Source organism: Saccopteryx leptura, chromosome 1, assembly GCF_036850995.1.
Source record: "Saccopteryx leptura isolate mSacLep1 chromosome 1, mSacLep1_pri_phased_curated, whole genome shotgun sequence".
Classification (NCBI taxonomy): domain Eukaryota; kingdom Metazoa; phylum Chordata; class Mammalia; order Chiroptera; family Emballonuridae; genus Saccopteryx; species Saccopteryx leptura.
In genome coordinates, this window is record NC_089503.1 from 176653591 (window position 1) to 176775486 (window position 121896).

General features: G+C 46.6%; 1 protein-coding gene across 1 annotated transcript; it reads left to right on the forward strand.

The window, feature by feature from the left end:
* The first annotated feature begins 66023 nt into the window (after positions 1-66023).
* STUM (stum, mechanosensory transduction mediator homolog) lies at positions 66024-121398 on the forward strand. The gene is made up of 3 exons (XM_066381417.1): positions 66024-66407; positions 109373-109552; positions 114385-121398. The coding sequence occupies exons 1-3, from the start codon at positions 66215-66217 to the stop codon at positions 114417-114419; spliced, it is 408 nt and encodes a 135-aa protein (XP_066237514.1). The 5' UTR covers positions 66024-66214; the 3' UTR covers positions 114420-121398.
* Positions 121399-121896: the final 498 nt, after the last annotated feature.

The following is a 121896-nucleotide window of genomic DNA, read 5'->3' on the forward strand; positions in this document are numbered from 1 at the left end:
GGCATCTGGACTCCACCACACTCTGCACACAAGCCTCGAAGTCCTCCTCACTCCTTTTATTTTTTTGTAATTGAATGATTTTAGAGAGAGGAAGGGGTAGAAGGGGAGAGAAGAAGAAGAAGAAGAAGAAGAAGAAGAAGGAGAAGGAGAAGGAGAAGGAGAAGGAGAAGGAGAAGGAGAAGGAGAAGGAGAAGGAGAAGGAGAAGAAGGAGAAGAAGAGAGAGAAACATCAATCTGTTCCTATACGTGCCCTGAGTAGGGATTGAACCAGCAAACTCTGAGTATCAGGATGACGCTTTAACCAACAGAGCTATCTGACCAGGAACTCCCTCCTCTTATTGGCTTTCTTCAGATCTTCACAGCTACCCTGGCTTCAGAAACCTTCCCTGAAGCCCCCTCCTCTGCCTCACCTCAGCTACCATGTGTCTTCTCTCCACCAGTGCTTGGAGTGAATACAAGTTGAGGGAGGTGCGAGGCCTGGGCCCATGGAGGCCTAAGTATGTGGCCACATGAAAGGCCCTGGTTTTGCTGCTCCCTCCCCAACAAAAGTGAGACCCGTAATTGTATTTAGTTCAACTACCATTCACTGGGCACCTACTGTGCACCAGGTGCTGTGCTCGGGGTTACTCAGGTGAACGAGACACCCTCCTAGAACCCAAGTGCTTCACCTCTGTTCACAGATGCAGCCATGTAAACATTGTTCCACAACACCAAATAGAGAAAAGGTGCAGCATGCAGAGGGGTTAATTGAGGCCATGAGAGTCTGAGAAAGAAAGTCTAGTGCCCCTTAAAACTTGGCTCATGTGTCATGTCTTACCAGAAAAACTCAAGCCCCTTGGGGAAGACCTGGGTTGATTTCAGAGCCCTGCCTCTGGGCTCCAGAACCCCCATGGCCCCTCCCACACTGTCTGAGATTCTCAAGGTCCCCCTGCTCACAAGCAGCTTCAGGCAGGAACCATGTCTCCCCTTCCGACACTGGGAACCTGGGCTCGTTATAGCAGGTGCTGTGTATTTGCTTGTTGAATAAATAGGAGGTGCTATTGAGCTGGGAGAGAGGGTGAGGATGGTGGTGCAGGCCCAGGGAAGGGGGAATACAATCTGGAAGACTGGAGACAAAGTCAAGAGGCCCCGGCTACCCCGGTGCCCCTCTCTCCAGCTATTCTCTGGGATATCTGAGCAGGAGGAGCCCCCACTCTGCTTCCAGAACCCCAAGCTTTGCAGGGCCACCTTTAGAGCCAGGTGCCCTTACTGTCTCCTTGTCCTCTGGCATCAGATATTTGCATGACCTTAAAGGGAATGTGTGTGGTGGGCCCAATACCCCTTGGTTCAGAGTACTCCCACCCTACCCCACCCTCCCCAGCAGCCACTGCTGACTCTGCTGATCTCATTTCTGAGTGAACTTTAGACCAGGGGTCTCAAACTCAACTCAGCATGTGGGCCACAGAGCAAGATCACAGCTGTTTGGCTGGCCGCACTAGGTCTACAAAAGGCAACTGTTACGCAACACTTTTCTCACTGCAGTTGAAAACAAAAAAAAAATCAGTACAACAAGCACAATCGTACATGCAGTTTACTCAGTGTCACAAAACGACCAGAAACTGTAGTTCGCATCACAACTGCTGTTAACTAAGCTAATATCTAGCTAGGATGCTAGAGAAATGAAAAATACAAGTAGGCCCGTAGGCTTACTTAATTTTATCCAAAATATTTTGAACTTCGTGGATTAGTCTGCGGGCTGCACAAAATTGTTCGGCGGGCCGCATGCGGCCCATGGGCCGCGAGTATGAGACCCCTGCTTTAGACTCACCAGGGAGCACTCATTTTGAAAGCTCCTTTGGTGATTCTAAGGCACAGCGAGCATGGGAAAGGGCCCTGCCTCCCACATGGCCTGTCCTGGCCTGCTTTGATCTGCTCTAAGCCTCCTTCACAGTGGTTTTATCTCAAACAGCACATCCCCGAGCCCTCTCAGTGCTGAATTATACACATCCCAGTAGACCGCTACTGTGTGAGTTACCGAGGCCGGCGCTGTAAGACATCTCCTGGCGAATAAATTAGAGCATTCAATCATTCCACCAAGAGCCAAGGCAGAGAGACTCTCGGCCCGTGGAGGGAAAGTTGGGGGTTGGGGGTGTGAATGAGTGAGCACAGGGTGGGGGAGAGTTGGAGAGATCAAGAGACAGGGAAGGGAGCACAGGCTTGCAAGGGCTGTTCCTCCAAGAGGAGCCTCTGGGGCAGAGGGAGAGGGGGGAGGAAGTGTATAGAGGCACATGGCACAGCAAGTGAAGACAGCCTCCTTCTCTTGAGCCCCTCCTGGGAAGGCTGGGACAGAAGATACCTGTCTGAGGTGTGGAGCCTGGAGGTGCGTAGGGAGGCCACAGGTAGGCAGCCCCCAGAGGTTACCATTTAGGTGTTGGGCTGATAAGTGCTGTGGCCTTGCAGTGTGAGCAGTGAACCCTTAGATAAAAGTGGGGTGCTTGAAAGCCCCTTCCTGTGTCAGTGCTTCAGGTCCCAAGCCAGACATTTCCATCCTGAGGATCAAAGATTGGGTACCCCAGCCCTGAGGATACAGACAACAGGGCCTGCTACAGGCAGGGGCTCCTGGGAGCTCTCAGTCATTGTTTCTATATGCAGGCTGAGAGTGCCCCAACAGCAGCCTTGACTTTGTGCAGAGGACAAGACATTATGGGGTTGGGTTTGACTCAAAGCTTGGAGCCCAAGCTGCAGTCCCTGGTTGGGAGCTCAATGCTTCTGTCTTGATCTTGTGGAGTCATAGTTTATGACAGAGGAGCGGGGGTCTGTCAGGCAGATAAGTTATTTTATGCCCACTCCGTTAAAGATGGCCACTGCTCTCACATGGTGATGCTATCATGTGATACAGCTAATTGTCTTTCATGCTTGGGAAGGGGCTTGGTTATGCCAATGTGTGTTGGGGGAGGGCTTTTGCCCCGAAAAATTTTAAAAGGAGAAGCTAGGGCTCTGGCTGGTTGGTTCAGTGGTAGAGCATCAGCCTGGCGTGCAGGAGTCCCGGGTTCGATTCCCGGCCAGGGCACACAGGAGAAGCGCCCATCTGCTTCTCCACCCCTCCCCCTCTCCTTCCTCTCTGTCTCTCTCTTCCCCTCCCGCAGCCAAGGCTCCATTGGAGCAAAGTTGGCCCAGGCGCTAAGGATGGCTCTGTGGCCTCTGCCTCAGGTGCTAGAATGGCTTTGGTTGCAGCAGAGCGATGCCCCAGATGGGCAGAGCGTCACCCCTGGTGGGCATGCTGGGTGGATCCCGGTCAGGTGCATGCGGGAGTCTGTCTGACTGCCTCCCCATTTCCAACTTCAGAAAAAAAAAGGAGAAGCTAGGAGGCCATTTTGGAAGGAGAGGAGCCCATGTTGTAGCAGGGCAGAGAGGCCATGTGGAGGAGAGGAGGCAGCCAAAATGGTGCAATGCTGAAGGAGAAGCCAGTTTGAGCGGGAGAAGGAGATGGGGAGAAGAGCTGAATAAGGCTGGTGGGGCCTTTGATTCTAGGAAAACCGGAACAATTCTCCTGGTTGTGGAACTGGAGGAACATGTGAATGGGTTTTGGCGCCCCATGTGTTTGTTTTTAACTCATTGGCCAGTATGAGTCTAGAATAAAGGAAAATGGTCCACCAGTTTTTGGCTCCACAGTTTCTTTACGATCTGTTTGAATTAAATGCGAACTTACATGGGCCAGGCAGCTGTGATGGTGGCAGCGTCTACCGGCTTTACAGGGTCCCTGTGGGGCAATGGGGGAGCAGCGAGGGTAACAGTGGCATATTTACTCTTATTGGGACACATCTTGAGAGGTGACTCTCTTTCTTCATCAGCAGGGATCTGGGCCTTTATCCAGGAACTGCCAGTAGGGATATCAGCTAGGACCAGAGATTCCTCCCAGGTGGCCGTCCTGTCCGTGGGATCTATGTCTTGGTCCGTGGCCTCAGGCAGCCTTTCCCACTTACTGGAAAGTCAGATGCCCAAACACGGAGTCACAAGCCAGGAGCATCATCCTAACACCCAGGGCAGTGGTCCCCAAACCCCGGGCCATGGACCGGTACTGGGCCGTGGGCCATTTGGTACTGGTCCTCAGAGAAAGAATAAATAACTTACATTATTTCCGTTTTATTTATATTTAAGTCTGAATGATGTTTGATTTTTAAAAAATGTTAAAAAATGACCAGATTCCCTCTGTTACATCTGTCTAAGACTCACTCTTGATGCTTGTCTTGGTCACGTGATACATTTATCCGTCCCACCCTAAAGGCCGGTCCGTGAAAATATTTTCTGACATTAAACCGGTCCGTGGCCCAAAAAAGGTTGGGGACCACTGCCCCAGGGGCAGCCCCTCTGGGGTCCCCAGTGCTGATTCTGGATAGCTTTGAGAAGGCAGAGGTTATCCCAACACGAACCACAGAGCCACTTGTAGGGGGACTTTCGTGATGCCCCCAATAGAACAACTGCTTGGTTTGATAGCTCATGTTTAGCACTCTTAAAAATTTTACAGCTCACATGCTGAAGTTTGGATTGCCTCATTGTTAAATTGAGTCACTACTGTGATTGGACCACAGTTAAAAGTTGCTTTTGTTGTTGCTGTTTAAATAAGTGAGTGAAATAAATAAATAAATAAATAAATAAATAAATAAATAAATAAATCCACCTATAACGAAGAAGAGAGCTGTCCAGGTACACTTGTGAAGAATTTAGTGCTGCCTTGTGCATCCTGGAATTGTACAAGAGACAGTGGGGTCTGGAGGGTGGAGTTTGTTCCCCATTGGGATACCTAGACTCCCTGAGGGAGGAGGATCGATGTGTCCATCAGAAGGGGGCTGGGATGGTGAACAGTAGGGTAGGTAGGGAGCAGGGCCAGGAGAACACAACCTGGGGTGAGGACCTGAGTTTGTTGGGCTGCTGGAGATGCTTATTTATCCCTCACTCAGAGGCCACCATCAATTTCCAATTAGCTGGAGCCTTGGCAGGCAGTGGCAGGCTCCAGACTCCACCATATTAATGAAGGAATCATCCCTGCTGGAGACAGCACTGAACCAGAAAGGAAGTCAAATTAGGTTATCCCACAGAGGGACATCCAGGCTTCAGTTTGGGGCTGTTGGAATACCACTGGCAGGGCCAGGCATTCCTCACGGCCAGGGTGCTGGGGCGGGTAGTTTTTCAAATCCTGGAGCTGAGCCTCATGGTTCTGAGTCTTCCTTCCAGAGGGGCAAACAGGAGGTGAGACCAGGGCTATCATCTGGGGCCTGTAACAGAGAGGGACACTGGGTCCCAGAGCCTGGGAGGGCACTAGGCAGGGGGCTGCATCATCCATCCTCATGTAGATAAGTTGGGGAGGGTGGAAGGAGAACTAGGAATGGCTGGCCCTTCAGAGTGAGGGAGGTGGCCCAGACTCCATGATGGAAATCTGACCAAGCCTTAGACCCTGGCTCATTGAGAAGGGTAGGGACTCCCATCTCTTCAGTCAGAATACCAAATGACACCCACGTGGTCCAGGGCAGTACTAGGGAGTCCTGGGGAGCAGCCCACACTCCCTTCTTAAGAGGCTAAGCCCCGGGGTAGTATCAGCCTTCCTTATTGACTTGCCCTATTCTATCAGATGCAAACAGGTTTGCATAAAACTCAAGAGCAACTGAGAAAAAAAAACAATTTAATGGCAATGAAGTGTCCCCTGGGGAGCCCCCATGTTTGTTCTTTCCTTCTCTTCCCCTTTGGCTGCTCAGAGGGTCCTGAGATATGAATGGAGGCCAGTCGGAGATCCCTCATGGTCAGAACCAGCCCTTGCCTTTTTGCCTAGATTCTCAGGAAGATGCAGATAATTGGGTCCTTGGCAGGCTGGGAACCTCTCAGAGGGAGATGGGCATGCAACTTGTCCTGACCTCACCCTCAGCATCCTGGCCACTACCTCCGTGACCATCGTGAGCCCTATTTGCTGAGCATGTCCAGCACTAGAGAAAGAGACCTGGGAGGAAGGGGGAGAATGGACAACAGAATGGAAATAACTCCTCTTTAGTGAAGAGCCAAGAACCTGGGCTGTATTTGAAGGACGGGTGGCCTGAGGGGCCAGGTCCCACTGGCTCGGCATGAAAGGTCTTGACAGGAGTGGGGTCTGTCCACAGACATAATCTCATATGGTCCGTGGTCAGCCACCATATCCATCTATAGATGGGAAAGGGTGCCAGCCAAGTGAAGTCCACAGCAGAACAAGGACATAGAAGGAGGGCTGCAGCATCACAACCCATGCTCTCCGCACTCATTGCCTGCTGGCAGTGTTTCTCAATATTCAGATTCTAGAATAACCTTGAGGATGAGGTGTAAAAATAAAGATTCCCAAACCTCACTTCTATACTTTTGATTAAGGAGGTAATTTTATGAATGTCTGCCTTTGTAAGGAAGTCTAATGGGACAATGGAGCAGGTACGAGGTCTTGCCACCCGCCTCACCTCAGGAGGATAGGTCTCAGCCTGGAAGGTGTTGCCCTCCCGCAGGACCTCTGCTGCCAGCCTTTCTAGCACAGGTTGGGCAGAGATGGGGTCAGTCAGGTTCGGGCTTGGTGCCCCTCCTGGGGTAGGTAGGGCATGGTGGTGGCCATCCCCTCTGCAGGTTGGCAAAGCCCCCTGGTGTCAGGAAGCCACAGGATAGTGGCACCTAGCCTCCTGCCCACTCTCACCCCCTGGGTACTGATTTGTCCTGTTGTTCTGGGGGTCACCCCTCTGCTTTGGGTTAAGGCAGTGAGTCTGTGGGAACAGCAGAGAACTGTCTTGTCTTTCCCATTCCTGGCTTCTTGACCTCCAGGAGGTTACAACTCCCTGACCTCAATGAAAAAGAAGTAAAGCCAGCATTCATTAAACACACCTTTTTCCTCCAATTCCTATTTAATTTTCACGGAATAAAGCAGCTGTGAACATTTATGTACAACTAAATTTCTTTGTGCTCATATGTTTTCATTTCTTTTCAGTATGTACTAGGAAGTGGGATTTCTGAGTTATATAAAACATGTATGTTTAACTTGATAAGAAACTAGCCAATTGCTTTCCAAAGTAGTTGTAGCATTTCACACTACCATCAACAAAGTGTGAGAGGCTAATAGCTTTAGATTTTCATCAACACTTTGAACTGTCTTAAATTTTAACCATTCTAGTGGGTATATGGTGGTATCTAATCATAGATTTAATTTGCATTTCCTGTTGATTAATGATTTTGTGCCTCTTTTTATGTGCTTGGCCATTTGTAAACTTTTGTGAAGTGTCTTTTCAAATCTTTCTCATTTTTTTAAATTGAGTTATTTGTTATTTATTTATTTATTTATTTATTTATTTATTTATTTATTTATTTATTTTCTGAAGCTGTAAATGGGGAGGCAGTCAGACAGACTCCCGCATGATCCCAACCGGGATCCATCCGGCACGCCCACCAGGGGGCGATGCTCTGCCCATCTGGGGCGTTGCTCTGTTGCATCCAGAGCCACTCTAGTGCCAAGGGCAGAGGCCAAGGAGCCATCCCCAGCGCCCGGGCCATCTTTTGCTCCAATGGAGCCTCGGCTGTGGGAGGGGAAGAGAGAGACAGAGAGGAAGGAGAGGGGGAGGGGTGGAGAAGCAGATGGGCGCCTCTCCTGTGTGCCCTGGCCGGGAATCGAACCCGGGACTTCTGTACGCCAGGCCGACGCTCTACCACTGAGCCAACCGGCCAGGGCCTATTTGTCTTCTTGATATTGAGTTATGAGAATTCTTTACATATTGCTCTGTGAGGATTTAATTTTCATTCCTTTGTTATGTGTGAGGTTGGGCATCTTTCACATGCTTAAGAGCCATTTGTATTGCCTTTTCCATGAACTGTCTATTAATATTCTTTGCCCACTTTTCTTTTGAGTTGTGTCTTTGTTTTATCGATTTCTAGGAGGTCTCCATACACTGGGGAGATTAACCCTCTGTCTGAGATAGGAATTGCAATTCCTTCTCCTTGCTTGCTGTTTGCTTTGGACTTAGCTTATGCTATTCTTTGTTATGTAGAAGTTTTTATTTTTGTCGGTCTGAATTTGCCAATATTTCCTTCTATGACTCCTGGATTTTGTTAGAAGAGACTTAGTCCAAGATTATAAAGGAAGTCTACCACACTTCCTTCTCTCATGTCTTAGCCCTGATGAGCATGCTTTCTCTTTCTTTAAGACCTTCCTCTTTGCTTGGCTTAGCTAAACTCCTCTCCCTTGATGGTGGGAAGACACATGCAACGGCTCACACTACACTTTGCTCTGGAATCCCTTTTTGCTATTTATGCATCACCATGTGAACCAGTAACTTCTTGTTGAGTATCAATCACAGAGATGCTGGTTTTCCAGCCAGGGTGGTGATCTGGAGGGAAAAAGTTGCGCAGTTAATGTTTTGAAGAAATAAAAGTTTCTTTGCAAACTTGGTTTAGCTATGCTGTTGAGCCAGCTTTGTTTTCCCCTGTCTGTTCCCCAGTTTTCTTTTGCATTGCAGCATTCTAAAGATATTTTGGGGAATATTAACATCTCATGATTTTGTGCTTCAAAGAAAGGAAGGTTGACTCAGTTCTAACTGGGAAGGGTGAGGCCAGAATCCAGGAGACAGAGAGCTGAGGCTCTGGGTGCATTGGGGGCTGGCTTTGGCCAATTTTTAAGAATAACATAACTCTTGCTCCCTCTCTTTCCCTCATCTTACTCTGCACAGAGCAGCAGAAGCCTAACTCAGGCCTGGAAATGCCCACCCCACACAACATGCTCTGAATCTGTCATTTGGAGAGCTGCTGGTAGGCTGGTGTGACAGTCTGACCCTCATGGCCAAGATCTTTTAAATAAAACTCTCCCAGCCCTAGTCTCATTATCTCACCTTTTCCTCCTTGCCTCTTTCTCTTGGGTTAGGAGAGCCTTGACGAATGGGAGGAAATAAAGTTTATGAGTTAACTAATTAGAATTTGGTTGCAAAGGTCCTGGTTCCACCTACATGGGTTTGGAGTCTAATCAAATAACTGCTAAGGTAAATGAGCTTATTATGCTCTGCCCTAAGATACCATATAAACACGCCTGTCTCTCTAAATAGTCCTCAAATGAAGGAATGCTTCAGCCATGTTGCCTGTGGCTACAAGTAATACAAAACACAGCTTGACTCACTTAAACCATAAAGACAGCTATCATTTTGCATGCTCAGGTCCTAGGGTGGATGCATGTCTGGGTGGATGTCACCCAGAGCCTCTGGCTGTGTCTCTCACTCAGCCCTCCTCTGGATGCTGGCTCCCTCTTCAGGCTGGTACATGCTGGCAGCCCAAACTCAGCTTCATGGTCAAGTAGGATAATGTTTCCAGGAAGAATGTGAGGCAAATTTCCAGAAGCTGTGCGCCTCATTGGCTTAAATTAGGTCACATGCCCTTTTGGAACCAATCCTTTCAAAGGAGATGAGAGTAACCTGAGATCAATCAGACCTACTCCTAAATGCTGGTAGAAACTTGACTTCCTCTGAAGCAGGTGGGCTGGAGGGGGTGAACACGACACCTGAACTCAGCTGGAGTTCTGGCAGGAGGGAGAGGAAATGGGTGTTGGGTAGATAGTTAGTGATGTCCACCAGAGATGGGTCCCAGCTCCTTTTTATTCTTGGTTACCTTATTTTTCTTATTCTTTGTTGAAATTGGCCTTAAATGATGAGAACAACTTGAATACACAGAGAAGGAGGTGGAGAAGGGAACTGTTATATAAATATGTATGGATTTCTTAAGAAGTCTGTGGTACTGTCTGTTGGAGAGGGTGCTCTGACCTGCAGAAATGACCATCTGACCAGTGGACAAGCATGAGTCATCTGGTGATTTCAGCTTGATGAAAATAAACAGTGTGACTATCCAAGACCGTTCATCTTGTTTCATATTTACTCAATGGCCTTCTTAATTCAATTTCTCAAGTAGATATTCTTACCAAGAAGGCAATGTTCAGAGTGGACAATGCAAATTCTTTGATCTTCTTGTCAATTAACTATTAAATGCCATATGTCTCATTCAAAGTTAATACATAGTCATTGTTGTTTCTCTACAGTGTGTCCATAAAGTCATGGTGCACTTTTGACCGGTCACAGGAAAGCAACAAAAGATGATAGAAATGTGAAATCTGCACCAAATAAAAGGAAAACCCTCCTAGTTTCTGTAGGATGATGTGGCATCATGTGTGCATGTGCAGATGATGACGTAACACCGTGTATTCAGCGGAGCAGCCCACGGCCATGCCAGTTGAGATGTGGACGGTACAGAGGAAAGTTTGGTGTATTCTGTGGCTTGCTAAATTAGAATCTGTGACCAAAGTGCAACGTGAATATTGGCGCATTTATAACGAAGCGCCACCACATAGGAATAACATTACTCGGTGGATAAGCAGTTGAAGGAAACTGGCAGTTTGGTGGAGAAACCCCATTCTGGTAGGCCATCAGTCAGTGACAAGTCTGTAGAGGCTATATGGGATAACTACCTAAGGAGCCCTAAAAAATCTGTGCATGAGCCCACATCATATTGCACTGAATAGGTATGAAACTGGGAGAGTTTTCCTTTTATTTGGTGCAGATTTCACATTTCTATTGTCTTTTGTTGCTTTACTGTGACTAGTCAAAAGTGCACCATGACTTTACGGACACACTGTATTAGTTTCTTTGGAACTTGAGTTAAATCAATTTGCCAAGGCCTGATCACCCCTGGTGAATTAAGGACATTTGGATCTCCTGCTAAATAACCTGCCCATATGTTAAAATATCTAGATAAGTATAAATGTGTAATATTAATATGCTCATGATTGTGACTGTTGGTGTTAGGTTCCAGGTAACAGTAACAGAGCAATAACAAGCTAGGTGGACCCATTCTGAAACCTATTTCCTTTTTTTCTTTTCTTTTTTTTTAAATTTTTTTAAATTTTTTTATTTTTACAGAGACAGAGAGTGAGTCAAAGAGAGGGATAGACAGGGACAGACAGACAGGAACGGAGAGAGATGAGAAGCATCAATCGTTAGTTTTTCATTGCGCGTTGCAACACCTTAGTTGTTCATTGATTGCTTTCTCATATGTGCCTTGACCATGGGCCTTCAGCAGACCGAGTAACCCCTTCTGGAGCCAGCGACCTTGGATTCAAGCTGGTGGGCTTTCACTCAAACCAGATGAGCCCGTGCTCAAGTTGGTGACCTCAGGGTCTTGAACCTGGGTCCTCTGCATCCCAGTCCGATGCTCTATCCACTGCGCCATCGCCTGGTCAGGCTATTTCCTTTTTTTCAATCTGACCGCACAATTGTGGTTGGCCAAGGTAGCAATTGAGAAGTGAACGGGTAATAAGACTGTCCAGGAGACATTTGGACATTTTCTAGGCACATGTTTCTGAAGAGTGGGGTGGGAGATGTGGTGACCTATTGCATGAAACTCGGTCCTGTGGACTAGCCCCACAGCAATGAGATTAGCTGTCTTGTGAGGGCAACATAGGTGTAGAAGAACTTTAGCTACTACGGATCCTCCTGAATTAGCAAGTCAATGAACACTTATTTATCACTGCCTTTGTGAAGACCATAAGTAGATACAAAAATAATAACATGTATACACAATCTTCATATTATCAGAACCTCTGGGTTTGACAGAAAATCCAAACTCCTGCCAGGTCCAGCCCCGGGGGGAATCCAGGGGTCCCACAGGAAGAGACGGCGTCGGCGCGAATCGAGTGAGAGAGCCGAATTCTTTTCTTTCTCTTTATTCTCTCGTTAGCATTTACTGCCAGGCATCTCTGCCAAACGCTGGTCTAGCTTTCTTTTTATGCACACACACTAAGTTACAATCACATGGTATTTTGTTTCACTATGGTTACATATTTCCAGATAACAGTTAATTCATATCTATAAGCTATAAATCAGGTGGTAAGTCATTCAAAGTACAGTTATACAATAGCAATAACACTATTGGTACAAACTTCTAAAAGATTAGTACTAATTAATAACTCTACTGTTGTTGTGAGTCAAGGGCGCAGAGAGAGAGATTAACAGACGAAATCATCAAGGACTAGCAAAGGACCACTGCTTGCTCAGGCAAATGGCCTTGAGTTCATGCAGTGTCCTAATTTTTTTCACAAGACTACAAAAAGCTTGTTTTACTGAGAAATTGGCATAACATCAGGAGTAACTTTTGCTTAAAGATACATAGAGTGCACCTGCAAGATAGCTTAGTAGCAACATAATATCAGAAGGCATTAATTGCTATTGCTGCTATGGATCCCACCACATTCCTCTCCTTATTCTTGGAAAATACAAAAATCTCATGAGAATGTTTTACTGAGAAAAGCCCAGCAACTGCCTTCAGTCACAAAACAAGTCTCTTAACAAAAAAACATTCTTTACTTGCCGGCTGTGCTCCCATCCAAGGCCACACAACAGGCCACTTCGCTACACCTTACCTAATTTTATTTATTTACTATATTCATACACTAGTTAAGTTCTAGTCAAATTTTATTTATTTACTATATTCATACACTAGTTAAGTTCTAACTTTATTCTTCTCAGAGTGTTCCACCACCTGTAGGTCAGGTATGCAAGAAGAAAGGAAAGTTTCTCTACTCTACCACATGAAAAGGCTAGGGAGGAAAAGTGATGAATTAAGTGAAGGCTGAAAGGTGCTCTGTGTATAGTTACTGTTTCCTACCTATTCATAAGTCACAATCTATTCTTTCTAACATGATTAATAAGAAGAAATTCTCCTACAAACTTAACCCTTTACGAGGGATATCATAGCCAGCCTCTTATGTTTATGAGCCCAGTTCAAGGGGCTTACAGGCTTTTCTGTGGAACTCACACCCTCTGTCTCATTTCCAAAGAAATTACTACGAATCTACAGGGAAAGCACGATACTATTATCCCTGTGCCATAAATAATAGCACACACCCAGAAAAAGGGGGGATATAAGGCCAGATTAATTCAAAAAGTCAAAGGGGGAAGTATTGTTGTGCCTTTCCTTTGCGGTGACTTTGTCAACCTGCAGCCATTGGTCTTCACTGTGGTGACTTTGTCACCCCTCAGCCATTGGTCTTCTCTGCTGTGACTTTGTCAATCAGCAGTTTTTGATCTTCTTCTGCTGTGACCTTGTCAGCCAGCAGTTGTGGATCTTCTCTGCTGTGACCTTGTCAGCCAGCAGTCGTTGATCGGCTCCTGACAAACTCCATTTGCTTATATAACAGGGTTGCTGTCACTTTAGTGACAAGTAGAACCAATTGCTCAAACAAGATTCTAGGGGTCTCTCTTTCCCTCTGGCCTAACTCACCGTGCTTATTTATTTTGTATGTAGGCACTAGGGCTGCTGGTGCCCTGGGCTCACATCCTCTTTACTTGGCCATTCCAGATGAAGGACAGTCTCTCCCAATTAATCTAAGGGAAGCTTATGTTTGGCCCTAACTAGATCACATGTTCCTTTTTAAACCAATCACAATGACAGGAGGTTGGGTACCATGATTGGCCCATTCTGAGCCAGATCTACCCAGACCATATGGGATTGTGGTAGAAGACATGTGCTTCCATTATCATCCAAAACTGTTTTGCACCCCTGTGCAGTTGTGTGCAGGGGGTGTCATGATAAGGATGTAGGAGCCAGCTAGACATGGTGCTTGCACACCAAATATTTACAAGCTCTGTCTTTGGCTGGGGGAAAACTGATTAGAGTGTGGCTGCATTCTTTATTCACTAAAGGGCTTGTTGGGAAAGGGCAGTTTGAGAAGAACCAGGAGGAATAGAATTGCCCTTGGAATTTTGATTCTGTTCTAAGGGAGACTAAAGTAAATTTGTGTAGAATGTATGAATTACGACTCAAAATCAACACACGAGGGCTGCTTGCATCCTAACGAAGGCCACTTCCTCCCACATGCATTAACATATTTGGCTGGCTAATTTGTATGTCCACAAAATGACAACCTGATGGGTGGGAGTGACAGAGAGAGCATGTCTAGTTATTAAATTTAAGATCACTGTGACTGAGATAGCTATTTTGCATATAATTCATAGTTTCTGATGGAAGTCTCCACACTGGATCCAATCCACAGGTTGGCCTGGGTAGCTGCTAGGGGGAGAGAATATTCATTTTGCAAGGTGACTAAGGGACTGTATCAGACACCCACTTTGAGGTTAAGGTACAAGTGGCCTTTTAGACCGACTCCAAAGGAAAGTGTGCATTTGAAATAAAAAGAGTTAGTACTTTAGATAATTTAGTACTAGATAATTTTTTGTGTGTGGAACAATCTTGTAGCAATTGTAGGTAATTTGAAAAGGCAGCCTCTGGTTGGTTTCCACTAATTATATCAAGGTGGGTGACTAAGGAGGGTTCCTAGAGGTTGACTCCCACCAAGCCCACCCCGCTTGCTTTGATTCAGTTGGGAGCCCACATCACATCCACTCTGTGAGGGAGTGAGGAGGAGGATCTTTGCACTCAATCAGCATGCCCTGGAGAGAAGAAATGCCCACTCTCCACGGGTGCCCATGCTCCCCTCCCAGGAGGCAGAGTATCACAAAGACCAAGGTCACCTCCTCCAGTTTTCCTGGGGGCTGAAGGCAGAGCTCTGACTCCCCCACCTGCTTCCACACAACTGGCTGAGGACAGTCTATAAACCCAACATCTTTAAATTTATTTATTTATTTATTTGAGAGAGGGAGAGAGAGAAAGAAACATCAGTTTGTTGTTCCACTTATTTATGCATTCATTAGTTGATTCTTGTATGTGCCCTAACTGGGGATTGAACCCAACCTTAGCATATAGGGATATTGCTCTAACCAACTGAGCTGTCCAACCAGGGCTCCAACAGCTTTTACATGACTCTTTACAGATGTTGCTCTGAAGAGCTGGAGGCACTTAGAACAGTGGTTCCCAACCCCTGGGCTGCGGACCGGTACCGGTCCGTGGGCCATTTGGTACCAGTCCGCAGAGAAAGAATAAATAACTTACATTATTTCTGTTTTATTTATATTTAAGTCTGAACAATGTTTTATTTTTAAAAAATGTTAAAAAAAATGACCAGATTACTTCTGTTACATCCATCTAAGACTCACTCTTGACGCTTGTCTTGGTCATGTGATACATTTATCCGTCCCACCCTAAAGGCCGGTCCGTGAAAATATTTTCTGACATTAAACCGGTCCGCAGCCTGGGGGGTGGGGACCACTGCATTAGAGCACTTCCCTGCACTGGACTCCATTAGCACACACATCCTTACAGAGGCTGAATTGCAGAGGGAACGAGGGGTATGGATTCCAGCTCTGTAGAATTACTGTTTCTGTTTCTGATGCTGTTAGGAGTTTGGGAAGAGGACAGCACACTTTAGGCTTGTTGGGTCGGCTATTTTTACTTCTCCCTTGTTAGCTTTTAGGCCTGCAGAGCATTTCACCTTAATATTGGCAATAATAATCCCAATGCCAGCGGCTGGCCTGTGCCAAGTGCTTTTCTTTTTAGCAGCCTTATCCATCATCTCATTTTAACAACCCTGGTAATCCTCTCTGAGACAGACCTCCCCAGGACCGGAGCTAGCACTTCTGCGGGGCTTTGAGGCCCAGGAATGTGTGTGTGTGTTAAAATGTGTAAGTGGTCAAGGGCAAGATCTTCCCTGAAACTCTCACCTCCATCCTAGTGAAGGCCCTTCTGGCTGACTGATAGCATCTAACAAGCCAGAAGGTACCTTCTTTCTCATGCCCTAAAACTCTTTCAAGAGAAGGGTTGGCTGGTTTCTGCTTCACATATCATTAGATGTATCCATTCTGGGGGGCCAGGTGCCTCTTAGCATGTGGGGATGGCTGTGCAGTGCCCACGGGGACAGTGTCTCAGAGAGGACTCTCTGGCTGGTGGGAAAGAGAGGGTGAGGGGTTAGGGCAGGGCTGCCCACTGCCCACCTGCTCACCTGCCTGCCTACTGCCACTCTCCACTGCATATGTGGACAACACATGAACACTGGTGGGTAGAAAAGCACCAAGTGGAATATTGATGATCAAGACCCAGGTCAGGCCCTGACTCCTGGCACATCAGGCTCTTAAGGAAAAGTCAAAGAAATAAGTTCAGTTAAAAGGAATAGAGTAAATAGATGGAGAAAATGAGGAATTTTTTAAGTGCATTTTTAAGAGCCGGTGAATGTAGGTGGTTAGGGAAGCGACTGAGCAGGAAACAGTGACAGGTTCAGCTAAGGCTACACTGGCCCTAGGTGACAGTTGGAATTCGTGCTCAGCAATCACAAAAGGGGCTGTCAGGCACATGGGACAAAAGCGTGCTCTTCCTGAGATGGAGGAAGGGCAAGATTATAGGGTAGGTGGGAAGAAATAGAAGTGACTCTCAAAGGCTGTGCAGAAATATGCCAGTCATATGCAAATCAGGTACAGATGAACTTGAGACCTCATTTCACATGTGTCTTTGACCCAGGAGAAATAGGGCCATTAAGGAGTGGTGTACTTCTGTGTCTTTCCAGGGGGCTCTAGAGGTTTCTGCTACTGGTTATATGAGCTGCAACGGGACTGTTGTCGGGAGCCGATCAACGACTGCTGGCTGACAAGGTCACAGCAGGAGAAGACCCACAACTGCTGGCTGACAAGGTCACAGCAGAAGAAGATCAAAAACTGCTGATTGACAAAGTCACAGCAGAGAAGACCAATGGCTGCGGGGTGACAAAGTCACTGCAGTGAAGACCAATGGCTGTGGGGTGACAAAGTCACCGCAAAAGGATAGGCACAATGATACTTCCCCCTTTGATTTTTTTAATTAATCTGGCCTTATATCCCCCCTTTTCTGGGTGTGTGCTATTATTTGTGGCACAGGGATAATAGTACCGTACTTTCCCTGTAGATTTGTAGTAATTTCTTTGGAAATGAGACAGAAGGTGTAAGTTCCACAGAAAAGCCTGTAAGCCCCTTGAACTGGGCTCATAAACATAAGAGGCTGGCTATGATATCCCTCGTAAAGGGTTAAGTTTGTAGGAGAATTTCTTATTAATCATGTTAAAAAGAATATAGCTAGAACTTAGCTAGTGTATGAATATAGTAAATAAATAGACAATAGAATCTTAGGTAAGGTGTTATGGAATGGCCTGTTGCGTGGCCTGGGATGGGAATGCAGTCAGCAAGAAAAGAATGTTTTGCTAAGAGAATTGTTTTATGACTGAAGGCAGTTACTGGACTTTCTCAGTGAGACACTCATGAGATTTATAAACTTTCCCAAAAATTCTTTCTTCTGATAATGAGAGGTATGGGGGGGGGCATCCATAGAAGCAATAGCAATTAATGTCTTCTGAAATTATGTTGCTACTAAGCTATCTTGCGAGTGCACTCTATATATCTTTAAGTAAAAGTTACTCTTAATGTTATGTCAATTTCTTAATGGGCAAGCCTTTTGTTATCTTGTGAGGAAAGTTAGGACACTGCATAAACTCAAGGCCATTTGCCTGAGCAAGCGGTGGTCATTTGCTAGTCCTTAATGATTTTGTCTGTTAATCTCTCTCTGCCCCTTGACTCACAACAACAGTAAAGTTGAGTTATTAGTTAGTACTAATCCTTTAAAAGCTTTTACCGATGTTGTCGCTATTCAAGTTATTTTTTAATTGTACTTTGAATGATTTGCCACCTGATTTGTAGTTTATAGATATAAATTAACTGTTATCTGGAAACATGTAAACATAGTGAAACAGAAGCAATGATTAATACCATGTAATTGTAACTTGGTGTGTGTGTATAAAATAGGAGCTGTACTAGCATTTGGTAGAGATGCCTGGCAGTAAATGCTAACTAGAGAATAAAGAGAAAGAAAAGAATTCGGCTCTCTCACTCGATTTTCGCCGACGCCGTCTCTTCCTGTGGGACCCCTGGATCCCCCCCGGGGCTGGACCCCGGCATTTGGCGCCCGAACAGGGACCTACAGGTAATCCCCCCTCGTTGTCTCGGGACGGCTAGGACTCCACTCAGGGTGCTGCAGACCCCCCTGTAAGAAAGACAGGGTGAGGATAGGTGGAGAATTTCAGAACTTAAGATTTTGAGAAGTCATGGGCCATACTGAGTCTAAAGAAAGAAGACTCTTTATAAAAGTCATTAAGTATACACTTTCCCAAAAAGGAGTTAATGTTTCCACTAAACAAGTAGCTCGTTTTATGAAATTCGTACAAAAATGTTCTCCATGGTTTCCAGATGAGGGAACGCTTGATTTCGAGGAATGGGTTCAAGTTGGAGAAGATTTAAAACTTTATTATGAGCTACATGGACCAGAAAAGGTCCCAGTTGATACATTTGCTTTATGGAGCTTGATTAAAGATGCCTTAAATCCAGAACATGAGATGCATAAACTTTCTAAGGCAACTGCTCCTCCAAAAGAAGAGACTCCGTTAATTAGAAGTAAAAGGCAGTCTCAAGATACTACAAATCATGCTATGGCCTCTTTAAAATTAAGTAAACATCAGGATGATAGTGAAGATCATTTATCTCCAAAAGATGAGGCTGAATTAGAAGATGAGGCAGCTAAAAATAATAGGAATAATGAGGATTGGAAGTCAAAAACAGTCTTGCCCATATTATATTCCTCCAAGACTGACAAAAAGGATGAAAATAAGGCTATTAAAATGTCTTTGCCTCTACCAGTACAATCACCAGATGATAATGAAAAGAAAAAATCATCTGGGTTAACAGGGTTGCAGAAGGCAATTCAAGCTTCTTGCGACCAAGGGGAAACTGATTTGGCATTATGTTTCCCTGTGGCTGTGGCTGGTGAATTTGATAAGGAGGATCCTACATGGGAGTCGCTTTCTTATAAATTATTGAAAGAGTTGAAAATGGCTTGCAGTCAATATGGACCCACCTCTCCTTATACTATGTCTTTGATAGAAACAGTTTCTCATAATTGGATGACTCCTTATGATTGGGAACAAGTGGCTAAAGCTTGTTTATCTGGAGGAAATTATCTCCTTTGGAGAGCTGAATATGAGGAGCAAGCTAAACAACAGGCAGTTAGGAATCGGAGGACTCATGATCCTGTGATTGGAGGAATGATTGCGGGAGAGGGAGAGTTGGCTGATGTTAGTGAACAGTTAAAACTTTCTAAACCGGCTTTGATACAAATGAATGGTTGTGCTATATCAGCTTGGAGAAAGTTGCCTGCTTCGTCTGGTGGAGATGTTACTGTGGTAGGAGTAAAACAGAGAGGTGATGAACCTTGTGGGGAGTTTGTTGCTCGGTTGATTCAAGCAGTGAGAGGAGTTGTTTCGGATGAGGCGGCAGGAGATATTATAATTAAACAGTTGGCTTATGAAGATGCTGATTTTACTTGCCAGGCCATGTTGTGGTCAGTGAGGAGAGAAGGAACGATAGGAGATTTCATCAAAGCCTGTCAGGATGTAAATCCTGCTTTTGTTCAGGGAGTAACTATTGCTGCAGCTTTAAAAGGAGAAACGTATCCTCAATTTATTAAGACCATGTATCAAGGAAAAATGCCTTCTGTCAATGAAGCTTCCTCTAAGGGAAGTCTTACTTGCTTTACTTGTAATCAAACGGGCCACTTTAGTCGACAATGCCCTAACAAGAGTGAGCAAGCAGGCCCAGGAGTGCAAGGGACAGCTCCTGTAATTAATAATACTAATAATAATGTCCCATTACCTAAGACTTTGTGTCCACGCTGTCAAAAAGGATATCATTGGGCAAAGCAGTGCCGTTCTAAATTTCACAAAAACGGACAGCCATTAGGACCAAAGTTAGGAATAGAATGGCAGCCCCCACAAAATCAAAATCTAGCAAGCAATCCAAGTAGTAATCAGGGAAACTGGCAAGGGGGCCAGCCTCAGGCCCCGATAACAATTGGGGCCAGCCTAAATCCATTTGTCAACTCCGGTCTGTCTCAGACCTCACCCCAGCCTCCCGCGTGGCAGGCGGGAGTTCTACCACTGAACCACCCATGCCTCCATGCAAAATATGAGAAGCAAGCCTCTTGTGGGGGTTGAAATGGAGGGATTCCGGCTGCCGGTTGCAGCAGCTATTAGAAGTAAAGAATGATTAGAAAACTGAGATGAGTTTTAAAGTTGTGTTATTATCTGATTTTCTTTAGTAAAATAGAAGGACTTAAGAGTTTGGAAAAATTACAGTTTTTTTTTTTTGTTCTCCTCTTTCTCTCAACTCATTTTATTTCTTTCCTGTTCTATGCCTGAAAAGAGGGAAAAGGGAACACCTGTTTGGATATGGCTAAACAGAATCTCATAAACGGCCGTTCTTGAAACTTTTCAAGAGAGAGTTCTGTTTAGTTTCTAACCAATATGTTCCAATCAAAATTGCCCTGTGTAAAAATCAAGCAGGCCATATTCTAATCTCTAAAATCCCAGGTTTCTCTCTAATTTGTCTAATTTGTCTACTTTGTCTGATTTTTGTTTGTGTTCGGTCTTTGTTTAATGTTGTCTAAATGTGATTTTTTAAGTTCTTGCATGCAAAAATTGAATATGCCGGCTCTAATATTATAAAATATCATCCCTACCAATTTATAATTTTAATTGAAATAAGTAAAGCGCGCTCATTTAAATTTAAATAGTATAAAATATAAATCCTAAAGACTTGTTAATTTTGACTAAACTGCTTCAAGCTTCAGGCTGCTTGCTGCTGCTGCAGAGCATGAAGCAGAGTAGATTTGCCTAACAAAGGTATAGATTTTTTTACTATAGAAAAATAATAAAAGTCACTAGAGTTTTCCAGCTTTAATGTGTTCTTTAAATTGCCTGTTAATTAATGAAGTAGAAATGTTTTTATGAATATAGAAAACTCGTATACTGAAACTCCTGCAAATCTTCTTTATCGTGCTTCTTACTTTAAAAAATTTCTTTTAAATGCTGATATACAGAATTATTCAACAGCTGAGAGATGCTGGAATCCTACAGGAGATGCTGAACCTGTTTCTTCTGCAAACTTTTACCCTCTTTTGTTTGATCCAGCTAATAACGCTGTTTTGTCTTTTTCTAAATAGTTCCAGATATACGGAAATGATTTATATAGGTAAATAAGAACCCTTAAACCCCTCACCAGTTGCGGTGCCTCATAGCTACAGTGTAATTGTTATAAATTTACAGGACTGCTTTTTTACTATACCATTAGCTACACAGAATTGTCGAAGGTTTGCATTTAGTCTGCCATCAGAAAATTTTAAACAACCTTATGAGAGATATCAATGGAAGGTATTGCCCCAGGGAATGAAAAACAGTCCCACGCTTTGTCAAAAATTTGTGAATCTAAATTCAGATTGCTTTTAGTAATTTTACAGGGCAGGTTTTATTTCATCTTCCTGCTTGCCCACTGCTGCAATTTCTAAAAAGACAATCAGTAATTTATCCCACTAAGACTTCTAGAAATCTGCTGCCCCCTCCCAGCCAGAAGGAGACTCCTGTGCCACCCGCATCACCAGTGACTTTCCAGCAAACGCCATCAAGGAACTCTTTGTATAATCCTGTTACTCGAGTGATGCAGCGATTGTCACTACAGGAAGCTAGACGACCTCCCTATCATAGTCAACGGATGATTCACTCTACTCGAACTGTCAACCCACCAACCTGGGACCAGTTGAAGACATTGACTGTGAGGGCTGATTTAATTTGTCATCGACAAAACATACATCGTAACCCTGTTAATATGTTTATTGCTATGCTAGCTGTACTTTCAATTCAGGTACTTAATGTTGAGGCTACTGGACAAAACAAATCTTATTGGGCTTATATTCCAAATCCACCATTAGTTAAGCCTGTTACTTGGGGAGGAGATGATATACCTGTGTTTAATAATCATACTAAGTTTTTGGGAGGATCATGTAGTTCTTTTATTATGCATAAAACTGATTCAAATTTCTCATTTCATGGAAAAACGGATAAGGTACCTATATGTTTTATGTTTAATAATACTCACAAGATTTCTGGGTGTTTTCCTACTACACTTAAGACTATTTTGACTGACTCTCCTAAAAGTAATAAACCTGGACACCCAACAAGAGACTTATGGTCTCTCACAATTTTAATGCCTGGAGGCCCTGACACCCATGAGTATAATCCTGTTACATTGCCTCCTAAGGGATTTCACCCATGTAAACTTTATCCTCCAAAAAAGGCAACTCAAGAGCCTTATTGGTGGTCTGTAGAGAATAGATTTGGTTTTCCCCCATGGCAAGAATGTGCATATTACAATTATATGAATTATACTGCATATGCTGTTAATTTCACTGTACAAGATTGGTCTAGTCCTTATTTTGAATATGATTATAGAAAATTAGTGCAGAAAATGAGAGACGATTACAGTTGGTCAGATAAATATAATCCTTTAAATAAAATCGTCACACGTTGGCAGTCTGCTGGATGGATACCTGCACAGCTGACTTATCAGGATGAATTAACCACCAGGTATCAAACAAAGCTTTGGCAGCTAATTGCAGCTGCTGCACCAGCATATTTGGTTAGGCCTTGCCCTTATCCTGTTCAGAATATTTTTGTTCAGGCTTGTGTACAGGCTCCTTATGTACTCTTGATTGCTACAATGGACAGTAATCTTTCTGTTAGTACTTATAATTCTATATTTAGCATTTCCTGCTCTCGCTGTGTTTTAACAAACTGTCTATCTTATGACACCAAAGCTCAAGTTATGTTTATTTTGCGACAGCCACCTTATGTGATGTTACCTGTTAGTCTGTCTCAGCCTTGGTATGATGACCCAGGGTTGCATGCACTACAGGCTGCTTCTGAAGCGCTTGCTCACCATCGAGGAAAGCAATTTGTTGCTGAATTGATTTTGGGAATTACTGCTCTTATTGCTATTATAGAATCTGTAGCTGCTTCCACCACTGCTTTAGCTCAATCAGTTCACACTGCAAATCATGTGGATAGTTTATCTCGTAATATATCTCTTGCATTAGCAGTACAGGAGACTATAGATAGGAAGTTAGAATTGAAAGTGAATGCTTTAGAGGAGGCTTTTATTCACATATGTAATGAGCTGTTAGCTATGAAAGCTAGAATGACTCTTAGATGCCATGCAGGATTCAGGTGGATATGTGTGACTCCTTTAGAATACAATCAGTCTATCATAGCATGGAATAATGTACAGAATCATTTGTTAGGTGTATGGAATAATAGTAATATTAGTTTAGATTTGAGGGAATTACATCAGCAGATACAAAACTTAGGACATTCAGGCTCTTTAGTCTCTGCCTCAGAAGTAGCTAATCAATTTGTTGAAAACATTAAAAGTATGTTTTCTATGCATGGCCTGACCTCTCTGGCTACTGATATAGGCATAATAATAGCTGTGGCAATTATCACTCTTCTTGTCCTTCCAGTCATGTTCCGACTTTTAAACAACAATCACAGGGAAATAGCGGTGAAAATACAAAAGCTTTATTTAAATAATAAAAAAGGGGGAGATGTCGGAAGCCGATCAACGACTGCTGGCTGACAAGGTCACAGCAGGAGAAGACCCACAACTGCTGGCTGACAAGGTCACAGCAGAAGAAGATCAAAAACTGCTGATTGACAAAGTCACAGCAGAGAAGACCAATGGCTGCGGGGTGACAAAGTCACTGCAGTGAAGACCAATGGCTGTGGGGTGACAAAGTCACCGCAAAAGGATAGGCACAATGATACTTCCCCCTTTGATTTTTTTAATTAATCTGGCCTTATATCCCCCCTTTTCTGGGTGTGTGCTATTATTTGTGGCACAGGGATAATAGTACCGTACTTTCCCTGTAGATTTGTAGTAATTTCTTTGGAAATGAGACAGAAGGTGTAAGTTCCACAGAAAAGCCTGTAAGCCCCTTGAACTGGGCTCATAAACATAAGAGGCTGGCTATGATATCCCTCGTAAAGGGTTAAGTTTGTAGGAGAATTTCTTATTAATCATGTTAAAAAGAATATAGCTAGAACTTAGCTAGTGTATGAATATAGTAAATAAATAGACAATAGAATCTTAGGTAAGGTGTTATGGAATGGCCTGTTGCGTGGCCTGGGATGGGAATGCAGTCAGCAAGAAAAGAATGTTTTGCTAAGAGAATTGTTTTATGACTGAAGGCAGTTACTGGACTTTCTCAGTGAGACACTCATGAGATTTATAAACTTTCCCAAAAATTCTTTCTTCTGATAATGAGAGGTATGGGGGGGGGGGCATCCATAGAAGCAATAGCAATTAATGTCTTCTGAAATTATGTTGCTACTAAGCTATCTTGCGAGTGCACTCTATATATCTTTAAGTAAAAGTTACTCTTAATGTTATGTCAATTTCTTAATGGGCAAGCCTTTTGTTATCTTGTGAGGAAAGTTAGGACACTGCATAAACTCAAGGCCATTTGCCTGAGCAAGCGGTGGTCATTTGCTAGTCCTTAATGATTTTGTCTGTTAATCTCTCTCTGCCCCTTGACTCACAACAACAGTAAAGTTGAGTTATTAGTTAGTACTAATCCTTTAAAAGCTTTTACCGATGTTGTCGCTATTCAAGTTATTTTTTAATTGTACTTTGAATGATTTGCCACCTGATTTGTAGTTTATAGATATAAATTAACTGTTATCTGGAAACATGTAAACATAGTGAAACAGAAGCAATGATTAATACCATGTAATTGTAACTTGGTGTGTGTGTATAAAATAGGAGCTGTACTAGCATTTGGTAGAGATGCCTGGCAGTAAATGCTAACTAGAGAATAAAGAGAAAGAAAAGAATTCGGCTCTCTCACTCGATTTTCGCCGACGCCGTCTCTTCCTGTGGGACCCCTGGATCCCCCCCGGGGCTGGACCCCGGCAGACTGTCACTGGGCTGAGAAGTTTTCCCAGAAAAGTTCATCTCTGGGTCAGCGAGGGCCCCATCCTGGTTCTGTTCTAGTTCCCCTGCAGATGGACAGGCAGGACCATTGGTTCGTTTTGTTATCAACAGTATACCCTGGTATATACAGCTCAGGTGTCCTGCTTGTCAGACTATGCTGAGTGGTGCAAAGAGTGCTCGCTTAGGAGTCCAACTACGTGGGTGGATGGCCCAACTCATCACTTCTGAGCGGGGGAACCCAGCTGGTCCCTTCCCTCTGAGCCTGGGCAGCTCAGGTGGAGGTAGAGAACATTGAGTAATTCTTCCCTCTCCCTGCCAACATCTTTAAGGGACAGGGATTAAAAATGCCTCCCTGCCCACCTATCTTTTACCCCCCCCCCCCCCAGCCATTAGAGCTTCAGGAAAGGTGTAAACTTTCTTTACTTCTCCCTTGTTAGCTTTCTTGAACAAATTAGTATTACAAGTTATTTCCTTTGTCAACTTCATGTGTGCAAACCACATTAAAGTAACAACAGAGACAGTAATAACCACTTGCACTTACAGAGGGTTTCCGCTTTTAGAGCACTTCTACTCTTATTATCTCATTTTAAACAGTCTGATTCCATTAAACTACCACAAGTATTGATGAGGGAAGGGAGCCCACAGCGCTGGGGCTTTGCTTGGCCCCAGGAGCCGTGCTGCTACCCCACTCGGGCTCCCATTCCATTTCCACTGCCTCACACCTGGACACCTGGACTCATGGCATCAGGAGCCCAGTTTGTCAGATGAACAAAATGAGACTCTGCGAGATTAGGATTTGCTTCATTTTAGGTCTTTTTTTTTTCCCAAAGAGGCAGACATTAATTAATCAATACTAAATAAAAGCCACTTGCCTTAGGCAACCCTGTAGAAGCCTCAACCCCCATAGTTCTGACCTGGAGCTGGGTCACATCTGAAGAAGCACTTATAAAAACAAGGAGTAAATAATTGAAGAGTAATTGCACCCTGTACTCAATCTCTTGAAGGGCAAATTCAATTTATAATTCCCAGCTGAAACTTCAGTCCCTCCTTGCCTGCCTCCCCAATTGGAATGTTACAATGCCTGGCCTTGTGCATGATACCAATTCATCACCCCCTCCCAGACCTCAACCCACTCGGTCCCGGCTTGGTGCCCCTCTCTGCCCTCTCTTTCGTATTCTTCTTGCCATGTAGACTTTCAAAATTTTATACTTGTTGAAAGAGGTCTTTCGGACTTAGATTGATATCATAGGTCATTCTGTGCATGCATCAAAAGGAATATATAAGTGAAAAAAATCGGTTAAGGTATTTTTCCGGCAACGACAACTATATCATCATGGCTGACAGTGACTTTAAGAACATTCTGAAGTAGGAGCTGTTAAACATTCGTGCCCCACCACCTCGTTTAAGAAGCAGACTAATTCCCAACACTATCAAAGGGCTCTGTGTTCACCTCTGTGACCACATCTTCCTCCTTTCTGCCCTAGAAGTAGCCACTCTCCTGGACTTTGTGTTTTGCCAAATACGTATCCTACACAATACATCGTTTGGTCTTGTTGGATTGCTCCATAAATGGAGCTGCAGTTGACCCTTGAACAACACAGGTTTGAATTGCATGGGTCCATTTATAGTTTTTTTGTTTTGTTTTTTGCTTTATTGGATGTGGGGTCTCAGACACAGTTGATGTCACAAAATCCACTCTGAGGTCCTACTAGCTGGTGGGATATGACGATTCAAAGAGAAGACAGCATTCCACTTTGAGATGGCATGCCTTTCTTTTTTATTTATTTAAACTGTGATCAAGAAAGTGGGAACAGATTCTCTAGGGACACTTGCTCGAGCCCTGGTCCCCTCAGTGGCTTCCTGCTCTGGCATCAGGTTTTTGTGTGGACATTAGTTTCAACTCCTTTGGGGAAATATCAAGAAGCACGATTGTTTCAATTTAAGATACATCTAGTTTTATAAAACCAGCCGACTGTCTATCAAAGTGGCTGTAACATTTTGTATTCCCGCCAGCAATGAGCATTCCTATTGTTCCATGTCCTTGCCAGCATTTGGTGTTGGCAGGGTTCCAAATTTTGGCCATTCTCAAAGGTGTGTAGTCGTATTTTATTATTGTTTTAATTTGTGCTTCCCTTATGAAGTATAATGTGGAGCATCTTTCCATATGCTTATTTGCCATCTGTATGTCTTTTTTGATGAAGTGTGGTTACTGTGTTTTAATGAGTCCACATCTACCTCTCCTGAGTGGACAACAAGAAGAGATGTTCTGAGAGCTCTCCCAGGGAGCTGCCTGGAAACTGCCTGATCAAGTGGAATTGCTATTGATGTTTGCTTTTCCTGATCTGTTTCACTTAGCATATCAGTGCCCACATATCTGGGCACTATGGCCACCTCGTCAAGTTGACACATAAAATTAACTACCACAAACCTCAACCCAAACCCCAACCTTCATCCCAATCTTCTCCGGAAAGAATTCATTTTCTCCACCAAGCCACAGATCAAAGTGGCTGTATCGTTTTACGTTCCCACCAATGCACAAGTGTCTTGATTTCTCCACATCCTCACTGACATGTGTTATTTTCTGTTTGTTTTGTTTTATAATAGTCTTCCTAATGGGTGTGATCACCATCCTGGTTTTGAGAGTACAGTTCTTTTGCTTTTCCTTATGGTTTACTAAATACACGTACCTCCAAATAATATATTGTTTAATTTTGTGAGTTTTAAAACTTCATTTCGAGAAATCAATTACTCACTGAGCATATGCTGGACATAGGCACTGTACTGGGTGCTGGGGAAACAAGGAACAGGACAGGTGAGGCTGTGCCATGGGGTAGGCAGCCTATTGGGTATCATGCTTTTCTGATGGGAATATATAGAATGCCCGCTCCAAAAGGGACTCGTGGGAAAGGACTGTGGGGGCATGTAACCCAGTTCCTGGGGGGCAAGGGAGGCCTTTTGAGGAAATAACTGAGGGAGTTTGATAATAAAGAAGAGGCTGTGTGGAGGGTAAGCAGATCAAGAGGATTTTTGTTTTGGGAAAAGGAAATCTTCCCCAAAGAAGGAGCAAGGAGAGAGGGGCAGATGGAAGATGCCAGGCCTGCGTGCTGCCTCCATCTAACGGAGGCAGGTGGGCTTGAGTGGGAGTCACTGAACATGTAGCCTTCTACAATATGACCGTGATCCCTGCCTTTCTGTGGGCCCTTTGGAGAAGTCACCAGGAGGCTGAAGCTTGCTCTCTGGGGCTCTTTCAGATCGGGGCCTGAGGCCCGAAGGGACAAGCTTCCTCGTGCTCATTTCCCCTGCAGCCTCACTCCCAGAGGCCTTTGCAGGATCTCTGGGGACAGGGAAAGGCAGATTGTGAATGAAGAAGCTCAGTTCAGGTGGGCCGAGGAGATGGAGGGGCAGGGAAAGTGGCGGCGCCTGCAGCAGCAGTGTTTTACGGCTGCCCAAAGCACTAGGCAGAGCCGCTCCACCCACCCACCCTGCAATCTGCTGCCTGGTCACCATTCTGCTTCGTTCTATTGATAGGCGCAGGGAGGGTGTTCCACCTCAGCACAGAAACAAGCTGAGTCTATTAAAAATCTTCTTCTGCAAACAGTGGGGGTGGGATATGGTGTGGCCCTGGCAGGTAAAACCTTGATGAAATCTTGCGTTGGGATGTAGCCTTTTTTTGAAGGGATGTAGTATTTTTCTGAAGTGAGAAGTGGAGAGGTGGAGAGACAGACTTCCACATGTGCCCTACCAGGATCCACCCAGCATGCCCACCAGGGGGCGATGCTCTGCCCATCTGGGGTGTTGCTCCGTTGCAGCTGGAGCCATTCTAGCACCTGAGGCAGAGGCTGTGGAGCCATCCTGAGCACCCTGGCCAACTTTGCTACAGTGGAGCCTTGGCTGCGGGAGGGGAAGAGAGAGATAGAGAGAAAGGAGAGGGGGAAGGGTGGAGAAGAAGATAGGCACTTCTCCTGTGTGCCCTGGCTGGTAATCCAACCCAGGACTTCCACATGCTGGTCCTACGCTTTAACACTGAGACAACCGGCCAGGGCCATAGCTTTGATTTTAGCAAAATGTTTGATGAAATGTCTCAAGTCCTTGCAGCCAGGCTGAAGCCTCTAGGTGCTTTTGTCCCTATTCTTTGACCTCTTCCCCTCCATGTCCAATGTGCAAAGAGTCCCATATATGGGATGCTAAGGGAGGCAGACCCATTTCTACTGTGCTCTGGAGCTTATGTGTGTGTGTGTGTGTGGGGGGGGGGGGGGCTGGAGGGGAAGGCCAAAGGCATCTTGCTGCTGAACAGCTTGGGACACGTGGGACACCTGGAAAGGTACAGATGTAGCACAGCCCGGTGGAGTGAGACTTAAGTTCAAATCCTGGAGCAAAAGCTATGTGACCGGTGGAAACTTACTTAACTTCTCTGAGCCTAGCTTGCTTCAGCTGTAAAGTGGAGATCACAGTTCTTTGTGAATGCATTGAGGATCAAGAGATAATGTATGTGAAGCAGTGACACGGTGTCTGGCATATAGGAGGCACTTAACAAAAAGCAATTATGTTCATATAATGGAATAACATTCAGCAATAAAAAGGAGTGAATTACTGATACAAGCAGCAAATGTGGATGACTCCCAAGATTATTCCTAGTGAAAGAGCTAGACAAGAAAAGAATACATACAGTTAGGATTTCATTTATATAGAAATCCGGAAAATGCAAACTAATCTCTGGTAACAGTAAGATCAGTGGTTGCCTGTCAATGGGGTGAGGGGGACCCCATTACAAAGTGTCACAGAACTTCTGCCTCAGGCTCCAGGGCAGAGTGTACAGGCCTGAGGGGGTTCCCCCAGGCTGATTTCATTGGGTCCACACATGCATTTGTTTTTGTTCTAATTGCATTAGTTGTCAATATAGAAATTTTTGGGAGATTTCAAACAAAAACCTAGATTTCTAGCCTTTGACAGTACCCTCCCTGCTGAGGAACAATAGTTGTCCCAGGCTGAGTCACAGCTGCTCCTCTAACAATAATAAATATAACAAGAGCTAACACTTAGGGAGCACTGACGATGTGCCAGGCACACTTTATACTTACTTTCCCTATTTAGGGCCTTGGTCTGAAGTCTGCAGGCTTTAGTTTGCAAGCCCTCCTCCATACGGAGAGGAAAGGCCAGTATACCAGCTGCTGCTACCTCAGGCTGATGAAAAAACACATCTAACCAGCTACCTTCCAGACCCATTTTAATCTTCTCACTTCTGCCCCTGGTAGCCGTCAGCACCTTCACCCTCTGCCTCCTTCCACTGCCCACTGTCACTTCCAAATACCACTGGCGTTTTTTATCTGGCTTTCAGGAGGGCAGAAGAGCTCCCTCCTCAAGACGAGGTCTACCTGCCACTTACGACAGCACCAGCAAGACTTGGGGCGTAGGGGTAAAGCTTGTGGGGCTCCTGTTGGTTTATCACTTCAGGGAGCTCTGGAAGGTAAAACCTTGATGAAATCTCATGTTGGGATGTAACCTTGATTTTAGCAAAGCATTTGATGAAATGTCTCAAGCCCTTGCAGCCAAGCTGAAGAAATGTGGGGCTGCTGATAGCAGGATTAAGTGGGTTTTTAACTATTGGAAACATTGCACCCAGACTGTTGTGATTACTGGATGGATGTCAGCGTGGGTCATTGATGAGGTCAGGGTTTGCTAGAAAGACAGCGGAAAGTACATTTGTCACATGTTTGGAGGGTACACAACCCAGAGATTAAGAGCCTTGGTCCTAGAAATGAGCAGATCCAGGTTTAAATGTTGACTCTACTGTGTGGCTGCAGGCAGGTTACTTATATTTCCTAGAGGTTTGGTTTCCTCATTTATAAAGTAGAGAAAATAGCAATGCTGTCTTCTAGGGCTGCTATGAGGATGAAATGGTCTAATACCCAACAGCTGCTCAGTAAAGGTCACTCAAATGGTGATTGAGTTCATCATGATGCGTTGCTGTGGGGCAACTGAGGCATAGCACTAAGCACAAAGGCCTAACTTCTCCCCCTGCCCCAGCTACAATAGGCTTGTACCTACCTCACTGCCACAAATGCTAGACTCTGTTGTCCTCTGAGTCTAAGAGAGAAGGCTGACAAAGAGTCACAGAGTCTCGCCCCTCTTGGACACTCAGGGACACAGATAAAGCCAAGAAGCGATTGCAACTAAGAAAAAAAAAGGAAGTTGGAGTGGGAAGAGGGCTGAGAAAGGTGAGGGTGGGAAAAGAAAGGAGACATAGAGGGTCTCTCTTGTCTTGCCCTTTCTCAGGGGAGAGTCTTATAGTTTGACAAGTGGAACCTCGAGGGGCTGGCAGTGTTTCAGAAGGGGCTGATGAGGGTCTGAAGGGGCAGTGTGACAAGGGAGCACACCACTGCTTGGGGCTGCCCCTCAGACCCACTGGGAAGTAGGACCTTTACTTTAAACACATCCCTCCCACCCCCATCACCAAAATTCAGATGTGCTTCCTGTTCTCAGTGGCTCTGGCTCCAGCTGAGGGTGCCAGAAGCCTGTTTCTTTCCTGAGTGCCTGGGAGAAACTGTGTGCACATTTGGTCTCATATATTAAAAGGGGCAAGTGGGATATTTTGCCAGAAGTGAGAAGTGTTATTTTTCTCTGAAATTCCAAGTGCCTGGCGCATAGCAGATGTTCAATAAATACTGAGAAATTTATATATTTTTTTCCTTCTTTTTCCAAGTGAGAGGAGGGAAGACAGAGACAGACTTCCCCATGCACCCTGACTGGGATCCACCTGGCAATCCTCTGTCTGGGGTTGATGCTCTGCCCATCGCAACTGAGCTATTTTTAGCACCTGAGGGGGAGGGTCCTGGGGAGGCCATGGCTGCAGGAGGGGAAGAGAGAGAGAGAGAGAGAAAGAGAGAGAGAGAGAGAGAGAGAGGAGGCAGAGGGGTGGAGAGGCAGATGGTTGCTTCTCTTGTGTGCCCTGACCAGGAATTGATCCTGGGACATCCACACACTGGGCCAATGCTCTACTACTGAGCCAACAGGCCAAGGCCAATACTAAGAAATTTAAAAAAAGAAGCCTAAGTGGGAGTAGTTGCTGGCAGCTCTAGAGGGACTTGGAAGCCTGTTCTAATGGTGGTGAGGACAAGAAGGGTTCCCCACTTAGCCAGCCTCACCCCATGAAGAAATCAGACAACCTTTTTTTTTTTTTGTATTTTTCTGAAGCTGGAAACGGGGAGAGACAGTCAGACAGACTCCCGCATGCGCCCGACCGGGATCCACCCCGCACGCCCACCAAGGGCGACGCTCTGCCCACCAGGGGGCAATGCTCTGCCCCTCCCGGGCGTCGCTCTGCCGAGACCAGAGCCACTCTAGCGCCTGGGGCAGAGGCCAAGGAGCCATCCCCAGCGCCCGGGCCATCTTTGCTCCAATGGAGCCTTGGCTGCGGGAGGGGAAGAGAGAGACAGAGAGGAAGGGGGGTGGTGGAGAAGCAAATGGGCGCTTCTCCTATGTGCCCTGGCCGGGAATCGAACCCAGGTCCCCCGCACGCCAGGCCGACGCTCTACCGCTGAGCCAACCGGCCAGGGCCCACACAACCCTTTTTTATAGTTATTAATGTAATGTGCACATAGTTAAAAAGAAGTCAAGTGGGACTACAAGGCTTAAAATAAAAATGGTAGGTCCCTGCCCTTTGCTTTTGCACCCCACTCCCCGAGGCAAAACTTAGCAAAATAACTTCTCCTTGGAGATATTTATCACAGCACTGCTTGCAATGCAAAAAGATTGGAAATGACTTAAATGTCCATCAGATAGTCAATGAATACTACACAGCAGCAGAAGAGAATGGAGATCTCTTAATGTACTGATATAAAATGATCTCAAGGCACATTAACTGCAAAAAGCGAGGTGCAGTTGAGTTCACTAGTGTGCTACCTGTTGTGCAAAACCGGGGGGAAAAACACATGTGTTGCCATTTTTACAGAGTGCTCAGGGAGGGCCTGGTATATTTGAGCAGGGAACTGAGGGAGTGAGGAGTGACATGTGTATGTGCATGTGTATTATTCTATACAAGGACTCATTAGTTAAGTTATGAGAGCAAGTGGCTATATGTGTTGTCTTCTAGGAAAGAGAATGTTGGTTAGGAAATAGCTGTGTTTGCATTAGTTATTTATCAAAAGAAATTTTTTTTAAATAACTTTTTTGTAGTGGATAGAATTTAAGGAGATCCCAATGGTTCTGGACCTCCTGACATTCACATTTCTTGAAAGCAGGACTCTTCCAGCAAAAGTGATGGGATATTAGGACCATGATGATGCTGGGTTACATGAGACTCCATCTTGGCAGACTAGATCGAGAGGCTCTCCTTGTGGGCTGGATAGTCAGCAGCTATTGATGGAGAAGCCCACAAGGCAAGGACTGTGGGTGGCTTCTAAAAGCTTCTGGTAGCCGATTGGTCTGAGGGTTGCCTCCAGCTAACAACTAACAGTCATACAACCACAAGGAAATGAAATCCGCCAGCGATGTGAATCAGTCTGAAAGACGATGCTTCCTCAGTCCAGCCTTCAGGTGAGAACACAGTCCTAGCTGGTGCCTTGATGTCAGCCCAGTGAGACGCTGCCGAGGACTCATGCCCAGACTCCCGGCCCATGGCAACTGTGAGTTGATAAATATGTGTTATTTCAAGGTGCTCAGTTTGTGGTTATTTGTAATGCAGCCATAGAAAACAATGGAATTGTGTCTTCTGGTACTTATCTCCATATTTCTATAGTAATGTGCTTATGTTGCTTTTCTCAATTCATCAAATTTAGAAATTACCTATTGATGTCCTATTATGGCAGACAAGGATCTGTTCGCTTCACATCCCCTGCCCTCTTCCTACACTGCCAGAATAATGGCTTCAGTATTTTTAGTTAATATCGATAAGCAGTGTTTAATTATTACAACTGTGCAAATAGTGTTTATGGCACAGCAACTGGCATGCAGTGATTCTATTTCCTTTCTTCCTTTGTTTATCTTAGGGTTGATGGTTACCTCATTCTAAATTTACCTAGTTTTCTATGTACCTTGCCTTATTTTTTCCCCCAGTTGCTTCTTCAGCTCTTACAAATGCCTAACAATATGATTTCCAAAAGACAGGTAAGACCTGTCATTTAAGGGATCAACCCATTTTTTTCCCTGGTGTCTCTCTCTGGAGCAGATCTCCCCCCTACTCCAAACTGTCTGCTTGCCCTCTAGGCCAGTTGCACAGCAGTTACTGGGAGACTTGCATTCACTGCTGTGCTCAATCCTGGCTCTGCTTTTCCCAAGTTAGTATCTCCTGAAATGGTTTACAGCCTAGTTTTGGTGGAGAACATCCTTCAGCATTTTTTTTTTCTTTTTAAAGACAGGATACATGGGGGTCAATTGGTTTGAGTTCCTTTACATCTGAAAAGTGTAACACTTACTGATAGGGACTGAGTATAGAACCCCAAGTTGAAAAAAGAATCTTTCCCCCCAGGAATGTTAAAGGCACAGTTCCCTTGTTTCCCGGCTGCTAGTGTTGCTACAGAGAAATCAGTGCTATTTTGTGCCAGGGTCCAGCCCTGGGGGGAATCCAGGGGTCCCACAGGAAGAGATAGTGTTGGCACTAAACAAGTGAGAGAGCTGAATTCTTTTTTAGCATTCACTGCCAGGCACCTCTGCCAATGGCTAGTCTAGCTTTATTTTTATACACACACACTAAGTTACAATCATATGGTATTCAGAATACATTGATTAATAATTGTTTTTGTTTCACTATGGTTACATATTTCTAGGCAACAGTTAATTCATTTCTATAAGCTATAAATCAGGTAGTAAGTCATTCTAAATACAGTTATACAATAACTTGAACAGCAATAACAATATTGGCACAAACTTCTAAAAGGTCAGTACTCATTAATAACTCTACCTTACCTAATGTCCTATTGTCTAGTCAAATTTTATTTGTCTACTATATTCATTTACTAGTTAAGTTCTAACTTTATTTTTCTCAGAGTGTTTCACCACCTGCACGTCAGGTATGCAAGAAGAAAGGAAAGTTTCTCTACTCTACCACATGAAAAGGCTAGGGAGGTAAAGTAATGGATTAAGTGAAGGCTGAAAGGTGCTCTGTGTATAGTCACTGTTTCCTACCTATTCATAAGTCATAATCTATTTTTTCTAACATGATTAATAGGAAGGAATTCTCCTGCAAACTTAACCCTTTTTGAGGGATATCATAGCCAGCCTCTTATGTCTACGAGCCCAGGTAAAGGGGCTTACAGGCTTTTCTGTGGAACTCATACCCTCTGTCTCATTTCCAAAGAAATTACTATGAATCTGCAGGGAAAGCATGGTGCTATTATCCCTGTGCCATAAATGATAGCACAGACCCAGAAAAGGGGGGATAAAAGGCCAAATTAATTCAAAAAGTTAAAGGGGGAAGTATCGTTGCACCTTTTCTTTGCTGTGACTGTGTCAACCAGCAGTTGTTGATTTTCTTTGCTGTGACTGTGTCAACCAGCAGTTGTTGATCTTCTTTGCTGTGACTGTGTCAACCAGCAGCCGTCGATTGGCTTCCGACAATTTTGACTCCTGGTTCTCTCACTGTGCCCTGTCTTAGCCCTCTAGAAGCTTTTTGGATCTTCTGTTTTTGGTGTTCTAAAATTTCAAAATTGGTATAGGTCTTTTTTTTTTTCCATTTGTAATGATGGGCCCTCAATTGGCCCTTTCAGCATGAAGATTCATGCCGTTCTATTCCAGGAATATTTCTTTTTTTTTTTTTTTAATGTTATGTTAACACATAATAGATGAGTCATTTTATTTTATTTATTTATTTATTTATTTTTATTTTTTATTTTTTTATAGAGACAGAGAGAGAGTCAGAGAGAGGGATAGATAGGGACAGACAGGAACGAAGAGAGATGAGAAGCATCAATCATCAGTTTTTCGTTGCAACACCTTAGTTGTTCATTGATTGCTTTCTCATATGTGCCTTGACCGCGGGCCTTCAGCAGACCAAGCTGGTGAGCTTTGCTCAAACCAGGTGAGCCCGCGCTCAAGCTGCAACCTCAGGGTCTTGAATCTGGGTCCTCTGCATCCCAGTCTGACACTTGATCCACTGCACCACTGCTTGGTCAGGCAGGAATATTTCTTGTATATGTTATTTCCTCCCACTTATTTTCTTCTTTGTTTCTTTGATTCTTTAATCTTCTCAACTCCTTTGTCCCTTTTCCTCTTTGTTTTCATTTCTGTCAGGTTTCCCTTTACTGATTTTTTTTTTTTTTTTTTTTTTTTGCATTTTTCTGAAGCTGGAAACAGGGAGAGACAGTCAGACAGACTCCCGCATGCGCCCGACCGGGATCCACCCGGCACGCCCACCATGGGGCGATGCTCTGCCCACCAGGGGGCGATGCTCTGCCCATCCTGGGCGTCGCCATGTTGCGACCAGAGCTACTCTAGCGCCTGAGGCAGAGGCCACAGAGCCATCCCCAGCGCCCGGGCCATCTTTGCTCCAATGGAGCCTTGGCTGCGGGAGGGGAAGAGAGAGACAGAGAGGAAGGCGCGGTGGAGGGGTGGAGAAGCAAATGGACGCGTCTCCTGTGTGCCCTGGCCAGGAATCGAACCTGGTCCTCCACACGCTAGGCCCTTTACTGATTTTTTAGTTCAACTATTATATGTTTTTAATGGCCATGAGTTCTTTCTTGTTCTCTGATTATTTCCTTTCCTGTAAAGGGCAACATCTTCTCTTATATCTTTGAGAATTTGCAGTAGAATTCTTTTTGCAGCCCTGGCTAGTTGGCTCAGTGGTAGAGAGTCAATTCCTGGTCAGGGCACACAGAAGAAGCAACCATCTGCTTCTCCACCCCTCCTCCTCCTGTCCTTTCTCTCTCTCTCTCTCTCTTCTTCTCCTGCAGCCATGGCTTGGTTGGAAAAAGTTGGTCCCAGGCACTGAGGATGGCTCCATGGCTTTGCCGAGGTGCTAAAATAGCTCGGTTACCAAGCAATGGAGAAACAATGAGCAGAGCATTACCCCGTAAGGGGCTTGCCGGGTGGATCCCAGTTGGGGCACATGCAGTAGTCTGTCTCTGTCTCCCCGCTTCTCACTTAAGAAAAATTTAAAAAAATTAAAAATACCAGTATGAATTCTTTCCAAACTTGTCTTTTAGGCCTTGCACCATCTCAGATGCTCTGACACCCATACAGCCCTGCCTTTGTTTTGATCTCCTTTTTTCATGTTGGAGTCTTTCCTGAACTATCTGTTACTCCTGGATTGCCCGTTCCTGATTCTGAGAGGCTCTATAAAGCTTATTAGAAGCTCAACTTGGATGCAGCATGAGGATAGGAGAAGCTTTCTACGTTGGAAATGGTCAAATGTCAGTATTTAGTGATCTTTTTCTCAGGGGTAGGTCAGCTGCTCCAGTGGAGAATTCTCTAATCCTGGGGGCAGGATGCCTACAGCAGGACCAGCAAACAGGACCCCAAAGTGCACTGTGAAGTGTCTAGGCTTCAGTCCTGAGCCTCACCCTACCATTCACTTTGCCCAGTAGTCCCGAGTTCAGAACTGTCACTCTGCTTCACCAGAGAACAGCTTTGTGTTCCTTGCCTGGGTTGGGGCAGAGGAGGGATGTGAGCTGCCCAGCTATGTGAGGTCAAGGAGGGAATCTAGGGGTCTCCCTCAGTGTAGATTCCCACACACACCTCCTCCTCTAGCCTGCCCTTGACCACACCTTCTGCACCTGTTGTCTCACGGTTCTGTGTATCTTGCGTTTGCTTCTCTGCTGGGAGCTCCTCCACAAGCGCTTTACCTTACATCTTCCTCTGCTAATCTTCCTACTCCACCTGCTTCCTGTCTTCTAAACTTTGTTGAAACGTCTTATCTATAATTGTCTCCTCTTCTTGTCTCTTAGTCTTTGGGTTTACACTTTCAAAAATGCATTTGTTTTCATGTTAGTGGGTCTTTGAGAAAGACAAGGTAACCCCTGCAGTCATGTTTGGGAGAAAGTCTATTTCTTCAGACTGGGGGTCCTGGGCTTCTCCCTATCTCTGGATGGGTCTGAGCAGTGGTTGAGCTCTCAGGGCTAGGAGAGCTGCTGACCTGGTCCCAGAGTCCTCTGTGGGACCCAGAACCCTACCTAGGACCCAGAGCCCTCCCCAGGACCCCAGATAGTATCTTATCTTCAGAGTCTCATGTTGGGAAGTTAGAACCTTTAAGAAATGAAATGCCACCTCTGCTCCCCACCCCTGTAGACATTGTGACATTGGTTAGCAGAAGCCAGAAGGTTTTCCCTGTGAGGGCAACTTCTAGGCAGTCCCAGGGTGATGACAAGGTTTCACAGGTGTGTCCCAGTTCAGTGGTCCCCAAGCCCGGTCCGTGGGCCATTTGGTACCGGTCTGCAGAGAAAGAATAAATAAATAACTTACATTATTTCTGTTTTATTTATATATATTTAAGTCTAAACGATGTTTTATTTTTAAAAAATGACCAGATTCCCTGTTACATCCATCTAAGACTCACTCTTGACGCTTGTCTTGGTCACGTGATACATTTATCCGTCCCACGCTAAAGGCCGGTCCGTGAAAATATTTTCTGATATTAAACTGGTCTGTGGCCCAAAAAAAGGTTGGGGACCACTGTCCCAGTTTACTAGCTCCATGACAGAGTGGACAGGAGGGAGGTGTGCCATTCTTTGCTGGAAACCTGTGTGCTGACAACTCCGATGGTCTTTTTTTTTTTCCTTTATTTTATTTTATTTTATTTTTTTTACAGGGACAGAGAGAGAGTCAGAGAGAGGGATAGATAGGGACAGACAGACAGGAACGGAGAGAGATGAGAAGCATCAATCATTAGTTTCTCGCAACACCTTAGTTGTTCATTGATTGCTTTCTCATATGTGCCTTGACCGCGGGCCTTCAGCAGACCGAGTAAACCCTCACTCGAGCCAGTGACCTTGGGTCCAAGCTGGTGAGCCTTTTGCTCAAGCCAGATGAGCCTGTTCTCAAGCTGGCGACCTTGGGGTCTCGAACCTGGGTCCTTCCGCATCCCAGTCCGACGCTCTGTCCACTGTGCCATCGCCTGGTCAGGCTCCAATGGTCTTGATGAGCTGGACTAATGGGAGGAAATGAGCCTCTGCTGAGTGGGCACTCTGAGGGCACTGTCTCCTTTGCTCCTCCCCTCAGCCCTCTGTGATGGTCTCGTCACCTCATTATACAGACGAGGAACTAAGGTTCCGAAAGGTTGAGCAGCTTGACCAGGTTCACATAGCTAATAAGTAGCAGGCCCAGGATTCAACGCGGGTCTGCCTGAAGCCAAACACAGTCTCTCACTGCTCCACCTGGCCACCTCCCAAAAAGTGATTCATGTTCCTTTAAGAGATGAGTGGGGTTGCAAGACCTCATTGTAGAATCTCCTGTAGAAAGATAGCTCCAGAGCTGCTACTGAAGTTGAACAAGGCCTGGAATCAGCTGTTGATTTGTTCCTCTAATAGTGCGGCACACCCTGAAACCCTGGCCTCTAAGCAGAAGCCCTGGGTCTGTTCCCCTAGCACACAGCCTGGGGGTGGTGGGGGTAGGAGTGTGCCCTTTGGAGTCAGTAACAGGATTTAATATGCAAGGCTGTACTGAGCAATCCTAAATCTGCCAAGTTAATTGGGTCTGGGGCATCTGTGAGCTGGGCATCATCCAGAAAGGCCTGGTCCTGCCAGTCCTATTAATATGTGTACAAAGTTGCTAACCAAAACCACTTCCAGCTGCTGCCTGGGACAGCCTCTGAGTGGCCAGAGCTCAGGCTTTGAGGGATATTCAGATAGGGGAAGATGTGAAGATATAGAGGTCATGATCTAGATGTAGAAATAGAAATAGACACAGATGGATGGTTGCAGATATAGTTACATAGATGTAGATACAGAGATAGACACAGATAAAGACATAGAGATGCTGAGCAACTTGCCCAGACCACACAGCATTGGAGAACTGAACTACTTTGTGTTCCTGGGACCTGAGTCCCATCATGGGGAGTGGCCCAGGCTGGGGGGTCCTGAGATTGGGGCCTTGCTTGCTCTTGGCAGGCTCCATAGCCCTGGCACTTCAGTCCCACTGCCTCCTGGAAGCCCTTCCTGCATGGCCTCCATCCCCTCCCTGCGCAGATGAACTTCTGAATTCCCTGACTCTGGGCTCTGCCCTTTCTCAAAAACTTCCTGGCCCTGGCCGGTTGGTTCAGTGGTAGAGCGTCAGCCTGGCGTGCAGGAGTCCCGGGTTTGATTCCCGGCCAGGGCACATAGGACAGGCGCCCATCTGCTTCTCCACCCCTCCCCCTCTCCTTCCTCTCTGTCTCTCTCTTCCCCTCCCGCAGCCAAGGCTCCATTGGAGCAAAGTTTACCCGGGTGCTGAGGATGGCTCTGTGGCCTCTGCCTCAGGCACTAGAATGGCTCTGATTGCGGCAGAGCAATGCCCCAAGATGGGCAGAGCGTCGCCCCTGGTGGGTGTGCCGGGTGGATCCCTAGGTCGGGCGCATGCGGGAGTCTGTCTGACTGCCTCCCTGTTTCTGGCTTCGGAAAAATACAAAAAACAAACAAACCAAAAACCCCCAAAAAACAAAAACAAAAACAAAACTTCCTAAAACTGAACCTTAAGGTATGACTCAAATCCCTCGTTTCTAATGTTGTTGAGCTATTTCTACATGCCAGACACTTCCCTAGGCACCAGGGAGATTGGAGAATAAAATGAGTTGGTCCCGGCAGCAAGGCAGAAAGATCTTAAATATAACATTACAGTGGTGGTCAGCGCCGTGGAAATCCTAAGGGCTATGGCTGTTTTATAGGGGAATCTGGACAGGTCTGAGGGGTCAGGGAAGGTTTTCTTGAAGGAGTGACACGCCTCTCCTTATTGCACTCCCAGGTAGGTCTGGCCAACATCCTGTCACTCTGGAGCTGCCCCAGATACAGGGGCTATGCCCAGCTGAGTCCCAGGATCTCACACTTCGTCTCCCTCTTCTCATATACCTTTTCCTGTTGCCACAGAAGGTCCTGGCAACACCCAAGACTATAGGAATCCAAGCCTTAATTTGCAATCCTTTTTGGTAGAGTTTGTTGTCGTTAGAACATCAGGGCAGGAGAGAAATAAAAGGACTACCCCCTTCAGCAGTGCTTTGATGATGAGGCTGGAGGCCCTGGGTTTGATCTTTTCTGAGCTCTCTGGTGGCCTCAAGAGCTTCCCGACCTCACCCACTGCCTCTCCACCCAGAGGGTTGTGAGTCACCTCTGCAGCTGCCCTGTGGGCACAAATTGGGGGGAGGAAGGAGCACAAAGTATGAGATGTCAGCAGGCCTGGCTAGGTGCTTCAATACATCCTGCAATTCTAGAACCAGATCGACTCTGTTATTTCCTTTGATTAAACTTCTGTTTTTCCTCAGTTCACTGGATCCATCTTTCAGTTATTTAATTCCAACTATAATAAAAAATCCATTGAATTGCACACTAATGCAATATGAGGCTGGCAGCAGGCCCAGAGGGCAGAATTGAGCAGAGTGGAATCTACAAGGCTTTGTCATTTTTATGTGCCCAGGTACAAAAAGAAAAAATATCTGATCATATTTTAAGTCAGAATGTGGGGCTGGTAGACACACTCAGTACAAGCTGGGGGTTTGGGGGCTGATAGCAAAGTGTTATCCTTTCCTCAGTCACTGCTACCTTCCTTATGGCAAATGAGTGTCCAGGTCTCAGCCCCCACCCACCCAGTCTCAAAGCCTGCAGGCTGTATATTGCCAGCACCTGGTGAACCTAGCCTCAGGCACCCTTTAAAGACATGGCCTCACATCTTTAGACTGGAATTACATGCTCAGACTCATCTCCCAAGCCCCTAAGCAAATTGTTTTTATTCTTTCAGCTCTGTCTTTGAGGTTTATTTCCCTCTCCAGCCTTGTCCCATCCCACAGACCCACACTCAGAGCTGGTTCTCTGGCTTTGACTTCCTGAGCTTTTGGTCCTCGCCAGGCCACCATACATCCTGCCTCTGGATCCCGCCAGCCTGGTTCACCGGGGTCTCACAGTTGGTTCAGGCATATTTAGGTGTTGCCCAGCCTGGTTATGGGGACTCTGAGGGAGACCTGGCTGCCCTCTGCCTTGGGCACCATCCCCTCTGTGTTGGCAGAGCCTGGTCCCCCAGATGCCACTTCCCTCAGCAGTCTGGGCAGGGAGGACTTCATTCTAGGGCCCGGGATGACTGGAGATGCCCTTTCAGACCAGAAGTGTGGGGCCCAAAGGAGAATTTCAAAATAATGGAAAAGTGGCACACAGACAAATGGACCAGCACTGACCAAGCCCCAGCCTACCCCTGGAGCAGGCACCTGGAGACCCCGTGCAGGGCCAAGCATTAACCCTTGAGCTGTGGGTACAGGGGCAGCTCCTGGGCTCCAGTGGGGACTCCTGAGTGGTCGAGGTGTGGGGACCTAGGAGGCAGATGTCAGGACCACACCTCTTTGCCAACTTGTATGAACACATTTCAACATTTTATCCACAGGGACAGTGGTATCAGAGCACACCAGCCGGTTAGCAGTGCTGGTTGGTTCTGCTGAATGACTATTGGGTAAAAAACCATGCCTGAATAACAGAACTCCTTTTTAAAAGCTGCTGCTCTGCCCAGGGGCTTCACTGGAGCCACAGGGCTTCCCCAAGGGAGAAGACTGCTGACCTCAGGTTCTTGTTCTTGCTCCTGCTCTCTCTTTGTAAGAGGAGGGGCATGAAGCAGCAGTCAAGAACTCAGGCTCTGCGGTCAGACTGTGATGAGTTTGACAACTGGCTATGTGTGACCTTGAGAAGTTGCTTAACCTCTCTGAGACTTGGTGTCCTCATCTGAAACATGGGGCTAATGACCCTTCTTTCACCAGGGGGCCCATAAGGGTTTAGTATGTTAAAAATCTGCAAAGCAGCTGGCATACAGTAACTGCTTGATCAATGATAACTAATATTATTGTAATTAATTTGGCTCTGATGGTCCAAGCTGGCTGTTTTGCACTCTTCAACCTGACCATGCCTATGTTAAGCCCCAGCCACTCCTGGGAGCTCACCATGTGCCACACACGGTGTTAGACATGGGGGTTTCAGAAATAAACAACACAAATTACATCCTAAGTGCTATGTGGAGCTTCAATAAATGAACAAGGGCAGATTTCTATCCCCTCCATTTCCCATGGTCCAACATCTCACCTATTTTGCATGCAGACACCCCTAAATGTAGTGGTCCATTGTCCTCTAAATGCCATAGAGATGCCACAAGGGAGGAGGACCCATGCCCACTACAGCCAGAGCCCACACAATAGCAAGAGGCTGTTGGCACAGAGCGGGCCTTTGATCCCTCTCAAAGGAGAAGGGGTCAATCCTTGGGGAGGGGGCTCTTCACAGCTGAGTCTGGGGTGAAACAGCAGGGTTCCCTAAACTAGGGACCTGAAAACCCACAGGCAAAGGACAGCCTCCTCCTGCTCCCCGCGTCCCTCAGCAGGGCAGAGTGGGGCCCAGCCTGGGAAGGAGGCTGGAAGGGCAGTCTCTCTCTGTCCTGAAGACAAGCTGTTTGCTTGTGATTTTTTTCTCAAGGAGAGACAGACACTCACTGCACCCAGCAGGGCCTTTCAGATGGGCCGCTTACATTAGAGCTGATGTGTTTTATTTAAGAGTTTTTCAAATGTGCACTTAGACTATCTAATCTGTCTTTCCATCTACCTACCTATCTAGTTCAATTAGAGATCACAACTCAAATCTGATATTCCGCTGAAACAGACTATAAAACCTGCCATGCATGGAAGAATAGAAATCTTATTACTGGCAGCATTGTTACTATAAACCAGGTATTGCTGGTAAGGGTAGCAAAGAATTCTCCCATCTTTGAAATGGAAATAATGGCTTGGTTTTCCAATATTGAAAATTTGTAAAACAATATTCATACGTATTGCCTGAGGCTGATGCCACAAGTTGACCACATCATTTTAGAGACACCCTCCTCATGTCCGGCACATATACCTGTGACTTATCTGCACTGTGTCTGTCCTTGGTGTGAAACACCTGCTGAAAGGGAACAAGACAGTCCAGATGCCCAGAGCCCATATGTTTCTCACATTAGGGATGCAAGGATGTGAGGCTGTATTTCCCACGTGTCAAGCATGAAAGCTTAATTGGGCCAGAAATACTCCCTGGTCCCTGCTTCTGGAAGACAGATCTCAGTTGTCACTAAGCATCTGTGGTACCCGGAAGGGACAAGTGGAGTTCTGTGGGCTGGAGTCTTGGAGAGGGAGCAGATTTTTCTCCTTTGTGCCAATTATGCGCATGGTGTTTGGTTTTCTTGGTCTCAACCATCATGTCTGAACCTTTGACCCTGGGCTGACATTCTGAGCATGCTGAAATCCCCACCAATGCTACCGTCATGGCCCCCATGGGGAAGTGTGCTGATTGAACCTGATACTACGAGCACTGGGGCAAAGGGGAGCTCTGAGCTGGGTGTGTGTGTGTGTGCACTGCACAGGGAAGGCAGGGGAGGGGAAACTTGAAGGGGCAATGATCTTGGAGGGGGCAGGCAGGGGAATCCTTGGGTATGAAGGGAGGCAGTACACCCATGCATCCCCGTTCAGCAGTATTTGTTGAGGACTTACTATGTGTAGAAGTCATGGGGGAACCCTGTTTCTGCTGTTGGGGAGGGGGAGACAGACGAGGAAACACAGATTTGATGATACCTGATAGGGAAATGTGTGAAGGAAAATAAAACAAGGTAAGGGGAGAGGAAGGGAATGGGTGGTGTTGCTGGGGCAGTCGGGGCAGAGTGGATCAGGTGTGCTGCCAGAACAGCAAGGCATCTGGAGGAACAGCAGAGGGGGGCTAGAGAGGCCCAGCCCTGGGGACACGGATGTAGGCTGCAGTTTTGATTGGACCTGATGGGCACTGCAGGGTCCTTACTGAGGTGCCTGCAGCAGTGCAGAGAGGGACTGCTGGATGTCTGTGCCAAGTCCTCTGCCCTATGAGAGAACCCACAAATCTACCAAGCCAGTCCAGAGGTGTCAATAAGAGCAATCAGTGAACCCACTGCCATTTAACAGAGGATGAAACAGAGCCCAGAGAAGGGAAGTGACTCATCCAAGGCCACTCACCCAGAGAGGAGGCAGGAATGGGGCCTCCAGACAGAGCTGCCTCTGCCCAGGGAATGCTGGCTTGGCTCACCTTTCTGAAGAAGTTGGCAGGCAAGGGGAATGGCAGGCCCTAGAGTCTTGGGACATTCTATGGAGGTGTGACTTGGCCTTGCTTATCTGACCAGAGCAAAGATATCTTTCCTGTCCCCTCCCCTCTCCCTTCCTCAATTCTTGTTCCTTTCTCTTCACTCTAAAGTCACTTCCTGTATTTCCCATCCAGGTCCCTGGGTTGGGTGGGGTGGGTGTGGCCGGAAATGGGGCGGATTCCCTTAGTCACCTGTGTATGGACACTGAGATTCTATGACCTTCCTGAGAGTCTGCCAGGAAATGCCAGTCTCCCTTGCAGCAATGAGTAGCCTGTCCCACCATATGTGGTGCAGAGTTGGGTGCTGTGTATGCATATTCCAGGCAGGTGCAGGGCTTGACTTTCTGTTTATTAATCCTCACAGGGGCTGCTAAGCAAAAGCCCGGCTCTAGCGTCTTGAAGGCCCGATTAATGCCATCAGAGGCCGAGGCCAAGGCCATGGCCAGCACTGTAGCTGCCTGCTGAAGTGATCCTTCAATCCACATGGCAATCTGAAAACCTCTCCTTAGAGACATTAATTAGCCCCCAATTATTGCAAAACAGAAGCTCACCCTCCACAGAGAGCGGGATTAGCTCTTGCCCTGGAGTCTGTCCCATATTTGTCTACAAGTTGCCCAAGAAATCATGGTGAGTCCTTTCTTATCAAAACGACAAAACAGCTGAATGTGAAAATGAAAGGGCCTTTGGAGATTCATTCATTTCCTTGGCCTGTCATTGCAGCTGCCTCTCCCCACCCCCCTCAACACAGGCCCAGCAGCGTCTCTGACTTTATCTCTGGCTCCTCACCCTGGCCTAGTCTCAGCACAGAGAACCCTTGGGTCTTTCATTAATAGCTTGGGACTTATCAAAGCGCCTCTGTGGAACAGAGATGCTGAGGTTGCTCTAAAAATTACCCTTAGCGGGTTGTGCAGAGGTTACTGAGGCGAGTGTTGCTGTCATGGTGACTCCTTTGTCCCCAAGAAGAGGAGCTTGCTGGCCAATTCAGATGGCTGGGGCGTGAGTGGGGCATGAATGGGGCGTGAGTGGATGTGAGTGGGGCATGGGGACAGGGAAACCAGGATGTGCTTTCTAAGTAGGCTTTTGTGTATGCCACAGGCTGCTCAGACACCCACACTACTTAGGGGACAATGTGACAAACTCACAGCTGAGGAGGACAGAATGGAAGGCGGAGCACATAGTGGGGCTTCACATCACATTTACTCCACAGGAAAGTTTGAAGATAGACAGCTTGCTCATCTTCACTCTTTTTCTTTATTTCAGCACCAGGAACATGCTTAATTCTTTAACTCACACCCTGGGGGTTGCTTAGGCCCTTTCATGGCTCCTGCTACACCCTGCCCTCTACGCTTGGTTTGCCTCTATGTTGGGGGGTTGGGGGATGTCCACAGCTTAGCTGCCCCCTTGGGGCATCAGTGCAGCAGGGCCCCCCTAACCCAGATCCAGGTCTGGAACCCGCCTTGCTGTTCCTGAGCTCAGGGCCCCTTGTAACCTGAGTTAGTGATGACATTTTGTTATGACTTGTTGTGTAACAGTCCTAGGAAGGAAGTCTGTCCTCACTATTGCCAGCCCCTTGTTTTGTCCCTAACCCTGAGGCCAGTGGAGGAGAGGTTCCCTTCCTCAAGGATGCCTGAATGTGCCCTCAGCTACCAATGCCATCCCATTGCCTGGATTGCCTACCACCTGTTTGCAGTCACACTATCTTCAGTTTCCTGGGATATGCCTGCTTAATTGGGCTCTTACCTGTGCCTAGCAGCTGAGCAGGTCCTCTATTCTCTGCTCATGGAGATTTTTATATGTGTGACATCTACAATCTATTGCAGTTGTTATTCTCTTGTGTTAGTCAGAGTGCCCCATCTTAGACTGGTGGGGTTGGCTCTTTTGTCCTTTTGACATGACCTCAGTGCTTCCTTGTTTTATGTGACAAGATACCTTAAGCTTCTCTTAGGCATTTCCTGCCCTAGACCTAGAACCAGCCATTTCTCCAAAAGCCCTAGTTATTTTGGGAGGAAATGATACTTAGAGACACTTACTGTTTATTAGGAGTACTTATTGCTGTGGGGTTGTCATCACCTCCAGGACTTTTCAGTACTCTGAGCTCAGGGAACATTTTAAAATTAAATTTTTCATGGAAGCATAATACATATAACAGGAAAGTGAACAAATCATCCTGACTTCTAAAAAGAAAAAAGGAACTTGAGTTCTACCAATAACTTCCAATTCAAATGTAAGATTACAGGGTTTTTACTTAACCTGGTAGAATTTATATTTTCATTTCTTTTCTTATTGCTGAAAAGCATGATTTTTAATGACTTGAACATAACTGCTTATTTTCCCTGTTTGACAATATCACAGTAATAGTTTCAAAATAGCTATATGCATATTGCTGCCAGCAATAAGATTATTGGATGCAGTATAAGATTTTTTTGTTGTTGTTTGCTTTGTCTTTAGAATATATCCCACCAGGACAGTATAATCAAAAATCTGTATTTTAAAGTTATTTGAAGTAATTATTTTCTGTGTTAATGCACTCATGTGATATGTAGTTAAGTGCCTGTCTTTTTGGTTGTTGATATTTAAGTTTTGCTTTTTTGCTTTAAAAAAATGATGAATTCAAAGCCAAAGCTGTAGAACAAGATATATTTGGAGAAGCGTGTCTTCCATCCCTATCTCCTTCACCCTGTTCTCCCTCCCCACATAGGTAACTTTTATTAACATAGGTAATTTTTACCAGTCTTTAGTCAGTTTTTAAAAAATATAAGCAAATAGCCTGACCAGGTGGTGGCAGAGTGGATAGAGCATAGACCTGGGATACTGAGAACCCAGGTTCAAAACCCCTAGGCCACTGGCTTGAGTGCAGGCTCACCAGCTTGAGCGCAAGATTGCCACCTTGAGCGTGGGATCATAGACATGGTTCCATGGTTGTTGGTTTGAGCCCAAGGGTCGCTGGCTTGAGCAAGAGGTCACTGGCATGGCTGGAGACCACTGGTCAAGGCATATATGAGAAAGCAATCAATGAATAACTGAAGTGCTGTAACTACGAGTTGATGCTTCTTATCTCTCTCCCTTTCTATCACTAAAATATAGATATATATATGCAAATATATATATATATTCACATTATTTCTCCCATTTTGTAGTGGATTGTTGTCCCTCTTTCTGTTGAGAGGTGAAGTTTCTTTCTCCTCCCCTTGAACCTGGGTCAGTCCTGTGACTACTTTGACCAAAAGAATTCAGAGAAAGTGATTCTCTGCAGTGTCAGGACTAAGGGGACTGGCAGCTTTCATTTCTTCCTTGGTACACTCAGTTTTAGCATTTAGGATTCAGATGCAAAATAAAAAAGCCCAAGCTATCCAAGTGGAGCTAGAGAGGCCCTAGCCTGTCAGCTCTCCCAGGCAAGGCCCCAGGATGGTCCAGCTTATCCACCATCTGACTGCAGCAGCATGAGACCCGAAGGTAAGCCAACAGAAGAACTGCTCGGCCAACCCACAGATTCATGAGAGATCATTAATGTTTGTTGATATTTTAAGCCACTACATGTTGGGATGGTTTGTTCTGCAGTGTAAAAGGTTAATTAAGAACATCTTTGTTAGAGAGAACCAAAACATCCTTTTTACACAGAGGGAAGCATTCCAGTTATGGGGCTTGGTTCCTTGTTTTAATCAATGTATGCTGGAGGGCACTGTGTATCCCATATGTTGATTCTTATCTTGGTGATGACCCAGGTTGTAGATGAAGAGCTGAGGCTCAGAAAGGTTTAGTGACTGGCCCAAGGCTGCACAGCTAGCGTATTTGCTCAATCTGCCATAACAAAATACAAAAGCCTGGGCAGCTCAAACGACAGCAATTTATTTTCTTAGTTTCATCAGTAGAGGTTCAAGACTAAGGTGTCAGCAGCTTTGCTTTCTCCTGAGGACTCTCCTTGCCTTCCAGATGGCTGCCTTCTCACATGGTCTTCTCTCTGCGTGTGCATCCCTGCTGTCTGTCAATTTCCTTGTCCTATAAGGACACCTGCCATGTTGGATTAGGGCCCACCTAATGATCTCATTTTAACTTTATCACCTCTTTAAGTACCTTCTCTCCAAAACATTCCTCTTCTGAAGTATTGGGGGCTGAGGGCTTTACTATATGAATTTTGGGGGACACAAAATTTTGTCCAAGAAATTGTGACCATCTTCAATCTACTACATTGGGTTTATTTATTGAGTTTTTTTTTAGAGAGAGGAGAGAGAGATAGAGAAAGAGAAAGATATATAGAGAGAAATGGAATAAGGAGTGGGAAGCATCAACTCAGTAGGAGTTACTTCTCGTATATGCCTTGACTGGGCAAGCCCAGGGTTTTGAACCAGTAACCTCAACATTCCAGTTCAACACTTTATCCACTCTGCCACCACAGGTCAGGTTACATTGGGTTTAGACTTGTGCATATGCCTAAGATCTTCTCTTTGTGAGGCTATTGGAGGTAATAGAGAATAAACTTGTAATTTCTCAAAGTAATATGAATGTGATGGAGAAGAACTCAAATAATAAATAATGAACTGATTTAGAATACATAGGAAGAGAGAGAGAGAGAGAGAGACACTCTCCTCTGCCACGCATTGTAACAGTTTGAGAGAGTGAGTTTTAGAGAAAACTTTGCTAGGAAGTTAAGGAAGACAGTTCTTTTACCGAGAATGCTCTGTGTTGTGATAATTGCCATTTTGTTTAACACCTATTTATTTATGTGTATCTTCTTAAATTGGAAAAAAGTAAAAGGTGTCCAGTGGGGGTAATTGTTCCCCAAAATATTAATGTCAGTTGTCTCTGAGTAGTGTCACTACAGGTAAGTGCTTTCTTTCTACAAACTTTCTTGTACTTTTCCATGAATATCTCTTCCTTTCATAATGGAAACAATAAACATCACAGAAATATTTGGGGACAGATCGGGCTGTTCTCGTTCTCACCCTTTGTCCTGATGAAGACTGGTTAGAGACCAATAAATAGCACCTGGAAGGATATAAAGGCCCCCCCCCCAGGGCATAATAAAACCCCAGGGTGTGGGTGGCCGGGGTTATGGAGAAAGTATCAGTCAAGGACTAGTCAGGAAACCAGGGCCCTTGACAGGCCACTCCATAGAAGGAACTAGCCTGTCTCATCAAGTACAAAATGGCCACGAGGCAGAGCATTGGGCCCCAGGGAAGGTGTACAGGCCCATTGCTTTGCCACAACCTGGTGTAGCCACCAGCCCAGGGGATGGCATGTCCACCTGGGGGCCGAGTGTTCCTGGCTTCAAGCCACAAAGCCAGTTTGCCAGTTCACCCTTGGACCTGCCTCAGTGTCCACACACTAATCCGAAGAACTGAACCTACTTCTGGTTTTTACAGAAATGTAAAAATGTGTGCTTGATTCACTTGAGGTTTTTCCCCTTTCCTACTTCCCTATTTCCTTCCTTCTCTTCTTCCCTTTTTCCCTCCTTTCCTTTCTTCTTTCTTTCTAGTGGGAAAGGAGGAATAGATAGAGAATGAGCAGGAGGAGAAAGCACAAACCCTTTCTCTTAGGTAATGAGCCCCCTTGTCTTATGATCCCTCTGACCCAGCCCTCAGAAGCCCCTTAGGTTTTGTAGGGAGAGAGTCGCTGTGTTTAATCCAAAGCAGAGCCCAGCTTGACTTTGCCAGCAGAAGGGACCTTTCTATGAGGGAGCAGGAGGGGTCCTATCTGGTGATCAGGTGGCCTGTCTGGCTCAGGTCTGAGCAGCCAGAAGATGAAAGGAGCAGAGCCAGCGAGGCTGAGGCTGCGCTAGGAGACCGCAGGTGCAGGTGGTTTCTTGCTTTTGAACTTCACAGCTGGACATCTGCCCTGAGGGGTTCGTGGAACCCATGGGCTCACCAGGGGAGAGCTGGGCTGAGAGGTTGAGCCAGGTATGCTGATGGAGACAGGGCCCTGCTGGAGTGGGAAAGTGGGCTGCAAGACACCCCTACCAATAATGACCATGATGCTTCTTTGCTCCTGAGTGGCGCCACCTGGCTACAAAAATGCTCTCAATTGGGGTTGCCTGCCCAGAAGGCAATCAGAAAGTTCTGTTTGAATATAACAATAGTGGATTTGCAGAAGAGTCCACAACTTATGACATCTTTGATGTAAGATTCCTTTCTTATAACTTGGGAGCCAGTTGTGCTGTGCACAAACCCACACGTCACACGGCAGCTGGCTCTCGGATTTCCAGGGGCCACTGCCCAAGTTGTGAAGTGTGCTGTTGAAGTCATACAGGTGTGCGGAATGTCCACTTTTGGAGAAATCGGAGCAAATGGGAAAGAGGACCAGGACTCAGCCATATTTTAACACTTATATTTTGGTGAATATGATGTCAATCCATAAGAAAATGCTACAGAAATTAAGTTAGTTGATTTTAAGTACTTAGAGAGAGAGAGAGAGAGAGAGAGAAAAAGCAGTCCTCACTAGCTGCCATGGATTCAATGCAATCCCTATCAAATCCTAACAATGAACTTGATAAAATTATTTAAAAATGTATATGCAAGAAGTAAAAAGCCAAGAATAGCGAGATAGTTTTAAGAGGAAGATCAAGACTTAATATGAACCTGTAATAATTAAGACAATGTGGCTTCAGTGGCAAATTGACCAATGCAATAGAGCAGAGAGCCTCCACAAAGACCGATGCATATGCCTTAGCATGGGCTGCCATTGCCAAATACTATAGGTGTTTATTTCTCACAGAGTCCAAGATCAAGATGCAGAATCAGTTTCTGGTGATGTTCCTGGCTTGCAGACTTCACCCAAGAATATGGGTGATCTAATATTCTTTTTTTTTTTTTTTTATGTATTTTTCTGAAGCTGGAAACGAGGAGAGACAGACAGACTCCCGCATACGTCCGACCGGGATCCATCCGGCATGCCCACCAGGGGCGAAGCTCTGCCCACCAGGGGGCGATGCTCTGCCCCTCTGGGGCGTCGCTCTGCCGCGACCAGAGCCACTCTAGTGCCTGGGGCAGAGGCCAAGGAGCCATCCCCAGCGCCCGGGCCATCTTTGCTCCAATGGAGCCTTGGCTGTGGGAGGGGAAGAGAGAGACAGAGAGGAAGGAGGGGGGGGTGGAGAAGCAAATGGGCGCTTCTCCTATGTGCCCTGGCCGGGAATCGAACCTGGGTCCCCCGCATGCCAGGCCGATGCTCTACCGCTGAGCCAACCGTCCAGGGCCTGATCTGATATTTTTTTCATTACAACATGCTGCCTCCCACAATTATTTGTCGTGTTCTGCTGACCACACTTCCTAAATATCTCTCAGGGCTGTCCATTCTAGCTTCTCCCCATTGTCCCCTCCATTCAGGGCCTTATTATCTTTTGCCTGGATTGTTGCATGATCTCTTACCAGGCTTTTTGGCCCTAGCTTCTATCTTTACAATCCATTTTCTGCATTACCACTAGACTTTCTTTTTTAAAATATAGATCTGGTTTATGACCTGCTAGGTCCCTGGCATAGGGGAGCAGTTTCCCAAAGGGGAAAGGAAATCACACTGGCTGGTTAAACATGACAGTTTACAATGGAAGGAAAGAGTCCTGTGTTTAGGGGAGGCTCCTATAAGTGTATCCAGGTAGCTGTTACTGGGACCCCAATTTAAGAAATTCATTAATAATACTAATAAAAAAACTACCACTTATTGGTCATGTGCTTTGTACCTGGTGTATTTTGCACCTGTTTTATTTTACAGGTGAGCACACTAAAGCTCAAAGAGGTTAGAAATGTGCCTGAGGTCACACAACTAGTGGTTGGTGGAGAAATATTGACACCAAGTAACGGTGGTTGCCATATAGATAGCTTACTTTGTGGAAGGCATTCTGAGCAGGCTTTTGTGAGCAAGCAAGCTGTGCTGTGTTTACAGAGCTGATAAATCAGCCCAGAGAGGAGACAGGCATGAATACAAATTGCTCTTCCACATGAAGGCATGTGGAGAAATGGTACCAAAGAAGGAAAGCCAGAGTCAAGAGGGGGGACTTCTGGAGGTTTTGATGGGATCCAACTGAGGGTGAGAATGGGAGCCACACTCTGTGAGAGGCTGGAAACAGAAAGGAAAACTGCAGGCCACGCACTGGTCCACCGAGATTTAGGAAAGGCTAGGGGTGGGAGACAGATATATGAGTAAGATAGTCCCTCTTCCTAGGTACTCAGTGACCCAACTAGTCTAGGATAGGCCCAGAGTGGCAGCTGCTTGCTACCACAGCTATCTGGCCATGAGATGTGGAATGCCTGCAAGTTTGGTCACCTGTCAGTCTCCCCTTGAACAGTGAGCTTTGGAAGTCAGGGACTGTCGGTGCTCAGTGAATGCTCCTGGAGTGAATGTGTGAAAAAGAGACTGGGACAGCATCCATTCTAGAACATTTCACATTAATTCTCCCTGTCCAGGACACTGTTATAACTTCCAATTGATCTTGCTGTTTTTTTGTTTTTTTTTTACTTCTAAGTTATTACCACTAACATGTCCCCAAACCTCTTCCCCCCACCCCAAAGAAAAAGCATCTCTTCCCAAGTTACTGGGGACAGTACATGATTTGCAACCTCACAGCTTTGGAGAGCAATTGGTATATCCAATTGAACAGCATTCAAGTCTGTCTGGATGGCGGTTTGTAGGGTAATAAAAATAATTTATAAGTGGCAAGGAATTTGAATTGAAGCATAATTCCATTTTCTGCAAGAAAGCCAAGCTGTTCTGCATAATTTGTCATCCAGGCAGGGCTCTTTGACTTGCTCAAGCCAAAGGCTACTACCTCCTCCCCATCAGTCACTGGTTCTAATTCAATTCTAAGTGGCAGGGCTCCCAGTGTCCCCAGTAACTATGTTTGCCATCTCGCAGCTGAGCCAGCTGGTCTGTGCTCTTTGCAGATGGCTAACCTGGGATAAAAAATCTTGGCTATACAAACCTAGAAACTTGCTCCCCCTAAATTCTATCAGTTATATATCACTGTATAACAACCCCCTCCAAAATGTAGTGGCTTAAAATCACAATTTATTCTTTATCATGATTCTGTGGTGTGGCTGGGCTCACTGGGGCAGTTCTTCTGCTCCATGTGTACAGTTTAGGTCATGCTTGTGGTTGTATTTAGCTGAGAGCCCACCTGTGGATGGAACATACAAAACATCCCCTCATTTTCCAGAACCTGTGTCCACATGGTGTCCTATCATTCGGTAGCCTAACCAGCTTCCTTTAGCACCACAGCTGGCTTCTCAGAAGGAACATTCTAAGAGAGCAAGCCCCAATGTGCAAGTGCTTATCAAACCTCATATGCGCTAATATTCCATGAGCCAAAGCAAATCACATGGCCAATCCTAAAGTCACTGAGAGGGGAATACGCCATAAGCTTCCTTTCAACTTTGACTCTGTTTAAAAGCTCTTCTTGTCTGGCCAAGAACAACATTTGTCTCCCAGACAGTAAGGTCACATGTTTGGCCACTTTAGAGGGAGGTCAGTGGGAGTGGTAGAGGTAGTCTTCCAGGTGGAAATTATCTAAGTGGCTAAATGTTTAGGGACTCAGTTTATAGACTGGGAACATTCTTTATGCTTTCATTGATTGACAGCTGGGTTGGAGTGAGAGGGCAGAACTTCCTGTCCAGGTTACTTCAAGGGAGACAAACAGGAAGCCCCGAGTGGGCCCTGGGCAGGAATGTCTCAACAAGATTTTAAGAAGTATACAGCCCTGGCCCTGGCCACTTGGCTCAGCGGTAGAGCATCGGCCTGGCATGCGGGGGACCCGGGTTCGATTCCTGGCCAGGGCACATAGGAGAAGCGCCCATTTGCTTCTCCACCCCCCCTCCTTCCTCTCTGTCTCTCTCTTCCCCTCCCACAGCCAAGGCTCCATTGGAGCAAAGATGGCCCGGGCGCTGGGGATGGCTCCTTGGTCTCTGCCCCAGGTGCAAGAGTGGCTCTGGTCCAGCAGAGCAACGCCCAGAGCATCGCCCCCTGGTGGGCGTGCCGGATGGATCCCGGTCGGGCGCATGCGGGAGTCTGTCTGACTGTCTCTCCCCGTTTCCAGCTTCAGAAAAATACAAAAAAAAAAAAAAAAAAAGTATACAGCCCCTCAGGAGCTCCTGGGTCAGGGGAGGCTGAGGTTAGGAAGGAGACAGATAGGGCTCTGTGGGCGCGAGACCACCTACCTCCGTCTGTTCAATCAGAGCAGCTCCACTGTTGTGTCCTTGCAGACTGAGTTTTCTTGTATGATTTTTGTTTGAAGAGGGTTCTGGGGCTATGAATGAATGAATAAATGAATGCAAGCAAGCTTAAAAATCACCTGGAGAGATTCCTTCCATAAGAACCATTCAGCTCAGAGGTCCTGCTGAATGTGGGGACAAAGGAGAGGGTGGTGGTGTCACATGCCATGTTAGGGAAGGGAAGCAAGCCCCACCAGCTTTGCCACTGAGGGATGGGACAGGCTGAGATGCGCAGAGGCAGGCAGCTGCCTACCCAGGGGTGGTGTGGCAGGGTCCACAATCAGCTCAGTGCCAAGGCACAAGTCTGCATCCATTAGCCTGAGGGTCCAGTCTCGGGATGTCTGGCCTACTTACCCAGAGGTGGCCCAGGTCTACCTAAAGGTGGTATGAGGCCTGCAGATGACAGACAGGGCCAGGGATGCTAGGGTGACCACTCCCTGGGAGCCTCAAGGAAGAGGAAGGGACTGGACTAGGTCTGGTGGAATATCTGAGACTTTCCCTAAGCTCCCAGCAGCCCCATGTCTGGGAAAGCCAGGAAGCCTGGCCCGTTTGCTACAGAGCATGGCTCTCCCTCAGGGTGAGACCTCCAGGCAGCATGACTCAGGGATGCCACCTTCCTTGTAGCAGCTTTAGAGAAAGGCTTTAGGGTAGCACGTCCCACCATATGGCCACTTTCTACCTCCAGACAAAAATACAGTGGGGCCAGCAAGGTGGTCAGGGTTGAATATTGTGGCCACAGCTAGAGCCTCCTAGAGCGAGAAGCAGGGTAATGTGTTACAGTGGGAGCCTGTCTTTGGCAACTCCTCCCTGCAGCTCCAGGACATTTCCCCTCCATTTGATTAGTTTTGTATTGTCACAGATCACACAAGTGTAGTGACGTGAAACAACACAGAGTTCCTGGGGCAGGAGCCTGGTTGTGGCCTAACAGGGTCCTTGGCTTAGGGTCTCACCAGGCTGCAATTCAGGTGTTAGCTGGCCTCCATCTCTTGTGGGGGTCAACCAGGAAGAGCCCACTTCTAAGGTCGCTCAGGCTGTTGACAGGGCTTATCTCCTTGCTGCTATATGTCAGGGTTCTGCTTTCAGCTGGCTTTTGACCAGAGGTCGTTTTCAGGTCCTAGGCTGCTGGCTCCCTGTCATATGGGCCTTTTCAACATGGCCGCTAACTCTACCAATCCTGCAAGGAGAGCTTCTCACCAGTCCCCTTTAAAGGGCTCTTGCCTGATTACATTAGGCAGACCCAGGATAATTCTTTTAGTTTAACTCACAATCACCTGATTCAGGACCCTAGTTACACCTGCAAAATTCCTTCATTTTTGTTATATTCCATTGACTGGAATAAGTCATAGTCCCACCAGGCTCAAAGGGAGGAACACTGGGTGTGAACAGCAGGGGGCAGCACTCATGGAGGCCATCCTAGGGTGTATCCTCCACACCTCCATATCAGAAATAATCTGATCAAAGAAGTATGTCCTCCAAAGGTACTATTCAACCTTTGGAGACTCTGCCTTATCCCAAAGAAGTGACCAGTGGTGGACATTTTAGGGATCCAGGACTAACAAGTGGTAAAAATGTCTATTGCAGTGGTCCCCAACTCCCGGGCCGTGGACTGGTACCAGTCCGTGGGCCATTTGGTACCGGTCTTTAGAGAAAGAATAAATAACTTACATTATTTTCATTTTATTTATATATATTTAAGTGTGAACGATGTTTTATTTTTAAAAAACGACCAGATTCCCTCTGTTACATCCGTCTAAGACTCACTCTTGACGCTTGTCTTGGTCACGTGATACATTTATCCGTCCCATCCTAAAGGCAGGTCCGTGAAAATATTTTCTGACATTAAACTGGTCCGTGGCCCAAAAAAGGTTGGGGACCACTGGTCTATTGGGATGCTGGGAAGGCCACTCTTCATCACTCTGTGTAGATGACCCCTTACCTTGTTACTCTATAGGGTCGTCTGCTATAGGGTTCTAGGGTCATGCCTCCTTCCTCACACCAACCCAAAGAATAATGGGCCTGGTCAATCACCTATACTTCATATGCTTGTGTTTTTGCAAAGGGAGTGGCAACTTGGTATCAGGGAAATTGTCTCAGTTTCCTCTATAAAGTGTTAATAATGATAGTGGTAATACGTACCATTTACTGAGCACTTATCATGTGCTCAACTATATGCTAAGCAGTCTTTGTGCAGTCCTCAAGCCAACTTTGTGAGGTGCGTACTATTATTGTTCCTGTTTTCCAAGTAGGGAAACTGAATCTCTGAGAGTCTAAGTCTCTTGCCCAAGTTCGCATAGTTGGTGAATGACAGAAGTAAGCTTGCTTCTCCATGGAATGTCAGACTCCGGAGTCCATGTGACAATACCTCTCATGGGCCCAAGCACTTCTTGCCTTTGGTATTGCATGTGCATGTGGCCAGCATACCTCCTTGGGGTACAGCCACACTGGGGCTCTCTGAGGCAGCACCGGAGGGCTCTGGAGTGTAGAGGATGGGAAGGGGGCAGGAGGAGCTGGCCCAGAGCACAGGCCTAAGGCCCTTTGGGGGGGCCTTTGCAGCACAGCAGCCCCCCTGAAGCCTTAGAGATACTGGCATAAGTGTGAATTGGTTAAGAGAGAAACCAACCTACGCCCAGGATCTAAATGCTGAGAGAGACCCGTCTGTAGTGGCTGCCACAATAACAGATCTTCACAGCTCAATGTGTCATCACAGGAAACATAAGACCACATGACTGTGCAAAAGCTGCCCCATGGGGGGTGGGAGAGGAATGGGGCTGAGAAGCTGGGAGGCAGGCCAGCCCAGCTGCTGGTGAGGGGCTGTCTGGCTAGGCCTCCCAGTTTTGACCTGAGAGATTTCAATTGCCAGACCTGGTAAAGGTCTGTGCTGTGACTTGTCTTTGGTGATTTGAGGATGTCCAAGACAGATAACACCTGCCTTCTAGGTTGGTTGGGCTTTGTGGTTGCTTTTCTTTGTTCTGTTTTCTAGTATGTGACTTTCTTAGTTAAATGCCAGAGTTGTGAGTATAAGGGCACATGGTCCAGCCTTGTGCCGGTGCTGATTACTTTTAGGGTAAGAGCAAGCTCTCTCTCTGTCACTCTTTGTCTTTTCTCTCTTCCCTATTTCTCTTTTGATTCCTTCTGGTTTCTCCCATCCTCTAGCAAGTCATCAGCTCTAAGACTCCCACTGCTTCCAAAAAAGGCACCAGTGAATTGGCTCTATGGGACAGCTGACTAATACAAATTGCATGTGGAGATATGGGAATTGATTGGTGCCCGAATGAGTAGGCAAACTCAATTCATGTTGATCAGACACCCAGGATGTGCCAGCCTTTGTGCTCTCAGCCTGGTGTGGGAGGGTATTGCGGGATGTGGGGGGCGGAGGCTGCAGAAGCCCAAGCTTGACCATGAGGAATATCCTTGGAGGGCAGGAGTGCCCTTGTTCCAATGCCACTTGGGTATCTGGAGAGGGAGAAGAACAGGGAGATGGATCTTCACTTTCCAGGGCATCTTCACCATCTGTCTTGCTTAGCCACCCTCCTCCATCTTTGGTCCCCACTGTCATGCCCACTGCTGCCTGCAGTCCCCTCCTGTTTCTATAAAAAACAGCCCAAATCAAATGTATGTAGTTTCCAGTCTAGGTAGGGGACTTCCATCTCTCAGTAAGTCCTGCCCTCTGTCACTTCTGTACCTAAGTGGAGGGAGAGAAACCCCAGGAAACCAAAGGAGGAAGAATTATTACTCAAGACCTGGAGGAGGAAGGGTGTTCATGAGTGGGGTGATGATAGCTCTGGAGGATCCTTGCCCACCTTGGAGATCCCTTTTTCTGTGAAGGTCAGGATCTTGACCTCCAGCCCGAGATCAGAGGTCTGTTCTGGCCTCCATACCCTCAGCTTTGGAGGCAGTTTGTGGGGGGAGTCAGCCAGGATCCAGGTCATCTGTGGCCAGGGCTTGGCGAGACGATCACAGGAGAAAAGACGTGAGGTGTTCTGAGATAACCCCATTTGTTCTGTTGGTCAGTTTGATTTACTGTTCAGGTTTTCAGCTATAATTACAGGGAAACTCAAACCTAATCCTACCACGTTTAATCAGGAGAGCTGATTTATAGATTGATTACAACTTAATAGATTTTCTGAATTAGTCGCTGAGTGGAACCAATGAGTAATTGGTTGAGTGAGGCTGCCCTGTTACACTGAGAGATAAAAAAGAAAAATGAAACCCAAAAAGCCAGGGGAGAAAGGGAGTGATGTGAGGAGAGAGGGGCCGGAGAGAGACTACAAGAAGGAGAGAGGGACCTGGGACAGGTGGAGAGGAAGAAGCAAGTGGAGAGAACTTTTAGGACCAATCTAGTCCAGCTCATTCTTAAACTTCCTGAGCCACAATGTCTTCATCTGTAAAATGGGCATAATTAATACCTTCCTCACAGAGTGGCTGGGAAGGTAAAATGCAATTGTGTGTGTGGAAGAGCTGAGCGTGGTACCTGCTACGTAGAAGGGGGTGCAATGGGGAGTAGGGTCAAAGGAAGAGGGAGGAAATAAGAAATTGGAAGGAGAGAGAGAAAACAGAGAGAAAGGTGACAAGAAAGAACATTAGCAGATACTGATTTCAACAACTGCCATGGAAGTGATTGCTACGTACCTTCAACATCCATACTACCCTTTCCATAGTCATAAACTTTTTATTTTTGACCAGAAGAAAGTTTCCCAGCCTCCCTTGCTGTTAGGTGAGGCCACATGACAAATCCTGGTCAACAGATGCAGGTCTAGGTGATTCCTTTAAATGGAAGGAATAGCTCTCTCCTTCCTCTTCCCTTTGCTGTGCACAGTCCTGGACCATGTAGACAGGAAGCACCTCAGGAAGGGCAGTGTCCAGATGGAAGGAACCTGGGTCCCTGACTCCAAGGACACCAGCAAAACACAGCTAGTCCTGATGACTTTGGGGAATTGAGCTACTTTATGGCTTTAGAATTGTATGAAAGAGAGAAATAAACCATTATCTTGGTTAAGCCACTCTGATGTTGCATCTTATCTTCTTAATATGCAGTCCAATCATACTATAACTCAGTGCTGTCTGATCAAACTTTCAGAGTTGATGGAAATGTTCTCTATCTGCACTGTTCAATATGGTAGCTGCTAGACACATGTGGCCATTGAGCACTTGAAATGTGGCCAGTGCAACTAGGGGACTGAATTTTAAGTTTTTCTGGCTTTTAACTAACTTTAAGTAGCCGGAGGTGGCTAATGGCTACCATATTTAGGAACACACTTACTAGTGTCACAGGTGTGCTCCAGGCTGTTCCTGTTGTCTCTGGAGACAACCTCTTGACCTTTAAGCTATTTCCCCATGTTGGGAAGAGGTTGCTGGGGGAAGGTTCCTCCCTGCTTTCCAATATGATTTGGAATTTTGCCTGTGCTTCAGCAGGGGACTAGAGGTCCTTGGTTGTTAGGAGAATGAGCATTTGTTCGATTTCAGCTGCTTTTAGATCAGAAAGACCTTTCTGGCAGAAATCTGTTCTTCCTCCAAACAGCATTCCACAGTTTTGTTGGTAACCTGGTCTGCACCCGCAGCCTTACTAACTTTAGAAAAATGTACAACTGTTTGCATAAGAAGTGGGACTTGCCAAGGTAAAGCCCTAGTCTGACACTCTGCTGTAGGAATCTTAAAGAGACAGCAGTCTCCTCCCTGGCCTTTTGGAGCTCATCTTAACATGTTCTTCTCGATCACCAAGACTGATGCGGTAATAATTCTTCCCTTGGTCCTTAAAGATTGTGTAGAGCAAGAAGCAAGACTGAAGTGTTGGTTGGAAGTAAAGATTTTGGAAGAGAAGCAGCTCTGGGAATGAAGGCAAGGTCCAGAATGGGCCCTGCGGGTGGATGGCTGGCCAGAAGGGGAGGCAAGGGTTGCAGGAATTAGAGGTACAGGCAATTTCATCCTGTTGTAGGGTGACAAACAGGCTGGACACCTACGGCGAGAGTGGTCATGAAGGAAGACCTAGAGGAAAGGGAGAGCAATGGTCAGCCCAGCAGCTACTTGATGTGTCTCCCTCAAAACAGATTAGAAAGGAAATTCTGGGGACTGGAACTCAGCCTTGATAAGTTAATACATCAAAAGCTATTACATCTATAAATTCCTTTTTTTCCTCCATAAGCTAACTTTGGGTTGGGTTTCTGTCACTTGGGATAAAAAGGCTCCTGACTCAGTTGCCATTTATTGAGTGCCTCACACATGATATTTCACTTAATCCTTACAAATCCATAAATGAGATAGGTATTATTTACAATTTGGAGACAGGCTCAGAGAGGTTAAGAAATGATTCAAAGACACAGAGCTCTAAGCAAAGTCTGTCTTTCTACTGCCATTGCTATAATGCCAATTTGCCAAAAGGAGCCATCCTTGTGGGTATATTAATTACTTGTACAGTTTGGAAGCTGACTTTAGCAAAATTATTATTTTTTCAGCTAAAAGATGTCCAAAGCTAAGGTACTTTATTCAGCTGATAACGGAACAAGGTCAAGAACTGAATTTTATCTTCATGAATCAATGCCTGGCCTGGATTTGTTATTTGGCTGATGTCATCAACTGTTTGCTCTGTTCCCCCAGTCATGTTTGTTTCTGATTGGGGAGGGGTATTTTTTAAGCTTCTAACTTTATTGGGAGGTCTCTTCCTACGTGAAATAGCTTAGATCTTAAACTCTCCTTCAAACATCAGCCACAGTCACAATGTCAAAAGGATGTGGCATAAACTCCTTGCAAGAGTAATCAAGAAAAGAGAGAAAGTCCAAATGAACCATATCAGGACTGAAAAAAGGAGATATCATTACAGATTTTACAGGCATTAAAAAGATAATCGAGTATATTATGAATAATCTTATGCCAACAATTTTGACTAAATGGACAAATTCCTTGAGAATGGATACAGTGAGTAAGACAGTGAGCTGAACCTATTAAGTGCCAAATCCATTGGGCACTTGGGGGTCTTACTCAGCCCCTCTGTGGCATTTGACATTGCTGACTGCTCCTCCTTAATATCTTCCTCTTTTGGCTTCCATGAAACACTCTTAATGTTTTTCATTTTAAACTTTTTTCTCCCTCCTCCTTTGAGCTTAATTTACCCTCTAGTGACTCTCCTGGGCACTCTACTTGTTTTATTCCACATTTGTATACAGAGCTTTAACTACCATTTGTATGTTGATAGCTCCCAAATCTGCAGCCCATATTGCTTTACTAAGCCCTGAATGTACTAGCTATTCAACTTCTGTCTAGACAATTGTCCATGCTGGTCAACACTGCCCTCCACCCCTTGGATGTCCTCAGCTGCTCAAATTCAGTTTTACCTCTTTGCTAATACCATCTGGTTTTCATTTGTAAACTATCCCTCCCCCATTCCCAATCGATGTAGGTCAGGAAGAGTCCCCCTCTCATGGGACACAACTTTACCGTCCCCAGTCCATCCTCTATAATGTTGACTGAGTGACTTTTCCCCCAAACCACATCTCATTATGGCGGTTCTAAAGTCGGGGTCCAATTCTTTGACATTGCTCCGTTAAGAGGTGAAGTGTCCTCCATTTGAATCTAAACAAGTTTGTGACTGCTTCAACCAGTAGAGGTCACAGAAGTGTCACTGTGTGACTTCTGAGGTTAGGGTAGAAAGTCCATGCTTCCACTGGTCCTCCAGAGCTCCCTATCTGGATATACCCTCTGAAGAAGTTTCCTCTCAGAACCCAGCCACCATATTGTGAAAAGTCCAAGTCATGTGGAAAGGCCATGTGGAGGTACTCTAACCAAAAACCCCAGTTGAGCCAGCTTTCCTTATTCCTGTTCAGGCACCAGACCTGAGAATCATTTCGGAAGTGAATTCTCCAGTTCCAGCTGTTCCAGCTGCTGCCATTTGAGTCTTCGCAGCTGAGCCTCCAGACATAATGGAGCAAAGAAGAGCTGTCACAGCTGTGTGCTGTCCATTGTCCAAACCCACAAAATGTGTGATCATAACAAAATGGTTGGCCCAAACCACTCCATTTTGGGTAGTTTGTTACATAGTGCATAATAGTAACTGGAATACTTATGCCACACCCCTGCTTAACATGTTCTAATGATTCCACATGACCACCAGGATAAACTCCAGCCCAATTTCTTTGTCCTTCATTACCAGGTTCCTGCCCACCTCACCAAAGCCATCTCCTGTCCCTGCCCACATGAGCCCTGGTCCCAGCAATCCTGCAATTTCTGAAATGTTCCCTACTCTTCTAGGCTTCCATGCTGTTGCTCTGCCTGGATGTCTTTCTGACCTCCAGTTATTAAGAGAATAATCTGGAAAATTGGGGCTGTAAGCCCACTTCCTTCCCTGACATCCTTTCTTCCAGGAATAACCAAGTTTCCGTGGCCCTAAAACAGTTTGGGTGCTCTGTGAAACAATATTTTAAAAATTAGGGTTCTTTTCTAGGTCTCTGAACAATTCTATGGATTCTGGAGCTAGATTGCCTGCATTCGAATTCCATCTCTGTCACTTACTAGTGGGTGACTTTGTGTAAATTTCTTAACTTCCCTGTGCTCCATTTTCCCCATCTGTAAAATAGACTAATAGATAATACTTCACAGAGTTGTTATAAGGATTAAATGAATTAAAATGTGGAAAGTGCTTAGAATGGTACCTGCAGGGAATGCTTGGATAAATAAGTATTTGTTTAAAGTAAAATAAATCTCCTACAAGTAGTTAACTCTAGCCACTGCTCAAGTCTCATTACATGTGATTATTTGGGAGACCTCTACTGATGTGTCCTCCACTCTCGCTGGCTTCACTGACAGGTTAGTGTTTTCTCAGGTACCTTCAGTTTCCCACAGTTACATTTGTTGACATTTGTAATCCTATCATTGGGATTGTTAGTATTCCTCATCTATGAGATCCTTGATGGCAGCAGCTGGGTTTTACTCTTTTTTCTCTCTCCAAAAGCAAAGTCATATTAGGCCTTTAATAAATGTGTGTTAAATTGAATCTTGCTTTGATTTTACTGAGTTCTTCTAAGTCATACATATTATTAGTGGTTGAGTAGAAACTAAAACTTTCAGTCCTGTTCATTTCTAACTGCCAGGCCTAAGCTGGTTACTGTGTGTGTGTGTGTGTGTGTGTGTGTGTGTGTCCATGAATATTACCACTAACCCCTGCTGACCATCTGCTTTTAAAATTATTTTACTCAGCCTGACCAGGCGGTGGCGCAGTAGATAGAACGTCGGACTGGGATGCGGAAGGACCCAGGTTTGAGACCCCAAGGTCACCAGCTTGAGCGCGGGCTCATCTGGTTTGAGCAAAAAGCTCACCTGCTTGGACCCAAGGTCACTGGCTCCAGCAGGGGGTTACTCGGTCTGCTGAAGGCCCGCGGTCAAGGCACATATGAGAAAGCAATCAATGAACAACTAAGGTGTCGCAATGAAAAACTAATGATTGATGCTTCTCATCTCTCTCCGTTCCTGTCTGTCTGTCCCTGTTTATCTCTGCCTCTGTAAAAAAAAAAAAAAAAAAAAAAATAGGCCCTGGCCGGTTGGCTCAGCGGTAGAGCGTCGGCCTGGCATGCGGGGGACCCTGGTTCGATTCCCGGCCAGGGCACATAGGAGAAGCGCCCATTTGCTTCTCCACTCCCGCCCCCCCTCCTTCCTCTCTGTCTCTCTCTTCCCCTCCCGCAGCAAGGCTCCATTGGAGCAAAGATGGCCCGGGCGCTGGGGATGGCTCCTTGGCCTCTGCCCCAGGCGCTAGAGTGGCTCTGGTCCCGGCAGAGTGACGCCCCAGAGGGGCAGAGCATCGCCCCCTGGTGGGCAGAGCGTCGCCCCTGGTGGGCGTGCCGGGTGGATCCCGGTCGGGCGCATGCGGGAGTCTGTCTGACTGTCTCTCCCCGTTTCCAGCTTCAGAAAGAAAAAGAAAAAAAAAATTATTTTACTCAAATACCAATTAAATAATCCATGGCCTTTTGGCATCTTTCCTCTGAGCCCTGGGCTGGTTTAAGGTCATACAACCACTATTACCCCTCAAGAAAGAGGATTAGTGGGAAGGAAGTAGATTTGCATCCTTCCAATTCTTTGCCCTATCTGCTGAATTTCTGGATATTTCTGATGCTTTGAACCTCTCCCTATGTAACAGGCATTGCTTTCATCCATTCACTTTTTCCAGGTGTGGAGATGAGGGTGACATTATTCAGGAAATCTAATCAATATGGGGCCTTCTTGCGGCAGGCTTGGACACAGACAGCCAATTCCTCTTACTTCTACCAACTGCAGCCTTGTCAGCCCCAGACGGCGCTGTGTCCTCTTTGGCTTTTTGACGACCATGTCGAGCACACACACAAGGCTAGGTTTTCCTCCACTTGCGGAGACCTGTTTGAAAAGCTGTCTCTTGCTTTATGCTCTATTATCAAGCCCAAGATCGCTTTTGCTAGATGAAACAATTGCATTTAAATCAGAATGAATTGAGGGCCACTAGGCACCAAGAGCTCTGTGTTTCTTGTCTCCATCCCCCTAACGTCCAATATCTCTACCAGACTAAAGGACTCAAATTCGGTACTTTCCCGACCCTGCCAGCTGAAAACACAAGGCCAATTCTCAATGCCCTTGGCGGAGGCTCCCGCCTCAGTCACTTGTCTAGAGACGGCGGGAATGTCCATTCATCCCAGTGTCGGGATAACCACCCCCTCTGCTTTCCTCTTCTACTTTCTTTCCTTCGCCCTGATTTTAAGTGGTATTTTTAGGGGTGGGGTGGGCGGAGAGAAGGGCGGGGAAGGGGCCCAGCGGGGAGGGGCGTTGGAGCATTGTCACCAAGTGTCACACCGCCTTCTCCGCCCCTGAGCCAGGGGTGTGGGAACAAGGCGGAGCGCGCGACAGAGGGCTGGGCGTGCTGGGACGCGGAGTGCGGGGTCCCTGCCAGCTCCGCGGCACCGGAGCACGCTGGCTGACTGAGCTCCGCGTGGCGCTCGGAGCCCGGAGCCCGGAGCCCGCCGTCCCCCGCCCTCTGTGTGCTGGGCGGCAGCCCGGCTCTCGGGGAGCGCGCCGGGCCATGGAGCCTTCGCACAAAGACGCCGAGACGGCGGCGGCGGTGGCAGCGGCGGACCCCCGGGGGGCGTCCTCCTCCAGCGGGGTGGTGGTGCAGGTCCGCGAGAAGAAGGGCCCCCTGCGTGCAGCTATCCCTTACATGCCTTTCCCGGTGGCCGTCATCTGCCTCTTCCTCAACACATTCGTGCCGGGACTGGGTAAGCCAAGCGGCCGCGACCCCTGCGCCCGGGCCCCGCGGCGGGAGGGGGGGGGGACAGAGCAGGGCACCGGAGAGACCCTCGGATGGCGCCCACCGCGGCAAGTGCCTCCCAGCGCCCTCTGGCAGGTGGCAGCAGCGCGTGGAGCTGGTGCCCTGGAGGGTGCAGGGCTCCCCCACCCGCTTTTCACCTTCTCCCACCTGTGAACGAGGCTGTCCCGCCCGAAGAGCTGGAAACTTTGTCGGGAATGTTGGAGGCCGAGGGCGGCGGCCGGGATCGGTCCCCTCTCGGCTCCCCGAGATCCTGCCCATTCTCTCCGCCACGCACCCTCCCGCAAGCCCTTTTCTCCGAGGGGCAGGGTCCCGCGCAGAGGGCTCACTGCGGCCATGCGTGGTAGTGACCAAGTTCTGGGAGTCGGAGAGGTCGGCAGAGCTGGGGGAAAGGGAGACAAGCGGGCTCAGGACACACTGCATCCCCGCCTGCATTCGCGGGGTGCGGATCGCGTGGGGTGAGAGCTCGCTGGCCACAGCCTCCTTCACCTCCTTTTGGAGAGCTGCGATGTCGCGGGGCACCAAGGGGATAGGGGATGATAAGTCTGGATACCTTTCGGTTTGGACGGCATGTGGCCAGGGGTGACCTCAAACTCCCTCCTATTCCTTCCGTTTCTTTAAAAGTGGACAGCACGCCTGTGTAATTCCGCGTTGGGTTCTGGCTGACTGGAGGGACCCTGATGGCACCCGTTACAAATTTTAAAACAAAGGCGCGTCACAAAGTCAGGGGTGCCGAAGGGTGCGCGTAAGGAAGGGAATGAGAAGTTTGCCTGACCCTCCTTCATTTAGGCCCACCCCCAAATCTGTCTGCACGCCTTCCCCCACTCCCAGCCTGCCTGATCTTCAACAGGTCCCCGCTCTCCAATTATGTGCGTGCGGGACTGAGAGGAAGGCACCTCTGTGCCCTCTTCAGGAGCAAGCCTACTCCTGCGTGTCAGCCAGTTGCCAGCATCTCTGGCTCCAAGTTCCCAAGAACCGAGGTCAATTAGAAGTGGTTTTCTGTTGTATTTTGGCCTTTCTCACGACCTCGCTCTTAGGCAGTTTAGCAGCGCTGAGAGTGTCTCACCCACCCACGCAGGACGTGTCCGCGTTTCCCTTACTTGTCTTTCTGGCCTCGGGGCTGCACATCTACCTGAGCAGAAGGTTAGGGGGTCTTCAGTTGTGCTTCCCCCTTCCACGATGGCTCTAGCAGCCCAAGTTCTTCCTTGTCAAGGGCCTGGTCGCTGCACATTCGGACTCTGTGAGGAGAGGAGGCTAGCTGATGTTAATTTACCTGTGTTAGAAATTTGTACCTGCTGGAGTATAAACACACTACCTGTCCCTCTCTCTGCCATGTGCATATCATGAACAGAATTGCATCTTAATTCCATTTTTTTTAAGTGGCGGAGTAAATGTCACCCTATGGTCTTTTGTGGAAACAGGAATTGGTGCCAGGTGGGAGAGGCCATTACCAAGTCCCTGATGAATGAGGGAGCCCCCCCCAGGAGGCAGCAGCTGCCCTCCTGGGTCTCACCTCACTAGGTACCTTTGCTGCCTCTGCCCTCTGCACCCCAGTCCTCTCTAGGGACCCAGCTGTGCCATCTTCACACTCTCCTTTGTTAGATCAGAACCCTATGGGATTTTTGTAAGAAACCCTTCTGGGAAGCCAGGAGAAAATAAGGAAACTAAAAGAGTAATACAACAGGTAAGTCACGGGTGTACAGACTTATGACATTTCAGTTATCAAATCTAGGTGTTTCTTTTTCTTTCTTTCTTTCTTTCTTTTTTTTTCTTTCTTTTTTTTTTTTTTGTATTTTTCTGAAGTTGGAAACGGGGAGGCAGTCAGACAGACTCTCGTATGCCCACCAGGGGGTGATGCAGAGGCCATAGAGCCATCCTCAGCACCCGGGCCAACTTTGCTCCAATGGAGCCTTGGCTGCGGGAGGGGAAGAGAGAGATAGAAAGGAGAGGGGGAGGGGTGGAGAAGCAGATGGGCGCTTCTCCTGTGTGCCCTGGCCGGGAATCGAACCCGGGACTCCTGCACGCCAGGCCGATGCCCTACCACTGAGCCAACTGGCCAGGGCCTCTTTCTTTCTTTCTTCTTCTTCTTCTTCTTCTTCTTCTTTTTTTTTTTTTTTTTGAGAGAGAGAGAGGAAGGGAGAGAGATGAGAAGTATCAACTCATAGTTGCAGCACTTTAGTTGTTCATTGATTGCTTCTTAAACATTCCTTGATGGGGTGGGGCTCTACCTAAGCCAGTGACCTGTTGCTCAAGCCAGCAACCATGGGATCAGGTTGATGATCTGATGCTGAAGCTGGCGACCCTGCACTCAAGCTGGTGAGCCTGTGCTCAAACTGGTGACTTCAGAGTCTCAAGTTGACACTATCCACTGTACCACTACTGGTCAGGCTTTTTATTTTGTTTTGGTTGTCACTGTGGAGTTGAGTGAGTGCACAGGCCCTTCCCTCTCTGCACACTGAAGGGGTCCTGATCCTTGGCCGTGTTTCTCATCTGTGAATCAGGGATGCCTGTCTTTTGGGGCTGCTGGGAGGATGGAACAAGATCACTTCAAGCTCAGGGGGTCTGGCTCATAGGTAGTGCTCTGGAAATGGTGGGTCCCTCTCTCTCTTTGCCCCTCTGCAGAGCTGACACTGGTTCCATCTCTCTCTCTCTCTCTCTCTCTCTCTCTCTCTCTCTCTCTCTCTGTGTGTGTGTGTGTATGTGGAGGGGTACCTTTCAGGGTCTTTCTTCTGAGTATTTGTTGATCTCTCTGCCCTCAACCTGCATTGGAGTCTTATACTACAAACCAGCCCAGGCAAGACTTGCAGGTGGTGCTCCCCCACTCCCACCCTCCACTTCTCTAGGTCCTCTTGGCTTATCTGAAGCTCCTGTGAAAAATAAATATTCGTGTCTGGCTCTGCCCTTTGAGGAAATGCAGTTATTGTACTTTCGATCCATTCACTTATTCGTTCCACAAACACAGAACACCCACCACATGCCAGGCACTGGGAATGTGATGAATAAATCAGCCAAGATGTTATGGATTATTGAGAGCAATTGATGCAAACTTTGTTTAAACTTGGCAAGTGCTATATGATGGCAGCAGGAACAGTGTTTTAGCCACAATTAATTCTTCCTGAGTTTGGGATCAGAGAAAGCGTCCCAGAGGGAATAGTATTAGCTTAGACTCTGCTGAGAAGATCTGTTCTGTGGCCCCAAACTCTTCCCATCCTCACTCCACTCCTACTCTCTGGAAACTGGGCAGACCATTGGCCCAAATATCTTTTTTTCTCTTCTGGAAGCTTCCTTCACTACAAGTACTCTCCTCATTTGCAAATTGGACAAGAGTACAAATGCTAGGAGAATGAAGGCACATATTTTTCTTGTGTAGGTGTCACAGGTCCATGGAGGACCTACCATGGAGAAGCCCAGTCTTTACAATTCCTTGGTAACTTCTTGATCCAAACAACTGTGCTGTTGGGATAACACTCAGGCCATAGAGAGGGATGTCTTCTTTCCTGGGGAGTGGATGGGAAGCAGAAGTGATTTATGATCTCTCTGACATCCCACTGGAACAATAAAAACAAATTTTAAAAAATGAATGATGGTAAAGAGAGTCACCCCAGTCCTATTCAGTGATAATCGACTGATAAAGACCACTGCCTGTACCTTCATAATTCAACAAATAGGGCATTGATAAAGATGTACACAATTACTCATAGACATAAGGAAAGTTCATTGTTATGCCCCCAAATAGCCAGAGAGTCTGTCTATTGGTCAGGGGCAAAGTCAAAGTTTCATATTTAAAAATTTTATCTTATTGACTTGGTGAAACAAAAATATTGGTAACTCCAATAGTGGCAGGAAAAGTGGGACAGAGAAGAGCTTCCACTAACCGTTAACCATTCGGTCAGACTAATGTTGGCCATTAATCTACTGTTGAATATTCACAAATATTTAATCTATCCCTAATATATTACTTACTCTGACACTCAACTCAAGTCTTTCTTCCCCTGTAAGAGCACCACAGGCTGGCTTAGCTTCTTCTCTCTCTTCTAATTGATACTTATTATTAATAAATATTGAGATTATTAATATTAATTGATAATATCAATTGGTAATAAATATCTTTAATTGATATTTATTATGTCCTATCTGTGGTATCTTTTGTATTGTTGATTTTTTGTTACTGCTTCAGGAGTTTATTCTTTGTCTATCTAGTAAATTTCTTGAGATAGCCCCCATTTAAAATTTCTTCTTGATATAGTATGTTATTTGTGAATACATATTAATGAGAGTTATACTCCAGGACTAGGGCTTACAAATTATCTGGTCCATCAGCTTAATTTTATATAGGAATGAGGCAGGCCAGGACCTGGAAGTTTATATCCAGGTTAGGACCAAGGAAATTTATATCCTACTCAACCTTTTAAAGAAAGTTATTGAGGATGTATTTTAGCAAAACAACAGTGTAAACCAAGAAAGAAGATAAGAAATCCAAGAAATAATGTGCCTACTCCAGGGAAGTCATGAAAGGCAGTCAGTCTTCATTAGAGTGGGAGGATGGAAGGCTCCAGAAAAGTGGTCCTCCGAGGATGGTGTAAAAAGAGGACAGTCCATAGAGTAGAGAGTATTATTGGGATACTGTGAGAAATTAGAATTGTGATTAAAAAAACCCACACATAAAGTAAGCAAGAAAAACAGAAGGCGATTAGTAACTGCAGTAAAGACAAAAAATTATGCAAAAACATTAGGATCGCAAAATGAAGGAACCTACCCAATGAGATCAGGAGGTCAGCAGGCTTCAAAAAGAATAGAAAGATTCCAAACAATAAATGGAAAATTTGGAAAATATCAGGGATATGGTGAAGAAGGCACATGTTTCTTCTACCAACAATATGAAAGAGAGGTCTTCAAAAACTTCCAGAAAAACAAAAATGTTTTTCATGAAAGGCATAGCTCTTATATGGAGCAAATAAAAATGTGGCCTGATTTTGAGCAAGTGGTGGAATATGAGTAAAGCTCTTTTAAGTGTGTAGGGTCTGTCATTGGACGAGTGGTGCACAATATGGGTTCTCTTTGACTCTGCAGCAAAGAATATTTTATAGTCATAATGACATAAAGGCTGCTCTGTGGTTTTCAACTTCTAAAACCAAACACAAAGCACTGAAGATTACTTAAAATAGCTATAAAGGAGAATATAAAGATTGTCCACCTTGACACTATTAAATGAAAAGCACAGCTTGTAGAAATTGGCGGATAGAAGACAAAAGAAGGGCAATTGTGATAAATTGAATTATTGCTCCAAATTATTCACTGTCCTCCCATGGCTTGCCATGCCTCCTGTGAGCAGGGAATACTTCCTTCCCTGCCTGTTGATGTCAGACTTGGGCATGGGACTTGCTTTGGCCAAGCGAATGTAAGTGAAAATGACATAAGCCATGCCTGAGCAGATACTTTAAGAGGCATTATGAGTTTCTGCCATTATTCTTTTCCTTCTGTCATGAGGGGGTGCTCAGGTAGGGGCTGCTCTTCAACCTGGTTCCCAGAATAAAAAGGACATCAGAAGCAGGGCATGACATGTCATGTAAATGGGAACTAAGCCTGAGTTGCTAAGATTTTTTTGTTGTTATTGTCCTTGCACACCCACCACAGCTGATTAACCTGTAGAGGGTAGGGTAGAGACATGAGTACCCTCCTTATATAAAGTGGGGGAATCGAGAGATGCTGTCTGTAATCAACAGACTAAGAAATAAAAGTTACCAAGGTAATCAGTAGATGAACTGAAATAGTTGGGACAATGGGACAATAGCGATGTGCTGGGATAATGTTGGAACAAGAGTAGAATGGAAATGGGGGTGATGTAAGTAGGCTAACTCTAATGTATCATAGTAGAAAGTCAATAACTGATGCCTAAAGTTTATGAAACATGAAAAAGCAATATAAACATACCTTGGAGATTAGGGAAACATCATAAGGATTCCCACCCTTCTTGGCATCATCAATTTCTCTTTGTTTAATAGCTCATCCCCAGAAGCATACAAATACACTGAAACTCTTTCCCAGTTTTTAAAAATAGCATCACTTGATCCTATACCCCACTCTGGCCATTGCCCCTTTCTCCTCTCCTCTTTATAGCAGAGTTCTCTGAATAAGGTGTCTGGATTTTTTGTCACCATTCCCTATTCTCTCATTTTCTCTTGAACCTGCTCTAATCACATTTTGCCTCTGTCACTCACCTAAATTGTACTTCTCAGGATCACCAATCACCTCCAGGTTGCTAACTTCTCCAATGGTCAATTTTCTGTCTTCATCTTCCTGGACTTCTCAGTCAGATTGGACACAATACTCACTTCCTTCTCCTTGAAATGCTGCCTTCACTTGTCTTTGGGAACACCATCCTTCCCTGGTTTTCTTTATCCCTTGTTTCCTTTGCTTATCTAATCAACCTCTAAACTTGGGGAGTTTCCCAGGGGACTTGATCTCTCTTGATCTCCTATCTGCCTAGCTCACTCCCTTGATGTTCATGCTCAGTCTCCTGGCTTTAAATTGCATCCTTATGGTGATGACTCCCAAATCCAGATCTCCAGCTCAGACCTCTGCTTCCCTTGAACTTTAGAGTGTTATATTCAACTGACTTCTCAACTTCTCCCCTTGGAAACCAAAATGCATCCTGGAGTTAACTTATCCAAAACCAAATTCCTGATTTTCTTCCCCAAACCTGCTTTTCCCTCATCACAGCAAATGACATCCTATCAGACGCTCGGGCCAAAAAATTGGGACTCATCCTTGACTTCTCTTTTTCTCACAGCCTATGCCCAAGCTGTCAGAAAATACTCTTGGCTCTACTTTCAAAATATCTTCAGTATCTGACCACTTCTCACCATCTCACCTCTACCTCACTGGTCCAGGCCTCCATTCTCTTCTGAATGATTTCAATGGCCTCTTAGTGGTCTGCTTGCCTTTACTAACATCCCTTATAGTCTTCCTCAACATGGCAACCAGAGTGATCTTTTTAAAACACAAGTGAATCAGATCATGTCACTTTTGATCTGGAAATCCTCCAATGGTTCCCATGTCACTCAGAGTGAAAGCTCAGGTCCTTATTATGACCCACAGGCCCTAGGCAAGAACTTTCCAAAAGAAGTGTGACATGAGCCACAGATGTTATCTAAAAATTTCTAGCATCTATAGAATAAAAATAAGAAGGAACAGATGAAATTAACTTTATAGGATACAGGGGTGGGCCAAAGTAGGTTTACAGGTGTAATACAAATAAATAATACAATAATTAATAAATAATAATATAAGAATAAACTCTGTTTTTTTTTTTAATAATTTTATTTTTTTAATGGGGCGACATCAATAAATCAGGTTACATATATTCAAAGATCAACAAGTCCAGGTTATCTTGTCTTTCAATTATGTTGCATACCCATCACCCAAAGTCAGATTGTCCTCTGTCACCTTCTATCTAGTTTTCTTTGTGCCCCTCCCCCTCCCCCTTTCCCTCTCCCTTTCCCCCCTCCCCCCGTAACCACCACACTCTTATCAATGTCTCTTAGTTTCACTTTTATGTCCCACCTATGTATGGAATAATGCAGTTCCTGGTTTTTTCTGATTTACTTATTTCACTTCGTATAATGTTATCAAGATCCCACCATTTTGCTGTAAATGATCCGATGTCATCATTTCTTATGGCTGAGTAGTAAGAATAAACTCTGTTTTATGTGCTCATACCTATAAACATACTTTTGCCCTACCTTATATTCTACTTAACCTAGTATATCCAAAATATTATTCTTCAGTGCATATTAATATAAAAGTTGTTGAGATATTTATTTTTATTTTTATTTTTATTTTTTTTATTTTTTTTACAGAGACAGAGAGAGAGAGGGATAGATAGACAGGAACGGAGAGATGAGAAGCATCATTAGTTTTTCGTGGCATGTTGCAACACCTTAGTTGGTCATTGATTGCTTTCTCACATGTGCCTTGACTGTGGGCCTTCAACAGACGGAGTAACCGCATGCTCAAGCTGGCGACCTCGGGGTCTCGAGCCTGGGTCCTCTGCATCCCAGTCCGACGCTCTATCCACTGTGCCACCGCCTGGTCAGGCTGTTGAGATATTTTATATTCCTTTTTTGTGTATTAAGTTTTCAAAACCTGGTGTGAATTTAACACTTCCCTCACATCTCAGTTTGGACTAACCCCATTCAAGGGCTCACTATCCATGTGGCTGCCATATTGGATAGAATGGTTCCATAGTATCAGCCCCCACTGTGTTTCTGATTTTATTTACTACTGCTCTTTCTCATGCTCACTCTGCTTCAGCCCTACTGGCTTCTTTGTGGTTTCTTGAAAATGTCAGAGGCACCTTCTCACCTCAAGGCTTTTGCATCTGCTGTTCCTTCTGCCTGGAGTACTCATCCTACCGATATCTACGTGCCTCACTTGTTCACATCCTTAGATCTTTGCTCAAATGTCACCAATTGAGGGAGGCTTTCTATATTAGTTTGCTAGAGCTGTCATAACCAAACACCACAGGCGAGGTGGCTTTAACATCAGAAATGATTTTCTCACAGTTCTGGAGGCTGGAATTCCACGATGAAGGTGCTGGCAGGGTTGGTTTCTCCGAGGGCTCTCTCCTTTGCTTGCAGATGTCCATCTTCTCTCTGTGTCTGTCTGTGTCCTCATCCCCTCTTCTTATAAGGACACCAGTCATACTGGATTAGGGCCTATCTTGAAGACTTCATTTTTACTTATTTATCTCCTTAAATAATCTCAAAATACAGCCACATTCTTTGGTACCGGGGCTTAGGACTTCAACATATGAGTTTTGAGGGGACACAGTTCAGCCCATAACACTTTCCCAGATGACCTTAAAGTTCAAGCTCCCCCCCTCCTCAAATGCTCTATCTTTCCCTACTTCTTCTTCCTTAAGAGCACTCTCACTGTCAAACATGCTGTATAGTTCACCTTTTTTCTTTCTAGTGTCCGTAACCCCTACTTGAATGTATGCTTCATGAGGGCCGGGGTTTTTGTTTTTTTGGTTTTGGTCTGTTTTGCTTGTTGCTGTATCCTTGTAGTCTAAAATAGTGCCTGGTTCATAATAGATGCTCAATAAATACAAGTTGAATGGATCAATGAATGAATGAGTGAAAGCCAGAAATAGAAGTGATTGCCTTTGGGAAGCTGTGCTCCAAGCAGGGAGAGCTGGGAGAGGGGAGTATTTTTTTTATTAAAAGCCTCCTTTTCCCTATTAAAAAAATTATGTACATTTATTACTTGGATTTAAAAAAAAAGAATCAATGCTAAGGAAGGAGAGGGGCTTTCATATACTGCTGATATGAATGTGAATAAGGACATCTGTTCTCAAAAGCATGTTAGCAACTGTATCAAGAGTCTTAAAATATTCCTACCCTTTAATTCAGTAATTCCACTTTTAGGAGTTCATCCTGAAGAAATAATCAGAAACATGGACAAAAATTTATGCACAAAGATGTATCATTAAGTGTTATTTATAACACTGAAAATTATAAACAAACTCAAGTGATAACAATAGAGGAACAGTTAAAAAATGGTGGTTATCGTTATGGTGTAATGTTACACACCCATTAAAATGGTGTGTAGACAGAGTTTCTGATAATGTGATGGCAGTTTTTAGGGTGTAAGGGAAAGAAGGTTGAACACTGTGCTGTCAGTGTGATCTCAGATATTATTTCTTTTATTCTATGGCACCTTCTTTCTCTGCATTGTGGATATTTTTGAATTAGCTGTGTGTGTTCTCATTGCTATTGTGAGAAATAATTTTTCTTTTTTATTTTTTTTTCTCCAAAAACTTATTGCTAAATTACTGGTGTGTTTTATGATCAATGGCATCTTAAAATCAAGGAATTATAAGGTAGATGATATTGGAATAAAATACACTAAAATGTTAACAGGTAGTAAGAATATGGGTGATTATTTTCTTTATACTTTCCTGTATTTTTAAGATTTTTCTAAAATGAGCATGAAATGTATGGCTTTTATAATTAGAAAAACAAAATAAATATTGCTTTGAAAAAACATCCTCACAGGGTTGTGATGCTCCAATAAAAATATGGTGGTATTTTGACAATGATGAAGTGCTATAAGATATCTGCATCTGCTATGTCTACACTCCCTATGTCCACACTCCCCGTCCACGTGCACACTGCAGGATCATTTATAATCCAACATATAAATGTCCCTGTGCCAAGTGTTGTCATGGGGTTGGAGGCTCCCCTACTCTTGGAAGCCTAGTGACACTTGCTCCCATGGGACATATCCCATCATAGGTTGGGTCGCAGCTTAAGCAGCAACACTTTGAGGGGTGACTAGGTTAGGTTCACTAATGTAAATAGCCTTTATGTTTCTTCTGAGATGTTGTGAGAAACTGAGCTGCTCTAGACAGTGGACGTGGTCAGTCAGCAGATGATACTGTGTTTCAGTCGAGGGTAGACCGAGTGCTGAGCAGAAACAGCTGACTCCTGAGTGCCAATGGCATGTCCCTCGCCAGACATGCACTGTGCTCCTGTTGTGAGCCAGGTCTGGGCTCGAGCTGAGACACAAAATCAAAGAAGACACAGTCCCTGTGTCCGGAGCTGACTGTCTGCCGGGAAGGTGGATTGTGCTAAGTGCAGACAGTGGGTATGTGCTTTACAGAGGAAAAGATGGCTGCCAGGGCCCATCCAATGAGTCCACAGGGGTGAGAGAAGGCTTTGCCAGCAGACATGGCTACTGGGGAAATGAGCAACAGCTGCAGAGTCCAGAGGCACTGAACTAAGTAACATTTGCAGTTCCGTGTCAGACTCATGAAGCCACAAGTGTTAATGGAAAGTGAGGTCCCCTGGTGGAATGTGGCACTCCGTAGACATTTTGGTCTTTGTTGACTGAGAAGTTTGACCCTGAGGTCAAGGATAATTTGGTATTTGTGGAGAAGAGCCTGTCCTAAAACCTCAACAAAGAAAATGGTCCAGCCTAGCCTGTGGTGGTGCAGTGGATAGAGTATTGACCTGGAATGCTCAGGTTGCTTGTTCGAAACCCTGGGCTTGCCTGGTCAAGGCACATATGACAATCAATGAGTGAACAACTAAAGTGAAGCAGCTATGAGTTGATACTTCTCATTCCTTGCCACCTCCTCTCCCTGTAAAATCATTGAGTAAAATCTTAAAAAGAAAATGGTCCAAGTTTCCTAGGGCCTGGCAGCTTTAGGGACACCCAACCCTTTATTTTACAGATGAGAGGCCTTCCCTGTTACCCAAGGCTCTTAAAATCTCACCATCACTCACCCTAGCCCAAGGCCTTCCTGTTCTCAGCGTCTGGCTTATATTGGAAGATTTATTACTATTTATTGAATTAAATGAGTGCACCGGCCCTTCATAAAGATCTGATAAGGGCTGTAGAGGATGACACATGCTCACATGAGGGACCACATCAGATCCCACCACCTGGACCACCTTCTCCTGTCCAGCCCTTTTCCCTGATAACAGCTTTATTGAGATCTATCATAAATACATCTCAATATAGCTGTAGCTTTATTTGCTACTCCAAGGTGTAGCAGATTCCTTCCCCTGCCCTGTCTTCCAATTTCACTATTTGACCACTTTCTGAACCTCAGAAGCTTCATGTGATAAGAACACCTTAAGGCAGGGGTTTGGGGGAGGATTGCTTGAGAATCTTTTGCTTCTCTGAGTTCTGCTAGTGCAGGAATCTTCTTCCCACATTGGTGCCACAGATGGGCCAGACACAAGCAGCCTGGAGGCTTCCAGAACAAACACTGTTTGGGAGGTTGTCATATTTTATTTTTTGTTTTGTTTTAAAAAGAAGCATTTCACCAAGAAGGAAAACTTTCTCAATGAAAATGTAACAGCATGGCACCAGCATAACTTGCACTGTGGGGCATTTCCGAGGTGGAGAGAACTCCTCCCTCTGGGGACAGACAGGCTCTGGCCCCAGTTGTGGGTGTTGCATCCTTCCAAGAAGTGTCACCTTTAGGCTAAGCTGCAAAAGGGAGTGCCCATAGCAGTTCAGATGGAAGTAGGCCTTCCTGGGTCCCAGCTCAGTGCATTGACTATATGGTATTCTGTTACTGTTTTAACGGATTTCTTTGTTAGCAGATGTGAAGCACATTTCTGCTTGTGTCTCAGCTCTGATCATTTCATTCTTCTGCTCTGAAATCTTCAGTAACCCCCCATTATCCCTGGAGCTAAGTTCACCTTCCACATGGGACTTGCAAGGATTCAATGGACTTCACCCATTCTTTCCCTCCCTTTATTTAGTTGAACTGGGAAACTGGCTTTTATCAGGTGCTGCTCGTATGTTTCTGCTCCTCCCACCCTACCTGCTATCAGTCTAATTCCTACCCAGCCTTCAAGGGACATCTCCAATGCCCCTCCAAGCTGTTCCTGATCAGTCCCGTGTGGTGAGCTCCTCCTTCCTGGGACAGCCAAGCCACTTAGGACACTTCTGCTCTCCTTAAACTCTGGTTCTTCTGTTGTTGTCTTAATTTTGTCTTTGAATCATCTCCTTGATGATAGGGGCTATGCTTTTCTCACCCAGCGCCTAGCACCTTTTGAATAGGTATTGGTAGAAGTAAGAATATGGATGCCTACTGACTTCTAGGTCAGCAGGTCCTGGTTCCTTTAGCCTAGTGAGTCCTTATCCAAGGGACACAGGTTTTCATGTCACTTCTCAGCATTCCTAGCTCAGAGGGAAGTAAGGGATAGAGTCCTCAGTCCTGAAGAAAGTAATTGTTGGGGGAGGAGCGGGCAGTTGGGAGGACCAGGGGGGTGACTGCTAATGGTTACAGGGATTTTGGGGAGTGATGAAAATATTCTAAAATTAATTATAATAATGGTTGCATTGAATATACTCTGAGTATACTAAAGCCACTGAATTATTAAATGGGTAAAGGTGGTAATATATAAATTATATTTCAAGAAAACTGTTAAAAATTAGCATTAATGAATAAGGAATGACAGACATCACATGAATTGATGTGATATCCTAAGAGGGACACGTATCACTTGGACAGTATTATGACTGGGAGTGCAAAATTTTAATTGATTCATTAGGACATATCAGGAAAGCCCAAATGAAGGACATTCTAAAAAATACCTGGCCTGTATTCTTCAAAAATATCATTCTCATGAAAGATTAAGAAAAACTAAAATCATGGCAACTAAATGCAAAGCATGACCGTGGATTAGATCCTGCACTGGAGGAAAAAATAATACCAATAAGAACATTATTGAGATACTTGGCAAAATTGAAATATGGCCTGTAGATTAGATAAAATTTTATATCCATATCACATATCCTAAAATTGATATCCATACTATAAATATGTAAGATAATACCTTTATTCTTTGGAGACATCCTGAAATATTAAGGGGCAAAGGGCTATGATACAGTCAGCTTATTCACAAATGGTTGAGAAAAATAATAATAGGGAGAGAGAGAGAATGATAAAACAAATGTAAAGTGTTAAAAACTGGCAATCTAGGTAAGGGGAGGACAGGAGTTCTCTGTATTATTCTTAAAACTTCTCTGTAAGTTTGAAAGTATTTTTAAATAAAAAGGTTAAAAAATCATATGATTAAAAGTCAAATATACTCATACAGTTCAGACACAGTGATTGTACCTAAATCCAAATTACTGTACTTCAACTTAGTTACATCTTCTTTCTTATCACTTAAGGTCTATCTGCCTGCTGTAACTCAGAGACCATGTGGAGCAAGTCATTGTACAAGGTGTCATTGACTGGCAGGGCCAAGACTCCAAAAAAGATTTTCCAGGAACCCCTATTAAAAGCCCATGGTTGTTCTGGCCGCATAGCTCAGTTGGTTAGAGCATTGTCCCGAAGCTCAGAGCTTGCCGGTTCGATCCCCAGTCAGGACACACACAGGAACAGATCAATGTTCCTGTCTCTCTCTCTCCCTTCCTCTCTCTAAAATCAGTAAAATAAACATTAAAAAAAATAAAGATCTCACCTATAAAATAAAAAACCCATGGTCATACCAAGCTAACTGCAGCCGTTCAAGAAATGAGTAAGTCCCTCTTCTCCACCAGCGCAGGCTTGATTATAACAAAAGTGAGTTTCCCAGCAGGCTGGAGTCAATGCCACAACTAGATTCCCTTGCAGTGGCTGGATGGAACTAAATGGGCTGCATTTGTAGCCACCCTTTGGGGCCGATCAGGAATTTAAATGCTTCAGTTAGAGCTGGACAGGATCCCAATGCTACAGAGCTATTTGGAGAATTCTTTCTTTTCTTGGTTATTCCTCTTTTGACATCTCAGGATGAAGTCCAAGCAGCATCCATGGACCTCAAAGAAACCAACCTCAAACAATCAATGACCATGTCATGCCAGGAGATCATGGCAGAGCTGCCCCTTAGCCTTGGCTACTCTGAGGGGTCATGTGAGTTGAACGTACAAGTGAAATCTTTTTCTGGCCTCACTCAGAAGGGGAAAAAAACATAACCATCTTAGGTCCAAATAATTGGGGTTCTAAGGCTCAAGGCAGAAAGGGGTGGGTAGTGGAGGATATACCAACCACACAAGTTAGGCTTGATCAGAAGATTTGGTTGGTCTTGGGCCTCAGTGCCCATGGCCAGACTCTGAGTCTGACCCACCCCAAGAAGAGGGGCTTGGGAACTGATCTGGGCTAAAGGAAAGCAGAGAAAAGCCATGGCTTAGGCAAGATACCAGATTGCTTGGGCTCACTCTTGGGTGGGACTGCTGTGTGTTTTATTCTCTCTACTAGCTTCTTACTTAAGCCCAATGCAGCTAATGTCACAGGATGTTCTAGATCTCCCTGTGTGGGTTCCCCTGAAGACTCTCGAGCTGGACCTACCCTGTGTCAGGATGCTGGGAGATCAACCAAAGCACTCCTTTAAAGGCAGACCCAGGGGAGGGGTGGGTGAGCAGTGATGTCTCCCCAATACTGTTTGCATCCCATCATTTCATATTCTGTGTAGGGATCCCTATCCATCACCCCAAGACAACAAGGAATCAATAGCACCACCAATCATGAGGGGAAACATACATGATTTTTAACACAAGTTTGAAGACAACACCAACTAAGAATGAAAAATAAAATAACAGATTAAAAATGTATTGAAATCAAGCATACCTTCTTTTGGGTCATCTGGTCTACCAACCAGTCTAATTTGGGGTTTTCTAATTTATCATGTGGGTTAGTCTTATCTCTTCAGCTACACCTTTTTTGTGTCTCCCTGTAGGGTGTGGGCCAGTGCAGAACATGCAGCAAGACCCCAGCTATACCTGCTGACTGACAATGAGCTGGGAAGAGAGGGGCCTCTGCCAGGCTGAGGTCCCATACCCTTACCTCTCATTCCAGCTCTGTCATAACAGCACCCTTGTTCCGCTGGATCTCTCTGTCCCTGTCCAGGCTTCACTTTGTACCCATCTTAAGCAAGAGTGGTTATTATTCTTGCCTCCTTGTTTGTGCTGTTATTCTTGCCTCCTTGTTTGTTCTGAGACTGTAAAAGAAATAAGATTAAGGTTCTATGTACCATGTGCCTTTAAGTCAGGAGGGGAACAGAGGCTCCTCTCCAAGCCACACAGCCTGATCTCGTTTTCAGGCCTGAAGGAGTGAGTCTTGCCCTTGCAGAGGTGAGCAGGAGAGCACGTTTTCATCTCCTTTACCCTCCCATCCCCATACATTCTCCATCCTTCCCTGGCCTGCTCTGGCAGGAGGCTGACCTCTATGGCCTGCCTCACCTGTTCCAGGTGTGTTGATCAGGGAAGAAGGTACTGGCAGGAATGAAGGAAAGAAAGAGAGAAGTTGGGCCTTGGCCTCTGTCCTGAAGCACCCCTTCAGCCCTCTTCAGACACAGACAATAGCCCCTTCCCTCTCCCTGTCCCTTCAAGCCCAAGGCTGGGGATGGCCTCCGCTATTTCTAATCCTCACCATTTCCTCTCCACATGGGTTCCCTGGTCCTTCCTGGACTTCTGTGAGTAGTACCTTTATCAGACCCCGGGCTCAAGCCTATTTTCCTGTTGCAATTCAAATGACACAGAGAGACACCCCAACTGGGCTGTGGGATCCTGACCCACCTTCTTGGCACCACTGCTGCCCGCCCAGCCTACCCTTTCCCATTAGTTTTCCTAAAGAAGTTGGTTTCTGGCACATCTTCCTTCTGGAGGCTCTGGAACAACCAGTACATGAGCCGGAGCCTCCAGAGCCTCCTGCCGTCTGAAAAGCGTGGGCACCCAGCTTCCAAATGGCTCTCAGTGCTCGTGAGATGCCACATTCTCACGAGGGCCGGGGGTGGGGGCTGGGGAGGGAAGGGCAGGGAAAAAGAAGGGCAGGGGTGCTGGAGCCAATGCTGGGCCTGATGGGGGTCCAAACCAGGAATCTTCTCCTGCATTTTCCTGTATTGTGGTTGCTCATGTTCTTGTTCAACAACAGGCACTAGCCCCAGCTACGCTCTGGGCAGTTCTGGCCCCTGACGCTTGGCTCAGAGATCTCTAGGCTGCCCACTTGCCCAGCGCATTCCCCAGCGATAAGCCAGGGTTCTGCCCCTTTTCTGCCAGGAAATCTAGGTCGCTGGAAGCATTGCCTTCCCAGGAACCATTATCCTTCTTCTCTCTGGAGCCCTGACTTTTCTTACCTGTTCACTGCTCAGTCCGCCTCTTTCCCTCCACCCAGATGAGTCCATAGAACGGCTAACTCTTCCAGAACTAGCTCCTCATTCTTTTTTTTTTTTTCTTTTTTCTGAAGCTGGAAACGGGGAGAGACAGTCAGACAGACTCCCGCATGCGCCCAACTGGGATCCACCCGGCACGCCCACCAGGGGCGGTGATGCTCTGCCCACCAGGGGGCGATGCTCTGCCCCTCCAGGGTGTCACTCTGCCGCAACCAGAGCCACTCTAGCGCCTGGGGCAGAGGCCAAGGAGCCATCCCCAGCGCCCGGGCCAGCTTTGCTCCAATGGAGCCTCGGCTGCAGGAGGGGAAGAGAGAGACAGAGAGGAAGGAGAGGGGGAGGGGTGGAGAAGCAAATGGGCGCTTCTCCTATGTGCCCTGGCCGGGAATCGAACCCGGTTCCCCCGCACGCCAGGCCGACGCTCTACCGCTGAACCAACCGGCCAGGGCCTAGCTCCTCATTCTTAAGCAACTATGGGATATTTTTCCGTCGTCATGACCATTTTGGAAGATGCCCAGCCTGTTTCCTCCTTACCCTTCCTGCGATAAAAAAGATACTGAAAGCAAATCACCATCTCAGTCCAGTGTACCCTCCACTCCCAAGGACCCAGTAGTTTTACTTTTTGTTCTCCATTTCCTTCTGCTTCCACTTCCCCTTTCTTTGGAGATTGAGACCAGCTAAAGAATAAAATGGTCTGTTCATAGTTTGCTTTTTTTTTCCCCTTCCACTCACAAGAACCTCTACTGTTTGAGTTGTTGAAGCCCCGATGACTCCTTGTTATGAGAAAAGTCATCAAACTACGCCTCGTATGTTTTAAGTTTTTACAAAAGACACTGAAAATTAGTGCCTCATCTACTTAAAAGGATCCCCTTTGATAGCCATACCAATTAATTTTTTGAAAAGCAAAACAATTCCAGTTGGATACTTTTGAATCCGTTCTTTTTCCCTCTCTCCTGTGTGATTTGGGTGCAGACTTCTGAGAAGCAGGTTTTATAATTAGAGGTTCAGCCAGGCTAAATCACAGTGGCAGAAGCTTATGCAACTGCTAAAAACCTAAGAGTTAAAAATGGAATTGTAGAGTGGGGAAGGTAATAATATCAGTGATGTGAAAACAAAAAGTAAGAAATTAGAATTTTAGCAATTCAGGTCTCTTACCCACATTTTTCTGCACCAGACAATCTTGGTGTCATTTTCCAGAATAAATCAAAGTGCAACCTCTCATTAGGAAAAAGAAATAAAAAATCAAACTTTACTTTCACAAATTTAGCTCTTTGCCCCATTAATCCTGGGTCGGGAGCTCTTTTTACTGACTTTTGGCCATTATGTCACAAAACACGTTTTAGTATTTGTTAGAATCCGTATGTTCACTAATGCCCATAAAGAAACAGATTTTAGATTTTTCTAAGTGGGTTTTGGTAATTTGCTATTTTAAAAATACTTGTGAGACCTTTGCAGTTGCTATGGCAATATAATTTCCATAAACATGATTTTTGTGGGGATTTTTGCACATGGAAGACTGAGGGTGATATGCAGTGTTGGGGGGAAGTAGGTGGTGGATTTGGCAGCCAGCCCATTGCTGCTGCCCTCAACTGCTGCAAATCTGATTCCAAGAACTCATGTTTATGGCCCAGATCTGGCTCTCTATAAACAACACAGTTGACAGGAGAGGCCCCTGGGAAGTGGACCTGGCCAGGGAGAAGAGGCTCCCGGATGGAGCCAGCAAGGTGGTGGGTCATGGGCTCCTGCTCTGCTGATCAATGGTTCCGCTTCAGTCAGAGTGACCTGCAATCTCTCCCCAAACCATGTCTCACAAAGCCTTCGAACACCAGACACAATGGATCTGCTCAAGGGGTGGTCAAGAGACAGGTTTCTTTTTTCCTTTTATCCAGATTTGTCAGAAAAAAAATCCCATTTTAATGCACAATATGGAGAAAATGCTGGACATTTGCAATGGGAAATAATAGGAAGTAAAAACACAACAACATTAGCTATTAAGCAAAACAAGGAAACATTGACTATGACATAGGTAGTAGTATAGCTGTCTTGAATGCCAGCACTTGAGGAAAAGCAGCTGTACTTAGAAAAAGAGGTAGATGATCCCAATGGCACCAAGTTTTTGTTTGTTTTTTAATCAGTGATGCTAGATATTTGTTTTGACTCATCGTTAAACTTTATTTCCCAGAAAATGGAATATACAAAGGGATCGAGAGTGAAGCAGAACAAAGACAAGAGAATTTTCTAATAGCTAAAAACATTTTGGAAATGAAATGACCAGTAAAAGGAGTTAAGGGCAGAAGTGTGTCAGCATGAGATAATTCCACCGAGGCCTCTCTGGTGAGCAGGCTGGGCACTGGGTGCCAGGCACTGCGTAATTGAGCACCTGGGCACATCTGAGGGGTCTTAATCATACTGAATTATGAATCACAAGGAATAAAAATTACTAGAAAGCCATTGTGTTGACTGTTATAATTTATGTAGTGCCGGAAATGCGAACAGGGCCACAAGAGGAGGACGTGCCAGTCTTCCTGCCTGACGAAGCACTGATTTCCGTTCCTTGAAAGCCAAACTGTGAGGCCCAGAAGAGGCTGTGTGTGCACATCTGGAGTGTGCACCTGTGAGCCGGCACACCTGGTGTATGCATACACATGTAAGCCTGCATGTCTGGTATGTGTGCGCACACGTGAGCCTGCATACCTGTGTGTGTGTGCTTGTGAGCCTTCATACTCGTGTGTGCGTGTACATGTGAACTTGCATATCCAGTGTGAGCCTGCACACCCGGTGCCCTGAATGGGCACAGGATGAGGGTGTGTTCAGAGGTCTGTGCATGTCCAAAAGGCACAGAGCACCAGCTCCATCAACTGTCTCCCCCTCACACAGTGGGAAAAGGCCAGGGGACTGTCCAGCCTGCAGACTCTGTGGCGACAGCAGCCAATGCTGACGCTGCTGACTTTGTGTTTATTGAAAAAGGAAGAGTGATGAAGGACAGATGTTAAAGGAGATTTCGTGCTTCTAGAGTAGTGAGGCTTTGAGTAAGGCTCATTCCAAGGGTGACCCAGGCTGAGTCCCACTGAAAATAAGGGATGGAAGGCGGGCACCTCTGCTGCTGGGGCTTCCCTGGGACATTGGGATGTGACTGGCAATCCTGGAAGGACTGACTTGTCTAGAACCAGGCGCCAGCCAGCGGTAATGCCTTCCAGGCTGCTCAGAGGGATTCCCAGGCATTTCTTTTGCTCCAAAATATCCCAGATGAATTTGGCAACGGAAAGCTGCCGGAAAGTGGCTCACTGTCACGTCTTAAGTGAGGATCAGAACCAAAACGGTGCCTGCAGCACTGCTTCAGCCTCTTCCCTTAACACACATTTAATTCAAAGCTTTTTAAAAAATAATGCATCAGTAGCAGGCAGCTTGGCTGGGCTGGTGGTTGGCAAGGAGGAGAAGGCAGCAGCCCTAGGACTGGTGTCTTTCTGCCTGTTGCTCCCCCTGGCGGCCAGTGCTCCTGTTCTGGGGAGGAGCACATGCCACTTGACTTAGGGCCCTGCCCTGAGGTCCAGGCATGCGATGCAGTGGCAAGCTGAGCCCCAGGGAGTTGACTTCTGAGATGCTCCTCCATGCTCCAGGGTGCAGGAGGGCCAGGGCTGGTCCTTACTCCCTCTGCCAGGAACAGGAAGATTTCCTTCTCTGGGAGGGGACAATAAGTAGAAGCAGAACCATTTGCTACACTACCCAGAGGGTTCCAGAGCAAAGAACATTTGATGAAGTAGAGTCAGGGACCCAAAACTTATTTATTCATCTTTGGGGTGTTGCCCTAAATACTGGTGACCATTTTCTGGGTATAACTTCTTTATTTTGCTGCTGGCCTAGAGCCCACTCTACTACGTGATAACTATGTGACCTTGAGCCAGTTACCTAACCTCTCTGTGCCTCAGTTTCTTCAGCTGCAAAGTGGGGATAATAACAATACCCACTTCATAGGACTCTTTTGAAGGTTAGATGAGGAACTTCACATAAAGTGTTTAAAATAGTGCTTGGAACATAGTGAGGATTATATTTTTTTCCTGGCTCTAAAAGACTTTTTTTTTTTTAAATCCCCCCTTTCCCATCATGCCCCAGCCTCTGGTAACCATCATAATATTCTCCATTACCAAGAACCTGGCTTTCTTCCCCCTCAGATTCCATATGTAAGTGAGATTGTGCAATATTTATCTTTCTGTGTCTTATTTCATTTAGCATCGTACCATCAAGTTTTACCCATGTTGTCACAAATGGCAGGGTTTCCTTCTTTTTAAAGGCTGAATTGTATAGATATAGATACATCACATTTTCAAATTAATTCATCCACTTAGGTTGTTTCCATATCTTGATTATAATTCTGCAACAGACATGGGAGCACAGATAGCTCTTCAAGATGGTGATTTTATTCCTTGGGATATATCCAAAGTAGAAGTGGTTCTACTTTTAATTTTTTGAGGAAACTCCATGATGCTTTGCATAATGGTTGTACCGATTTACATTCCCACCTACAGTGCATGAAAGGGTTTCCTTTCCTCCCCATCCTGACCAACACTTATTATTTCTTGTCTTTTTGGTGACAGCCATTCTAACAGGTGTGAGCTGGTATCTCATTGTGGTTTTGATTTGCATTTCCCTGATGATGAGCAATGCTGAGCATCTTTTCATGCGACAATTGGCCATCTGTATGTCTTTTTTGGAGAAAGGTCTATTCAGTTTCTCTGCTTATTCTTTAATTTTAAAAAATAAATGTTCTTATTATCATCCTTGGAACTTGTGTTGGGGTGAAGCCAACCCTCCTAATTAGGTTAAGAGGAGCCATGCTGTGTGAACCAGTGGGCCTGCCAGACTGTGGGCCTGTCCAGGCAGGACCAGTCCTCCTCAGCTCTGCACCTCCAGGGCTGGTCCAATGCCTGCCTCATCATAAGCACTCAGTCATCCAGGAATAGAATAACCGGCCAGGAACATAGCTGATGAGTGGCCCTACAACAGGGTTTGGAAACCTTTTTGGCTGAGAGAGCCATGAACGCCACATATTTTAAAATGTAATTCCATGAGAGTCATACAACAACCCATATACATTACACATTATCCAATAAAAATTTGGTTTGTCCCGGAGGACAGCTGTGATTGGCTCCAGCCACCTGCAGCCATGAACAGGTAGGAAATGAATGGATTGTAATACATGAGAATGTTTTATTTATTTATTTATTTTTAAACTTTTTTCTTTTTATTAATTTTGATGGGGTGACATTGATAAATCAGGGTATATATGCTCAGAGAAAACAGCTCTAGGTTATTTTGCCATTTGCTTATGCTGCATTCTCATCACCCAAAGTCCAATTGTCTTTCGTCACCTGAGAATGTTTTATACTTTTAACATTATTATTTTTTTTATTAAAGATTTGTCTGCAAGCCAGATGCAGCCATCAAAAGAGCCACATCTGGCTCGTGAGCCATAGGTTTCCGACCCCTACCCTACAACCTCAGCATGCATTAGAATGCTCTGGGAAGCTTGACAAATGACAAATATCAGTTCCTGCCCTCAGAGAGTCTGATTTAGTATTAGTAGGAGTGGGATGGGGTCAAGAACTTGCATTAAAAAGAAAACATTTGAGAGAAACTTGTGGGCACCTCGGTGTGTGGCACTCTGTGGTGTCCCGAAGCCGGGGCTGGGGGGGGGGTGGATAGAAGGAACCCAGGAGTGGCTGCTACCAGTGGCAGCCTGCCAGTACAGCTGTCTCTGTCCTAGGGTTTTCGGGGAGGGTGGTGTCCCCCAGAGCCCTCCTGGTAGAAACATGGGGAACACTGGAGAGAAGACATGGTTGGTTTTGGTCTAAAGCCTATTTAACTTGGAACCTAGAGAGAGACTGGTCAGTGGTTCCTAGAAATCCTTAAAGGGGCCCCCTGGAGGGCCACAGCCCTGTGGTCCCTCATGGTGTCTTCACACATCAGGGTCCCTCTTGTTCCCTTAGCCTGAGCTGGTCCCTCCTAGGAAGCCTCCTTCACGAGCCCCCACTCAGAACCTGCAGGCATCTTTAGCCAGGACAGTGCCCCCCTCTGCCCAAGGCCCTCACCCCAGGCTTGGAAAGTGGCTGCTCTGTTTGGATCGCTGCAGCAGTTCATTAGATTTTCCTGGAGGCTTAAATTGAGGCTCTTGGAAACCAGCTTGTTAGTTTAACCTAAGTGGCCCAAGAGAAGACACAATGGAGTCGAGTGAGGAGGCATGTGCTTTTATGGAGCTTGTTGTTTAAAGAAATATCTGGCATTTGTTTCTTAGCAACCAGGCTCACTGAAAGCACACTGGTGGTGTCAGAACATCCAACGATGCCTGCAAGTACCATATGCAATACAATAAAAATCTGTGGAGTAGAAGAGACCACCTGAGCACAGTGCTCCCAACAGGTAGAAAAACCCAGAACCCTGAACACATGCAGAAGCCATTCGTTTAGACCAGTGCATTCCAAGGGGAAAATGTCCCTCCCCTATGGACAGTCACTAAGCTGACTCCCTCCACCTGGCTTCCTTTGGACCAGTGAATTGAAAGGCTCACTGGGAGGCTCTTCAGTCCTCCTGCCTCCTTCCTTCCCTGGCACCTGCATCCCCAGCATCCCATTAAGTGGCTTTTATATGAAGTTTCTATTTGAAGAGCGGCAGGTTTGAGCCCAGAGGAGATCCTAGGCCCAAATCTAGAGGTTCTGAGCCTTGTTTTGGTGCCATTGGACCCTTTAGCAGTCTGGTAAAGCCTTGGATCCCCTCTCAGAATAATGTTCTCTTTAATGCATTTACTACATAAACCTACAGTAGAAACCAATGATGTTGGAAGTCAGTTCAAAATATTTTTAAAAATTTGTATCTAGAAACACCATGCATTTGTATTAATGCATTAAATAAGGATATCCAGCAGTGGGTCTAAGAAGTACCATAAGTTAAAAATAGTGATGAGTGTCAATGATATTTTGAGAAATCTACTTCTCAGCTTCAGTGTAGTATGGAAATATCTGTGATTTCTCTTCAGGATGAAGGTCAATATTCTGCTAATATTATTGTGGTTGTTGCCAACATCCATAATAAAAGGAAATGCTAAAATTGAGTTAGGTTAGTGGAAATAAAAACAAAAATTTTTTCAATGCCAGTTCATGGATCCCTAAGGGGGTCCTGGAACAGAATCTCATTGGCTTGGCTTGAGTCATGTGCCCATCTCTGAGCTAATCACTATGGTCTGGGAGTGGAACGCCTGGATTGGCCAGGCCTGTATCATGTGCGGCCTTGGGAGTTGTGTGCCAAGGTTAGTTCCACCCAAACTTTATGGCCTGAATGTGAGGAACAGGAAGGTCCCAAAGGAAGCTATAGGTACTATTTCCAGAAAAATAGGAACTGATATGAAGTAGGCAAAAGTAACAGGTGACCAGAGAGGGTGAGGGATGTGGCGACCTTACACAAACGTGTGTCTAGGGGAGTCACAGGTGGAAATGTTACTCGGAATGGAGAGAACTGAGCAGAAGAAGGTGATCATTGTGGCTGTGAGTGGCCTGCAGGCCAAGAAAATGGACAGCCTCTTAGAGAAATTGTCCCTGATAGAAATCCGAGGCAGAATTGGGGAGTTTCCTTGGGGAGTTAGTTACTCATATTGGTTAATAGTATTTTGTATTGATAGTATTAATATATATTAATAGTATTAATAGATTTGAGCCCAGGAGTCTCGTTCCTTCCTTCTAGTCTTTGCTCTGTGTGATCAGGGAGCACCTTTCTGGGGGATGTGGGGGAGCTAGACATCCATTGTGGAGTCGGGGGTCTAAATGTTTCCAGGACTGCCTCTGAGCTGGGGCTGGGACAGGACTGCTGAAGCCCTGAGTGAACTAGGCATGAGACTGGGAATCAGGGTGCCCCAGGGCTGTAGGCCTCCTAGCCTCCAGGGAAAGGTGTGCCCCACACTTACGGGGGACAAGCAAGCAGGGAAGCTGTGGAGTGTCTCCTCTGTCCCACCATTACGAGCACATGTGGAGAGTGTCCCCTGAGTCAGGGTGGAGAGCACAGGTCTGAGGCACACACCTGGACTCTCCCTGTCCATGTGGCTATGTGCCTGGCTCTGCGGCAGGAGCTGTGTGTGGATTAGCTACTCCCTTCATTTTTTTTTTTTTTTTTTTTTTTTGTATTTTTCTGAAGCTGGAAATGGGGAGAGACAGTCAGACAGACTCCCGCATGCGCCCAACCGGGATCCACTGGCACGCCCACCAGGAGCGAAGCTCTGCCCACCAGGGGGCAATGCTCTGCCCCTCCGGGACGTCGCTCTGCTGCGACCAGAGCCACTCTAGCGCCTGGGGCAGAGGCCAAGGAGCCATCCCCAGCGCCCGGGCCATCTTTGCTCCAATGGAGCCTTGGCTGTGGGAGGGGAAGAGAGAGACAGAGAGGAAGGGGTGGGGGTGGAGAAGCAAATGGGCACTTCTCCTATGTGCCCTGGCCGGGAATCGAACCCGGGTCCCCCGCACGCCAGGCCGACACTCTACCGCTGAGCCAACCGGCCAAAGCCTTAGCTACTCCCTTCTTCATCGTGTCGAGCCTGTTGCTATGGACCAAACTGTGTCCTTTTAATGCCTATGTTGAAGCCCTTAACCCCATGTGTCTGTATGGGAGATGGGCCTTTTTGGAGGTAATTAAAGGGGTAAAGGAGATCATAAGGGTGGGGCCCTCTTGATGGGATCAATGTCCTTATAAGGGACACCAGAGGCTTTCAAGCTCTCTCTCTGCCATGTGAGAACACAATGAGCCTGACCTTGGTGGTGCAGTGGGTAGAGCATCGACCTGGAACGCTGAGGTCGCCAGTTTGAGACCCTGGGCTTGCCCGGTCAAGGCACATACAACAAGCAACCAATGAACAATTAAAGTGAAGCAACTGTGAGTTGATACTTCTCGCTCCCCTCCGTTTGTAAAATCAATAAACAACAACAAAAAAAAAACCCCACAATGAGACAATGATCATCTGTAAACACCTTGGTCTCAGACTTCCCAGCCTTTGGAATGGTGAGAAATCAATAATTGTTTAAGCTGCCCCCTCTGAACTACTTCAGCATGGAAGCCTGATCCTAGGCTGGCCGAGAGGCCCATGAGGCAGGGGATGTTGACATCACCGTCATTGGACCAAAGAAGAGCCTGGGGCCCAAGGAGCCCAAGGGTAGGGGCAGAGCCAGGCTGACTCAGCCCCCTGGCACCAGCAATAGTTCACTTGACCCCTGTTCCACCACCTCCTTTGCAAGGAGCACCCACCTTGGGGGGACGTGGGGTTGTGAGGACTCAAGGGGACTTTGCAGGCGGAGCCCTTGAACTGGCCGGGCACAGAGCAAGCCCTCAGGGAAGGTGAGGGTTGTCACTCTGTGCCATGGCTCACATAGGATGGGGGAGACTCAGGGAAGGGGAGCAGAGGGCCAGGAGCTACCCTCACCCGGGAGCTGCAGGTTCCAGGAGAGATAGATTGACCTGCCTGGCTCTCTGGGCCCCATGCCAGCGGGGCACCCATGGTAGGTAGTGTGGGAGGCATGTAGGTCGGAGGTGAGCCAGGGCACTGAACTTGGTAGCAAGGCCCAGCTAGTGCCTGGGACGTGGGGAACTGAGTGGGGTGGTTAAATGACAATGAAGACCTGTGGTCAGGGTAGGTGAGAGCAGGCAAGGGCCAGCCTTCGACTACACAGCCCCTGCAGGGGACAATGTGGGGCAAGTTTTGGGAATTTATCAGAGGACAAGATTTCCCAAAGTGCCATTTCCGAGAAGAAGAAAATAACCAATTGTTTCTACAGTGCCTCCCTCAGTCACCCATTTCCAGGCCCCTGTCAGGCCATTAGGGCCTGTAGTGGCACTTCTAGCACAAATTCAGCTTTCCTGTCTGCAGTCTTCTTGCCCTAATAGGACATGTCTGGAGGCGAGTTCCTCCCCAGAGCCTGCCTTGGCATCCGGCAGGCCCAGTCTCGCCCTCCCAGCACCTGGCCTCCCCTCTGTCTCATTCCTGCTTGTTCAGAGTACTGGAAAGCGGCCTGAGGTTGCAAAGCCCCAGATCAGCCTCCTCCATCTAATGAGTTCTGCTTTGAGAAACCCATCTGCCGCAGAAGCGCTCTGTTTGACCCCGTGATTCTCTTCCCGGCTCAGCAATCAGCCAAACATCCCCAGAAAAACTCCCAGCTCCTCTCCCAGCCTCTCTGCCAGGTGATTGATGGTCTGGTTTCACTCCGGGTCTCAGAAGCACCTCATTAAAGGCAGTGACACACAGTCTCCTAGAGCTGCTGGCCAGGTGGCTGCAGGAACAGTGCTAGAGGGACAGAGCTGGTCCAGGGTCAGGGCTAGGCACGCTGTGTGTTCTGGGGTCCTCAGCTATGAGTGCTGCTCGGGGGCCTGGAGATGTGATTTTGGCATTCACAGCCTACCTCCCTATGGGCTGGACCTCTTGAATCAGCTTGGCATTTAAGGCAGAGAAGAAAAAGGGATTCTTCCTGTACCTTAAAAATCATGATGAGATTAAATTCGGTCATTAAGAAATTACAATCAGAGCTCCCAGGTAAAGGCTCACCTCTCACAGAAGTTGCCAATGACTAGTGAGTTAGTAGACGTCAAGAGTAATTATTCTTATTGTAGTAAATTATTCATAACATAAAATTTACCATAGTAGCACTTTAAAAATTTACAACTCTGTGGCATTAAATATATTCACAATGCTGTGCAACCACCATCCATCTCCAGAACTTTCTCATCATCCCGTACTGAAACTGCATGCCAATTAAACAATAACTCCCATTCCCCCTGTCCCTGGCCCCTGATAGCCACTATTCTATTTTCTGCTTCTGTGGAATTATACAATATTTGTCCTTTTGTGACAGGCTTATGCAAATTTAGTATAATTTTCTCAGGGTTCATCCATACTGTAGCATGTGTCAATATTTCTTTTTTCAAGGCTTAATAATATTCCATTGTATGGCTGCACCGTATTTTGGGTATCCATTCATCTGTTGATGGGCACTTGGGTAGGGCATTTAAAAAATGATTGTTCTAAGGGGCTCTAGATGTCTAGCTTTGACATCTCACCATGGTCTCTGGGGTTGACTTGGAGCATCTGGTTGCATGGTAGGGGGATGTGTCCAGAGGTGAAGAGAGAAGGTCATGGCTCCTTGGTAAGAGCTGTGTGTGGTGGTCAGGGACATTGACTCCCAGCATCCTTTGCACCAAGATGACTAGTCCAAACCAGCCTTGGAACTCCATACCTCTGGTAGGTGACTGGTTCAGAAATGACAGGTAACCCAATGATCATTAATCAGGGAATTATTTCCTTAGGTCTAAAAGGGGGCCACAGAAAGATGCTATCCTTATTCTTCCAGACATTGTCATGTCAACATTGAGCTTTTTGGAGCTGCTGTAGCCATCTGGGTCCCAGGCTGAGGTTGAAGCCTACACTAGTAGTGCTGTGCACACTCTGGCACAAGTGTCAGTGCCGAGAGATGCAAAGAGCCTGGGCCCTTGGTGGCACAATTGAATTACTTAATTATCCAACCTCTGAACTACCTTTGGACTTCGTGTCATTTGAGATGATAAAAGCTTCATATCCTTTAAGCTAGTTTGATTTCATTTTGTGTGACTTCTAGCCCAGAGCATCCTAAGAGACATCAGCTATGAGTAGCTGTGTTTTTCTGCTGGACCCTCCAACTGGCCATCTTTGGTAATGAAACAGAAAAACAGGGTTAATATACTGGTGTCAGGAATGATGCAAGCCTGCCATTAATTATAAATATAGATATAAGGTAAAAAATAACCAATGGTGGTCGGTCCACCAGCTGGTTATACTACATATACACCTTGACGTCTCCAGGACCTTGGTTGGCGTGCCTGACATTCCATCAGAGTGTATGGCATAAATGCCAGATGCCTTCTGTTTGTACATTCTGCTTGGAGCCCTGTGGAGGTGGGCTGGGGCACTTCAGCAGGAGATGTGCCAAGTCTAGAAGTGCAGGGGAGGCCTGACTCCAGGTGCAAAAGAAGTCACAGCATTTCAGGGAAGTTCACATTCTCCAAGATGCACTTTTATGGATAATCCTCTTGCCCTGAGTGTCATTGGTCCCAGCAGGGCTGTGTGGCTCAGAACAAACTGAGCACACTCCCCTGTCCCTTGGGATCTGCTCTAGGGTGAGCAGCACATTCTCTTGAAAATTTTAAATCATTCTCAGAAGACTCACTGAAGGAGGGTGACATTCATTTCCGGAAATAGCCAATTTGCAGCCACGGGAGGTGAATGAAGTGGGTGACTAAGCCGAGTATTCTGACTTCTGTGAGGTCAGGGTGAACTGTGACCAAAACCTACAAATCTGAATCCTGATGTGTTCAGCGGGGCTCATGTGCTGAGCATGTGTGCCAAACAGTCACAGCATTTCTGGAATGAATGCACGTACTCTGAGGCTATTGTCTGTGTGAACTGATTGCTCACGTATCTTGAAATGTTTGACATTTCACTGAGGGGAAGAGGTTGTGGTCTGATTCCCAAACCCTTGGGGAACTTTCTCCTGATTTGTCTTTTGTTTGTATCCGCTTTGGGGTTGTGGGACAGCCCGGGACATAGAGTCCTTATGCTGCTCATTAGTTCCTTTTGGACAGCACTTTGGTCTCCTGTCAGGCTGTTCCCTGAGGGCTGCTGTCCCTTTTTTGTCCCTTTCCCAGACCCCACCAGGCCTGCTGGCAGGATGAGAAGCTGCTTCCTAAATTGCACAGCTCCCAGGAAGCTGGGTCATTTTCATTTTCAGATGGCAAAGTGGTGCCCAACCCCAGCATCCTGGGGACTGAGTTCTGCTGGGTGCCAGTAATAACAACATTCCAGAGTGGGGCTGCTCAGAGAGGGGACGTGAAGGCTGAAGTCTTGCAGGGTAAGTGGCCGAGTAGGACTGGAAGCCAGGATGCAGCTCCACTTTCCTTTGCCATGTGGCGTTTCCTAAGCAGCCCAAGCATTCAGAGGATGTGCAGGCAGACTATTTGTCTTCATGGGACTTCAGCCCATCCATCGTCTGCAGGGACCAGGGAGGAGATCATCCCCTCAGCTTGTATAACCAGCTTCTCAGCTAAGATAGTTCTCATGGGCACCACATTTCTGTGCTGCTGTGTGTGCACTGGCATGGGTGAAGGGGGTAGGATGGGGAACTATGGGAGCCTGGTAAAGATGTGCTTACAAAGTAAGCCACCACTTGGGCTTGCCCCCAAGGAGCACACAGTCTACTCAAGGTCAACCATGTGACACCTGAAAAAAGGACAGGAGGACAGCAGAAACCCACAAACATAGCTTGTCCAGTTCTGTAGACACACAGACCCTTGGGCTTTCATTTGATAAGCCCTTGCTAAAGGCCTGCTATGTTCAAGGCATGACACTGGTGCCTAGAATATAAAGAGGAGTGAAATGCAAACCCCATTTCTAGTGTAACAATGGTTAAAGCACACACTTTGGTGGTGCTAACTGGGCACCCTATACTGTTCTAAGCACCTGTCCCTCCTGTCACATCCAGGACAACACAGAGAGGTAGGGGTTATTCCAGTTATGTGAACCAACAAACCCTTTCATTATTTAAGCCTGTTTGAGTTGGTTGCTTCCAAAATAAAGATCATGATGGACAAGCCCTCCCTGCAGGTGTGGAATGCCCTGTGGCCTGAGCAGCAACGTCTGCCCTGCTTGCAGAAAGCCCCCCGGAGCCCAACCCTGTGGGCCCTGGCAGGAAGTTGTCCCTGGCAGAGGAGTACACACACAGGCCACCCTGCAGGACACAGCACCAGGAAGGAGCAGGTGTTTCTGCTGGGCCTGTTGGAGTCCCCAGCCAGATAGGGAGCACCTGAGCACGAGCTCCACACAGGCCTCCTCTGCCTCCCCTCCTTCCTCCCTGGTCGTCCGGGAGGCTGGGCTGCCAGCTCAGCCATGCCACCTCCTTTTCTGCTCTTGTTGTCGCTTGGGGCACCTGAACGAATCTGCAAAGGCTCCTCAAGTTCTCTTGGGCCTGGAGTCATTTCCTGGCTGCCAATCAAGAACCCATAGCATCCATCTTCTCTCCCCACCTCCAGCAGGTGAGCCTATGCCCCCCATTGGGCTGAGACCCTCCTTCGCCTGCTTTCACTGGGAGTGATGCCCTAGGGTTGGGGGTTTTATTCCAGAGGCACTCCCTGGAGGTTCAGGGTGTTTTGTCACAGCCGCAGCATATTCACACACATTATTTTCTATCAGGTCTCTGCATACCGTCTGTCCCCTCCTACCTGGCTTTCTCTGTCATCATTAAGAACTGTCTGATGAACAGCCTTGCCAAATTGGAATCTCACAAGTGCCTGACACTTTTTTATTTTTTACTGAAAAGAGAATTTGTTTTACGAAAAAAAAAGAGAAAAAAGGTACTTATAATTCTGCACAGTATAACTATTTTCATTTTGCTTCATACACACTAGTCCTTGTCCACATACATAAATATTTTTAAATAGTCGCTGGCACAGTAGACATACTATTTCTGTAATTTCACTTAAAGCACCTGCCTGACTTGCGGCCTAGTTATCCTACTTATAATTTTTACTGGCTGCATAATACCGTGGCATCTGGGTGAGTACTGAGCCTGTGGCTTCTTGAGGCTAACAGTGAACTCAGTGATTATGACACATTTCTTAGAAAGAGGAGGAGCAGAGTCACTGACTCTAAGCCACTATGAGAGCAGGAGTTCATTGAGATTGTCAATTTCATTCTCATATTCATGTGAATAACTCCTTATTCGCCAGGGTTCTATTCTAGCATTGCCCGCGGGGGACGACTTTCCTGGTCACCTGCCTCCCGAGTCTGAGATGGGGACCTCCTTTTGTTCCCACATGTCCTTCATTCAGTGCACGCTATGTTCTAAGTACTTTCCACACACTAATGGGGTTGCCGCATTCGCCCTGTGTGGCAGGCTGCTATCAGCATCTAATCTTAAAGATGGGGAGACGGAGGTCTAGAGAAGTATGTCATTTGTCAAGGTCTCTGGCCCTATGGGTGGTGCAGCCAGTATTTGGGCCCTAGCATTCTGACGGCAGAGGTCATCTCTGGAACCACCATGTTAGCTGGCCTCTGCCCCCTATCGCAGGAGCGGCCACGCAGTACTGTGTTCTGTGCCTGATTTGTCTTTCTCATGATCCTGTGGGATTCCTGAGGGCTGGGACTCTCCTTTTTGTCTGGGTCCACATGGATTTAGCCCAGTTCTTGGCACCCAGTGGGGGCTTTGTGAGTGATATCCGAATACATGCAAAAATGAATGAATGAAAAGAATGAGGTATGATTTTAAAGAAAAAGCAACTCTGAGCCCAGGAATGCAGGCCTCCAGGACAAGGTGGCATGATTGGAAATGCTCTGCTACCATCCACAGGCCTTGGTGGCCGGGGGCTCAGGGGCTCAGGGGCTCAGGGGCAGGCTGCAGAGTGGTATCCTCCCACATGCTTATGTATGTGACCACAGCTTGGGTCACCTGGGGACAGCTCCCCATAGCATAGCACTTCCAGAGATGGGCGCCACCTGGGGCCTGGCACATCTGGCCTCTCACAGGGCAGCCTTGTCCCCACACTTGAATTAATAAGGAGAGAACGACTCAATGCACTAACAAGCTCAGTGCTGAGCACATGCTAGGTGCTTCCTAAATGTTGTTTGTTATTTGGGTGGTTGAATGAGGGTCACCCATGAACCTAGAGGTCTCAGCCTAGCCCCCGAGGATGAAGGACACCTGCAAGGCAAGGGGTAGATGCAGGACTCTAGGTTCCACTCTCCGTTCTCGCAGCAGCCGTTTGCAGAGAGTGCCTTTGGGGCTGATTGTGTTGCAGGTTCTCACCACGGCAATCTCATAAAGGCTCCCTGGCCGCTGTGGCTGTGAGCAGAGCCCCTCTCTGTTTTAATCTCAGTGTCTAGCCATCCATGAAAATTTTATCTTGCCAGGTTGTAAATTCTCAGGAGATGGAAGCTGTGCTGTCTCCTCTAACCAATGTCACCATGGCTGCCCTGGCCTGTCTTTCCACCTGAGTGACTACCCTTAGCACCTGTCCTGCAGAAGGCAGAAAGACAAAGCCCGGCCTCCAGGCCCTCAGTGCTGGCCTGGGCTCCCCTGTCCTGGTCACTACACATGGTCTTCCCCATCCCATCCCTACTTCCTCAGCATAGCCTCTGGCATTTAATCTAAGCCCAGAATCTGTTGTGACATGACTCAGAACTGGAAACTGAGAAAGTCCACATGGTTATATTTCTGCTCAGGCTCAACATCCTGGGGGGATTCCAGGGCCTCATTGGGGTCCCCTAAGGGAGACCTGCAGCCCTGTCTACAGTTCCCCTGCCCCCCATGGTCCGTCCAGGACTGGGAGCACCTCTTGGAGCTTGTCAGGGGTCTGGCAGGGGAGGTTGAAGGCAGGGGAGATTGCTAACAACCACAGGTAGCCTGGTGCAACACCCAGCACCATTCAAATGAATTATCAGCCCCAGTCAACCTCGCCTCTAGCAGGATAACCAGCCTGATGTCCATGGAGGGAGAGGGACAGAAGAGGAGCTAGTCTCATTTCCTCTGTCTTCAGAAGGCAGGGTGACAGATTTACTTGTGGCAGCCACTTTTCTTTGTGCCATGGAGCCTTTTCAGTTGGAAAATTTAAGGCCTACCTCATGGCATGGTAACAACTAAGGACTGTCCCCCACCGAGGTCTCACTTTAAGGCCCTTTGTCTGTTTAAAGACGCCCCCCTACTACCTTTTCCTGGTTCCTCAATCCTTGAACCCCAGGAAGCCCCTCAGCAGTTGTCTGAGGCCTAGGGGGGAACAGAAGGTGCACCCTGAGCTTTCTGACTGAGGAAAGAGAAAAAGGTGACCTGGGCTGGAGGGGCAGCGGGAGCAAGGGCAACGTGGTTCCAGATGCCTCATACATTCTCTTTCCAGGAGGGTCAGATGCCCACCCGTCATTATTTTTCTTCCATGAAACCCATGCTTGGAAAGATTCAAGTCATAATAAATTCATAGCTTCATCTCTAATTGATCATGGCCACTAGGAGCTCCCCCCTCCCCCAAGTTACTTACTGCATTGAGATAATGTGCTTCCCAATGAGTGCATATGAGCTGGTGTTCTGATGGGCTGGTGGGACATCATGTGCTGTTTGGAATGATGAAGACAGTTCACAGACCCTTTGTGCCACGGGTCCCAGATATATGGGTCAAAGGCACTGGCAGATTTGTTTGGAAGAACTTTGAGGGTGGTCAAGATGATGAAAATACTACAGCTATGTTTTGCCTTGTACTGTTCTCTCTGTTTAATAGCCTGTCTCCTCTCTGTAAGTTCCTTTGCTGGACAGGACATGTTGGGTCTACCAAAAACTTCCTGAATGAGGACACAGCTATCCTTACAGAGCTCCACAGCCTTGAACTCTGGGATGACTATCTTTGACTCACAGAGATCCCCTTCACCCTCTAAGATACAAATGGTTCTGCTCCTTGTGGTCTGAGTGCCTTCTCCTCAGCAGATAAATAAGCTTAAGTTTTTCCCATGACCTTTCTGAAGGAGTGGTTCTCACCATATCCCGGAATCCACCTCATTTTCTTCTGTCACCTCTGACATCCTGCTTCCACCATTCATTCTCTCAGACTGCCCGCTTATGGCCTCATCAAACCTGTGATTCAACCAGGTCCTCTCACCATCTCTGTAGCAGGTGGCCCTGACTGCCCCCTTCTCTGCCCTGAGACTCCCCTCCTTGTGTCTGGGATACCTCCCTCACTTTTCTGGCTAGTCCCTTCCATCCTCTTTTTAGTCACTTTCTTTGCTCACCCAAAGATCTTGATGTCCCCAGGGTCTTTCCTTGAAGTCCAGGCTCTCCTGGGGTGACCACATTTACTTCAGTGACTTCCACAGCCTTATTTGACCCCTCCCAGGTTCCTGTCCCCAGCTTGGCTCTCCTCAGCTGAGGGATATGGCTTCTCTGGGGTTCCCACCTGTTCATGGCTTCTCCCTTACCATGTAGTATGAAAACCAGACCCATCCTGTGCCCTTGTCCCCTCCTTCCCCGTCACATACCTAGTCACTGATCCTGGGGAAAAGACCCTCTTTCTCTGTGGGGTCCTTCTGGCTGTCTCTCCCACTGCCATTTCTCACTTCCCACAATGTCCCATCCCATGGGGATTTCTGCAATGTCTTTCATCCCAGCCTTCTTCCTCACCCCTCCTGAGCATCCTCCTGTTGGGGGTCATAGCATTGGTTCTAAAATTCAAACTTGGTTGCATAATTCCCTGTGAAAACCCTTCCCAGTGGCTGCCAGTTCCCTGGAAGGGGAGGCCTTGCTCTTGGGTCCTGCTCCAATCTGACCCCTGCCCACCTTTGCCTCATTCTTTAAATTTTTTTTTTAAGTATGAGCTAGCCTTGTTTTTCACCACTGTGTCCAGCTGCCCTTCACCACTCGGTCCCCCATCACTCTCTGAACTTCCGGACAGTCACTCTGGATTGTTTCTGGGATGACCTTCCCCCTCCTTCCCTGGGCCACTTCCCGTCAGCTTTCCAGACCTCTCCCTCAATCACTTACTCTGCTGTGAAGACTCTCCTGACACAAGCAAACAGAATTTGTCACTGTTGCTTTTGTGACCCAGTGTCCCCACCAGAGTGTGAGCTCCCAGGGTGGGGGTGGGCTGAGTCCCCACTGCCTATCTGGACTCTGCATTCCCAGGACCCAGCATATCGCTGTTGGGCGGGGCTCTTTATTTAGCAGGTAAGACTCATTTAAAATAATTAACACTTCTTCATATGAAAATGTGCTAAAATCATTTTTTAAATTTCCTGCTGAATTGATCAATATGACATTTTTATATTATAAATATATACACTTAATTCTCACCTTCTGTGGCATATGTTAGTTTATATGGCAAAAGGGACCTAGTACCATTGTTTCCTAATTAGGGAAATATTTATTCAAATTAATAACAGTTAATAAGTTCATTAATAAAAATGTATCTAACTTAATGCAACTTCAGGTAATAAAAGTACATATAGTACAAGCTAATAAGTATACAATGTGCTTATATTCCTATACACATCTTAGAGTTATCACGAGTATGGCAATATGAGTAGAAGAGAGAGTAGTGTCCAAAAGTCCCTCCCATGCCACCATGTGCTAAGGTTGTCTCCTCATTTACAGAACAGGTGGGCCAGCCCATCTCTGCGCAGCTCACAAGCCTAGGTCTTTGCTAATGCTGCTGTCTTCACAGAGCCCTGCATGTCTGCAGAACAGCATGTTTACTAGGCCTTCCTGTCTCCATGGGAGCCTATTGGCTCCATGAACAGGCCCGTTGGCCTCTAATCAGTTTAGTAATTCTGATGACATTCCGTCTTTGGACAGGAGACGGACTAGTTGACCTCCTAACTCCAGGAGTTCAGGAACAGAGTTTCCTCATACTCAACATTTTCATATACATACATATTAGGCTGAGCCATGCAAAATTGGTGTTATTCAGCTCTTTTTTTACCTACAAAAATGGCAATGTCATATGGTTCAATCTAAGAAAGAATGTATTTCCTTTTCTGAGGCAGGAAGACTGAGGTGAGGTCACAGCTACAATGAGACAGTGTCACAGGGTCTCAGCCAGATCCCACTGGGTAGGGACACTGCATGGCACAGGTCAGGGCCCTGTCTGCTTCAGGGACCGCTGTGAAAGACCCTGGCTGGGACAAAGGTAGGGTGGAGAGGTTCAAGGATAATCTGACAATTATTACAGATAAATACCCCCCCAATTCTCTTTTTTTGTGGTAAAATACACATAACATGAAATATACCTTCTTAACCATTCTTAAGTGCACAGTTCAGTGTTACTAAGTATATTCAAATTATTTTGCAACCATCACCACCATCCATCTCCAGAATGTTTTCATCTTGTAAAACTGAAACTCTGTTCCTTATTAAACAATAACTCACCATTCGGCCCCCTCCTCCCAGCCCCTGGCAACCACCATCCCACTTTCTGTCTGTATGAATTTGACTACTTTGAGTACCTCATATAAGTGGAATCAATAGTATTTGTCCTTTTGTGACTGGTTGATTTCATTTAGCATTATATCCTCAAGGTTCATCCATCTTGTAGCATGTGTCAGAATTTCCTCCCTTTTTAAGGCTGACTAATATTTCATTGTATGTGCATATCACATTGTATTTATCATTCATCCATCTATAGACAATTGGGTTGCCTCCATGTTTTAGCTGGTGTGAATAATGCTGCTATGAATAAGGGTGTACAAATATCTCTTTGAGACTCTGTTTTCAGTTCTTTTGGGGATATATGCTGCAGCCCAGCTGCAACGAGTATATTCCAGGGTCCCGAGCAGGAAAAGATATGAAACTGAATTAAAGATAGTCAGAGACTTAAAGATATATACATACAGGATGGGTTCGGGAGGATGCCATAGCCTGCCAACAATCACTGCTGTTTCAAGCTGCCAAACATGGCTGCCCCCAGAAAGACATCCGTCTTTATTCCTGGGTAACATAGGCCATTAGCAATTCAATTAAGTTTTCAAGGCAACTCAAAGAAACCCCCACCATACTAGTCAATCTAACTTTACATCAAGAAGAAACTAGCTTCCAGTCTCTTCCGGGGAATATGGGCAGGCAGAAAGAGCAAAGAAGCACAGCCCTTTGTTAAATTAATTAGGCAGGTGAGGTGGGGTTGGGCCCAACACGTCTGTCCCCTAGATATCCAGACTGCAAAATACCCTGTTTATTTTTCGGTCCTCAACAGATCACCCTTTTGTATTTTTTAAACTTCAATAAAATTTTTACAGTCTTAAATGTCTTTAACATATTAATGTAATTTTGTTAAGTCTATGTTGATACCATCATCAACATATTTATATTTGTAAACAGCTTTATATTATTTGTAAATGCAACCCAACCCCACTTCAGTTTGAGAACTGTCCCAAGGAGCAGGAGTCACACACATTCAGGAAAAGTCTACAAGGTACTAGAGTTGTGGTCACATTCCACACTTTGTAGCTAGAGTCCAAGTCCCAATGACTATTGGTTCTAGCTGGCAATCATTTAGGTAGATTGGAAGAGCCATTTGCAGCATGTATGGAGTTGAAGCTTCTGTTTTCTTTAAACTGGAAAGATGAACCCAGGGGGCCTTCCTCTGGAGCTTTGCAGCCATGGGGTGGTGAGGAAAACTTTGGGATACATTATGTTGGGTGGCAGAGGAAAATTCATAACAGAAGATGGCAAAAAGGAGAAAGAGCTCTAAATTAGGAGTAGGTCTCAACCTAAAATAGGCATAGGGCATTGAGGCAGGAGGAATAAAGGAGACACTATATATTAAACAAAGTAGTGGAAAATAAAACTATTAACACTCATAACAGAGATTTTCGAGGGATGAATAAAAACCTGAATATTCAGGCAAAGCATAGTAAGTGGCCCTTGTGTCCATAAGAAATGAGATCAGTTTACCTATTATTTGGAAGAAATATCTTAGGCTCTTCCACAGTGACGTGAGATGGGGCTGACGGCCCTGGGCACCTTCAGCCTTCAGTGGCAAGTCCCAGCAGGGTGAGCAAGGTTAGGTCACAGGTAGCTGGGGCAGGGCTGGAAGAGACTGAACCCTCTCTTAGAGGAGCGAGGGGGCAGCCTACCTTCCAGTGTCCCTTTTTGCCACAGCAAAGGCATGTCCCTGGTGGGGGCCAAGAAGCCAAGCAGACTTTAGCTTAATGATCTTCCTTAATATCACTTTTGAAGCAGGGCCCTGATGGAGGCTTATGAGGCCCCTTCAGGGAGTTGGAGCCTCTAAGTGTATGTCAAGAGCTGGTATTTTGTCTGATTTTTTTTTTGGGTTCTGTCTGCCTTTTTTGTTCCTCTTGGTCATTATAGACCTTAAAAGCCATGCTTAGAAGATTTCACTGAGGGGTCCTCATTGGCCTATATAAACTTTTTCCGTATATTTAGAGTTGACTGGGAAAAGACAAAACAGCGTTATTAGCTGGATTAATAAAAGAGGGTACAAGTTTGCAGGAGAAACAGGTTTGGCTTCTCCTTTAGGATCTCAGAGTCTCTTCACTTCTGAATGACCCTGTACATCAGCATTCAAAAGAAATTTTTTAAAGTAAAAAAGCATGATAAAGAAGATTTGCAGGAGTTTCAGGATATGACTCCCCCCTTTTTTATATTATTTGTAATTTACCTTTAAGCGTTTGGTGGGTATATTTTATAATACCTTGATTTTAAAGATTGTAAGAAATATTGTTTTTATGTTAATTTTTAATAAAATATGAATGTTTTAAAAAGTAATATTCCTATATTTATTAAAACATTTTTACTCTATTAATTAATAGGCAATTTAAATAGTATAATATATTAAGGCTGGAAAATTTTAGTATGACTTTTATTATTTTTCTACAGTAAAAATTTTTTTATACTTTTATTAAGCAAATTTACCTTGCTTTAAGCTTTGTAGCAGCAGTAGCTTGGCCAAATTAGCAAGTCTTTAGAATTCACATTTATTTTATTTAAATTTAAATGAGCATTTTGTATAAGTTTTAATAAAAATTTAAAAAATTTTTAGGGATAAAACTTTTATTTTTTCAATATTAGAGTCGGCATTTTCAATTTTTGCATGCAAGAACTTAATTCAGACTTTAAAAAATTATATTTAGACATTAAACAAAGACTTCACAAACAAGAATTAGACAAATTAGAGTGAAACCTGGGATTTTAGAATATAATTATATTAAAAAGTTGTCTGCTTGATTTTACTTAGAGCTATTTTTTAAGAGGGAGGCTAAGAAGGATAAAACCAAACAGAATTTTTTTTCAAAAAATTTTGAGGTGCCTGCATGAAATTCTGTTTAGCTATACTTAAACAGGCGTTCCCTTCACCCTCTCTTTCCAGGCATGGAATAGGAAAGAAACAGTTTAGAGAAAGTTAGAGAATAATGGGAAAAAGTTGTAATTTTCCTAAACTCTTAAGTCTTCTATTTACTCATGGAATAGGAAAAAACAAAGTGATAGTTTAGAGGATTGTAGCTAAAAATATTAAAGAAAATTAGATAATAATAAGATTTGGCTGTAACTTTAAAAAGCATCTGAGTCTTCTAATTCTCTAATCATTCTCAAATTTTAATAACTGCTGTAAATGGTAGTCGAGATCCTTCCATTTTAACCCGTTGAATGGCAGACCTACTTTAACAGGGAGAGGAAGGCTTTCCTGTTCACCCCCCTGCTCCCACGCCCCCCCACCCCCCCACCCCCCCACCCCCCCACCCCCCCACCCCCCCACCCCCCCCACCCCCCCCACCCCCCCCACCCCCCCCACCCCCCCCACCCCCCACCCCCCCACCCCCCCACCCCCCCACCCCCCCCACCCCCCCACCCCCCCCCACCCCCCCCACCCCCCACCACCCCCCCACCACCCCCCCATCCCCCACCCCCCCCCACCCCCCCACCCCCCCCCACCCCCCCCACCCCCCCACCCCCCACCCCGCGCCGTCTGGGGCTGGTCCGCGCAGGTGGAGCCATGCTCCGTCTGCATGAAGGTCAGCCCGCCCTAGCACCGCGGCCGCCCTGGGCCTGGCACGCCATCACGGGCCCCAAGCCGCCCACAGGCCCTGCACCGGCGCTCTGTTCTGCGGCTTGTGCTTTTTTTTTTTTTTTGGTATTTTTCTGAAGCTAGAAACGGGGAGAGACGGTCAGACAGACTCTCGCATGCACCCGACCGGGATTCACCTGGCACGCCCACCAGGGGGCGATGCTCTGCCCCTCCGGGGCGTAGCTCTGCCGCGACCAGAGCCACTCTAGCGCCTGGGGCAGAGGCCAAGGAGCCATCCCCAGGGCCCGGGCCATCTTTGCTCCAATGGAGCCTCGGCTGTGGGAGGGGAAGAGAGAAACAGAGAGGAAGGAGGGGGGTGGGTGGAGAAGCAAATGGGCGCTTCTCCTATGTGCCCTGGCCGGGAATCGAACCCGGGTCCCCCGCACGCCAGGGCCAGGCCGGTGCTCTACTGCTGAGCCAACCGGTCAGGGCCGGCTTGTGCTTTTAAGAGGTGACAATGGCCGGCCCGCGCTGGCAGCAGCTCAGGTGCAAGACGGCAGTAGCCACCCCGGCTACTCTTGCTTGCGCGCCTGGGAACTTGGTGGTGTCTGGAGCCTTGTATTTGGGGCGCACCTTTCCCGCTGCGCACCTTTTGTCCTGGAAGCCACTTCCCAAATGCTGTGGCAAAGAGCTCAATATTAGCACTTATTTCGATATAGTCCTTTGTATTTAGAGCCTGGTTCAAAGCTGGCTGGAGTGTGAATTTTCAAGGGTCTGAGACAAAGACTTTGGGAGTAGAGGGCTGTGGAATCGCCAAGATTACAATGGCCACAGCCATGATATTCTCATTTTCTGAGTTATTGTCAGACTCCAAGTTTTTATATTTACATTCCTCTATTTCTGTTTAATTCTGATTAGACAGTTTTTTCTCAAATAAAAACATTTGTACAAAAAGAAAAAGGTCCCTTACTTTTGACCCTTTTTGTCCCATAGTTATTTACTCCCAAATTACTTTATTATTATACCTTCCCCCCTAAACTTTACTTAAAAGCATTACTTACTTTGCATGCAATTTGGGGGGGTTTTGTTACCTTGACTTTCTTTTTCTTGATGTCCCATGTTGGGCGCCAACAGCCGCAATGAGTATATTCCAGGGTTCAGAGTGGGAAAAGGTACGAAATTGAATTAAAGATAGACAGAGACTTAAAGATATATACATACAGGATTGGTTCGGGAGGATGCCATTGCCTACCAACAGTCACTGCTCTTTCGAGCCTCCAAACATGGCTGCCCCCAGAAACACATCCGTCTTTATTCCTGGGTAACGTAGGCCATTAGCAATTCAGTTAAGTTTCCAAAACAACTCAAAGACAACCCCACCATACTGGTCAATCTAACTTTACATCAAGAAGAAACTAGCTTCCAGTCTCTTCCAGGGAACATGGGTGGTCAGAAAAAGCAACGAAGCACAGCCCTTTGTTAACTTAATTAGGCAGGTGAGGTGGGGGGTTGGGCCCAACATGTCTGTCCCCTAAATATCCAGACTGCAAAATACCCTGTTTATTTTTCAGTCCCCAACAGATATACCAGGAGTGGAATTGCTGGAGTACAGGGCACTTCTATTGTTAATTTTTTGAGGAACTACCATTCTGTTTGCCACAGCAGCTATAGCAAATTTCCTTATTTTTCATGTAAGGATACAACATGCTAGACTAAGAAGAGCTTAGTCTTCTAAACTAGACAGATCTGGGTTTACATCTGGGCTGTCCTATGTGGTCAAGTCATTTAGCCTCTTTGAGCTTTTGTTTCCCCATCTGTAAAATGGGGATACTGATAACCAACTCCAGTGGTTGGAAGAATTTGAGGGAATGCACGTAGAGAGGGCGTAGTGCAGCAAAGCACATTGTAGGTATGTGGTAAGGAAACCTGTGTTACTTTTACTTAATTACCCCCCCCACACACACACACACGTGCTCTTGTTCATCTCATACCATCTTTCTACTTCAGTAATGTTCTCTTTTTGTAATGGTGTCAGATCATGCTCATCTCATATCCCGCATGCATGATGTGCTAGCCGAGGCAAAGGATGGTGGGACACACTTTCTAATGATCCCTGAGTCCCCTGTTTGTTCCTGTGTCCTCTGCTGAGCCCTCAGTCCATGGCCCCACCATTTCCCAGCTGCCTCCTCTGAGTTCCTCTTTCTCAGACACTTTCAATCCACACGACACCCTGCCGTCAAGTTCGTTTTTTTAGACCTTGCTCCCACTGTATTCACTCTCCTGCTGAAATCTGTCAGAGCCCATTTCTCTACAGACTGAGGTGAGCCCCTTATCCAGACTTCAAAGCCCTCCCCAGATGCCCTGAGCAGCCCTGACCCGCAACCCTCCCCCCTCCCCTGTGTCACACCACTCCTATCCCATGGCACCCCGTGCCTTGTTCCTTAATGGTAGGGACCATTTGCCATGATATCAGTGTTCCCCCAAAGGTACTTTGGGAGCCGCATGCTATGCCTTCTTCAAGTGGTACAGTGGTCTTTCTAGTGTAGAAACAAGAGCTGGGCTGGGGTCTAAGCAGGAAGGAATGCTGGACACAAACTGCTTCTCTTCTAGCTCTCAGAAAATGGGCAGCTGGGCCCAGCGGTGACAAGTATACATGCTGCGCATGTCCCAGCACTCTAATCTGGCTGTCCCCTCCGGCCTCTCACAGGAACATTCGTCTCGGCCTTTACCGTGCTGTGCGGAGCCCGCACTGACCTCCCGGACAGGCACGTGTGCTGTGTCTTCTGGCTGAACATCGCAGCAGCCCTCATCCAGGTCCTCACAGCCATTGTCATGGTGGGCTGGATCATGAGCATCTTCTGGGGCATGGACATGGTCATCCTTGCTAGTGAGTAGCCAGTGGTGCCACATCTCCATGGGGGCGGAGGCTGGGCTGGGCCGGGATGCGGGGAGTGGGGCTGGAGGAAGAGCAGGGGCCAGCATGGTCTGGGCATCTGTGATCCTGCAGGGCGTGGGCACTTGACAGGGAGATCTGCTGAGCCTGAACCTCCCTCACTAGTGTCTGTGGCTACCCGGCATAGGGGGGGTCTTCCCTGAACACTCATTCCCAATATCTGCAGGGACTCCTGAGTGTAGACTGGCAGAGACTAAGCCAGAGTGTGAGTAAGAGAGGGAGGGAGCCCCTGCTGAGCTCAGACACACCAGGCATTGCATTTGTCAAAGCTACAGGCCAGCTGACAACACTGGGTAGCAGGGTTATGGCCCAAGGGAGCTCAGGTCCCCTATGCCCACCATTACCTGTCCCTCCATCATGCACTTTCTGGAAAGAAGGGAAAGGCCACTTGGTGTATTTGTTCACAGGAAACCCTGTAACTGTGCTTTTTACAGCCAAAACAGCATTAATTTCTCCTTTTAAACTAAACTCTTTGTCCATTGATGCTAAAGCCTTACTTCCTGATTGGAATTGCATGACCTTCACCAATCGTTTCACACAAACTTGATCCAGGCACAAAACTATTTTGGAAAGGGGCTTAACTTTATGGAATCAAGTTTACCAAAGATGACTTGATTAACTTTTAAAAAATAACCTAGCAAAATCTTAGAACAGACACCACCTATTTTAAGCAGCCACGCATGTCACCCTGTGCCCCGTGCATGTTCCCTGCATTCTCACATGTTCTATCTCATGAGGCCATAGTTCCTCACTAACAGGGCATCCACGTCCCACAATCCTCATCATGCCCTACACCGAACAAAACCTTCATAGGTGCCATAGTCAATGCCAAAGGTAAGCTGTCCCAGATAAGAATAGCAGAGGCAGGAGGGGAAGCCAGGGCTTCAGAAGGCCCTAGAATGATCTGTAGCTGATTTAGCCTGAGTTCAGGATCCTGTGAGAATCCAAGACCCAGGGCACATACAGATGCCAGTACCAGGCAAGGCTTTGGGTCAGTGACCCATCAAGTCACCGGGCCAGAGGAAATGCAGGTACCAGAGTCTGAGCGAGATCAGCAGAACCAGTGGACTGGTCAGACAGGCTGCCTGGAAGAAGGTCTTCTTGGAGCAGAGGATGGGTTGGAAGTAGGCCAGCTGGACCACCGGAGCATCCTAGATAAGGCAAGCTAGGCAGATGCTGGGAGATAGGGGCAGCCAGAGAAGCAGGCAGGGGACAGCGGGCCTGGCCAGCAGCCGAGGAGTGCCCAACAGGGAGGGCATCAGGAGTTGAGCAGGTGGAACCCAGGGGTAGGCCCATCCAGCTCCCCCCCTTGGGTATGTCCGTGGAGCACTTCCTTTTGGGGAGGGGTACAAGACATGCTGGCAGGAAAGAGGTGCTGCCAGCCCTCCTGTGGGCTGGTACTTCCCTAGGGGCCTGTGGGGTGTCTGGGAGGTGGCTCTGCTCTTGGACACCCCTCAGCAGCAGTCAGAAGGCTTGAGCAGGCTGCTCGTCTCCATCCAGGATGAGCCCCAACCCCTTTACCACTTCATCTCCTCATCATACCGAATGTCTAACCGGGCACTTGAGTAAGTTCAGATGGAACATGCCTATGTCACAGGGTGGGTCTCTGTGTGCTGGTGCCTAATCTGATGCTAGAACTTTCTGGTATTATTGTCTTTGGTTGTCTTTAATACCTAGGAACCATAGGGTCTGGATCTTAGAGATAACCTAAAGAGCTCCCCTTACCATGCTCTAGATGAGGAAACAGAGACCTGAGAAGTACAGATGGGGACCCAGTTGCTCCCTCCCCTTCCATCACCTCAGTTGTTGACTCAGACAGACCCTCTCTTCTATGGCTGCTCTGGGAGCCATGACTGGGCTGCAGAATAATCAAGTGCCAGAACTTCCCCCCACCTCCACCCTTTTTCCTGTCCCCTGTCCCCACCCCAAGCCTCCACTGTGGGTCAGAGTCAGTGCCTTGGGTATCTCCACACTGGTTCCAGAAATGGTTCTCTTTGTGTTGAACATTTTAGAACACTGCTTGGGGGATGGGCTTCTGCATGAGAAAATCTGCCATACTCACTGCTACCCACTTACCTCCCTGGCCACCAGACTTGCTCACCCATCTTAGTAATAAGGTGTCTTTAAACTTTTTCCAAAATATAAACCCACCGCAAAGGATGAATAATTGCCACTCTTGAGATGGTGCCATGGCCTTGGATGGCTCCAAGCAACAATGGAGTGCATGTCTCAGGATGACAACTTCGAAAGGAATAACCACAATAGACTTGTTCTCCTGGTAGATGGTTGGATAGGGGCTGCTCTTTCTGGTCACTCCTGCCCCTTCCTATAACAATGAAGGAAAATTTTTTAGCTGTAACCATACAGGATGATTTTTCACATGGTATTGTTGAGTATGTCATCTATAAACATACCATAAAAAAAAAAAAGAAAAGAAAAGAACAACTCCTAAGAGGGGAATCAGAGAAATAGATCAAAGTAGAAGTTAAAATCAGGAACTTACAAGAACACTACTCTTAATATAAATAATAAACTATTTATATTAATAATAAACAACAAACAGAGTAGTAAGCTACCCTATTTCCATTAATAATAAACGCATAACAGTGAACAACATCCTGTCTTGGTCATGGATCAATAAATACTTGGTAGTTCCACCATAACTTCTCTCTACTGCCATGCCCATGGCAGACATTACTAATTAATGTGACACTTTCCCCTGAACAATCTTACCATTCTCAAAACAGGGCTTCAGGAAGTCACTACCAATTGATCCAAGATGTCTACAAGGTGAAAATCTGTTTGCCTGGACCTGCGTCTTTAGCAAAGGATTAGATTTTATATATGTGGCTCCTGTTTTATAAGGTGAACCACATGGCTCAGACAGAGCTGAGCTGGAGCCAGCGGTCACTTGGGTATCTTTAGGTTCTTGTAATCAAACCTGTTCTACAGCTGACCCTCAGGTCTACCCAGAATTCACCTCCAGGCAAGCATGTGTTGGGGGTAAAGAAAAGAATGAGGGGCAAAAGGTGAGCAGAAGAGTGGGCCTGACTGAGATATGGAAGGAAAGAGGGTGTTGCTGAGGGCTTCTTGTCAGTCTCACCAGGTGTGACCCCTGGGTGGGAGAGCCCTCACTGTGCCCACTCCAGTGGGGCTAACTGCAGGCCTCATGGCTGGTCACTGCGAACATGGAGCACACCCCCGTTCCATCTCCCAGGCCACTTCATGCATCCTCCCCTTTGTATATATTTCAGGCAGCCCCTCTGTCCTGTTTTCAGACTCTTTTTTTCTTTTTCTTCTTTTCTTCATGCTGCCTCCCATTCTGCGCTCTTCCCAGTTTCCCAAGGTGAGTCTGTTGGTGGGTGCTCAGCCTCACACCTGGGCTGCCTGGGCCCCGCCCCCGACTGCCTCACATACCCTCTCTGTCGGTTGGTCAACTGGTTTCTATTTTTAGCTTTTTATTTTGGAAAATGTTAAACATAGACAAACACAGAGGGCTGAACCTAATAAATCCCTAAAGGCCCAACTTCAACAATTGTTAACTCATTCATGACCACTCTTACTTCATCAGTCCCTACGTCTCCCCCAACCCCTAGCACTGGATTATTAGCACCTAAAATTGATGAATAATATGATAAATAAAGAGAAAAAAACCAATTAAGTCCACTGAAGCTCCTCTTCAGGCTAAGTCACTGGCTAACAGAGGGTAACTACTCAAAATTCCAGACTCATAATTTTATCTTTAAATATTTCAGTAGGTATCTTTTTAAAGAAAATGTAGCCTGACCAGGCGGTGGTGCACTGGATAGAGCATCAGACTGGGATGCGGAGGACCCAGGTTCGAGACCCCGAGGTTGCCAGCTTGAGCGCGGGCTCATCTGGTTTGAGCAAAGCTCACCAGCTTGGACCCAAGATCGCTGGCTCGAGCAAGGGGTTACTCGGTCTGCTGTAGCCCCACGGTCAAGGCACATATGAGAAAGCAATCAATGAACAACTAAGGTGTCGCAACAAAAAGCTAATGATTGATGCTTCTCATCTCTCTCCGTTCCTGTCTGTCTGTCCCTGTCTATCCCTCTTTCTGACTCTCTCTCTGTCTCTGTAAAAAAAAAAAAAAAAAAAAAAAAGAAAGAAAGAAAGAAAGAAAACATAACCACAAAACCCTTTCATACCCAAATAAATTAGCAATAATTCTCTAATATCAATAGTGGTCAATTTTCCCAATGGCCTCATAATTATCACTGATGTTTTAAAGGCTCAAGCAACATCCTCAGTTACCTTAGCCTGTGTCACAGATGTCCAGCGGGTAGAACACACTCACGGGAACTCCCATCTGTATGCTGTCTTCTTCCTGCCTTTATTTCTTCTCTTTGTCCACTCATACCAGATGACCACCACTTGGGGACGGCTGTCTGCCACCTTCCCCACAGGCTCTGCATTGTGGAAATCATGCCAGCCCAGTCTGGTAGGGCCCCTTGTGTGCAGGGATATGGATTCAGGGGCGTGTTGATAACCTTCCAAACCCTACCACAGATAGCCTCCTCTCTTAGATCCCCAGACAACGCCAAGCTCCACAGTTCTCCATTCATCCTTTTGTTTCCCATTAAAAAGGCAATGCTCTCAGGAAAAGCTGGACCCCATCTATAGCAGCTGTTTATACCTCTGTGTGAATAGGGTCTCATGAGCAGATTCTAATCTGGGGGCACGACATGGAGAAATCCTGAAGGAAGTGGGTGTCTCATCATCTCTCCTCTGCTTCTTTCTCACAGGCTACAAGGAGCAGGGCATCCCACAGCAGCTGTGAGCCCGGGAGTCCCAAGAAGTCCAGGGTGGCCCCGTGAAGGCTGCATCCAGCAGCGGTGGGCACAAGGACCTTACATGTTGTCTTCTGCTGCTTCCTGGGTTTGGAATGGAAAGGGGAGATTTAAAGATATTATTTATTTTGGAATTGTGTCTGCTTTTCACAGCAGATGCTGGTGCCCAGAGCATCTCAAGGGGAGTGGGGAGGAGGGAAGAGACAGGGATGCTGACAAAGAGGCTGGAATGTTCCTGCCTCTTCACACACACACACCCCTGCTCCTTTGCCTGGCATCGCCCACTGCAAGGGCACAGCAGTGCTTTGGGGCCAGGCAGCTGTGCCCCATCCAGGTGAGCAGGGGCTCACCAAGGGGCAGGACTGTGGTGGACACTTCCCGTGAGTCCCCAGCCCCTGCCAGAGTGGTCTTCTGTGGGGGCAGCACCAGGGCAGGAGTGAGAATGGACAGACTCCAGCCCAGAGTGGAAAGGCCTACTGTGCCTTCAGCTTTGGTGGCAGGGCAGGGGACACATGGAGTCCCATTAGTGTGAGCTGGCCCTGTTCTCCTTTACTACATCCCCCACCTCCTTGTCACTGAAATTTCCAGGCCTGTGTGCCTTTTGACTTTTGGTTCCCGGAGAAGGAGGGCAGTGACCCCATTCCTGGGGCAAACTGCTGGAACCATCAGATGTTTATACACAGGTCTGTGTGGGCACAGCCTGGCAGCCTTCCCTCTTCATGTGACACCATTTCTAGCCCACATTCCTTTTTCTGAAATCCTTGGAATGAATGGGTCTCTGAATTCAGAAAATTTGGGCCTGAGAAAAAGAATAGGAGACATGTTTCTTACACTTTCTAACACCCCGCAGTCTGGAACAGCTCTTCACCATCAAACACGCGACACAGGGATTCTTCCAGTTGCAAGGGACTGTCGGGCCCTTTAAGACACCTCTGTGATCCTTATAGTCAGATCCCACAGGAGGCAGCAACTGGTAGATGTTGTCCAGGCAACTGTGGGTCACTAGCAATCTGAAATAAGGAGGAAGTTCCAAAATGATAGTGACAAGGTCGACATTTACAGGCCTGTTCTTGTTTTCCTTCTAAGGTAGGAATCGCTAAAATGTGGGACTGGCCCCAGGCCAAGTTTCCAACCCTGCTGGACTTTGTGCCATTGGAAGTGTTCCGCCCTGAGGGTCTTTTCCCGTCTGTTAGGGACTCAGTCAGAATTGGCCAGGGCTGGAGAAGCGATCTGTCTGGCTATTTTTTTCCATGCTGAATGGGAATACCCAGGGAGCCTGCAGCTGGGCAGTCCCCTGGCTCCACTGTGAGCCCCTTTGGGGGTCACTGTTTGTAGAGTCTCTGTTCTTAAAACCCCGTCAGGCCCTTCCACTGGGCTTTTTAATTACAGTCCTGCCGGGGAAACAGGCCTCAGGGTCCCTGTGGCCTGGACAACTCCCTATCATACCCTCCAGCCACTCACCCAGCCTTGGGCTTTAGTTTCAATGAGTGTCTAGTCATGGCTGCCTGGGGCTAGGCTGCCCTCCGAACACCTGACAGCGTCTTTCTCTCTTCCCTCGTCCTCTCCTCCTGACGCTAGTCCAGGCCTTTGCTGCTGTTTTCATGTTCGGAAGCCTCTGTGTTTTCAGGGTGTAGGACCAGGTTTGGTTTGATCAGAAAGCCAGACCTTTAGTTGTGTGAAGACAGCATCTTCCAGGCCCTGGAGAGAGCGGGCTAGCTGGTCTCAAGGAGGTGGCGGCTCAGAGCCTCTCCTGGAATCAGCCAGAATAGCCTCAGCGGATGGAGTGATGTAGCAATGGCCCAGCCACCCCTCCAGGGCTGCCAGCCCACGGCCCTCACCCCAGCAGCAACCTGAGTTTGCGTGACCCCCTGGAGAGACGACAGGTCTCAGGTGGGGGCTGCCCTCCCAGTGAGAGAGGAGGATCTATTGTTCAGGCTGGGGCTGGAGGCAGCTGCCAAGGGAGTAGAGATGTTTAGTAACATGATCCAGACACAGGTGGGATTTGTTTTTTTGAGTGACAAGTGTTACCATGAGTCTTGGTGTAGAATGGCTTAATACTGGGGTTTGTGGACTTGGAAAGACATCTCCAAATTGGAGAAGACATGGTTCTGGAGGAAGCCCATTTATGTAACCAATGTGTGGAAGGGACACAGAGACCCCTGCCAGTCTTCTGAACATCCTGAGCCTGTGATGATTGCCCCGTGGGCAGAATCAGCTCAAGATAGCATCTTCTAATTAGACCATGGTCTCAGCATTATCAAGGTCATTAGATAGGGAGCAGCAGTGAGTGCACTCCAAAGTAGTCTGAGCTTGCCACTCAGAGTATTAGATACTGGAGTTAATTTATTAAACACCAGCCTCCTGAACATTAGGGTTCTTGTGCCTACAAGCACTTGATTGACACACAGCCCTTTGGTGACAGAGCTGGGCTTGCCTTGATGACAAGATCAGGGTTCAGTAGTCACAGGGCACATTGTAGGTTTGGCCTTTCATCAGTCAGAATCCCACAGGATATTCCCTGGCCATGGGTGTTTGGGGGTCACAAGGGTGCAGAGAGCTTCATAATAAGTGAAATACTTCCAGGACCTAATTGTGACACTAGGATCAGAGTGGCAATTCCCTTGGGCCAAGGTAGAATCCTGGGACACAAATGAGCCACCTGGTGGCTTGGGAGTGTCCTGTGGATATGGAGACTGTTGACTTGGATCTGAAGCTCTAAGTCCATTTTAGAGCCAGGAGTTCAGGCTGGGAAGGCCAGGGTCCCTGTGGAACAACAGGTGGCAGATGGCCCCTGGTCCTGTCCCCCACATACACATCCCGCCCCTGCCTGCCGTGCTGCTGGGGGCTGCAGGCAGATGCTTCGCAGCCTGACCAGCAGCAGGTCTGACCTGGAGCCAGTCTTAGGATGCACTTGAGGGGAGGTAAGCAAGGGACGTAGAGCGAGATGCCCTCCTTCTGCTGCCTAGACCCAAGTGTCAGCCTCGATGTCAAGTACAGCCTCCAGATGTTGGGCCCTTGTCTCAGCACAGGTGGTGCATGTGATCTTCTATGACCAATAGCCTGTCAGGGGATAGCAGTTGGCTGACTTTTCAGATGGCAGAATTGAGGTGCCAAGAGAGAAAGCCACATGCTCCCAAACACAGGGTTCATGGGGCAGAGCGGACTCCAGAGCCTGTGTCCAGACGTTGTCCCAGAGGAGGGATCACAAGGGCCCAAGAGAGAGACCCCTAGGGGGGCTGTCCCACTCAAAAGTAATAGGGTGACACAAAAAAACCTCTTCAGAAAGGAGCAGAAGGCTTCCACCCTGCCCCACAGAGCACCCTGCTGTCACCACCCTGGGAAGCCCTCAGGTGAGGTCTGAGGACCAGAAGGGAGGACGGTACAAACAGGAGGCGCAGAGTAGAAAGAAGGCCACATGGTCAGCATGTCCCCTGGAGGAACAGGGACACAGATTGCAGAAAGAAAAACCAAACACAGACCCCAAACACTGAGCCCTGAGGCAGGCACAACGCAGAACTGAGTCCTCAGGACCAGAGGTTTTCCTCCAAAGGTCTGGGGCTCCCAGAGGACAGCAAGGGGCTGACCTGACAGTGTCCTCTGGACCAACTAGGATCTTTAAAAAAAGAGAAAGTGTTGTTTTAGTGAAGCACTGTCACTGCCCAGACAGTGAGTTTGTGAGAGTCACACTGTCTGTGCGAGGATCTAGCCCCACCAGGGCCCCTGGGCCTGAGCCAGGGTGGGGGCCCAGCCAGGGAGCTCATGCTCCATTGGCTCCCAGCCCACCTAGGGCATTAGTGACACTGGCTGTTTTTATCTGTTAGTGGTGTTGGCAGAGAAAGCCTCCTGCACTGTGTACACTGCTCAGGAATGTGTAATTTACCTGTCATTTATCCAGCTGGTGGCTTCAGGCCTTGTGTACCGTTGTTATTTTTATTACTCTCTCTGCCGGTTGGTTTGGAGGGCTTTCAACAGAGGGGTTGGAGGTGGGGGAACACCTTTAAAGCAACCCCAGCAGCACTGACCCTTCCAAGAGACCATGACCTTGTATGTGGTTGGGGGCTTCAGGCTTGGGGAACAGTTTGAAGAGAAGCCATCTGCTGACCACTCTCTCCGCCACCCCACTCCTGGAACTTGGGGCTGAGGCTGAACAGAGGCTGGGCTTCCTCAGTGGTCCTGGGGGCTGGCCTCGTATTTCGGCGTTCAGCAAGCCCTCCGTGGGCACTGATGTGGGCCAAGTCCTGGGCACGGCCTCAGTAAAACAGATCAAAGACGCCACTTTCCTGGGGATCATTCCAGTCCCCAGGCTCCCCAGGTGACACAGTAAGGTGAGCAGAGGGAGGAGAGGGGAGACCATTCTCTAAGGACTGGGATGGACCCCTCCCTGTAGAGTGGAGGAGGCCAGGCTTTCAGGGGAAGGGAGGCTGCGGTCAGCCTGAACAGGTGGGCATCCCTCAGGGCTCTGTATCTTTTTTTTTTATATGTTTTCTTCCTGTTAGATTCTTAGAGCTTCAAAATGTTCAGTGGATCTCAGAAGTATGGGAACTCCTGCTCAGACTCTCAAGAATCCACCCTAAATCCCATGAGATAGGATGAAGCCCTCTGGTGACAGGTGGGGAACTCCAACCAGAGTGACCCCAAAGCCCTGAGCGTGAGCTCCAGCCCCTTCTACTACTTTCTGCCTCAGTTTAACCAACTATAGGTTGGGAACAAGGAGGGGCCTGGGCAGCTATTTATTCTTCCCACTTCTGTCAGAGCAAAGGGCTGGGAGGAGCCCAACCTGGTGGAAGGAGAGAGAGAGGGAGGGGAAGAACTTGTTTTCTACTCTGCAGGCCTCGTGGACGCATGATGGCAGCCCTGCCACAGGGACTCTTTCTAGTAAACCAGAAACATTGGCCCCCAATTCCACTGACCCTTCCTGATCCTGTCCCACTTGGGTCCCTCTTGTATGTGTGTCTGAGTTTCTGGTACAAGTTGTTTCTCACTTTGATTTACCTGTGGAATATCTGTCCCCAACCCTTCTCCCTCCCTCCTGCTTGGATTTGCCAAAATGCCAGCCATCCTGGCTGGTCCAGACTCCACAGGACCCCTCACCACACTGTCACCCTTAGGCAGGCAGAAGTACAGACACACTCATGTGCACACTCAGCCCCTCTGACTGCTGGGTGAAGGCAGGACAGAGTCTGTCTGCAGGATCAGGATTGGGACTCTTCATCTGGACTCTGGCTGGTGGCACTTCGTGCCCTTTACACTCCCATCCAGAGGCCCTGATTTTCAGTTTCCTCTCTCTGGGGCACCTGGTCTTGGCTCTCTTCTTACCAGGGTCTGTAGGTTCAGCACTGCCTCCCAACCACCTGGCATGCTCCTCCCCTTCACTCCCCTACACCCCTCCCCACACTCCCCTATACCCCTCTATACTCCCTTACACCCCCTACACTCCCCTTCACACCCCTACAGCCCCTACACTCCCCTTCACTCCCCTCCCCTCCCCTACACCCCCTACCTTTCCCTATACTCCCTACACTCCCCTTCACTCCCCTACACCCCCTATACCCCCCACACTCCTCTACCCTCCCCTACACTCCCCTCCCCTCCCCTCCAATCCCTTACCCTCCCCTACACTCCCCTACACCCTCCTACACTCCAGCTTGGCCTCCGCTGGGAGGTGAGTCTGCCCAGAGAACAGCTGACAGAGTTTGTTTTCTGGGCTCCTCCCATAGTTCAGACAGGCCTCTCACTTGAGGCCCGTTTCTGCTCCCACAACCCTCCCACCTGCTCCAGCATAAGAACCAGTGAGGAGAGAGGGGGCACCGGGGTCACGTCCACGCCGCTTTCTGGGTTCATGCTGGATCCATGTTCCAAGCAGAGAGAGGGTGATAGTGGCTGTCACAGGCCTGGGCACCCTGTGGGAACACCTGGCTGGCCCTGTTCACAGGCTAAGTCCCATGCTGTGTTTTGTTTTTGTTTTTAAACAACCTACTTAAAAAGCAGACTGGTTGTGTGCTTATATGGATGTGTGTTGTGTTGTGAACTGCGGTGTTTTGATAATGTGACTGGCTTTGTTTGGGTCTCTCTTTTCTGTTCCATTGATGGCTGTACATTTCTATTGTTCTCTGACAAAATGTGCTCTCTGATCTCCCTGGGCTCTCTCGACTCAGTTCTACCCAGATCCACTGGGAGCTGACCCTCACTCCCCCACCCCTCAGCTTTTCCCAGGACCTAATCCAGCAAAGGGGGTTTTCCAGCCCATCCCAGTGACAGGAGGAGCCCTTTTGGTTCCAAGTGAGGAAGAGACCTCTAATGACAGGGACCGGGGGAAGCTTTCAGACTTGCCCTGGTCCAATCCTCGCAGCCTGGGCCCAGGCCTGCCTACAGCTTGGCTTTCCCAGAACCCTCAGGACCAAGGCCCTGGCAGACCTGCCCCCTGCTGCTGGGGTCTCCACAGTGCCCCAGAGGCACTCAGCAGGGTTCCAACTTCTTCAACATTCTGCCAGCTTTGAAACTCATAACTCAAGCACCACTACTGTATGTGTAATGAAAAATACCATGTATGACAATAAAAACCTTTGTATATATCTCTATGTACATATTTATATATACACACACATTCCTGTTATACATATATAAAGCATGACATCTCTGGTATTCCAAGTTTGTGTGTGTGGTTTGTTGTTGTTTTTTTAATATTGGAAATGTAGCTTTGGAAACCTTTTTTTCCTTTCCCTCTTTTCTATGTAATAAACATTCATGTGACCTTTTTTCGTGCCTTCTCAAATCTCTGTGTCCTCTCATTTTCATACTTGAACAGCTCTCTGATGGGTTCCTAAATGCCTTCCTCCCTTCTCAGCGGCATTTGCTCTTGCTGTCCTTTCAATGATAAGGTTGCCCTTCCCCCATGGTGGGCCTTGCCTTCCTTCTAACCTTCTTATCCACATTCCCCTTCTCCTGAGAGGCGTATACAATTACTCTTCAAAGGGCCACATCTTTGCTGATCTGACTCGTTTGTGACCGGATATTTGCACATTACATTGAGCATCGGGACCCAGGCTGAGTTTATCAAGAATAAGCATACAGCCTGACCTGTGGTGGCTCAGTGGATAAAGCGTTGACCTGGAATGCTGAGGTCGCCGGTTCAAAACCCTGAGCTTGCCTGGTCAAAGCACATATGGGAGTTGATGCTTCCTGCTCCTCCCTCTGTTCTCTATCTCTCCCTCTCTCTCTCTCATAAAAAATGAATAAATAAATAAAAAATCTAAGAATAAGCATACAGATGAAACTCATTTCCTTGTCTTGATTGCCGGACGGGTTGAAGAGGCAAATGTGTGAGAGGTACACATTTGTCGAAGTCTCCTGTGGAAGGGTGATTAGGAGAACTTATAACTAGCTGTTCAGCTATAACAAGGGACTGGCTGGAGGGAATTGCCGGGGTACAGTTCACGGCCCAGCCAACTTCTTTAATAGCTGGGCAAA

Coding starts and splice junctions, on each gene's coding strand:
- STUM (XM_066381417.1), top strand. CDS start 66,215: ATGGAGCCTTCGCACAAAGACGCCGAGACGGCGGCGGCGGTGGCAGCG. Junction 66,408..109,372: donor CACATTCGTGCCGGGACTGG/GTAAGCCAAGCG, acceptor GGCCTCTCACAG/GAACATTCGTCTCGGCCTTT. Junction 109,553..114,384: donor GGACATGGTCATCCTTGCTA/GTGAGTAGCCAG, acceptor TCTTTCTCACAG/GCTACAAGGAGCAGGGCATC.